The sequence below is a fragment of the Chanos chanos genome, chromosome 15 (genome assembly GCF_902362185.1).
Source record: "Chanos chanos chromosome 15, fChaCha1.1, whole genome shotgun sequence".
NCBI classification, from domain to species: domain Eukaryota; kingdom Metazoa; phylum Chordata; class Actinopteri; order Gonorynchiformes; family Chanidae; genus Chanos; species Chanos chanos.
Window position 1 is genome coordinate 9,914,846 of NC_044509.1, and position 121,840 is coordinate 10,036,685.

Below are 121,840 nucleotides of genomic sequence, written 5' to 3' on the forward strand. Positions count from 1 at the left end.
CTCCTCTTTATCTGTATAAACACATTACACAGTGAAATCGCACTCCAGGTAAAAGTTATTCAAACCGTTACCGCTCAATGCTGTTAATCTTTGAGTGTACATGTTTCCGTTACGTCTAATCTTCATAATCCGTGTTAGATATTAGGTTTTTATAAGGGTTAAATGATTAATAAGTGCACTGTGATTCGTGTGAAAAATATTACCCGATAAGCTCTGTCTACACAACCCATCCTTCCTTCTCAAACCAGGAAATTGCATTTTGGTTGTGGTTGGATAGCACATACTCTGAACTCAGAAAGGGTAGATTTATGCATATTGCTACCCTACAACTTTTCAGATGTATCTACTAACCGGTCTCTGATTTGACATTGCGAAGGGATATTTTCGCTCCTGTCCAACAATGAGGTAAGGATTTACAGCATTTTGTTTCGTGCGTACTTGAGCACACATGGCAATATTTTTGCAATGTGTTACTTACGCGTCTGCTGGCAAAACTTGATTCAGCGAATAAGTAAAAGTAGAAAGTGCTTAGCTGAGAAAGGTGTTACCGTGTATGTGTGCGCTTATAAAATACTCGTAGCACGAGGCTTTCAAAACACTATATCTGCGTGAAATCCCTTTTTCGAAACGTTTCTTCTCTTGTGACAAATCCCCCTCACCTGTGGCCGACTTTTACTGCGAGAGAAAGTAAAAAACGTACGTTAAGAATTTGAATGTGCGAGCTACCAGCATACGTCCCTGGAGAAGATAATGAAACTTAAGCGTTTACTGTGTTTTGGATTTAGATCTTTCATGCGGGCGTCTTTGAATGAATCAGTTCCTAATGTGTTTCAGTTGCATGTTCTTAGTTTGACCCCTTTGAAAAATCCGATCATATCCACTTTTTGTTATAACTGATAACCTCAAGTAGCTGCAGTAGCTGTGAACCCTTTTCCTACCACTCATATCCACTTGACAGTAATCCAGACCACAGGGCGATTTATGCTCCAGCCTTCATGAGCCTAGAGACCAACATTAGAAGAAGAATTGGGGGAAAAAAACAAATAAAACACCTTACCACGCGTCGCCCTGATTTTTTGGGCCTTTGCTTTTAAGACACTCAGAGACAACCACAGATAAACTAACAGTACTTCCTTTCCAAAATTGTTGCACGTCAGTAACCTCCATATCCTCTATGTGCAATATGCTTTTTTTTTTTTTTTTTTTAAGGTTGGGTTCATTTGGGGGAAATGCTGAAACAATGAACTTCTTTCTCTGCTGCATGCACTGTTTGAGTTTCCGTGTACTTTGCGTGACTGTGTTTCCCATAAAAGAAGAACACTGTTACTAGAAGACATTTAGTGTCAGAAGGCATGGTCCCTCAAATCCCTTGACAGCAAATGACATCTGTTTTCCTTGAAGACACCAATATCCGATGCACATTTGGTGTAACCATGTTTTTTAATGAGGAAGTGTGAAAATGTACCCTTGTACATTGTAGCAAGGAGGCTACCATAATATCATCAACAACCATCATTATTTTTAATGTTTGGGGATTCAGTTTCATTATTTTTCTTTGCATGCTTTTGTAATGATGAGTGTTGGACTCTTACTGTTCTGTGCTGTTACCGTTTCCTACTGTATGTTTATTTTCATACGGGGCTTTGGCTACACTAAGATCGAGTTAGATTCATTGCTAGTGGATTTCAATGATGTTAGCTAATAAGACAAAATGTGTGTATCTGAGCACTCTGATTGGAATGCAAATGTTCTCTGGCTTTTAACACGTGCACTGAGTCCATAACCTTTAGCTCCTTGGTGGAAACTTGTTCAAATAGACACAGTACGCTTTTTATTTCGTTATTTCTTTCTTTCTTACTCATTAATTGATATGTGAGTAGATATGTAAGATACCGCACGCAATACTTTCATGGTTTCCTAATACATGTGATATGTAGCATGGAAAACTGAACATGACAATTAATGAACATCAGTGTATAGTCTGGCATGAAACATTAGAGAGCTGCATTGATTAACAAGTTGGTTATGAACAGAACACTATTTGTGAAATTATTTGCCAGCTGCATTATATCACAATCTTAAAAACAACAACAACTATATATATATATAACCTGGGAATTTAAGTTTACAAGTCTGCCACATGTATGAAGAGTGTGACTCATATTTCTCAGCCATTGTTGAGCTGTGAGCTGGAAGGCGTCTGTGTTCAAGATTAAATGCAGCAGGAAGGTATTTTTGTGTCTTCTGCTGAAATATCAATTGTCTTGTATCTGAGTTTTTAGAAATGAAGCCATTTTTAGTGCGCTATGTGGCTGAGGTTTTTCGATCTGCATCTTTATAAGAACTGGTTCATCACCCAGCGTGGTTTCATATCTCAACACGTTTTTTGTTAGACCACTACCTCACATTCGAATACACAATAGATAAAAGAGCAGAAATGTTCTGGTCATTTTTCCTCTCTTCATTTTGGTTCGCACTTATGAAGTATACCCCATTGGGCTTCACTGTTCTCTGTTATAATGGAGTGTGTGTGTGTGTGTGTGTGTTTGTGCATTCTCTCAATCTATACACACCTTTGGTTGTGAGGAAAGAGACAAGTGTGTCCCTTGTACTGAGTCTCATTAGAAACAGGGGTACAAAGGACTGAAGGTGAACTTGTATGGTTTGAACTTATCACTTATCATAATCTTATTCAGATTCCCATTTCCCCCTCTTTGTGAGAACAGGAACTTCCTCTTCAGAACTACATATGAGTCAGGGTGAAGCATACATTATAACCTCTCTGGTGGGTTTTCAACGTCTGCTGTTTTACTTTAGAGGATGTGCTACAGTGACTTGTTCTCTTTTATTGCCCATTCAGACAACCAGAAGTACAGTTTCAATCATGCCAATTGAGATGTTTCAAAACCCTACTGCACTGAAACTGGTATTATGTTTCTGCACAGTGCTCTGGCTTGCGCCCAAGTTCAACGCACATGCATCCCATTTCTGTAATGCAGTTGTAAATGAATTTGTCCTAGTTCAGTTGTCTTAACAACTCTTGATGATAACCATGGTACCCGGTAATCAAAAGCAGAGTTCGATTATTGTTTCATCATTTTGATAACATTTCCTCAGAAAGAGTAACCCCATTCCCGGAATGATTGTAATTCACAGAAAGTCGCAAATAGCGCCTCGGTTCCTGTTTGTTCTCCTGCACGGAACCCAAGCAGATCTGACACTTCATCTGGAGTATGGGTTGAGTGCTGAGATAGAACAGGCACATTGTGTTCTGTAAACAAACCAGTCCCAGATTGACAAAACGAAGAAGAAGACACAGAGAGGTGCCACCGAAGAGAGAAAAATAACGGCCCAATGAAAAAGCTAAACCCAGGAAACAAAAAAAGAAACAGACTGACCTGTCACTTGCCGACTTAGTAGGAGAGGAATGAAAATAAGTTAACTTAAGATTAACTTTGAAATTTACGATTTGGAGAAGAAACATCAGTAAGTTATGATATGGGTTGATTGGATAAAATTCAAGGACAGAGGAATAGAAGTGAATAGGTGACCTGGTTTTTTTTTTTGTTTGTTTGTTTGTTTGTTTGTTTTTTGGGTTTTGTTTTGTTTTGGGTTTTTTTGGACAGAGGTATGTGAGAGCCGCTTTAGCGGGTTAACATTAAGAGCAATTGTTTATGGAACCATGCTGAGACAGAGTAGCCAGCAATGGCCACAGTTTCCTGTTAATTTTGTCAAGTTTAAACTCTGCTATTGTGGGCTGTGGTGACAATCACCTCTCCTTATCAGCTGTGGCCATCTGGGCTGTCATTTACTTTAGTTCCTCTTAAGCTCCACTTAATTTATTCATTGGATTAAGGTCCGTAGATTCATTCAATGTTGATAGTTTACAAATAAATGCATTTTGAACAACATTGATGTTTGCAGAGGTGATGGGATCATTAAGGGTTCGTGAATAAATTTGTTAAATGGAGCATATTAATTTTTCTCATGGTAGGTTTTAAACAATGGAATAATTATAAATATATCATTATGAATGTACAAATGTATATGTATTTGTGTGTTTTGCATGGGGGGGGTGCAAGTTAATTTTGCACATCAACACGTGGACTCAGTAGCACATCACACTCTGAAAACATATGTGTGACATCTACACGCATATAAACCCAGGCACCCTTCATGCATTTCTATATTCTTATCATGAGAACATTTGCTTCACTGTTTATGGGTATGTGTGTGAATGATAGCACAGGATGAATGTTCAACCCTTATTAGGTAGTTCTGTGAGAAAGCTGGGGGTAAGATGCCCTGTCATTGGATGTGATTGTATCATTCGTTGCACTTGAAAGCCCTTGCAGGAGGAAGAGGTTCCCACATCCTCTCCTTGTACAAACAGTAATTCTGCATTATTTCTGCTTTTTGGAACACAGACAAAAGAGTGCCATTTCTGCGTGTTAGAAAGTATTTTTGTAAGCCCAGTTCGTCTACATGTGTGAGCATTCTGTTGCTGGTGTTACTTAGGTCAAAATATCTTCTTAGCTCATGTTGAGTTCATTTGAAGTTTGGTGAGAAACGCTCAAAAGAGTTCCATTTCTGTATGTTAGAAAGCATTTTTGAGGCACAATTTGTCTAGATGTGCTACTGTTCTGTTACTGGTCTTACTTACTTCAGGTGAAGTTGTAGTGAGAAAGATGTGAATGTAACTCATGTCATGAATTTAGAAGCAGGGTTTTATAGCACTATAGCAGTACCCAATGAGCTCACAAAGGCTTGCTTCTTTCATCATGTTGTAAAAAGTGCCTGTTTTGTAGAGGTGTGTTAACCATCAGTCACATTGTCACAAAACCAGAACAACAGATCTCCTTCCTGTTTTTTGGCTCTGCCTTTGTTGCTTCACAATGACATAACGTGTAAATGCGAGCAGCACCTGTTGTGTCACCTATCTGAACACTTTGGGGGTTTTTTGCCCCCCCCCCCTCATATAAAAAGATCTCTGAGTGTTCACTCAGACCTTAAGGTGAGACATTAAAGCGTTCAATTAAGGACTTTTTTTTTTTAAATCTGAAAATGTGTAGTCTTGCATATGACCTCAAGCACTGTTTCATAACACTCATATTTGGCAACTCTTGCAAAAAAAAAAAATATATTGTAACATTTTAAAGTTGGTTTCAGCTCATTTTTAGCTTGTTAATTCAAGAACGTTTTAATGGAAAATGATGTCTGGTTTACAGGCAATAAAGCACAATGAAGTGTATACAATGAATGAACTTAAGTTGTCATGTTCCTACAGTGTTGTTACGAGTATATTTTATTCACTTATAGAGACTCGGTGTGTCTTTATTTGTTATGCGAAACAGCTAATGTGAAATGGTCTGACTTTGTTTCTCTCCTCAGTGAGACGAGTATCTGCCATGCCCGGGCCACGGTCATGATGTACGACGATGCCAATAAACGCTGGGTACCAGCTGGCACGGGGAACCAAACGTTCAGCAGAGTTCAGATCTATCACAATACCGCCAACAATACCTTCAGAGTGGTGGGCCGCAAGCTGCAGGCGGATCAGCAGGTACGGGCGCGAGATTTCCCGCCCCGAAAAAAAAAAGCACAGTGGCTGATACAGCAACAGAGATCAGAAAACGAAAAAAAAAAAAAAAAAGATCTTCGCACAAAGCAAAGTAACCATATGCCACGTGAGAGATTGTATGAGGTGCCATAGACCAAGAAACAGAGAGACTCCTGTGCTAAGTGTGGAATCTTTTACACTGTGTGTGTGTGTGTGAAGAGGAGGATGCAGAGCAGTGTGCCACACTCAGATTCGTGGTTAATGTGCCCTGTCTTTAAGAACTGAGCTTGGCGAGACAGCGTGCTGGGTTTCTGCACCTAGACATTTTTACTTCCTTTATGTCTCGCACTGTCAGCTGGCTGAGCAACAGGAAGAGTGCTGGTTAAACACAAAGACATGCTTACTTGTCTGTAAATAAATCTATAATATACTATTCTACAATATAATATAATATAATATATGTTATGAGTCATGGAATTGACCACCGGACTGGAAACGGTTGTTCAGTACGGTGTTTCTTTCTCTATGTTGTCACTTTTTTGTTTGAATTTGGATCTGCTGTCAGTGAGGGCTTGTGGTAGACTGTAACAATACACTATGTACTTTATTAGAATCTTTGTGTGAACAAAACTGAAAATATCAGTGATCTCACACCTGCAGTCGTGTATGTATTGACATATATCATAAATTCATACAAATGCTCACAAATGTTTTTTTGGGCTTATGATGGTTCTAGGTTGTCATCAACTGTCCACTTGTAAAGGGCATAAAGTACAATCAGGCCACACCCAGTTTTCACCAGTGGAGGGATGCTAGACAGGTGTGGGGTCTTAACTTCAGCAGTAAGGATGAAGCTGCACTCTTTGCCAATGGCATGATGCATGCTTTAGAAATGCTCAGTGCAGACTCAGGTAGGACTAATCAAATTCTCTGCCTCTCTTTCTTTTTCTCCCCCCATCTATCTGTCTGTCTGTCTCTCTCTCTCTCTCTCTCTCTCTCTCTCTCTCTCTCTGTCATATGCTGATTTCTTGTACCACAATTTGGAGTGGACTCCAGTTTATGTAATGTATGAGTATACCATCCAGGATGAACCGATTTATGACCTAAGCGATAGTAACCTACTTGAATTAAGTAAAGACTGATTCAGATGTAACGTTCTCTGTTAGGTCAACTGCCCCCTCCTCCCCGGCCCCCCCAGAATGGACCGAGTCCAGAGGAGCTTGAGCAGCAGAGGAGGTAGGACAGTCTTAGTGAACCACTAAGTTTAACACGCGGTCAAAACAAGAGCTAACAAAGCATTAGTTATCACTCTGTGTACTCCTGCTTAAACACTAGTTGATTCTAATGCTCAAAACAGTCACGATCAAACCTAATTGGACACATTAATAATAATCCGATAAACAAATCAGATCTACAATAAACGAACAAACACAAAAAGATGTGCACAATGTTTGGTGCAAAACAAACACTTTGAACATTCGCTGATCATAATCATAGGTTTTGGACAAAAGAATAAACTCACACCAAATGCTTCAGTATATCAGAGGTAGTGTGAAGAGTTCAGTTTAACTGACAGGTCCTCTCTAGCTAAAAAAATTTCTTAGCAAGCTTTAAATTGATAAAAGACTTTTTTCATACGCTGTTCACTTTCCCAAAGTGCAAACTCACATCTAAAACAAGTGCTAAAGGTGTTAATCTTTCCTTTACCCATACATTGCTGTGTTGATGCTCAGAGTAAAAACCAACACGTGTGTCCATTTTAGGCAGGAGCAGCTAGAGCGTGAGCGTCTGGAGAGGGAGAGGCAGGCGGCGGCCGCCGCCGCGGCCCCCCCTGCTGCTCCCCCTGCTGCACCACCTGCCCCACCTCCTGCACCTGCTGGTGGCCCCCCGCCCCCACCAGGGCCTCCACCACCTCCTGGACCCCCTCCTCCCCCTGCTCCTGGACCACCTCCTCCCCCTGCTCCTGGTCCTCCTCCACCCTCAGGCGGTGGAGGCGGCGGTGGCGGAGCGGGCGGAGGCCTGGCTGCAGCCCTTGCTGGGGCTAAGCTACGTAAAGTGGCCAAGGTAACAGAAAGGGAAAAGAGCTCACTAAACTGTGGAGAGACTCCATTAGCTGTGAAATCTGATATGATTATGCTTAATGTGTCCAGGAGCCCACCACATAGTCTATAACTTACCTGGAAAGAAAAAGAGTCAGCTCACTTTCAAAGATCTTTAAGTAAATATTTTAAGTCACGATCAAGTCTCGCAACTAATTAAGATTTTAATCCAGACGATGCCAGCATGGGCGGATTATTGTCTGATGTGAGTCGTAAACGGTTTGCCTCTTCTTTTTTTTTTTTTCATACGTTAGGATGACTCTGGTGGTGATGCTCCTCCAGCGAAAGCAGGAGGCGGTTCCTCAGGTGGTGGTGGTGGAGGCGGTGGCGGAGGAGGTGGAGGAGGAGGCCTGATGGGAGAAATGAGTGCCCTGCTTGCTAAACGGTCAGTTTATATCACCAAAACTACCTGAGCAGTTTATATCACCAAAACTACCTGAACAGTTTATATCACCAAAACTACCTGAACAGTTTATATCACCAAAACAACCTAAACTTATCATCTGAGCACGGATTTCATTGACAAGTGATGTGTAATTATCCAGACTGGATGTTTCTACAAAGACTAAACTATTCTAAAATATGACCAGATGACAAATGTGAGGCATGTTTTATTCAGTTAAATCTCAAACTTCAGTTTTGCCTGGGTCTCTCTCAATATTGTTTGACTTTTAAGTTACACGGACGTACGTGTCGTTTACTCGAAATGTAATCATAGTGCATCTCAGCTTCCTCTTCATCCTTAAACAGTGTATCATGTCACTAATTAGCTAATGAGAGACTTTAATTTCCCTATTATGGAAATGAAATTAAAGAATTAAAGGTAACGTTGTCCGTGCGTAAAATGCTTTATTCTATTTTGTAGGCGAAAAGCGGCAGATGCTCCCGCGCCTAAAAAGGAAGAGTCCAATAAGGTACGTTTATCCAGTTTACACGGTGCTTTACAAACCTGTCTCAAATCAGAGAGCGACCTAAGTTCATACAGCTTCACCCAGTCTCACAACAACGCTGTTTTATGTTAGATATTTTCCTCTGCTGACATTATGTTAATACAATTACTCGGCCCAAGTTAATGTTTTACCCGTTGTTTTGTATGTGTTTACAGGATGAGTCAGAATCATCAGGTCCAAAATCCACAGCCCAAAGTGGTAAGTATATCTACCACCACCCACCATTATCTAATGTACATGATGATAGCGCCCAAGCACAATAGCTAGGCCTTTTAAATACACACCTGCAGCAACTCTACTGCTGGTGTTTGCCCTCCCCTCATAAACACAGTCTGTTTTTTTTTTTTTTTTAACCTTTCGACCACAGACACCACACAATGTTCATTTGGAATGAAAAGCAGAAGTATTCTAGACTTTCAGAACAGGCTTTAAGGTAGCTCAAGTTATGCACTAGAAGTGCGTTCAAGTGTGCGTTGAAAATGAACGACACCGCAGTCATCGGCAAGAATCGTTCCTCAAGATCTTCGTGATGTTCTGAGTTTCACGCTCGTTGTGTCACAAGTGTAACGCTTGAAAAATCTACTGGCTTTACATATAACCCTGAGAGATGAAGTGTAACCTTTCAGCACACGGCCTTAAACTATCTTTTTATTAAACAAATAATCATATGTTTGTGACCTTAAATAAATTAGATATTACCTGTTTTACCCTAGATCCTCCCAAGAAACCTTGGGAGAAGTCCTCTACCATGCCAAGGTAAGATTTGATCTCCTACCCTCCTTTATGTTCTACCAGTCCACAGTCTTCTACTTTGTATCTTTATCCTTCTCTTTTTGAGAGAAGGGACCCAGACTGAAAAATAGTGTTGCCTGTCCCAAACAGGGCTAACTCTGGTCCTAAAACCCCAGAGGCCAGTTCTTCCCCTACAAAATCAGCTCCCGTGTCCAGGTATTTTTAATCCCTTACAGCGGGAAATGTGTGTACGCGTTTCAGCTCTCACTCCAGCATCCTGTGCACTCATACATCTTTACAGCCCTCTCTCTTGCTCAAGGTGCCGGGCCTTCGCGCAACGCAATTTGTCAAACTACGAGCATTTTCTCGCAGCTCTTATGACGTGCATTCACGTAATATTGCGTACGTAACAGAATGTTTTGAACGCTAGAGATTACTTTTTAAAATCTTTCAGTGTTGTGCTATCCCGCTGGTCCAGCCGCTCAAAAGCTCCTTTTTTTTCTTTTTTTTTCTGTTTGCGCAATAGCCAACGCTGTCTGAGTCTGACTTGATTCAAGTGGTCTGTTTGATCACTTTCTCTGCCTTATGCTCTCCTCCTTATGACCGTGGCAAAACTTGTATCCTCTTTCATGTTGTAGCATTGTCTGCTCCTTTTTGCTTATATTTGCCCACCATAATCTAATACAGGGCTCTTTAAACCTGGTCCTATAAGTCCAGAGTTCTACTGGATTTCATATCAGCTGAAATGAGTACAGCCAATCAGATCACTGGCTGTACTTATAACTGTTTCGAAAGTAAAAATCAGCCTCTCATAATGAGTCAGGGCCAAGAATTAGCAGAGCTCTGGACTTTCACACTTGAACTTGAGGAACCATGGTCTAGTATCGGTCTTCTGAAACCTCTTATGTCTTGAATCTGTTCTATTAAAAACCTAAAAAAAAAAAAAATGACACAGCCATTAAGCTGCAGTTCTGACCGTGAGTAAGGCAGAACAGTTAGTTTTTCCCACAGCAGGGGGACTTTGAAGGCCTGCATCAGCCTGCTGCTGATTTTGAATGCCATCTGTGTTGCCATGGTTTCAGCATTGATAAGGCCAGTCTCCAGTGGAGACTGCTGTGTTTGTTACTGTGGTGGGGTAAGTCATGGTACAGTGCCAGAGCTCTCATTATCCTAACTGCTGTCTGCCCCTAACCCCCCCCCCACTACCCTACCCTACCCTCAACACAGGATGAAGTCTGTGAACAGCTCCAGTAATGCAGCAGCAAATGATGCTGATTTGGAGAAAATGAAACAGGTTAGTGATCCCTCTGTCGATGACATTAACATTCAAAATTCAGCTGATTAAAGGTTTGGTGATAAGTGGAAAATTTTAACCTGTTGCGCTAGTGCTGTACTTGTGCTTACTCATAATAGACAACATGATTAACAGACATGATTAACTGATTCTTAGAGAAACTGTAACAAACAAGCAAAACATTGAAAAACATAACCCATTGGACTACATTTACATTCCACTTCATTCAGAATTCCTGCTGTTCCTCTTTTCTAAAGAACTGTTATTGGGTAGATGAATAGTTCATATGCCTTTGTAGGCAGATACAACAAGAGAGCAAGGGGAAAAATACCAGGATCTCTGGGTTCCAGGCCTAGTTTAAACTCCGGAAGCTCAGGACTAGCATAATAGGTTCAGCTCTTTTCATTAATCCCCAAACCTGTGATAAGTTATATGAAACATATTGGTGCTGGGTTAGAAAAACAGATGCTGTCAAGTGCGTTCTCATGACTTCTACAATATATGCATGTTACGTTTCTCTTATTTCTCTTTAGGAAATCCTGGAGGAGGTACGCAAAGAGTTACAGAAAGTAAAAGATGAAATTATTGCAGGTGGGTGAATGTAGCTCTGCTTCTCTCTGCGCTTTTTAAGTATCACAGGTATCACGGTAATCTGCCGTTAATAAAGGTGCCCTTCATACTTTTCCCTCTTTTTGCGTAAACAAATGTGCCACGCTTCATTAGCCCAGCATGGCGGGTAAGGCTGTACTGGTAACTCAAAACCAGCCGTACAGACTCTGAGAGCGCACCGTAGTTCGTGTGAGGTTTGTGATGTTTGTGTAAACCGTAAACATTACCCCACTGTTCATGCGTGACGTTTACAAGATAATTATCTCTCTAGCTTACATAATATGATGCACTGGAGTGCATAAATGTAATAGACCAGAGAAGTTAGCTTACTGATGCACTCTTTATTGAATGCTTAGGTACTCTCTTGCATTATATACAATTTTAAGCAACCAGTTGAAAAGCAATTAACAGTCTCCGGATTGAATTTTTTTTTTCCAGCAAATGTGTTTTTGCTCTTTGCTTCGTACCACTTTTCTCAACTACTGTGTATGTGCAAAAAGACTTGTTAAGATATAGCATGAAAAAAAAAAAAACCCAAGATATCACTGAGACAAATTGAGATGACCATGTCTCTCACTCTCTTTCTCACAGCTTTCGTTGAGGAGCTGCAGAAAACAGGCTCTGTCTAGTTGTCCTATTGCGAGGAAGCTTGTGCTTTTGCAAATGAATGGATTTCTATGGAGGGGACACTAGCAACGCTGGATATGGTACAAAAGACATAAGCACCGAGCTCCGCAAGCTTCAACACCTGTCCCCCAACCAATCGGCCAACCCACCAAACAGTTTTACCACAAACACACATTCACACACGCACAGATCTTTTTCTTGTAATGAGATATGCATATGTGGTCTCTCTTACCTACACCTTACTGTCAGAAGGTCAAAGTTTCCATCCATCCAAATCCACTGTCTCTATTATCTCTTCTTTGTTCATCACAGTCACATATGGAAAAGTACTGTAAAGTGCTTAACATGACAAATGGTGTGTAATGCTTTTTAAAATATTTTGTCATGGTAAAACATACACTTACGGTATACCCAGCCGAACCAGTATATCTGTTGTGTTGTCATATATGTCCAGTATTCTCTGCTGCTGAGGTATATGTGAAATGTACTGAAAGATGAAACAAATTATGGGCACAGGCTAGTGAGTACATTAAGTTTACTGGGGTAAAATATATAAGGTCTTCTGAGGTAAAATATAAAAGATGGGTCGTTTTACACCCCACCAAATATAACGGCTCCTCTTCAACTTGGATCCACTTCAGTTCACATAATCAACTCTCTGAAATAGGATTAAAGGGCTCTGAGTAAACAGAAAAATACAACGGTGTCGCATTACAATCAACATCGTAATCACCAACTCTAAGCCCATGGAAGTTTTGAGCCAAATATTAAAGGGAAAAAAATGAAAAAAGTGTCTTTCACATTTCTTCAATGCATTACATTGCATTGATTTTTTTTTTTTTTTTACATTACTTTTGCAAGGCATCTCTTTTAACCTCAGGGACTAACTGGTGATTACTGAAAAATTCAGTATCGCATCTAGGGTTATACATGATGTGATGTTTATTACTCTCGTTTCAATATTAAGGCCTGTTCTTACAATCTGACACGATGAAGAGAGAATACAAAGGAGGCAGAGGCCAACATAAGAGAGAATTATTTAAATAAAAGAGAGAGGAACTGAGTGGTGTGGGTTGTGTGTTTGATGTACTGCTCAGATAACTGAAGTTTTTGCTGCACATGTCCTCCTCTTAGCCTTTCAGGTGTTTTAATGGAAAATAAATGAAGTGTTTTAATAAATATGCTTTGTTTTAACACAAGTATCTGTCCAATAAAAGATGAACTTTGTTAATTGTTTTTGTTCTGAGTAGATGAGTTTGAAAAAGAGATTTTTAAGACACCATTTTTTGCACTGTCTTGAGGAAAACTCATTTGACACTGGATTATGAATGCCTTTCAAGTAAAAGTTGCTTTATCACTCTGGGGTCTGTGTGCTTTGTTTAGTATATGCAGAATAATCATTATCATTATATATGCCTATGAGCTAATATTAATTTCTATAGTCTAATAAACTGTAATTTTGCAAGAGTTTGAAATAATTTGTTATAGGTCAAAAAGATTTTAGTTAGAATTTAAATTAACTGTATCTGGAAAGCGTGTGTGTGTGTGTGTGTGTGTGTGTGCGCGTGAGAGGGGGGGGGGGGGTGTTTTATGTCGTTTGAATTTTATGGTTTTGAATTAAATGATAACCATATTTTATGTATTATTCCAGTAATTTGTGCGTAGTTCAGAATTTCTATAACATAAACTCAGAGCTTAAATACAGTCGTATAGCCTCCAGTGTACTCTCAAATTCTTGTTTGCAAGAAATCAGGAAACGTCCTTTACTGATCTTCTATTTCAGTCTAGATGTCTTTGACATATACTTTAGCGCCTTTTCTGTGATACAGTAACGTCAACTGAAAATCTTCTTTTTTCTCGCATGCGTACCCAATAATTTGGGACGATTTGTTAGACTGATTAAGATCACTCAGACCCTTTGTTCTTCATACACAGAGAAACACAAAAGTTGACTGTACAACAAAAGCGTATGTCATTCTGGCATAATTCTCTATCCACAAATCAAATATATAGAACACTCTTCGACCGCCAACGTCTTTACATTGTTTGTGGGCTCCCTAAAGAATGTCACGACGTCCCCTATTGGTGTTGTAAAGGAAAACATTTTTTTTTTTTTTTCAATTCAGTAGCTCAGACATCCGCCTTCGGCATTGTATTGACCATAGTAGTGCAAGTGTGTGCTATAGCATAGCGAGACAAGGGGAAGGGAGCCCGGGCGGCCATTTTGAAAGGAACTGACAGTGGCTAACTTCACAGTGCGGTGGGCCTTTCCCATCAATGACTGGTTAGCAACTTCAACTGGGGAAGGGATTAGTTAGCTAACGCTAAGTGGAATATTTTGGCACCGTAGACTCAGTTACCAGAAGAAATCTTTTAAGTTATGAATGGACTGCAGTAGCAGTGTATCATCAAGGATGTGTTAGCGCTCACTTTAATGAGCCAGATTTTGCCTCTCGTTTCCAAACACATCATGTTTTGTTAACTAGGATATCTATCGCTAGCCGTTTAGGCACAAGCTAGATTAGCTAGCTAGCTAGATTTGCAAGCACGCCAGCATCAGCGTTAACGTACTAGCTTGTTAGATCCCGTCGTGGAAAACCTTGGAATTGTCTCAGGTTCATCTACATGGTAAGGATGATATTTTCAGGCGTTGAAAATAAAACCCTCTGAACTCGTGCACGAAGGTCAAAATTCATCCCACAGTTTCCACTTTGTCCAGGTAAGTAACTAGTTAGCTGTAAATTATCCCTAGCTAATTTACAACGTCAAATGTCTGTTGGTGATAGATTGATATTTAGCGAGCTATAGCTAGTTATCCAGCATGTTGTGACATGTCAACTGTATTATTTTGACTAATGTGACTACTTATGTCAGGTGTTTTGTTCTTACATGTGGTAGGTATTAGCCTTCATCCACCTCTTGCGGAAATTTGTTTGGATAATTAAACGGTTTGTGAAATTAGGTGGCAAGCCAAGTTTGTTTTTGACCAGAGCCATAATATCTCTTCCGCTAGTATATTTGGCAGTGTCAGAGATCAGTAGATAGTATCAAGTATTATATTACTGTTTGTACCGATGCCATGATATAACAAAAACAGTATGTATTAGTTATCTACTGTTTCGTAGCCATTAACACTGAGTTATGAGCATGTTAGTTTGTTTAATTCCGTTACTGTTTTATTGTGTAGTTGGAGAGCTCACTGAATAACCGCAATAACCTTTGATGTAGTGCACGTTTATTGATCCAAATCATGTGTCAAACAACATTGTTTACGAAGTTGGACCATTTATGCACTTAGACGGTCAATGTTTATAATTTCGGGAATTATTAACCACTCCCGCCCTTAGCACACCAACCAACTTGCGGAGTTTTTTTTTTTCCCTTCAAACACAGGTGATTTGCTTGTTAAAATGTGTTATCGAGTTGCGTCTTCTCCCGCCTTCAGTGTCTGAAAGACTGGATAAAAGACAGGGATGCTGATCTTAGCACTGTTCGTAGGTGGATTTTTCCCTCTCAAGAACACATCAGTGCTACCTTGAAAATCCTGTTTTCTGCAGACTGTCATCTGTCTTGGTGCTTGACTTTGACAATCGTGTTCAGCAATATACACAGTAACCTTGGTACTTGTAGAAAAGACAGGAATAAGTAAGTTATGTAGTGGTGGTGTGGAATGTTGCTTTGAAGACAAGGCTAATCTCTTGTTCTTTTGTGGTGTGGTCAATGTTTTGTTTATCTCTCTTTTTTTTAGGTGTAGTGGGAAGGTGTTGAACATTCACCTGACATTGCCCAAAGTGGGCCTGGCCCTACACCAGCTGCACGCCTGTCAAAGCTCCGTTCGTTTGACTCCACTCCTACAATGAACGAAGTCAGCATCGTAAAGGAAGGCTGGCTTCACAAGAGGGGTGTGTTCGCGAATTAGGCGTATTACTTTACAAATGTTGTTTACATTGGTTTGTAACATTTGCATTTCTTATTGTACTGGTCAGTCAATAGCTTTAAGTATTCAAATTTTACTTGCGTATTAAAGTGTTTTATCGTTCATGTTGAAGGTGCAGTGAACTTTGAGCTTATTGTTGAAATACCTACTGCTTTAATGTGTTTTGGAAGTCCTTTTTAGGTAGCAGAATGTGAAAACTGTGCGTTGTTTGTAAAAGTTGTGTGCATGTATTTTAATAATGCAAACTGTGAGAATGCTGCATTATTTTTGGAATATTGGAACATTAAGCTCCTTTACCGAATTTTTTCCATTTCCATTGTCTCAGTGGGAAACCACCCTGTTTCCTTTTATAACTCTGTCAAATCTATTTATCGCATACATACATGTAAATGGGTTTAATAGGGAAATTCCCATTTTTGCAGAAGCATGTAAACATCTTAATCAGACTGTTATCGGTCACATTATTCGGTACCAAAGTTCATTTTTATTCAAAAATTTTAGAATTTATGTGGACTTACTGTTTCTCTTTTCGTGCAAAAGCAATATTCATAATAATGAAGTAACTTTTTTGTTTGTTTTGTGTTTGTTAGGAGAGTACATAAAGACATGGAGGCCAAGGTACTTCATCTTAAAGAGTGACGGCTCTTTTATCGGCTACAAAGAGCGACCAGAGTTGACTGACCAAAGCTTACCCCCTCTAAACAACTTCTCTGTGGCAGGTGAGTTACATAAGATCTGATTGTCCCATAAACGGACGAAAAGCTCGCGCTGTCCTGTCAGTGGTTCTGTGCTCACTGTTGCAAAGGGAGCAGTATCCATACCGAACGCATTATTTTTTTTTTGCAGAATGTCAGCTCATGAAAACGGAGCGACCGCGGCCCAACACTTTCGTCATTCGCTGCTTGCAGTGGACCACTGTCATCGAACGCACATTTCACGTGGAAAGTCCAGAGGAGAGGTACGGGAACTTTAAAGCCGTCGACACCTGAACGACGCGGACGCTGTCGTGTCATGATGAAAGTGTAACCCACGCACGTAAACACGCATCCCAAAAGTTGACTTTTTTTTCGATAAATAACCCGTCAAACTAATTTGCTGATCTATTTTTTTTTTTTTTTTTAATTTATTTAAGTGAGCCACATGTTTATTTCTCATTGTAGGGAAGAATGGATCTCTGCCATACAAGCAGTGGCCAGTGGCCTTAAGACACAGGAAGAGGATGAGCCCATGGACATAAAGTATGGCTCTCCCAGTAACTGCACTGGGATGGAAGAGATGGAGGTCACCATGGCCAAGTCTCGCTCCAAAGTGGTTGGTTTTCTGGGGATTTGTCCTTATTCCTGTTTCTGATTGACACCTGTATAACATATTGTTAGAGTCACAAGTTAGAATCTGCTGTTAATTCCTTATATGACAGTTTAATCTGAAAGCTGAACTGAAAATGAAGTTGATTCAAATAGTGTTTTCAGCGTTCATTTAATGGTTCTAATGGCGGTTTAATGTAGTTAAGTTAGCCTTTGAAATATGCCCTGCAAGTTTTGCAAATGAACTGACACATGCTTTCATGTAAGTAACTTTATGATGAAACACAGCAACATTTTGTTTTTTTTTTCCACTTTCAGACAATGAGTGACTTTGATTATCTGAAACTGCTGGGGAAAGGCACTTTCGGGAAGGTGATTTTGGTCAAAGAGAAGGCCACTGGCATGTACTATGCCATGAAGATCTTGCGGAAAGAAGTCATCATCGCTAAGGTAGAGGAGAAGTTCTAGTTCTATTACGCCAACTTGATAGGAAGCTTGTATTTAAGGCGGTGTCCTGTTTGATGAATAAACTAATTTTCTCCACTGTAACTTGAGCGCCTTTGTAATATCATTTATTTCTTTATTTTTTATTTATTGTTTATTTACTCTTATTTGGTACATTTTTTTATAAAGTTCAGAATACATCGCTCAGAGCACATTTCACCGATGACATTTTGATTGATACTTTGTGATAACCATAAACTGTTTTTTTTATTTTTTGTGGTTTGTCTGTAGGATGAGGTGGCTCACACTGTGACTGAGAGTCGAGTACTGCAGAACACAAGGCATCCATTCCTCACTGTGAGTCCTGCCTCGTCAAGCAGCGTTTGTGTCGATTCTGGCAAATAGTGTTAGATAGTCCACCTCAGATACTCTAGAGATTGATCTGTTTTTTGGGGGTTTTTTTTAATCCTTTCCAGACACTTAAATACGCCTTTCAAACCCCTGATCGATTATGTTTTGTGATGGAGTATGCCAATGGAGGAGAGGTAAGTGTATGAACCTCAGTCAAAACCATAACAGGATAGGTGAATTAGGTGCTCTATGTATTCACACATTCACTGACGCTCTGTGTTTTCTAGCTGTTTTTCCACCTGTCCCGGGACCGTGTATTCCCTGAAGACAGAGCCCGTTTTTATGGGGCGGAGATAGTGTCTGCACTGGAGTACCTCCATTCTCGCAATGTAGTCTACAGGGACCTAAAGGTGAGGGAGGGTAGACAGAGTTTTCTGTCTTATTCGGCCCTCAGTTGAGAATTATAGGGCCAAATGCTGTCTTAGCAAGACATGTACACAAAGCTTTGTGTAATATTCCGACAGATAGCTAATTGTTTTATTTAAAATGCTCATGAGCTCATATTAAATTGGTGATAGACTAACACTTGTGAACATATGTGACATATCAGTCAGAATGGTGTTATCGTATGTAAATTATTAAGAGCTCATCCTGTCGTTTGTGTTTTGCTGCTGTGTCTTTGTGGGGACGGTCAGCTGGAGAACCTCATGCTGGACAAAGACGGTCACATTAAGATCACTGACTTTGGCTTGTGTAAAGAGGGCATCACCAATGAGGCCACCATGAAGACCTTCTGTGGCACTCCTGAATACCTCGCTCCGGAGGTACGGCCAGAAAGCTCCTCTCGTAAAACACGGGGAGGAGTGTTTGCAACTTAAACTTAAAGTAACGGCGGGTGGAAAATAGAATGTTATGAATTTACATTTTGACCATTGATAATTTGTGCAGTTCTGTGTTTTTCACGTGCCGGCCTGAACAAACATGTCGTGAGAACCTCGGTTCACCAGCTCATCTCTTCTCTGTCTTCATAGGTACTGGAGGATAATGACTACGGCCGGGCGGTGGACTGGTGGGGACTGGGAGTCGTAATGTATGAAATGATGTGCGGACGCTTGCCTTTCTATAACCAGGACCACGAGCGACTCTTTGAGCTTATTCTGATGGAGGAGATCCGCTTCCCTCGCAACCTGTCTCCTGACGCTAAGTCTCTTCTCGCCGGCCTGCTCAAGAAAGACCCAAAGCAGAGGTCAGATCACTGCAACTGCTCCTAATTTTTATGTTAGGTTCATGGTTCCCGCGGATCCTTAAAAAGTCTTGAAAGGCATTTAAATTCATTCATTTAAAAATAAGGCCTTAATTAGTATTAAAAGGTCTTTAAGATCTTTCAAAAGTCTTAAAAATGCTGAGATATGGGAAGTAGGATTTTATTCATTGTTTTTTCTGAAATTACGATTTAAAATCTCAAAATAATTGGCAACATCTATTTTTTAAATACTTTAGCGAATGCCTCTTGCATTAACGGCATGTAGATCAGGATAGCGGAATGAACAACAGACATATTTTGTTTGTGGCCTGGATGCTCAGAGCAGATGCACTGTCTGCTAGCTTGCGACGACATGACGTGGGGAAGTGCAAATTCACTGGAAATTGACTATTCAACCATGCATGGCTGAAATCGGTACCAGGCAACAACCCTTAACAAACTTTATATTAAAGGGACGCGTTGGTACAGCCACGTTGTCCATTTGCCTACAAATGAAATGAATATCTGTTTCCTTTAGAGGACAAGATACACATATCACGTTCTGAATTAGTCAGGTATTACCAATATGATCAAATCGTTATTTGCATAACATTAGAAATCAAATTCATGATTTGTATTTCAAGTATTTTTCGTACAGTAACCATAGCTACAGCCTGTATGAACTGATACTATTGACCTGATCTCAAATGTGCTCCACTGTAAACTAGCAGGCTTATCATTTGCACACAGAGGTGTAAGAATGCACAGAATGCCTTTGGGCCGCTCAGTGATGTGTCTAGACCTTGAATAATATGAATGTTGTATATTTTGAATCGCCATTATAACATTTCAACAATGTCGCAGTATTTCTCAGATTGATAAAGTCGTATAAAAGATTGACTGATTGACGACAACTCATTTTCGAAGACGTTCTGTTTTTCCGAGGAGAGACGGTCATGAATTGGTCCATTTCTGCTGTTTTTATCAATGAGAGGGAGGTTATCTTTTCTGGATGGTATCAAGCCATTAAGACGGGAATGAGAATCCGACCGCACGCGGGAAAAAAAGATTTTGTTCCTCAAGTTTTTGTCTGTTAAGAGCCTATGCACATCAGTCGCACCACACAAAACATACTAATATTTTAAGCTGAAATATGAAGGATACACTTTATTCATATTTTAGCTGTTGCAAAGTTAGTCTTAAATGTCATTCCAGGTGGCATTAAAAGTCTTAAATCTAACTTGCATTAAGCTGTAGGAACCCTGTAGAATATAATAAAATGAACAGAATAGGGAAATTACAGTTTAGAAATTGGTGTAATTAAAACGATGAGTTTAGGAAGAAGCGAATTGTGAAATTCTGAGGAAAAGTCAAACTGAAAAGTGTGTTCTCGCCAACTTTCTTTAGCAGTTTAAAGGATTTCAGACATTTGTGGTAGTAGCACATTCCAGTTTGCACTCATTTATGAAGATCTGGAAGAGATTGGGCAGTATTCCCAGATGTGTGAAGATGTAACAAACATAAAATTATAATTACATCTATAAAATTAAAATTCTGTTTGCATCATCGCGCACATGACCTTAACAACCCAGGAAGGAATGCACTGCCGTGTTGTTGGCAAGTCAAAACAAAGCCATGTGACCAGGTTTGCTTGAGTTTTTCTCTCTTGTTTGTTTTGGCTGAATGAGTTTTTCCCCTCAGTCGGTTTTTTGGACGTTTTGCTTAACCTACCCCCAGTGTCAGACAGACAGACAGACAGACGATCAAGGGATCAAAACTTTCACATGATCTGGTTGCACAAATATGCACCGGCCGTTGATGTGTGTCGGTGACACTGTGTTCTTGCAAAAAATGATCTTACCCAGTGGACACTGATGTGAGACACAAGCTGTGGAACTTGTTCATGATGACCAGTGGGAACAAGTAAAAGTTTCCCACTTAGAGAAGAGCAAAGCCCAAAGGGCCAGGCAAGAAAGCCCCAAACAGTCGCCGTAAAGCAGACGGCCATTTTCGGCACCGTCTCTTAGGCATCGCTGGAGCTGTAGAAACCCAGGAACAGATGGAAATCAGAATTTGGAACTATTCCAAAATGGAGAAAGCAAAGCATTGTACATGCCCTTATTTGTCATATTGTACCTTCAGGTTCTAGGTACTGGAGCCGCTTAACGCTAATTGTTGCTGTTTTTCCTGAGACGTCGCGTGTGTTCGGTGCTGATGTATTCATGTGTTTACAGATTGGGAGGAGGTCCCGACGATGCCAAAGACGTAAAGGCCCACAAGTTTTTCACCAACATCAACTGGCAGGATGTCGTGCAAAAGAAGGTGCGAAAACTGTAAATGTTCAACACCGCCGTGAGGTTTTTCTTGGTCCCGTTGTTAAACATTTACGGAATGTTTTGACGGTTATGTCGTAAAGAAAGGTTGTAAATGGCGAAATGCTTTTTCGCCGCTGGTCCGAGGCAAGCAGGAAACGTGAGTATGTGTGGTGAAATACTTCTGTGTTTTCATTTTTTTTTTTTTTTTGTCCTCCACTCAAAGGATATGAGACAGTGGTATAAATTGTTCGATCATCAAATCCAAACAGTGATAACCACTTGATTGTTTTGTCTCTCTCTCCAGTTGACCCCGCCTTTTCAGCCCCAGGTTACGTCAGAGACAGACACCCGTTACTTTGACGACGAGTTCACAGCACAGACCATCACGATCACACCACCAGACAAATGTGAGTTCTCACTGTCCTTCCTCTCTCTTTCTCTCTCTCTCTCTCTCTCTCTCTCTCTCTCTCTCTCTCGCTCTCTCTCGTTCTCTCTTTTTATTTTTAACATGTATTTGTAGATGGCTTCAGTACTTTCTAGCTACATTTTTCGATGTGTCAGCCATTCCTGGTCTCTTGCCAACATTGAAGATAAACAGTTGTACAGCTGAGCTGTAGTATTGTAATGTGACTAATGACGCTGTCCTTTCAGTCTCACAGTGGTTTGTTATATTTTAATAACCTCACTGAGTTAGGATTAGTCATGAGTCAAGCCACATGTTGTTTGAGATGGCCAGTTAACATTGTGTTCCCTTAGGAGTACTTCAAACGGATACACTCTCTGAATGGAAGCCAGTCGATAAAGCTTTTAGAAATGAGTGACGTCCCGTTAAGTCATCTTCTTAGGCCACACCTTCTGGCTTTTGCGTTTTCATTTGATCACATCAGTAGACGCTTCACTGTCGAGGCAGAAATTCATTTTATATTCATCAGTTTCTTATAATGTATAGGAAAAATATTGTATTGTCATGTCCAGCACTGTATTGTCATCACTGAAGTATAGAGGGATTTGTCTTACATTAGGCATAATGCGTACAGCGTAATTAACACTGTTGTGTCCTCTTCCTGTGTTTGGTTCACAGATGGTAGTCTGGACTGTGAGGAATCTGATCACTTTCCTCAGTTCTCTTACGTACGCGAGTGATACTGTTCCTCACTCACGCACAGCTCTATGCATCCACATTGTATGTGTGTGTGTGTGTGTGTGTGTGTGTGTATGTATGTATGTATGTATGTGTGTGTGTGTGCATGTGCGTGTGTGTGTGTGGGATGCAGACAAAACACCAGCTCTAAAGAGATGCACAATCAACATAACGAGAGTCAGGGAACACCACACACCGACGTAACAACCGACAAGTGCTGGCTTTGCTGGTTATCATCACAGTGCCCTTGATGTTCTGATTTCTCAGACATACGAAAAAAAACAGCGCGTACTGAACCGCTGCACCTCAACTTGTCAATGCAATGTCAAACGCCTACCCAGATCCACAAGGGCTCTGCCGGACATGTAAAAGGAAAAAAAAAAAAAAAAGAAAACAAAGAAAGAAAAAAAAAAAAAAGACATGCTGTATTAATCACTTAAGCCTGAGCTCATTCTGTCATGGCAACACAAAAGGAATATACCTTTACTGCCTGTCTGTCAAAAACAAACAAACAAAAAAAAAAGAAACACAATTTTTTTTTTTTTTTGAAAAGAAAATATATATATATTGTTTTTCCATTCTTTACTGTTTTTATGGTTTTACAGAAGCCATAGCTCTGTGATTATTATTATTTTTAAAAAAAAATTTAATTCAAGTGTTCTTATTGGATTTTTTTTTTTAAACTGTTACCAATCATTGTAAAGTAGTTCTCCCCCCTGGGGAATCTGGAGAGAAAAAAAATGTCAGGTGAACATCTCTCTCTCCCGTTGTTTTTCCTTTCCCTCACACATTGAAAGAGGTTGTGAAGCAGGAATCCAGGGGAAGCAAAAATGAATGTAATGAAAAAAAAAAAAAAAAAAAAAATCCCAGCATGCGTTTGTGTGACCACAGACATCCTTTTATGTCTTTTATTATGACATTTTTCATTTCATTGATAAATCAGGAAGGAGGAATATTAAACCTTATTATAAAACAGGAACAGTGTTTTTTAGCCTTAAAGTTGTACTCAGATATGGACACGCACGCGGGGAGAAATCAACCCTGATGCTGTTGGCCGTTTTTTTTTTTTTGTTTGTTTGTTTGTTTGTTATTTTGTGTTTTCGTTCCTTTCATTGTTTTTCCGTTTTCGTCAGTGGTGTAAAGAGATAAGACAACAAAAGAATAATCACTTGGTGCAGCTGTAATGATTTTGAACATCACAAGAAAATCACAAAGCAGCAGCGTGTTAAGCAACCAGTCTTGTAATAGCAATTATTTTTTTTGTTCATCTCAACCCGGTCATTTCTCCCTCGGAGGACGCAAAACAAAACAAAAACAAAAAAAAAGATGAGCACAAGAGAGCTGCAATGCAAACTGCACTGTGGTCTGTGAAATTAGCTGATGTCAGTCTTATTGTACCAGCCAACACTACATGTTTGATGTTCAGAAGGAAACCGAGTTGAAAATACTATTGACTGAGAACCAGCTGTACTGAAGTCCTCAGCACATGCAGAAATGAATAGCTTGTATTGGGCAAGTGACACAGCCAATGGTTTGAGCAGGGAACGTGACTGTTCATTGGCTGACAAATTTGACATGTGATTTTGGCTTCTGTAAACCTGGCCTTTTTTGTTGTTAATGTTGAATTAAACTGGACTTTCCTATATTTTATAATGTTCTGAGAGGAAAGTCGTTTTGATTCTTTGATGCCTTTCTTCCCCTTCCCCAACTTTACCTTCAACATTTGAGGACTCTCATCTTAAGAGAATTCACACAATATATATAAAATAAAAGCTCCTTGTTGTTTTTTCTTTCCTTCCTCGATTTTGTATTTGCGTAATTGTGTGTCGTAAACCGTCAACAATGCAATGCATTATGTTTTCTCTCTCTGCTGGGATTATGAAAAACTCAACCCAAAAACTTAAATTAAAGTCATCACCAAACCTTTTGCATACACATCAAAAAAGAGGGGTGTCAATTCACATTCTAAGAAAGAACGCAAGCTGGAATTTTAATGATCATATTTTCACTTTTTGGAGAATGTTGCGATTTTTATTTTCCTGTCAATTCAGCTAAATGTCACAAGACACGCAGTTATTCCTTTTTGCGTGTTTTAAAGATTCTTAATGCTAAGTTGCAGCACTCGGCTCACTAAACTTGCACTGAATGAAGCACTTTGGTAAAATACACTCTGGATATGTAAGTACTTGAAGTTGTAGACAGCCACACTGAAACGATGAATATGACTGATGTGTTTTTCACAGATTTGATACTGGTGAAGTGAGGGCAAAAAGTCTTCACAGACAAGTCATGACTGTGTCCTTCCTGTAACTCCTAAACAAAGTTATTTTGAGAAGATGTTTCAGGTCATTGTGGGTATGTATAGAGTAAATCGAAGTATCCCTGGGTTTTGAATACACTTATAGATGAATAGATGTTATACCATGGCTAGATAGAACCACAAGGAATCAAAGGAGTGTTGAAATGGGTAATGATTTGTAATTTTATAAAAATGCACTGCCTTTGTGTTCTACGCCGGTATAAACAGTTGAGTTTAAATATTTTCATGTCGCTGAAATGCCTTACTTAGTGCTGGCAGTTAGAGTGCTTGAAGGTGAGATATGCTAAATGAAATAAAATAGCTAATGAACAGTGGCATCATTCCATGTGTTACATATACAATTTTATGTAAGGGACCATGTATAGCCCGCCGGTCATTAGGACGAACAGGTGTGTCGTCCGGAAGGGATTTATTTATTTTTATTTATTTATTTTTCAATAATGACCGGCACACCGTACGTTATCCCACTTATTAAATGGTTACTTGCCACAATGATCAAAGAAACTTCACATAATATTTCATTTGAATGATTGTACTGCCGTTTTGTGTCTTCCGCTGAGAAAAATAGTCCCTCTAGAAAATAGTTCAGTCAACTTTAAAGTTGCAAGTGTTGCATAGCAACGTGTTGCAGATTAATAGGCTAAGCATTCTGTTTATTGATATGCATCAGCCTTTCAAAGAGGGCATGCATTGATTTTATTTGCCCCATGATTTCATCATTGCCTGTGTTGAGCTGCTTCCTCACACTCCCTGAGAAAACCCATTAATCGTGCTTTGTCTTCTCGGGCCTTCCTTTTGCACTTGAGACCGAGGGTGGTGTCAGTGGCTGGTAGTGACGAAGATGAGGGACTTGAGCACTGGTACAGCGGCAAAATTGGAGGATGCAAAAGTTGGATCTTCATCTGCAGAGAGGCCTGCAAAGGGGGCTGCTGTTGCAGAGGTGCCTTGATACATGACCCCTGGGCACCTAACTACTACTCCCTTTGCAGCGCCTACAACAGGGAAATAAATGTCATGATCCCCCCCCCCACGCCCTCCCAATGAGTTCATTCATTCCTTTGTAGAATTGGAACTTCATGGGCCCTTTCCCTGTTGAGGCATTCTTGTTATCCTTGGCTTTCTCATAGGCATCCTCCAGCGTTGACCATTTCCTAGCGACTTTGTCCATCTCAAATTTCTGCTGGAACATGTTTGCTCAACTTTGTTGCAATTTCCTGCCAAAATACCTTCTTTTGCCCTCAGGCCATTTTGACTCTGGAGTTCAGCTACTCACTATCATCTTGTTCATAAATGGGTAAGATCAAAATGGGCAGACTTGCCACTGCAATACACTTACATGTGCTGTCAGAACCAGCAATGATGCATGTTGCAGGTATTATGTGGAGACTAGAGAAGAGGTGAAGTCTGCATCAACATAAAGGGTGACACCTCCTTCCCGCGGTTAGAGGGTCTGGATAATGGGCTGTGTCATTTCCCGGTCCCTGAAAATCCAGGACTCACTTGCATATACTAGCAACAAAATAAATTCATGTTGTCACAGAAGGAACAGTGACAACAGCAACAGTGCACAATGTAACGATAGCGTCAGCTAATGCAACGTTAATAACTTTGCACCGCGCTAGCTGACTCGTCCATGGGCTACGGATAGAACTATAAATAGCATTGTTCTATAACAAGTTAAGTGCACATACATTACAGATTAAAAGTATGTACACAAGTAACAGCTAACAATCGCACGGTTAAAAATAAAGAATTATGTACCGCCCACCACTAAACCTGTCCTGTTCTCTGCTATGCTGAAAGGTTAAAAGGTCGGGTATCAAAATTATCTCCGAATTTCCCACTCGAAATGGCAAATTGAGGGGGCATTCATGTGCAATTTCTAAATCGGCCACTCGTATTTACCGCATTATGCCTGCACACGTCACTACTCGGGAAGCTCATGTGATCAAAATAGGAAGTGCCTTTATTTCAATGGCGAGTTAATCAATCGACTGTGGCTTACGCCAGCATGCCATGCGGAGTAAAAATAATTCTTGTTTGATCGCATTAACAATGGGTACAATCTTCCTTTTTATGGTGGTGTTTTATGGTGCTACCAATTTACATGTAAGTGTTTTGATTTTAAAAAGGTAGCGAGCTGTGTTCCTCAGCTCGAGCTGAACGGCCACTTACACGATCTGTTGACCGTACATACTGCAAAATAGCAAGAGAAACGTTTTGATGTTGCTAATTTGATAAATATTATGACTTGATCTTTTTGCAGCCTTCTAGTGGGGTGAAGTTAAAAACCGACTTTCAGATTTCGGGAAAACAGTTGTATAAACTAGACATCTCCTGGCCCAAATATTCAGAACATTTCACCGGCCAAGTGTTCGGTGTTGCCGTGAACCATCTAGCAGGCTTGGTGTATGTTGCACAGGTAAGGATGTTTAACTTCTACGTCTCCTTATTTTGCTACTGACAGTGATAACACACGTTTTTGTCCATACACAGAGGGGAGATAACGTGCCCAAAGTACTAGTGTTCAGTACGGATGGAGACTTCTTGCAGGCCTGGAACACGACCACTTTGGAGATGCCTCATGGTATTTTCTTGGCAAACGCGTCGAGTAACCCTTCAATCTGGATCACGGATGTCGGAAATGGTTAGTGATGGACCAGTTGTTACACAGCACGTAGAGCACAAGATCAGAATCACGCTTTTAAACGAAAAAGTCCCAGATCAGAGTCACATCATGAGGTGATGACATGCACAGAGAACTGTGTCAAACCAAACCAGATGAACAGCTTGTATAAAATTTAGGACCGTGAATGTGAAATCTACACTTGTTATTTTGCTCCATTTATTTAGCATAGCCATATATCAGATAAACCAGAACTTAAATAATTTGAGCTACATTTTTGATCACCAAAGTAATCAATCAGAATGGCAAAATCCTCCATAAGTGAATCCTCATGCACTTTCGTAACTATGATGATACTCGTAATGTTATTTTTGCAGCCACCAGTGACTGACTAACACCCATCTTTGTCCCATGGTTCAGGGCCGTATGGGCACACCATTAAACAGTACTCTCCATCTGGCAAGCTGATGCAGACATTGGGCTCAGCCGGAAAGGCAGGTTCTGCTGTGAACCCACTACAGTTTGACCAACCAGCAGAGATCTTCGTCCACAGTTCAGGGGAGATCTACATAGTAGATGGAGACGGAGGCATGAACAATCGCCTGATCAAACTATCCAAAGGTATTCATTTAGATGTTGCTCCAATGAGTTTTACAGTCATGCTTTCTGTCCTTTAAATGTCTCTCTTCTTCTGCACAGTTACTGAATTGATTATGCTATCCTGCAGATCTCCAGATTCTGTGGATGCATGGGGAGAAGGGACAGGGGCTCGCTCAGTTCTACATTCCCCACAGTGTGGCAGTAGATAACTACCAGAGGGTATGTAGTGTGAGAAAACCATTATCAGCTGCTAGATTCCAGCAGATTCATTCATACTTGTCAGAGAAGATGGAATTGCCTGTTACAGGACTAGTACTGCAGTACGAATGTGTATTGTTGTCTTTTAAGGTTTGGGTGGCTGACAGAGGGAATAAACGGATCCAGGTGTTTAACTCTGTAACAGGTGACTGGCTAGGATCGTGGGGAAGCTGTTTCACAGAGGATGCGCCCTATTCTGTCAGGTGACTTTTCAAGACAACATTAAGACACATTTCACTTATATCATTTAAGACGTTAACCGTTGGCGCGTTTCAAAATATTGACCTTCACCTTTCCCAAAAAGTTGTGAAGCTTCCCACACAAATGCTGTTGACTTAGTATAAGACGTGGTGGCTTGACTCTTATTATCAACTGAAAGCATTTGTTTTCTCTCTCACATTCCAGGCTAACACATGATCAGAAGTACATGGTTGTGGCACAGTTAAACACAAACCAAGTTTCCCTCCTGGAGGCTCCACCTGTAGGGATAATCGGACAGTGTCAGGTGGTGAGCACCATCCAGCTGGCGGAGGATGTTAAACCTCACCTGGTTGATATCGATCTGAAAACTGGCGCTCTCTATGTGGCGGAGATCGGTGCCATGCAAGCCCAGAAGTTTACGCCTTTGACCCTTGGCAGTAATGTAATGTGAGTCAAAGTCCTGTGAGTCTGTTACTGCAAAGCACTATGAAGATTATTCTTTTTCACGGGGATGCAGGAAATTAAAATGGAAATATTTGTCCACAAAAGATATTGAATCAAGAAACTTTGACTTTACACACCATTTATTATCAACGAATCTTTTTAACGAACCTCTTTGTCAGATGTTCTTCTCATTTTGTGCCAAAACAAAGCACTTTATCCTACTACTGTTAAAAAAAGAGGGGGGGGGTCTGTAATAGTATTTATGTGAGTGTACATCAGGCATTTATTGTAAATGAATTCATGTGACATTTAACACCTTACTCTGTGCTCGAAATGTGTGAGATTGTTGTGATGTCTGTATTGTAAAAGAAATGAGCATATTATTTGCACTTATGGTACATTATAAATGTTAGATTATTTCTCATTGTACGTAAGTCTTCATGATAAAGTTGATTTAATTGCAGTTTTGCTTCTTCACTTAAACTGTGACTGTCAGTACTCTGTCTTACGCTATGTTAGTGAATGTTATGGGAATTCCGTGCCAATAAAAAATAAATAATTAACAAATTAAAGTATTAAATATGTAGGCTAATGTGTTAGAATCCATATATGTGTGGTAATGCTGTTAAAAAACTATCGCCAAATGAAATGTTCTGTGTGGTATGTTGTCTCTTTTGCAATTTGGGTTGACTGATGTGTGATCAGTCTTTTGAGTTAGACATTCTAAAACTGTTTGCCTGATGTATTTGGAAGTCAGTATGTTTTGTTTAATGATTTCCTTGAAGGTGATATGACATTGATTTTTTTGGGATGATGTCCAGAGCTGAAAATAATCCATGTGCTTTATTGTTATTTCAGGGTCATTCCAAACCTGTCGGTTTTGCTATTTGTGTGAAAATACATTTTTTATACTTTGACCATGCATCTGTCAGCAGTCGTTTCTTTATAACAGTGCAGCTGCGGTGATAACATTTGCGCTGTTCCGTTCAGTTCGATGTACTACTTCCTTTCAGCTGCGTCGGGATATTAGTCATTTGCCTAACGTGGAAAGGTGTAACCAGAGCTTTCTCTTGAAATATTCACTGACAGAACGCTGAGGAATTTCGAAATGACCCCCTAAGTATAACCCACTAAATGAACTATACTGAATGGCCTTTTCAAAACGGGAAAACAGAGATTTTATTTATGATGTTCCTATCAGTATCATTAATCATTAAAGAAACCAAGAGATTGGAACAAACTGGCACTGCGATTCAAAACCGTCTTGTGGACCCGATGAACTGGTGACACAGGCAGACTGCATGATGTGGCAGAAACTATTCTTTTCTGTTACCGTATGAAAGACAAAGTAATTTTCAATTACTTTAAGTAATTTTAACGATTAGGATTAGAATAATGGGAATCCAACCTATGCCCTCTAACCGATGCAAACATGTATTGTCGGCAAAATTGCATTACAGGCGAATGCGCACAAAAGAGTTCCCTGAATGTCAACAATGCAGGCCTTACTATCAACAATAAGGATGGGGTCCTAAACGGAAGCAGTGGGAAAACTGCCTGTTTCAGAATTGTTTGTTTCATGAACGATTTGGCACTAGCAGATCGTTAATATGTGAAATAACTAAAGGTACATTAAATGAATGAATTGATAAAGGTTTTATGGTTTCGATATGCTGTGTCGAATCCAAAACATGTTTATAAATTCTACAAAACCTCACCAGCAATGAGGCTTTTGCTACAGTCAACTAAAAACGCGGCCCGAGTGTTTTGGCGTCGATTAATCATGGCGGAACTGAAGGACTATGGAGACATCAAGGTACTGGCTTCTCTAAGCAGTAGAAATAAGATTGAAAATGATTTCAAATAACAGAATACTACTTTTTGTACGAAGTGATCATCGACAGTTTGGGTGTTGTTCCGTAAAACGGTTTAAATTATGTGCATGCTTTCTTGTTAACCAGACCACCTGAAAAGCTAACGTTACCCGGCTACCAATTTAGCGTACAAAAAGAGATACATTTGCGAAGATTCACCATTAAATCAAACTTGATCGATCCCGACAAGTATATGTTTATCACATGCAGGCAATAAACAAGCTATTACATTTAATGCTTTAGCCGTGTTCTAAACGAGTAGCGTGATGTGCTTTTTTTTTTTTTTAACAAGCGATTTCCTTTGCTGCATCTATTTTTGCAGCGCTTTGGTAAGGTAAACAGGCTGTGGTGAATGTACTGTGCGTTTTTTTTTTTTAATGTTGCACGAACTCGCATTTTAAGACAAATATCCCGCGCGACGACGTAAATTGTTAATTAGTGAAATGACATTGCTTGGCATGGAAGAAGCAGTTTTTAGTGCTCTTTTAATTACATTCATTGAGCTTTGTGTTTCAATAGAACAGACTATTCTCCCTACCCCTAAGTTCGACAGAGTTAGTTCGCGTTGGATTCGTCAAAACCTCTCTTCTAAAGGTTTAATTTTGCAATAGACAGTAGCACTTTATGATCGAAGTTTCCTTACTTCTGTCATGACCAGTCCAAGTGATGTATGTCTCTCTAGAGTACTTGTTGGACTTTCGCGTCATCACTGTTTTCATTCTGATTCTCTTGAAGGTTAACCTGCAAATGTTCATTCAGTAAAAGTACAACCTTTCTCTCAGCGGCAACTTCTCTTCAAAGGTGAGAGCTCATGATCCTTATTAATGTACGTGCTTATTTTGTCCAATCGCAGCCAAAAACCCGCACCAAATCTTATTCCACTGGCTCATCGGAGTCTAGGGACGGTTTAGGTTTTTGAGTGGCACCATATCCTACACCTTTTTGATGTCAGGAGCTTTTCAGTTTCAGTCAAATTTGTCCCAATTGCTATATACTTTGATTGGTTTCTGTATAATTTGAATTTTAATTAAGGGTCTTACGTTTTATTTTATGAATAGACATGTTTTATGTCTTTCGTAACTTATTGATCTCTTCTTCATTCATGTCAAGTTCATGATTCAGCAGGAGAAACCACAGCTGGCCGGCACAATGCCAGTGGTATGGCCTACACTTCTTGACCTCGGGCGAGATGAATGTAAAAGAATCCTCCGCAAACTCGGTGAGAATCTTTTGCCTTTTTCTTTCTCTTAATACCTGCATGCTACTGAAATGTTCAGGCTTTGAAATGATCCTTAATCTCAGTGTTATTCCAAGAATTATCCTTTAATTTCATAGTGATATTACATATAAAATTTGTATTGGAGCGTGTAGTTTCACAGGAGAAAAAAGGCCCGTATCAAATGCATTTACGGTACTGTCTGTTAGTGTCGCACCCTGTTGTCACAATTTGGAGATGCAACCTTCATTGCGTCCAGTGAAGTTGCGTTGAACATTTAGAGAAAAGCACAATTTTGCAGTGAATCCTATGTATTTCAGAGCTGGAGGCCTATGCTGGGGTTATCAGTGCTCTCAGAGCACAAGGGGATCTCACCAAGGACAAGAAAGATCTACTTGGAGAGCTCACCAAAGTCTTAAGGTACAGAGGAGAATTTCCTCGTCTGCTTTTTGAGTGTGTCTGTGCTGCAGAATGTATGTTAAGTACTAGATCCTAGACTAAATGTGAGCATTTCGCCCGTTGGTTCCCCATCAGTATCTCGACAGAGCGGCATAGGGCAGAGGTTCGAAGAGCGGTGAACGATGAACGCCTCACCACCATTGCATATCAGTAAGCCCAGCCCCGAAACGTTCGGCTTTACATACGTTATTTAGAAGATGTGACTGATTTACAGTGTTAATATTCACACCATCGCCTTTTGAATGTTTTTGTTCTTTTCTCCTTTGCGCAGCATGTCTGGGCCCAACAGTTCTTCAGAGTGGTCCATCGAGGGACGCAGACTAGTGCCCCTGATGCCTAGACTGGTTCCGCAGACGGCGTTTACAGTGACCGCCAACGCTGTGGCTAATGCGACGGCCCATCAGAATGCCTCCCTTCTCCTGCCTGCAGAGACTGGCAACAAAGAAGGTAAAACATTTTTTTTTTTTTTAGACAGCCGAACAGCTAGCATGTCGCTACCAGCCACTAACCTTGGAAGATTTTTTGGGGGGTTTTTTTCGGAAAGTGATGAAAGTTGTCATTTTTTTGTGTGCAGTGGTGGTTTGCTATTCCTACACAAGCACCACATCAACGCCCACTAGCGCCACGGCACCAAGTGGCAGCGCGTCGGCTACTGTGAAGTCTCCGCGGCCTGCAAGTCCCGCGTCCAACGTGGTCGTGCTTCCCAGCGGGAGCACCGTCTATGTAAAAAGTGAGTGAGGAAGTCCAAGTCGACCCACTTTTACTCCACAGTGTGTTTTTACCGTTCCGTACAACGCGCTCGGTAAGCATTTCATCGCTTTCGCTCTCTTTATCTTTTTTTTTTTTTTTTTTTTTTTTTTTTTTGGCCTTCCGTCAGGTGTAAGCTGCTCCGACGAGGATGAGAAACCGCGGAAACGCAGGCGCACCAACTCCTCCAGCTCTTCCCCTGTAGTACTGAAGGAAGTGCCTAAGGCATCTCCACCTATCTCTAAAACCATCACCGTGCCTGTGAGCGGAAGCCCCAAAATGAGCAACATTATGCAAAGCATTGCAAATTCTCTGCCCCCTCACATGTCACCTGTGAAAATAACCTTCACCAAGCCAACCACACAGACCACCAACACCACCACGCAGAAGGTAAGTCAGTAAAAAAACAGAATCGCATGTGCCATTAAGACTCTATGAACTAACTATAGCACAGCACAAACATGCCATGTTGAAATCATTCTGGGGCTCGTTACAGGTGATTATTGTGACGACTTCTCCGAGCTCGAGCTTCGTGCCCAACATCCTCTCCAAATCCCACAACTACGCGGCCATGTCCAAGCTGGTGTCCACCTCTGTGTTAACCTCGCCCACTCAGAAACAAACTGTAGTCATCCCCGCCAGCTCCAGCCCTTCCTCCGGCCCCAGCACGGTTGCCGTGACGACCGTCGTGTCCTCCACCCCCTCTGTGGTCATGTCAACTGTAGCACAGGGTAAGTTTACCGCAGTGTTTTTGCATAGACTGGTGCAGAGGCCTGTTTTCGAGCTGTCGTAAATAAGTGGCTCTTCCGCTTGCGCTGCGTCCTGTTCAGGAGCCTCTTCGGCAGCTGTGAAGGTGGCCACCGCGAGGCTTCCCTCCCCAAAGACTTTGGTGGGCTCCCCGACTCAGATCTTGGCCCAGTTTCCCAAGCAGCACCAGCAGTCCCCCAAACAGCTTCAGCAGGGTTCTCCCATCTCCTCCCCCGCCGGAACAGGACAAACCGCCACCACGCCGCCCAGCAGCAAACCCACTATCCAGATCAAGCAAGAGTCAGGCGAGTTCTTACTTCTGCCGCGTGTGTGTCGACGACGCATGTCCATGCGTGCGTTTTTGTACTCCACAAGAGTTTCGCTCCTCACTCGTCTCTGTGTGCACAGTGTAACTGCAGGTTCACCGTTGTGCCTCACGTTCATCACCAACTTTCACAGATTGAGAAAATGTCATGATTTTGTCTTTTGTAGGTGTGAAGATCATTACCCAGCAGATGCAGCCCAGTAAAATACTCCCTAAGCCTTCGTCTGCTGCCTTGCCCAGTAGCAGCACTTCACCCATCATGGTTGTCAGCAGCAATGGGGCCATCATGACGACAAAGCTGGTGTCTACACCCACAGGTCCGCGAGCCTTTTCATTTCTCTGATTCGGTTCTGGGGACAGTTCAGTTCCAGCCCAACACAAGTGCATTTTATTTGACTGATCGCTGGACTCTTGATGAACGGAATCAAATGATTGGAATCAAATGATTCATAGTTTTTAAGAGCACAAACAGCATTGAAAGTGCTTTACGGTTACAAGGATAAAGGTCTGTTCGTTTAAAGAACATAAATGCCAATTGTCTGAAAGTCATTTGACAGGGTATAGTAATTGACAGGGTAGAATAATTGGCTCTTCCTCCGCACAGGCACCCAGGCAACTTACACTCGCCCTACAGTCAGCCCAACCATCGGAGCCCGAATGGCCACGTCACCTGGTGGGGCCACCTACGTCAAAACTACCAGCGGGAGCATAATAACCGTGGTACCAAAGTCTCTGGCAACGCTGGGTGGCAAGATTATCAGCAGCAACATTGTATCTGGTACAAAGCTGTTTCTCTATAAACCCATATGTCTTGACTTCGGCTTCTGAACAAATGTGCAATTTTATAAATGTAAATTCCTTTTTGTTATGATTTCCTTTACAGGTACAACGACTAAAATAACCACCATTCCCATGACATCGAAACCTAATGTAATCGTGGTGCAGAAGACGACTGGGAAAGGAACGACCATTCAGGGTCTGCCGGGGAAAAACGTCGTCACGACATTGCTAAACGCTGGGGTGCGTTCAGGGCTGCGTTAAATCATAATGTCATTTTATCATTAAATATCCAATCAGCTTTACTCATGACCAGTCCCTCTGCCTTGGTCTGGACATCTAACAATGCTTCTTCAGATGTGTATCTTCTCCTCTTCGGCACTCTCTGCGTCTTTTAACTCCCTTGTTCTTCTCATGTGCAGGCAGAAATCCAGAGAATGACTGAACGTGTTTTTAATGTTGTTCAGGGAGAGAAGACGCTGCAGGCTGTCCCAGGGGCGAAGCCAGCCATCATCACGGCCTCACGGCCCATCACCAAGATGATTGTTACCCAGCCCAAGAGCATAGGCTCCGGGGTGCAGCCCAGCACCACCACCAAAATTATCCCCACCAAAATAGTCTACGGACAGCAAGGGAAGACGCAGGTCAGCCCAGAAAATGACAAAAAAAAAAAAAAAATAGACTCGTTACTTCTTACTGTAACTTACTGTAAGCAGGTGGTTTTTTTTTTGCTATGTAAGTCTCTTTCAGACCTATAGGCTTTTGAATACTCAAGGAATTCTCTCAGTGTTGGCCAGTTCTGCTCTGAAGGTGCATTAGTGTCTGATGGTTTGTAATTTTTTTTTTTTCTTCTGGCTGTTGTTACAGGTTCTGATTAAGCCCAAACCCATGGCCTTTCAGACTGCCGTGGTGAGCGAGCAGACAAGACAGCTGGTGAGCGAGACGCTTCAGCAGGTCTCCCGTGGGTCGGACGTAGCCCCAGGCTCCAGCCAGGAAGGGGCGCAAAAGGAAGACTCGCCCGCGTTCACGGAAAGCAGCCCGCCTTCTGCTGAATCCTCCCAAACTGTTCACGGTATCCCTGTGGAATTATGACATCCATGCTCTTAGATACTGATTCACTATGTTAAAGTCAATACATGTCACCAAATGCAGATGGAACTGATTTACAAATAATAACCCCCCACCCCCCCCTCCACTTTCACCTAGATTCTCAGCCTGTAGTACACGTCATCGCCTCTAGGGGGCAGGAGTGGTCTGAACATGAGGTTTCCGTGGAAGCGAGCCCTACCATTATCTACCAGGACGTGTCAGGAGAGGCACAGTCAGCCACCTCCACTATTAAAGCTCTCCTCGAGCTGCAGCAAACAACAGGTGAGTCACTGTTACCTGAGCAATTATCACACTGAGTGCATTACATCACTGCGTTGTTCCCCTGCACTTCCAGAGCTCCCATTCAGGTGCGTCAGTAGATTTCCTTAAGCACAATCCCGGGGCTTTCCCTGCTCATTTACATTCGCACGGCCATCATGGAAACACAAAAAACGCTGCCTCTCGCTTAACTGTTTCCTTGAAACATGCTTCTCTGCATTCCTCTCCAGTGAAGGAGAAGGGGGATTCGAAACCGCGGCAGCACACTATTGATCTGAGTCAGATGGCTGTGCCCATTCAGATGGCCCAGGAGAAGAGGCAGAGTCCAGAGTCTCCAGGCCAGGTGACTGGAGAACTGGAACAGCTCACGGACTACATCCCTGCTGGTATGCCTTAGTGTTATGTTAATGAGATTGCTCCTGCACTGTAGATTAATAGAACGGCCTTACTGTGTGTGTGTGTGTGTGCGCGTGTGCGCGCGCAGTTCTCCACCAGTGGGGAGTCAGCGGCAGAATGGTTCATTCATTGACTGTTCACTTCCTGCTAAATGGGGAAAAAAAATAAAATCTGTGCATTGTACTACGCGTTTACCGTGTCAGCGAAACAAGGAAACGATGCCACCTTTCAAACTGTTTTATTCTGTTAACCTGGCAACCGCACAAAAACATCTTTGATCTTTGACAGCAGAAGTCTGCTAAGCAAACGGAAAACAAACAGCTAAAGAGCCACTCATTCATGTTAATTTGTGTACTTTGTGCAATTTCATGCCTGTCTTTACATCATTTGATAAACATCTGGGATAAAATTGGGAAACTACCTTGCAAACCTGGACTTTGGAACTTAAGTAATGTTTGAGTACATATTTGCATGGCTCTCAGGATTATTTATAGGGAACTAAAATTTCTATAATGAATTCAGAAGCCAATACAAAATGACAGTCACCGAACAGTATCTGTTGCAGGGAGCTACAGCCATGGTCTGTCACAGTTTTGACATCTTTACAGCAAGATCTTTGATACATGGGTAATTTTGAGTGTTTTGTATCCTTCACATTGTAAAGGAGGAGAAAAGAGTCCAGTTTTTAAGGTCATTATACCTCTCACAACATGATTTTTTTTCTTTTTACTCATACTTAATTTATACAAACTTCTAGTATGTTAGTCTTTAAAATGTCTTTAGAAACTTCAACATTACGTTAAGACAAGGGATGTTGTGAAATGTCATGGTAAAATGGTTATGATTCACTGATCCGCCTGTCAGTATGGTTGTTTTGCTGAAATTTGTGGTGGTTGCAGGTTAGACAATGACGCATTAAAAATGATTAAATCTGAAGATGTCTGTATACATGGCACCCATGTTGACATGTTCGAACAAAAGAAAACGTTACTGACTCATTCCTGACTCATACGTATCGAACAAATGGTTTGTTCTGTCAGCTGTCAATTTGTTGTGATGATGACAAGGCAGTTACGGTCAGCATTATTGCGCCCCACAGGAAAATCCAGTAAGGGGGAGATGACTTTGTCGTCTAGCCAACCGCAAGGCACGTCCTGCCAAACCGCATCTCAGACCAACCTGGTAACAGTCAAGCCTGCGCCACCAGCAGCCGCGGTCGTTGCGCAGCAGGTCAGTCGAACTCCATCCGATTTTATTCGTTTCAGAGGAATCGCACGTGCGTTATTTCTGAGTGAAGGTTTTTGAACGTATCTCTTAACGTTTGGCTGTAGACTGGAACGGGTCAGGCCATTCACAGCAAGCAGGTGGTGGAGGAGCAGCTCGTGGAGGAGGGAGAGCTGGAGGGGGACACTCTGGACCCTCAGACCGGACTGTTTTACAGGTCCTCTCAGCCAGTGGACCAGCTCACCCCTGCTCCATCGCAACAGCAAAAAAACACCCCAGCCCCACAGCCTCACTCTACCCAACCCAGCCCCAGCAAACCTGCATCCGGCCAGCTGTCCTCCCCGGCCTCCGCCCCGACAACCACCACCGCCGCCGCCGCCGCCCCTGCCGCCACCAAACGAGTGGCCCCACCTCAGGACCATCCTGTACCCAAGCTGTCTGCTCAGCAGAGCGCTGGGCAGAAGGAGAAGCCCTCCTCTGGAACTGGGGCCCAGCCCGTCATGCAGGCTGTTCCTGTGAAACCTCCTCACACACCCCAGCTACCAAAATTACAACAGGCCCCCACCTCTCACAACAGGCCTAACACCCACACCCAGCTGTCTCAGCCCCCACCGCTGCAGGCCCACCATCCCGTGGGCTCCGACAAGACCTCCAGCAGCCAAGTGAGTTCGCCCTCCACCTTTTACAGTGTCCCGTATGTGCAGCAGTCTGTCACACCAGGTCCTTATGTCAGTGTCGCTATTTGTGTTTATACAGGTGCAGCAGCCTATTATCACTCAAGGAGCCACTGTGACAAAGATTACCTTCGGTAGTCATCAGTCCACCCCCGTGTCCAGCAGCGGCGAGGCCACAGCCAAACTGCTCCCGGAATCCAGCTCAGGCCCCGGATCGTCCACCGAGAAGTCGTCTGTGTCGGACATCTTAAAGATCTCCATGATGGAGGCGGAAATCGACCCCAGCGCCGAGCCGATGGTGGTGGATTCGTCCAGCGACTGCGGCTCCTACAGCAAAACGCCGGTCACCTCTCCGCTCATCAGCAGCTCAGGCTCCGCCCTTCACCACTCCAAACAGCAGCACGGGTCCTATAGCCGCCTCCACGGCCTGACCGCCCAGAAGAGCAAAGACGTGGACGTCATACAGGTATAACACACTCAGCTCCAGCTGCCGTCAGGCCACTGTGCATCGCTTTCTAACACAGGCAGCACGTGAGAGAGTAGATCAGAATGTTCCTGTGGCTCAACTGGTAGACCAAAGTTCTAACAACACCAAGATCATGGGTTCGATACCCAGGGAGCACACATACTGATGAAAATGTATATATGTACTGTAAGTCACTTTGGATAAAAGCGTCTGCTAAATGAGTGTAATTTAACAATGTAATTATAATAGTTGCATTTCCCAGCATAACTAATGGACCTTAATTAAGGATTGTGACACTGTACTGTCTGTGTTGCAGGTAATCCCACAGTTCTCCATTATGCCAGACTCCAGCCAGTCCAACGTAGTGGTGGAACCAAGTGGCTTTTTGGAGATCACAGACTACACCAGTCAGCGTTTAGATGAGGAGAGCGTCATGGAGCAGGAGGTGGACAGCAGCAACGATGAGGGAGCCGCCTCCAGCCCGATGGAGGGTTGTGCCGACCAATCACAGTGACACTTGGAAATTTAGCCGATGACATCACAACGACCCGTTGGTAAACCTGTATTCTCGTGTAGCGGGCTTTTGCCCAACCCCCCTCTGATGTCATCAGAACTTTGGATTTTAAAAGCCTGGATCTCGCCGAAGAACATTTGTACATAACATCGTATGAAGTTTACCTGGTGGAGAGCAACTCAGTCATTAAGGAAAAGCAGAAGGAATACTGCTGTCCTAAAGGGAAAGAATGAGACCGGGTGGCCTCCCGATAAGCATTGTGCTTATAGCCTTGCGCAGTGGTGCTGTGGACAGGACATCGTCCAGGAAAAAAAAAACATTTTCAGTAACTTACAGAGGAATATTTTGTATTTGCTTTAGTTGCAGTGAAATTTTTTTTTTTCCAGTAGATTCTGTCCAGTACATTTTTTTTTTCTTGCAAGGCAACACTTTGACCTGAAAAGTGCACTCCAGTGAAATGGAGTGGAAAAAAAACAAAAACTGAACGGAGGAAACTTAAGTGTGGTTTGTAGTTTTGTTTGGCCTGATGCTTTAAGTAGTCCGTGGTAAAGGACTTACACAGAAGCGTACTGTTTGATGAGCGTAGTGCAGCTCCGTAGTTTGATCAGTTGTGTAACCAGGCGTTACATTAGTTTTTATATGGTCACTGTTCACCTTTAGGGTTACTCTCGAAAGGACCGCAAAATGTATAAAACTACAGACGTGAAGCTTTCTCCTTTGTCCATGGATCTGATGGAGGGAGGAGTCCGAAGTCTTCTGTAGGCCCATGCTATGTCATACAGACCTGAATCCATACAGTGTTGAATTTTGTGTAAATAAGGTTATTACCATAAAGTGCTGGTAGATTTATGAAAAAACTCTTGTGCACTTTGAAAAGAAATAGTGTTTTTTTTTTTTGGTTTTTTTTTGTTTTTTTTCTCTTAACTGTCTAAAAACAAAAGCACCTCTGCTCGTTCAGTGGTGTTTTTCCCGTTTTTGTGTCTTCTCGATGTAACATTTACAACTTTATCTATATAAACTTTACTACAGAAAAAAAGCTCCGCCGTGCTTGCGCCGTTTCGTTTGAAATGCCATCGTTGTTGACGGAGGAGGACAGAATTTGCGAAATATGTTTTGAGGAGCGAGCCCCGTTCCGACAGACCGTTTTGTCCTGATCTCTCAAATGAAATTTTGTAGATTTCATTAGGAGCAGCTTTCCTTCAGAGAAGCCTCAGCTTGTCTTTCCTGAGGGGTACATCACATTTGTTATAGATCTTGGTGAGCAATGAAATTTTAGTCATTAGTATGCAAAAAAAAAAAAAAAAGAAAAGAATAGAAAGCAAGGGTCAGTGAGTGCGTGCTCTAGAACATAACTGACGAGGAAAGTACCAAAATCATATTAGGGTCAACATATTATACCCTCCATTGACTGTGTTTGGTAGGCAAATATAGGGAGTGTTCTGTACTTTTTTGGTGGATTCCAGCCACCTGTGATGGAGTGATATAAAAGGAGAAACTGACCTATTTTGTATTTATGACTCCCTTTACAATACAATGAAACACGTAATTAGAGAAAGCAAAGAGCTTAGCCTTTGTGCTGGCTCAGGGAGCGTCACTAAAAACCTTTTCATCAAAACCCCTATCTGCTTTCTTGTTTTGTTTTTTTTTTTTGAAGCATCCAAAACAATGTGTTTCCACAAATTTTCCAATGTTTTATTCTTAAGCTGGGACTTTCCATTACAGATATACTGATATCCTTATGGAGCAGAAGTGTGTGTGCCCTTGGGAAAGGGCAGAGGTTTGTTATGGATGACAAAAGCCCTTAATGAGTGGCCAAGGCATTTTTTTTGTTTTTTTTTTTATCGTGGGAGGAACAAACCACAAGAGAAAATCCCCCAAATCTTCGCATTAAGACCCTTATTGAATCTAAATATGAAGCCAAGGCCTTGGAGCCGGTGTGACACAAAGAACATCTTCTGGCAAATTGTGTTCTGTATAAACTAATCCAGTAGACCTCATTCCTCTTAGAACTCTAGCTAAAATGCAGATGATGTTTGTGTAGGCTGGTACTGAATCATTTCCTCAGGGGGTCCTGTATGTTAACAAGTCAGTCGCGTTAGTTTTGCTTTCATTTTGAACAGCTAGTATTACCTCTCAGACAGCATGGAAAGCCCCATGTTTTGGCGAGTGTGTCGACAGGGGGTTAAATCTGTCATGGGATTGTTGGTGTGTTAAAATGAGATAACCTTTATGGTTTTCTTCTCCATCCTTTTAATAGTAGTATGTCCTTTAAAAGTGTTTGAACCAGGGAGGTCATTTTACTTATATATTCTCACATAGGAACAAGCAGAAGCAGGAAACTGAGACTCTTTACTGTACATTACCTAAAACTTGAAGCATGTGATGCATGATTATCCTACCACCTCCATGATGAACCTACACAAAAATGCAATGTAAATACCCTGCTGGCGAAAAGGTCATTTCAGTCATTTGACTTATTTTGAACTTGACCTTAGGGTCAAAGTCTTGTCTAAGGGTTGGAAAAAAAAATCCCCCGTTAATCTGTGAAATTAGAGAACATTGCTGGACATGATACAAATGCTTGACTGAAATGTAGTATTTCCTTTCAGTTGGAACATTCCTGACAATTACAAAAAGGGGGGAAAAAAAATGTTCTTGTTTGCAGTGCACAACAAGGTAAAATTGATCCCACATTTGACATTTTTAGCCTTGGAATGTCTTTCACTGCACTGTTTGTTTAGAAATTTCTGTGGAATTACATGTCTCAGCTTTCAGCCAGGTAACGGTTCTTTGACCGGTCTTTGGTCATTCTCGAAGTTCCAATAGGAGTCTCTCCACCACATTTGCTTAATGTCCCTGAGTTGTACAGCGGCTTGAGGGAAAGACATGAGTTGAGATTGCGGGTCCGTGAGTATTCTCACGTTGATCACAGTGGAAACGATATGCCCAAAGAGTCCAGTCTCTCGCTGTGGAGATCCGGCCAAGCTCACCGAGTCAGCCACAGGGGCCATATGGATTTGTTTAGAGCCATGCTGACTTATCAGGCATCTCTGCACCTTGGGTTCGCTCCTCTGCACCTGATAAATGTACCAAGTCACCGTATGTGACACAGGCTCCCTCTCTCCACTTGATTCAGAAGGGGGGGGGGGAAATCATAAAAGCCCATCTGGTTCGCCTCTCTCCCTTTTGAAAACAGTCCCGGAGATAGGAATTCTTTTAAATTGAAATTGATACCAGACCTCGCTTTTTTTTTTTTTTTTTTTTTCTTAGCTTTTTATAGGTTTCTACACGTGTCTGAGTGCATGAGTTATCCCTTTGGTTTATATATACGTCCAGCTATTTCAGAGCCCAGTAGATATAGCAGGCTTGTCATATTTATACTTGTCCCAAAAGAGCTTCTTTTATCTACCCTCCTAGCTGTAATTGATAACACGATATCTCTGTAAATCTTTTTTTCAGTGTCATACTAAGACAGTTTTGGAGGTGCAAACGTGGAACTATTTTCTGTCATCAAATTCCTCTCTCAGAATTTGGTAGAACCAATCAAATTAAACCAGTTAATCAAAAATGGCAGGCTTTATCAGTGTGGTCTGATTAAAGTGAAATTTGATACTAGTGGTTTGCAGTGTAAATACCTAATAACCCAGTTATAGATCTGCTTGAGGTGTTTGATTGGCTGTTTCTGTGACTGGCAGATCCCTCTGCCCAATGGGAAGGCTGACAGACTGGCAAGCTTATGCCTGCCATCTGCACTGATGAGTGAGAATACACCACAAACAAGGGGGTTGCACTCTCTGATGCTCTTTATGTACCAAGCAAGCATGAACACGAAGGTACACATCTGTCACCGACTGTCTAAGAAGCCCTAAAAGCCACAGAGACGCAATTATTTACATATTTGCTCAGTCGATCATGTGAGTTTGTTTAGCCGAAAATAAACCACATTGAAAAACATTAAATATATTCTTTGTCAGAAAAACACCTTGCACCACTACACCAATGGTCACAACACGGGCAGAAAAATCATTACAAAAAAAGTTAGCAACCATGTCACAGAAGCTCAGAGTCAAACATGTTCTGACCGTTCTGGCGATCCTAACTCGACTAACACTGAGTCACCGACGTGACTTTTAAAGCACTTCTCCATGAACATCGGTGAACGGCTTCTCAGAAAAAGATTCCCACATTGTTCCCCTGCACACTGCGGTAAGTGAAGAGATCGTATCACTGTTTTGAACTCTGTGGTCACTTAAGGCTCTTGCATTAGAAGCAGTAGAGTTCAGGGGGAAAGGAGTTACTGTGACCTCACTGGCCCAAACAAACCACAAGGGTCTACAACTACAGCCTGGGAAGGGAAAAAGCAGAAGACATAAATAACTGATGGAGTCTCACCTCTGAACTCTCCAACTCTCTGAGGTGGTGTCCTCAATTACAACACAGCTACTCTACATAGCACATCTGTTTCTCTGCGCTCCAAAATGTACTAAAACGTAGCTTTCAAATATGGCATTTTTCAATTCCTGGGAATACTGAATTTAAAGAGGGTCTCAAATATGTGAGAAAAATGTGTACTTTCACTGTTAGTTGTGGAAACTGACCTTTATCTTTGTATTTGATATTTAATTCATGAAGGACGTTTAAACGATGTTCTTTTTCTCTGGTATGGGCCAAGTGACGTTGCGATGGCGATAGCTGGGCCCCGTTGAGGGAAAATACGTGTCAGTCAGTCTCTGTTTGACTAAAAATGGCTATTTAACATACAGTGCTTATTTCAGAGGTTATATAAACGTCTTACACAATGATGGAAAACATCACTCTCTAACCTTGTTTTGGAGGGCAAAGGTAAAAGCTATTTGGAATGTCTTACACAATTCCAGCATCTTGAACGAATCCACTGTCCTCCCTTGTCTCAGTGTCCGGAAACAAACACAAGTTCTAGGCTGGCGAATCATATCGGAATGTTTATTGTCACCCCCCAACCCACCATATATATAAAAAAAAACACAGCCCCATGGGTCTGTCCCTCCAAAGTGCCAGACATTTTTGGGTTTCCCACCCTGATCCACACTGCTGCTAACAGAACGCCTTTCGAGGTGGTATCTTATTGCACATACGCTTACAAGACACTGAACACAGGACCTTACTGTTTGGGGCCTGGATGAATAGCAATGTGCATTTAATTAGCTATCTAATCTAATCTAATGTAATCTTTTTTTTAGGTCACACAAATTAGACAAAAATACACCGAGTGGTATCTGGTGGATCCTACACCCTCCTGTACACTACAGTTTTTCATTATAAGTATTGAAAGCACTAAATGAGTGTTGACTCTCTGGAATTAGACAGGAACTGTTCTCTTGAGCACTGTGTGGAGCCAATGGTTCTTGCTCTTTGTCAGCCAGCTGTCTAGAGGTGGATCCTCTGCCCACGGCTCAATACAGGAGAAGCAAAGTCAAAATGATCGATTAAAAGTACACTTCAGTTCTTTTCCCCTGAAATTCAGAGACAGCTGACTCATCCGATGTGATCTATTAAGGAAATATTTGTTCACTTGGTGGTTGTCATAAGAGGTACTGCCCTCTAAGTGTGTTATTCATTCTGAAAGGAAACAAACAACTGGCACAAAACAATGTAAGAAAAATTTTTTGATGATGTGGTGCCACTCCTCCACCAATGTCTATGATCCCCTACGCATGGGCGTTGCGCAATGCTACAGCTCTTCTCGAGGGCGCGTTTCAAAATATAATGATGTTTTGTCTGGGTGTGATGACTGGGTTCAGTTTCCTAAGACATGGTCTGTTAGATATAATTATCTAGCTTAGCACGCCGTTGCGCTTCCCCTTGAGTTGTAAACAGCCACTTAAAAACTTAAGCGATCTGCTTAAGCGCTGCAGCGCAACGGAATAGAATGGCTATTATGCAATAGACATCACTGTGACGCAGAATGCGACTGTGTGTGACAAAAGAAAATAAGACAGCTTTTTGGGACTCACTTAAACACCGTGTCCTCCCAGATTATAAAATTGTTGTATATTTACCTGTCATTTCACGTGTCGTTATGGCCCTCAGTTAGTCAAGTTTAACACGCCACTTTCGAAATGGTTTAAGTCAGTTGGACGTATGGCAGCCTCTCTCATGCGCCATCCAGACGCTGCTTTAAGGGCAGGTAACGTGTTTCTGTTCTCACATTTTAAAGGGCGTGTGTCCTATAATCCCTCTCTTCTTTTCACATAAAAAGCAGGGATTTGGAAATCACATGGCCATGTAAGCAAAAAGCATTGCTTCTGTATTCCGATCCGCTTAATGTTGTCACTGTGAGATGTGAAATATCTCTCGGCTTTGTGACAGCACATAAAATATGTTGGTACACTGCGGGACTATTAGATCATACCCCTCTCTCCAAATTTGACAGCAGATACACGTTACACCGGTTGTAATGCAACGTCATTGGGTTGCCCAAAGGGTTGTCGAAACATCATTTTCCACCTTAATTTGCATTTTGTTTGATAGGTAAAAGCCATGTCTGAAGAGACTAAAATAGTTACAGAAATTGCTAATAATGTTGGTATAAAAGCCTCTTTGTATGGAAGTTTGCCTCTAACAGGCCCACATAGTTTTGGAGGTGAGAAACAATCTAGTATTACTTGTACAGCATTACAGAAAGTCATAAAAACTACTCTGATAAACAACATTCTTGGTAATGCAATGTGAGTTTGTACTTCCCGTCATTTTGAACTGATTTAGAATAATTGTACCAAAGAAGGAATAACTGACTCCATTCTCAAGGCATGATGTAGGAACACTCTGTGTGTGGGACTTGATAAATGATTCTTCCATGTGTGGGAGGTCCTGAGACAGATCCTGGGAGAGAGCCCTGTTTCATATGTTCATCAGACATCCATGGAGATAGTGTAATCTCTGTGTGTGTGTGCGTGTGTGTATGCATACATGTGAGCATGCTATAATATCGTCGACTCACTATAATATTAATGTTTTCTCTCACTCGCTCTCTCTCTCTCTCTCCATTTATGTCTGTGTGTGTGGGTGTGTGTGTGTGGGTGTTGGGTTGGTGTTATCATGCATAGTATTGTGAATGTCAGCTGTATCATGTTTACACACAATCATGTGTTGCATGACGCAGCACCGCTTGTTCATCATGTTCTCATCATGTCATTGCTTTCCGTAACCCCGCGCGTGTGTGCGTGCAGGAAACGGATAATGAAAGTGAGATAATGAGGATCTGTGTGAGAAGGAACAAATAAATTCCTATATTTGTACATGCATGAATGTACGTGAGCGTGCGTTTTTTTTTTACTGCGTGTGTGCGTACGGCTTTGGCCGTGCCTGGCTCCTTGCTCATGGAGTTCCAGTCCTGACCTCTGCATCCCACTCATGCAGCTGTCAGACGCATAGGAGACAGGCTGGATCATCTCATTCAGGAGGAGAGATCAGGGGTTCCCAGCTTATCATCATCCAAGCCAAACTACTTCAGTTTACAGGCCTCAGAGAGGTTAATCCCTATAGCTCACTCCTTGCATTCCCTGTAACACTAACAAACTATTCTGGAATTTGTGTCTGACTTGTTTAATGCTGTGTAACATTCCGAACTAGATTTGTGTTTATGAAACTCGTTATAAAAATACTGATTCTATTCTGGAAACGCTGACGCCCTCAGGATTCCACGTCCCCCCCCCTCGGTGCAAAATTGATTGAAGTTTTTGTCAGAGTTTGATTTGAAAAATTGTCTGAAGTTTTTCTCTTTTTTTTTTTTTTTTTTTTTTTGCCGTGACAGCTCTAATTGACAGGACCAACCTCAAGAACTGATGGTTTCACTAAAAATCTCTAAAAGGCACGACAGCATATTTTATATCTCATTGAATGCTTGCCAGGTCCATCCAAAAGTGATTTGTTTGAGAGGAAAACAAATACAACCATTCCAAATATTTGGCTTGGACTTCTGTAAAACTTTCCAGAACATGCTCTTTATGAGATGCAGGTTGGGTCTTTTGCTTGGACTGCATTCCTGAGTCATTATGTTTAGGGCTGTGAAGATAATTAATACTTGGAGAGCAGCAATATTTCGCCAAACACATTTTGGCCGCCTTTTATATACAGCCCTGAATAAAGCATCTGACTAAAGGAATCATATTCTTTTAGTCAGACTGGTTTGGAGGGTCAGTCTGAGATCTAGATTAAAGAACACTTCATGATCAAAGTTGTTTAGTCTGGTAGATTAAAAAAAAAAAAAAAAAAGATGACTGAATTAGTGCACTTAAACAGACTTTGCCTGTTTCATCCTTTAGAAATGGTCAGAATCTGGCTTTTCGCTCTTCCCACTGATCACGCATTTTCACAGCATTTTAAAAACCGATGACAAAAAGATGAGAGGAGGCAAGCTATGTGAGTCATTTTCACTGTCTCACAAACGTTTCACTGCACATGAATTCTGTTGAACACTATACGAAAACCTAGCATTTTTAATTTTTTAACAAATATATGTCTCATCGTTCATTTATTTATTTATTTCAAGTTATTTTTCTTTGTGAACTATTTGAGCACACCGACATAGAGTAGCCTACACATAGAGTATAGAGTACACTTCACAGGGAGAGGATATTGTTATTTTTCTCTGTGAGTAATTTCACTTTGTGTTATATCCGGATGGTACCATCTGGTGAGGCGAACGCGACTTTCACTTCTTACTCAGCAATGACCCATCCATACTGACTCTGACTCGCCGTTAGCTCATAAAGGAAAGCAACTGACAGGAATCTGTTTCCAATTTAGTGACCACAAAAAAATCTGTGGGGTTCACTCTTATCTTCAGCCATCGTTGAGACAACGCATGAGCTTGCAACAATGAAAACAGGATATCGGTGTCAAAGGACTGGCAACGAGTTGCCCGTCACATCTGTTTTTGTTTTGACTGGTGTTTTTCGTGAGGGAATCAGAAGGATATGCCAAATGCTAAACACCATAAGAGTTCAGAAAAAATATGTTCGATCAGGGTGGCCTCAGACACAGAGGTAATAATAATATTAATATCACTGATTCCACTGGTTTGTGACACATGTAAGCGAGACTTAACTCTACGAATAAGTGACAGTGAAATAACAAGGGCAAAAAAACAAAGACACTCTGACAGATGTGAATGATCCCCCTCTCCTTAAAACATTTCACCCAGATGGAAGAACCATCAGCTCAGGGTTGTTTGTTGAGTGTCTTCTTATGTAACAGAGTCACATGGTGAAAAATCCACAGAGACAGGAACATGGTAATCTTGTAAACGTGTTAAATAACTTCAATGACCTTGACTTATTTGTTTTCGGTATCAAATAAAGAAGTAACCGCTGTCATATTCTTTGTCAGTTCATACTCTAATGATTGACAAGAGCATGTTATTCCTATGTTATTTCTCCTTGGCTGTGGGAAATAGTTGGTCAGTCAGCAGAAGATAGATAGACCAGAAAAATCTGTTTACATGTATTTCATTCCAAAGTCATAATATATAATTTCTCCTCACATCCATGGTAACAATATATGGTTCGCAAAATGGTGGGAAATGCTACTTGCGATATCAGCCAAGAGCAGCCAGTGAGATGAAGAGGTGATAAAATGCTAGTGTTAAAAATGCTATTGCGCCATACACCTGTCAAAACAGACAAAGTAGCTTGCGAAGAACATGTTCATCTAATGAAGAGGAGGGGAAAGGGTTCTCTCTCGTCTGTCTGTCTGGGCTCAACCCTTGGGAGGTCAAGCCATGGAGGAAAAATGAATCAGTCTTTTGTGGAAAAGTGGTCTCCTAATTGATACCAGTTGTGCTTGTAAACGCTGCTCCTATGTGTAAGGAGGCCCTTTAAGAAGGAGTGAGGAGTGAGGCAATGGTTTGTCAGAAGAAATACCTTGCACGAAAAACTATTATGTTTCGAGAGCCCATGTAAGGGCTTCAGCTGAGATTAACAAAATATGTTCACTGAAAACAAGCTACGAGTTCTTAAACTGAAAGATTCTCTTGAAGTACTACTACGTCAAAATAGGACTGTTGTTTTGCATTGATATTGGTGAGGAAAGGATTGGCGCCTCAGATTAACTTTCTTAAGACTCTTTTGAATGCTTTTGAAAGTCTAAGCCTTTTACGGAGTTCGGCATGTAGAACCTGCGTAATGGTTCACTGTGATGAATTCTGAGAAACCTCCCTCAGTTTCAGAATATGAGTGTCCTCTAGACTGAACTGAACCTCATCATTTTCAATGAAAACTTAGATGTGGTTGATAATTTTTCGTCAAAGTTTTTGCAGACTTTAGAGAGCCATGTTTTGAGATGACATTTAAACATGACGAAAACCTATTATAAATCGCCTGTCCTCCCCTCCCCCTCCCTCCCCCCTGTCTCGTCTCTGGCCTGACATGACAAAGCAGACATGTTCTTTGATGCACTGTAAGCTATGGAATGCGTTGGTGGATGAAATCCTTCAGGTTAATCTTTACTTTACGACACATATGTTTTCATTTAAGGTGTGACAAGGCTTGAACAAACTTTATTAACTCCAAGCACCTTCTGTATCTGCAGAGAGTAGCCACAAACCACTCTCGTCATCACACACTGAAGACAAAGAACCCTGACTGTACAGGCAGAGTGTATGTCACTACCAGAAAAGCCTGTATGTTTGCTTTTTATTAAAAAGAAAAAGAACTTCAGTGTTTCATGTTGTGAGTTTTATATCATAAACAAGGAAACGATTATGGGCATGAAAAGCTAATTGAGAAGGATCAGACCATCCCTTCACTGAGGCTGCACAAATGTCTAAATGGGAAGTTCTTTTTTTGTTTTTTTATTCCAGAGAAAGTCAGCTCTTTTGCCCCTCTGTTGCTGTGTCTCTGGCTAATTCTCTCTAAATAGTAAAGCATGGCGATGAATTGTTCTCTTTCAAAGAAAGATGTTGCGTTGTCTATGTGGGCGGCCAGCAAATAGACACCCACCTCCCTTTCTTATGATCCAAACAGCGACAGGACAGCTTAAAGGGCCTGCTCATCCACTTAAAGAACCACAACAACAAAGACTCAAAATCTAGCCCTGAGGCTTGCATGCTTCAAGTCTCTCATGTGTCATATTGAATTTCTTGTTGTAAAGAATGGTGAATTCCAACCATTGAAAACACCGGCCATTGATACAGGCGATACCGTTTACATAGAAGCAGCGTGACAATAGTTAGTTTATATCCTAAGAGTTCGCGAGAGCAAATAAATAAATCATATCTTAAATAGGTGAAGACTTAGACTGTAAATGACCATTAAAAACACAGGAACATGGGATCATGTATTTGGAATTTGTTTTAAAATGGTGCGCTTTTTTTGGCGTTTTTTGTCAACTCACAACAATGTCAGAGTTTCAGGGTTTCAGGGTAGGAAACTGAAGACAGAAAAGAAGACTTGGTGCCGTGCCACCAAATGCCTTGCTGATGCTTTAATGTACCTTAAAAGGATATTTGTTTTCCTGTAGATATGCTACCAAGGGAAAAAGTTATAAAAAAAAAAAAAATACTTTACTGCTGCAATTAATTCTTCTATATCTCATATCTTAATTGCGTCCTGAACACCAGTACAAACTGTCCACATTCTGTATTTCTCCATAAGTGATAAAAAAAAAAATATTGGCAGCTGAAGGCATTTGCAGTAACTCTGGCAAATGGGAAGGCTCTGTCTTGTGGATATGAAACACCACAGTCCACCTGAGACTCATTTGCAAACTCATTTGAAACACAATGGACCACAGAGCAGTGCAACTGACTGATTCTTATGGCTCACTCTCAGCTTTGCAGTGAACCCATTCACCCACTCATATTACTCATCAACAAAAAGTAAAGATTTAAAAAAGAGGAGGTAACAGATATATCTGATATATATCCATAACAGCAGTGTCTGTGATATCTGCTTTTGGAATGCTTCTCTGTACTCAGATGCCTCCCTCAGTGCCTACGGACTGAGTTGTTTATGACAGAGACTTTATTGAGTACGAAGTGCTGTTTAATAGTTAGGGCATGTGAGATATGGTTATAAATCACGTTTTTACTTGTTACATAAACTGAAGTAAACTCTCTAGGGTGGGACAACCAGACAGCTGTGGGAATTGGGGTACTTTTGGGTGGACTACAAACCAGTTTCCGAAGTTTCCGACACACAAACAAACCCATGTCTGGAAATGTTTCTGGCATATCTGATTGTCTGTAACTGTTGCACTCTGTCTTGGAGGATGTGCACTATCTGTGTTTCCTGATCAGCCTTAGATTTGGAGACCAACAAAAAGCACTGAGACCCCATGTTTTGGGTACTGTGTCGTTTTCAGTACCATAAACACATGCAACAATGAGAACTATAGTAATCAAACCAACACGTATTAAACATGTTCTCGTATTTCTTGAGCAATTATTCTGCAAATTTAGTTGCCTATTGTGTCATTTTCCCTTGATTGTTCCTCTCCTTAAAGGAAATGGTCTTGCTCACAATTTGATCATAATCCCCAGCCTACTCAGGCATCAGATCATCCTGGAAGTTTAGAGTTTTTTCAAGATTGCCTGGAACCAGCCCAGGTCGAATAATGAGTGCTCTGACCGCTTACTCGGTTCTTGTTCTTGATCTTAGTTGCGACACAAACCTTCCTGATTTCTCCATTTATGGTTACTGTCGTCACACAGTGAACTGAAACCCTGGAGTACTGCTCCATCAGTGGCATATCATGTGACGTCACTGGTTACACGTTATGTGCAGTAGATGGTGGAACTGAATATAACGAATTTTCCTCTGAATTTAAAAGTATGCCCACGAAGAGGGCTGGAGGCTGACTGCCTTCCTCTCATAGTAGGTGTGAAAGAACACATCACATTTTTGCGGTTTTCTCAGGTAAGATAAGGATTTATTGTAACAAAATCAAAATCAAAATCATTACATGGGTGGTTATAAATAGATTATGAAGTTCAGTTTTTCATATTTTTCAGATCCAAGAAGGTAGGTATTTTCTCAAAGTGCATACCGTCCAAAAAAAAAAAAAATGCAAATAATGAACATAACATACTCCCTGCATGCAATTCACATTTGAGTTCAGTTTTTGCTTTGAGAAACTCACAAGCCTCAGTTAAGCTCTGAATAAGGCTTGTTCTAGGTTCACGTGCATGAGAGCACTGAAAGATGGTTTTGTGCACAATATCTGTGAACACCTCCATTGTTTTAGGGATTGCTAGACAATGAAGCATTTTTTTCACATCTGGTCCTCTTCTTGTTTCTGGTAATTATCGAGTCTTGTGTCTTGTGACAATCCCAAACATGGCACCAGACATAACACATTTTTTCTGCCATAGTATCTAAGCAGTGCTTTGTTGCTCAGGCCTTCATTTAAAGAAAATTTGTTCTTTAAAAATGTGTAAAAGAACGCTCTGTCTAGATGAAAAGACATGTGGAATGTTTTCCAAAACACTCAAGAGTGCTCGTAACCCCTCTTGCATGTTTTGGCTCTGATTTAGACTGCGTCAGTGTGTCCCTGGTAACTTGGCAGTTTATATTTATGTGTCCTAAGGTCTTTCCCGTGAGTCTGTATCCTGTTTTGAGAAAATTCAGAGGGGTATTGTACTGTTGTGTCCGTGCCAGTCCAACATATCTCAGTCTTGTAAAAATAGACTGTCCCTACTGGCTTTGCTCTCTAAACCTGCTTTGGCTCTTACAGAACCCCAGAGAATATTAAAATGGATATGCTTTGGCAGAGGCAGAGAATAAATGTTATCAAGTATCCTCCAGAAATATGATTATAATGAATCCTGCTGTAAAGATGCTTGTTAGACTCACCATGCTCACCCTGACTTCCTTGATTGGGGATGCATAAAACAGTCAAGTGTTTCAAAATTCATACAACTGTAGGGTAAAAGAAAGAGAATATATGGACGAAAAGGTATGAAATATAATTTATTTAAGAAAATACAAAAACTCATAAATACATCTGTACATTACATTCTTCATACAAAGATTCCTTCATAACTAGCTGTGTAACTGTGTAATTAAATAATTTGCTGACATACACATTAAGTAATGATTTTGTGTAACTCACTGAGTAGGCAGCATGTTTGCCTGGCTACTGCTGTCACATTTGACCTTTAATGGTTTCAAAAGCAGAAGACGTGACCATGGTGACCGTGAGTCAGCCTTACAAGGAGGAAATAAGACAACATAGTCTTCATCCGGCTGTCAACTGTCTTTGAAATGAGTATCTATTAATAACATAGGGATGGAAATATACTTCCCTCACCAGGTATTTCCCTTCCCTAATTTAGCATTTAAAATAAAAAAGAAATATGATACAAGCCAACCCAGGTGATAGCAAGCAGATTCTTTCTCTGAAGTGCAAAGCAGTATTGGCACAAAAAATATATCATAGTTGACATGAAAGTGAGAATTTTGTTTTAAACTGGTTGGAATTTTTGAAAAAAAAAAAAATCAATTATTATTTCTTTGGAATTTGGTTAAACTAGGACAAATCATGTTAGATCATTTTGTAGGAATATAACTTGGTTCTGTAGTGGCTCTGAACCACTGAATTTGAAGACTTAAGAATTTACATTTACTCCTGAATTCTTATTTGCAAAAATGCAAAAGACTTGAAAATAACAAAGAAAATTTCAGGTGAAGAAGCACACTGGGTTAAAGCTTGCTACTCCAAATAGTTCTATCACTCGATTAGCACAAAGCACTACAACTGCAAGATGTTTTTGTCTCAATGGGAATCTGTAATGTTAACCATCACACCTCCCTGAGAAATACAAAAACAAAGCTTATCACAACCACAGTATACTGTGACAGTTACTTCACCTATGATTGTGATTTGTTTTAAATTAAAGGAAACGTTTTTTAATAAAATGACACATAATCATACTGTGCGGATTTTTTTTGGGGGGGGGTGTAAGCTTGTAACACTCAATCAATAACAGGAAAGCTATCTGCAGTACCCTACAAGCTGTAAAAACAAGCCTCATTTTTACTGCAGGTGTTCCAACAGCACTGCTTCCTTTACAGATATTGCATCAGCCATATTTTAGCCTAATCCCACCGCTGCTCTGCGTGAAAACACACAAAACTTGCCATAACAAAAAATTACCTTCATAGCATTAATCACATATTTATCAACTTTAGAGGTCTGCAAAACAATAAGACAAAAGATATTATGTGCTTTTAAGATGGTGACAATCCAAACCCAAAATATAAGAGTTTAAGAATGTTTTGATGATGAAAGAAATGATTGTACTCTGAACAGCAGTATACATCAGATATCAATAGTGTTTACATAATATGTAGTGTTAGATATTTTTGGGGGGGTTATATATTACTTGCAAAATCTACCATCACAAATTTATAGTCACATGGTACAACTGTTACAGAGTCACAAAGTGCAAACTAATGCGTTACTTAGCCAAGGATAATCTTGAGGAAGTGTAGTGTCTGTAAACACCCATTTCTATATCAAACAGCGATCCTTCTTTTAACTACAATAGGTAGTAAAACTTTAATGCTATGTTCTTACTGTACAAGTGCTGGTCCACAAACATTTACATATTTTCATTCCAGTAAACCTGCATTTCATGCTACTCTCGACTACCTTCAGTTGCTACCTTGGGTGCCAGCACTTAGACAAATTCAGATCCTCCTCAGTCTAAAAGAGCTTTTTACTAGACATTATTTTTTAACTTTTACTAATACTGAGGAATGGTAATGAATAAAAGATCAGTCAGCAAGACATTAGTTCCCCCTTATTCTTCTACCTTTTAAAGTTAAGATAAAACTACTTCACCAAAATGCTGAAATCTGATCCAAATGATTGAAATCACTCATGGACTCATTATAGCCTCTTCCACTAAGATTCCCAATAACAACAATGGCTGTGATCGTCAAAGTGAGTTTGAAACAGCTGCAGGACACTTATTCTTCATGGAGGCTTTAGCCCTTAGCATATGCCTACAATGATTTCCATTGCTAAACATAAAACCACCCCCACACAGTTGTACACGTCCACAACCTCATACTGAAACCCGCGGTATGGGATCTGGGTGCTGTCATATATTTTCTTCAGGGTGAACCACCTTCAGCTGTCTTTCCCCTTTTGCTTCTTGAGACCTTTCAGGCCTTGAAGTTTCTGTTGAATCTATGCCTTGTGGGCTGGCAGAGTTTAGTAACTACAACTAGCAGGACAACCATCAGCACTGCTAACACCACAACAGAGATGACAATTACACTTGTTCTATCTAGTGTCTGACAATGCTCTGACATAACACGGCTAATGTTAATCTCCACATACTCTGAGTCCTTTCTGTAGTAACATGTCACTGTGTCAATATCAGGGATGTCAACATTAGAAGCCTTGAATAAGTTGAGAAACCTACTGTTGCCACAGCATCTAAGGGGATTAGAACCCATATAGAGGGTTTTGAGAGATTTCTCTAGAGCTAGCACTGTGTTGTACTCCAAGGTGACCAGGCTATTGTTCTGCAGGTTTAAAGACTCAATGGAGGACTCCTTGGCCCAAAGAGGGAGGCCTGTCAGCTTATTAATGGACAAATCCACAAATTTGAGATTGCCAAAGACAGACAGGTCTGTGTTCAGCTCTTGCAGGTGGTTGCTTTTCAGGGATAGATGAGTCAAGGTTGCCTCTAACCCAGAAAAGGAATTTTCATGAATCTCTACACCCGGGTTTTCAGATAGGTCCAGAATGTAGAGTGGACTGCCACGGAAGGCATACTGGGGAACTGACTCTAAGCTGTTTCCAGAGAGGTACAAGTAGTGCAGTGTTGGTACTGAGGAGAAAGAGACACATCCATGATTCTGGGGTGATCTGCTCTGTGAGGAGCAAATGGTCAGGTAGTTCTGCTGAAGATGCAGTCCTCTGATGCTGGGCAATCTGTGAAATGTGTCAAATTCTAAGGTGGTAAGATAATTTCCCTGCAGATAGAGCACCTCCAAAGACTGCAAAGTGCTCTCTCCAAAGGAAAGGTTCTGTAGGGCATTGAAGCTCAGATCAAGGGTTTTCAGTGAATTTAAAGGACTTTCTTGGTCTATAGTAAAGCTCTCTAAACAATTATTGCTTATGTTCAGAGTCTCAAGAGCCATGGTGGTGGTAAAAAATGCAGATGGTATAGTCTTGATCTGGTTGTAACTCAAGTCTAAGAAAAGAAGCTGTGGTAGATCTTGATGTTTTTGATTTAAGTTTAAGTGCACGTGAGCCAGGTATTCTGTGTTTTTCAAATACTCCAGCTCCTCAGCAGTAGCAGTCGTGTTAATACTCCTCAAAAGGTTTCTAGACAAATCAAGGTATATGAGCTTGTTCTTCCTGGGGAGTATTGGAAAGTAGAGGATCTTATTCTCCCTTAAGTCCAGGTAGAGAAGCTCATACTCCCTGTCTGAGTCCCTGGTTTGAAAGTGCTCCAAGCTGTTTTTGCTCAGGTTAAGTGATTTTAGTTGGTGTAAGTTAAAGTCGGCGATACAAGAGATGGAGTTCACTGACAAATCAAGTTCAGCAAGACTGTCCAAATATTCAAATGCTCCTTCCTCAATGTCTAGGATAACATTATTATGCAGGTCAATGTTTCTTAAAGCTGAAGATCCAGCAAAGGTGTTTTTGCCTATTTTGGTTATGCTGTTGCCATCTAAGGAGAGGTTTTTAAGTGCTGGAGCGTCTTGCAGAAAGTAATCACTCATATCCGTGTATAGCCCATTACCTGATAGGTCAAGCTTTTCCACAGAAGTAAGGGGCCCTACATGAGTTTTCCGAGCAGCAAAAAGATCCAAGTAGTTCCTGGAGAGATCCAGTACTTGGAGATTTTTCATATCTTTGAAGAGGCCAGGTTGAATGAATTCAATCTTGTTAGAGTGAAAGTTCAGGTGGTGCACGGTGGTGTAAACAGCCAAAACCTCATGTGTGAGATTTTGAAGAAGGTTTCCCGAAAGGTCCAGTTTATGGATGTCTGGAGGCAGCCTGGCAGGGACGGTCCTCAGGCTTAAATCATTGCAGTATGCGCTTTTTTGGTGCTGCAAACAAACAAGGGAGAACACCTCATAAACAAAATTGAAATAAACTGATACATTTTTTAAAAATCTCTTTCACATTGTATTTGTCAGTCATCACTAGTTCCGTACAGAGGTTGTTGGCTTTTGTGGTTCGTCATTGAGTTGTACAATCCACCGTAGCATAAACCATACTTTCTATTTAAGTGACACAGAACCCCCCCCCCCCTCCTTTTTCCATGACAGGAGGAGGATGTAAAAAAACTCAAGGTTCAACTTCCTCCATACAAAATAAGTCATCAGATCTCAATTCAAACACGTTAGTCAGCACCAATGCCATGTCAGAAGGCTATTTCCTGCACTGTAAACAATCAGCCTCTATATTAATCTACTGAGACCATCCACAGAGCATCAGAATAACTGAACTAGGACAGGAGGAAATCCATGATGTCCTTGATGTTTACAGGGAGGAGGCCTGAAAATGAGCCCGAGGAGGGAAGAGGTAATGTCCAAACAGTACCCTACTCTAGTACACTCACAGTGAAAACTCTACTTGAGACCCAGACATGCAAAAAAGGACATTCTATTGTGTACTGAAACCCTAGGCTTTTGCATCTAATTCAGTCCATTTGCCTCCTGGAAATCTATGGCATCTTCCTTATATAAAGCTCTTACAGTGATATTTATCTCTAATTAATGTTCTGTTGGAAAATCAAAGACTGAATTATCCAGCCAGGTTTTAATTTGGGTAAAAATATACTTCTCATCTCATCTTCTTTGGTCCTGCTGAGTTCCTCTAAGCAAAGCGCAGGTATATAATGTATGTTTCACATCTTTGAAGAAGGCTAATCAGAAGTTAGCATGGTAATAAATTAAAGAGTAAACCTTAATTAGAAACTAAAAAAATATCCTGTTTCAGAAGTGTACAGCCCATAATTTGTTCAACAATAACTCACTGTAACTACAAACTTTGCTTTTCTGATGATACGACTACAGGCATACATCTGCAGAGTGCAATAAAACGACGATCTGATTCAGCAACACAAAGATCGTTTGTAAAACAGCAACATCACTCATAAACATAAAACAAGTAAGCCTATTCTTGTTATTTATAAAGAATTAAAATGCAATTAATCTGTAACATTACAATACAGCATTTCAATCTGTCAGTCATTTGAAGCTTTTGAGAACGAGAGTTACTTACCACTTGGCAGGGCGAAGGCTGGCGTGGATGTATAAATGCTGTCACTTCATTAACAAGGATAACAACAACCCAGAGCAAGGCTCCCATGGTGCTGCAAGGACAAGGAATAATGGAATAAAATCTTCATGAGAGCTGTCTTTTTGCTTCTTTTACAGGGATGTTGGTTCAGAGTGCAGGTAACCTGACCTATGACAGTGCAAAATTTCTTGTGGCATGGTATGAATCTCTCATTGCCTATAAAAACACTCTTTTCCCAAGAGCTGACATCACATCATGTTGTGACTGATGTAAGCATGATATGGGGACATAAGAAACCTCTGTTTTCGTTGGACTATATGATATTCATGTCAAGCTTAAGTCTTTCTCAGAATTTTAAAATGTACCTTTTCCCCCCATGTCTTTCATAGGCCTATTACAGTTCTATTTTACGTCAGTGGAAACACCCACAGATCAGATTCAAGCAGAAATATAAAAGGTTACTCATTACCAAAGAAGCAAAACAGAAAAATTATTATACATTTTGTGGTTTTCACAGCTGATTCTGAATTATGCAAATTAAACAAAAAGGACAGCGTAGCACCTCCCTTACTGTACAGTGAATGATTAAAAAAAAATTCATACAACATATCAGCTGTCACAGCTTTCTTTAATGTACCTCATGAATGTTCACTGAATGGTACAATGCCTTGTTTTTGGTTTCAGAAAAGCACCTGTCATCCACTATGATCTACAGGTTTATGAACACCTCATGAAAGTCTTCTTTTCAACGTCTTCTTTCCATTACTTTTGTTCAAAAAATCCAGCTCTCACAGCCTATGTCTATAAGTCCCAACTCTGATTCCGTGAAATAAATGCATAAGAAAAGTCTGCCCATATCTTAAACTTAGAACTCCCGACATATTTATGTATTTTCCACTAAGACAAAAGCCTTTGAATAATCAGTCAATTCTCTCTACTTGTTCATTTATTCTCCAAAAGTCTTGTCATACCAAAAAATATTGCCTTTCGGATTCTTCCCACATATCAGCCAAAATGATCATGCAATGAGAAATCGATACAGGTGCTCCATGGTTTTACCTCTCTTTGGAATGAAACTATCCCCTGCACAAAGAGCTGGTCATGCTGCTTGTCTTGGCTCCCTCTCACATCTTCACTGACAGAAATGCAACTGGCTTAGCTCTGTACCTTTCATTTCTACTCCAAGCTGTTTCAGCTACACATCCTGTGGGAATATCCTGCATTATGTGTTTTTTTTTCTCCCTACCCTCAGCAATGCCTTATTTGGAAATGGGGAGCTCTCTCTCTCTTTCTCTCTCTCTCTCTCTCTCTCTCTCTCTCTCTCTCTTTGTGAGAAAGAGCAGCTGTTCTCATTGTAAGACTATGAATTCCTTCATTCTGTAAACAGGTCGGCATGTAAACATGTGAACTTAATCAAAAGTCCACAGCCCACTATGAGGTACTTTTTCTTCGTATTTTCAGTTTGCCTATACTGCGAAGCTATCGAGGATAAGATTAATTAAGTTTAACGAAACCTTTAAAGCCTCTCTAGTATTGAGTCAATTGTGAATACAGCTGCTAGTCTTCAGTATAAAATAAGCGTGCCGTCTTTAAACGTGAAATTCAGTTTTTAAAGTGCTACGAAAAATACTCACTATACCGTGCATCCTGGAATGCTTTCCGTCTTCATTGCCGTATCAAAGCTGCATCTACCAATTTGCTCAAGACATAGCTAACTTGGTTCGGTTTTAAGCATAAGCAGATGGTAGGATCCATGGTAGAATCCCCGGCTGCATCCCTCCTTGATATATAGCCTTCTGTATGCGCCGGGAATTCCCTTAGCAATCCGCCCCTCATTAAGAGACTGGAGTCTTCTTTTTCCATTGCTGTCATTCTGCGATTAAATAGATAAATAAATAAACAAATAAACAATAAGTAAATGACCGTTTAAAATGAAATACTTGATCATCCACAGCAAGACAACTTACGATAATAATACGATAAAAGTTGTAGTAATCGGTTAAAATCACCAGTTTTGTTACGAACAACGTCTACGTAATTAAACATTTCTTACTGATCGCTTGGGGGGAAACGATTGCTGCCTTGATGTTGAAAATTGAAGAACTGTTACATACTACAATTTACCACAGAAACGCACAGGCTTGCGCTCAAAACAAACAAACTAGTTAGGGTGGATAATGGCTCCCTCTAGTGAAGATAAGAACTTGAAGAATAAAAGAATCTAATAAGCCAAAATAAAACTGTCGGAACAATACTCACTCTCACACACACACACACGTATATATATATATATATATATATATATATATATATATATATATATATATATATATATTACCAGTTCATAAAAAAAACTATGAATGAACGAACGCATTTTCCATGCTCTACCACAGCTTCCCGCATATTCACGGCTGGACAAAATTTCACCATCGTATAAACCACAACAATTTTATGTTTTTTATTATTATTATTTGTTTGTTTGTCTACTCTGTCATGAATCCTACTGTTTTGTGGCAGAGACAAACTGCATTTGCTCTGAAGTCACATATCTGACATATCTCTGTCTCGCACAAAGTGATGTCACGTTTTGGAAATTTGATTCATTCTTACTAAACAACTACATCCTTACTTGCTATTACCGTCGTGTAGCTAGTTCTGAAACGAAAACGAAAGCCAGGAAGCTTACACCAAGCTTGTAGTACCTCGTCGTAACTGTGGTAGTCCTGTAGGCTACACATTAACTACCGTTCTTTCGCCAAATAGGCTTCTTTTATCAGGCAGCGCCCTCTAACGGTTGTTACAATGTAGACCGTAATGTGATCATACCAAATGGATATCACAATGATACAATTTCAAAGCTTGGTATAAAAATTTGTAATCTCCTAGATCCTTGCTCCACTAAAGGCTGATCAAATGTTAAAATCAGATTATATCCCATCCCACCCTTGTGTGCATCGAATGTCAGTCTGAGAGGTACTAAAAGGGTTTGTAAAGAGGTCAATTCTTCTGCGTTACTCACAGTAGTTCAAAGTAGTAGTCCAAAACAGAATGTTTTAAGGCGTGATAACTATGGGCCCGTGGCTTTATGTGCAACTGAACGAATATCCAGAATAATTGGATTGACTGTAATTTCATGACATATGATCCACTCAAATGTGTAAATTAGAGAACGGAGTGTGACAATACAAAAGGCAAAAAACAAACAAACCGACAAAAAACCAACAGTTACCTACACTTCGCCATTATAAAACCTGCAGGTCTTTAAACTTAATATACATTGTTTGCTATTTCCTGTGAGGCCATGTGCAGTTTAAGATAAATCTGTTATTTGAAATGTGTGTTTTTATAACCACACGACTGACATTCAAAAACTAGCCAGATGCCGTCATAAATTTGCTCTCCACCAATTTTTTGCTTTGGACACTCAGTCTCTGTAATGTGTATAACACTTGTTAATTAAACAAGAACTTAAGTGGGGACTTAAGTGGCCCGTGTATGGCAAGGAGGCGTGGATTTCCGTGGATGCCTCACTGTGCTCTATTATTACGTCTTCATGTGTACTTCACACAATGAAATTCTCCAGAACGGCCTCCCTGTCGAGTCAGCCAGCAGATAAAAGCTGATCGACTGCTACGTTAACAGGATTTGTGCTGAACTGCATCAGGTTTGACGCGCACTACGGACTCTCCAGCATCTTCGATCTTTTCTACGGGATTCTCGTCGAGTGTACTGCGCTCTTGTCAATTGATAACAGTCACAACAAAAAGAAAAGTAAGTCCTTTATTTATAGCAGAGAGTTTAAATTATTGCAAGTCAACTGAAATGTCGTTTGCTGTTTTCAACGATAATGCACTGCTTATTGCAGCAAAATGTGTAAGTATCTGTGTTATTTATTTATATGATATGTTTATTCACGCAATATCTGTATACAGATATTCAGTAATTTATGTAGCCCATCTTTATCTGTTTTCCTGTTAGATTATAACCCGTGTTAAGTACACGAGTTCGCGAGTTATAAAGGAAAACAATATATATCTAGTCACTTTGACTCACTTTGCACATGTCTTTCCAGGATGGGTTTTGGGGGCAATAGCGACACTCCTGTTAATCATACGACGGAGTGCATCTCCTCTTATGCCGAGAACATTCTTCAAATCCTTAACATGTACAGAAAGAGTGGCATCTTCACAGACATAGTCCTGCAAGTGGATGGTTGCGAGTTCCCCTGTCATCGCGCCGTACTGAGTGCCAGCAGCCCCTATTTCCACACCATGTTCAATAGTCAAATGCTGGAGAGTACGCAGTCTGTGATACAAATCCAGGTCCTATCTCGCGTGGCCATGGAAGACTTGCTAAACTTCCTGTACGAGGGAAGGGTTGACCTGAATGAAGACAACGTGGAGACCGTCTACCAAGCAGCTGATTTCCTAGGGGTTTCGGTCCTCTGCAACGCCTGCATCCAGTTCCTGGAGAAACGCGTCAACCACTCCAATTGCCTGGGCATCATGGACTTTGCCAGTTCCTACCTTTTAAGGAACCTGGCAGAGACGTGTCAGAACCTGCTAAACAAAGATTTTGTGAAGGTCTACAAGCACAAAGAGTTCTTGCGCCTGCCCAAAGAGCGCATTGTAGAACTGCTGATGAGCGAGCAGCTGCAGATCCAGAGGGAGGAGGTCTTGGTGGAAGCTGTACTGAAATGGGTCCATCATGAGCCCAGTGACAGAAAGGCGGCCCTGAGAGAGCTGCTGGAGCTGGTGCGGCTGCCTCTGGTCGACCCATCATTCTTTGTCAACAGTGTGGAGACAGATGACATCCTACAGGACTGCAGGGACTGTCGGCCTCTGCTTCTGGAGGCCAGGAGATACCACACCTTTGGCAGAGAGATCTATTCTGCACGGACAAAGCCCAGAAGGTTTGTTTGAAGTGCAAGTGGTCTGGCGTACTATTTCTATTTTTATTGTTGTTGTTGTTGTTTCTCTAGTTATTTGTGTTGTTGTTTTATAATACAACACACAATATTATAGTACAACACAATTGTTTTATATAATTTTCATAAAATACGTACAGCAGTGTTGAGCAGCAGCGATCAGCTCAGTGCTTCCTCTCATATATTCAGGTCGTCTGGGACAGCGGAGGTGATTATGATAATCGGCGGATGTGACAGAAATGGTTTCTCCAGGCTATCCCACACCGAGAAATACAACCCTTTCACTGGAGAGTGGACCTCAGCTGCCCACATCCCAGGCCACTCAAAGTCTGAATTTGCTTCCAGTGAACTTCAAAATGATGTATATGTCTCAGGTATGTCATATGTTAAGCACAACCAACAGAATCACTTTTTGTACTCATGACATGACTGCTGTTGTTGTTGTATTCCTGAGAAGTGTCTGAGAGCTTCAAATTTGAAATGCAAAGCTGTTCTGTTAAATAGAGCATAGCAACAGCACAGCAGACCTGTGTTTCTATCAAAGCCTTTTGTACGTATACATGGGCTTTTGATTCCACATGCCTCTCAGCTGCAGGAAAAAAAAAATACGGGCTGTGCTGTTCCCTTGAAAAAATATCATCTATGCTTGTAAACAGCATGTGGCTTCCAGGGAGCTTTATCTACTGTCTGATCTGATGAGTCTCATTTAGGGTCATTCTTCAGTTTTCATCAAAATAAATACGACTGAATTCTCTTCTCTATCTTCTCCATCAGGCGGCCAACTAAACAGCTCAGATGTGTGGAGATACATGGTCCAGCTTAACCAGTGGGTGCGGGTTGGGAACTTGAAAAAAGGCAGATGGCGACACAAAATGGCGACCCTTCTTGGCAAGGTGACTTGTCAGTCAGATATTTTTGTTTAGAAATATCTTTTCTTGAAGTCAAAATTTATCCCACTATGTAATTTTACGGTCAGGTTGTACAACGCACTTGATTTGGAGTTAAAAGTTCATAAGTTGACACGCTCTGTTGCTGCTTTAGCTGTATGCAGTAGGAGGCTACAACGGACATGAGAGGCTCTCTAGTGTGGAGTGCTACAGCGCATTTGATAACCAGTGGCTGACAGTGGCCCCATTGCTTCTCCCTGTAAGCTCAGCAGCAGTGACTAGCTGTGCTGGAAAGCTGTATGTGATTGGAGGTGCAGTGAATGAAGACTCCAACACAAATAAGGTGAGTGCAACACAGATCCTCCAACAGAATGTCTGTCTCAATATCTGGTTGCGTCTGAAAAGCAGAGAAAATTAGCTCAGCAGATCTGTTGACAGATAGAGATCTGTTTTGCCAGCACTTACTGTTTGTCTCAGATAGAAATACAGTGAAGCTATACATTGCATAAATAGTTCTGAGATCATCGTTCTGTGTAGCTTTGGCAGGGGCATGCAACAACCGGTCTTGAAAGTGGAAACAAAACCAAGCTACATTATACAGTGTATTATGCACATATGGGAGGGCCCTGAGTCTTTGGGGGGGGGGGGGGGGGGTGTCAGCATTAACTGTGGAATTTTTATCCACAGTAGGTTTTCGGTCTGGACTGAAAGATTTTTGTTTAATTCACAGTGATATTTTTAAGAAAAGAATAAATGTAAGCATTTCCTTGTAAGCAGGTGTTATAAAAGGTCTTCACATTGCACAAATGCGTCAGTGTAATATTGATTTACACAGATACGTTACTTTAATCCATCAAGGATATTTGTTAGGACATTATTTTCAGAGGGAAAATGTGTAATCCGTTGAAGATCTCGGGATTGAAACTTTATCTCCTCATAATAATAATATTTAAAAAAAAAAAACTTATTGGATATTCAGGTGGCTTGCATATTTTCCTTCTTTAACGTTGCTGCTCCTCCCAAAATCATCTCTGCGCGATCAACGATTGGAGCCTTATCTAAACAAGTCTTTGTCTGTGATGCACGTTTTAGGTCCAATGCTATGACCCTGTGCAGGACCAGTGGACTTTTGTTGCCACCTGTCCATTCTCACAGAGGTGCATCAGTGCCGTCACCCTCAACAACACCATTTACGTCGTCGGGGGTCTTCTGGACAAGATTTACACTTATAATCCAAGCAAGGATACCTGGAGCAAGGCCGCCACGTTACCAATGAAAGTAGTATGTATCAGCCTAAAACTTACGCCCTCATTTTTACCATTCACTTTTGAAGTCATTACTGTAGATAGTGATGTTAGGTTGGTGAGGCATTTTATCCGTAAGATTTGACTGGGGTATGTGACTGCCGTCTCAATGCTGTTCGTTCTTTCCGATCTGCCGAGACGTGATGCATTTGTCAGGTTTTTTTTGTGAAGTATTTTGGGACTGTGTTTTCATGTGTTTTTGTAAGTTCCTAGTTATAACGTGGTGAAATATTTATTTAAGAATGCACGTAACTGCATGGTGCTGTCGTTGACCTGACCCTGGCTTTGTCTCTGTTTCTCAGGAGAGTTGTGGACTGACTGTGTGTGATGGTAAAATTTATGTCGTGGGTGGGCGTGACGAGTATTCTGCAGCCCTTAACTATATGTGGGCTTTTAATCCGGAGACCAACACGGTGACCAAGGAGAAGTCCCTGCCGCGGAGCGTCAGCTACCATGGCTGTGTCACCATCACTCAGCGCTGTCCTCAGAAATCTTGACTGTCACCTGGCTATTTCTATTCCTGTGTAAATTGTTTGTTTCAGCTACTCTGTGCTACATTATATAGTAATACCGTCGCTGTCTTGTGTTCATTTAACTGTATGTCATACCATAATTCACTTTGTGTTATATTCTTTATACTGCAAGGCACTTACTCTTTGAATTAATGGTTAATAATATACTATTGTTTGTTATATATTACAGCAAAAACTATGAATGGTAGACACTCTTTAATGCATTGTGTTGTTGTGACATTTCATTCTAGAATTTACTGTAAAAGCCAGCTTGAAAGGAATGGTTTACATTCCACCGTAGGTGACCTGCTATTACTTGTTACAAACTTAAAAGATTCTATAGCAGTTATCTCTGGAATGCTTCTGCTTTTAAAAAATGCTTCCAAGGAAAATGCGAAGATTTTTTGTCATGTGATAACATGTTGACCTTTGGCAAGTTTGCCATGATGACATGATCCTGCTTCCCTCACGATTGCGCAGTAATAGAAGCAATTAAGTTATTTTGGTAATGTATATATGTAAAGTATGATGTATGTTTAACTTATCTTTGTGTAACCATCTTTTGATTAGACATTTTGTGTCAAAGCTTATTAAGAGACTATAAGATGAAGAACTCAAGATAAAAGTGAATCTCAGTCTCCTTTAATAATTGCACATTCAGGGAAATCCCTCAAATAATATGACTTCTAACAAACTGTGAATATTATACTGTGAGAAATACACAGCGACTTACCCCAAAACATTGTCTGTCTACCTTATATTTTATGTTGTAATGAAGGCATTAAAAACAATAAAACTGTTTTTTTATGACTGAATTATAAAACTGTGTCGTATTGCCTGCTTATCAAATTTAGAGGCAAATTTTATAGTACCCCTGGGTAGATGCCCTAGACAGAAGCAGATGCAGTAAAGATAGGCTGAATGTGGATATTTTTTTGTGATGAATAAGTGAAGATTTAGTCTCATTTTGAATGTGAGACCAACACATTTGACACACTTGGATTAAGTGTGTATTTTTAATAATGCTGCAATTTGTTCAGCAGAAATAGTTATTTCCAACAAATTTACCTTAAGTTTAATTCTGGTACATTTAAGTATTTAAGTCATTTGACTGTTCACAACATGAAGTGAAAGCATAGTTTAAATATGTACAGAGATGTATAATATTTTGTTCAATGACCTTTTTTAGCATATTTCTTAAGGACACACAGCTCAGCGTGTTCATGCACCTCTTAAGCGAAAGCTGTGATCAAGGGTGGATTTGCTAGCAAAAAAATCCTTCAGTTCGTAATTATGTTCAAATGTTTTGTTTATGGGTTTGCCAAGATTGGGATGGGCAAATTTTTAATCAGCTTCCTTCAGTTGTGTTTTTCCTTCCTTTGCTGAGAATTAAAACCAAAACCACTCTCATTAGGCCATCACTCAAACAAATACTTGTGTAAAAAAAATGTGATAGGTGAAGGAGGAACCATACTTTGAGTGATTGGTTTACTCCTTGAACTGTGCCATTATTGAAAGCCTGCTTCCGTAAGAGAGATAAACTGAGGATACTGAGGAAATCGCTTTGACAGAATGAAGGAAAGGGGATAATTTGATGAGAGTTCCATAGAACTGTTGGTGGAACAAAAACAAGGAAGTCATGCAAGGGCGCGTAGTGTAGATAGCATGGATGGCATTTTTCTTTAGTCCTTTGATTACTTCTGTCGGACAGGCCACACGATGTTATATATCACTTTCAGGTTCATTTCTAAAGAACATGAACTAAGCACATTGCCAAATGAAAACTAATTTGGTTAGAAATGTGAAGCATTCATCTACTGAGGGCTTGTATTTAAAAGAGCAATGCCCTATGGGTGCAGTATGTGAGGCCTAACGCTGTCATTACAGCCTGATTACTGAGGTACCCCCAGCAGATGGGGCCTTGAACAGATGGCACAGTGCCTGAAAATTATGTTTGGAGTGGGCTGTTCCATATACAGAAAAGGAGAACCAGAGAATACCCTGGGGAGTTCTAACTGAGGGGTCTGATTCTCCTGGTGTTGCACCTCCTTCTGTCCAGCTCCACATATCATGAATGTTTAGCTTATGTTCACAATCTGTATTGTAAGAACAGTTTGGTGCACTGAGGAATACAGAAAGCAATTACACCACAATATATATCACAAACATAAGTGCCATAGGTATGTTTATATCATAAACGTAAGTCAGTAATAATAATAATGCTAATAATAATAATATTTATACAGCACTTTACAAGCTTTATGCTTAAGCTTAAGTGCTTTCCGGATTAAAGGATTTACAAAGTGAAAATAAAAATATCAGAACCCCATATAACCGCCCCCCCCCCCCCCCCCCCAAACTAAGGGAGGACTGTATCTGTAGTTTGTGATGCTCTGGACCAAAGATCAAAATCACTGTAAGAAGTTAGCTGCCATCCAGTCCTTGACATTGGATAAACAGGAATGCAGTGTGGCTAGATTGTTCAGTTCATGTGGCTTAAACGAGAGGTATAACTGTGTATCACTTGCGTGACAGTGAAACGAGATGTTGTGGTAACATGTACAGTAAGAATAAAATTGGTCCCAGAATAGATCATTGGGACAGTTCACAGGTGACGCTAGCTGTTGAAGATTTAAAATCCTGGATGGAGACAAAAAAAATTCCTGTTTTTTCAGGTGAGAGGAGAACCACTCCAGTGCAACTACAGTGATTCCTGCCCATTTCCTCAATGAGAATTTTGTGCTCTATGGTGTCAAAGGCTGCACTTACATCCAGCAGCACTAAGACAGAGCAGTGTCCAGAGTCTGCAGCCAGCAATAAGTCATTTGTCACACGAAGGAGAGCTGTTTCCATACTGTATAACTTTCCAAAACCACTCTAGAATTTTTTTGTCAAGGATATTAATTGTTCCCTAGTGCCTCTAGAAGTTGTGTCAAAACTTATGTCTCTAAAATTTTTTAAACAAATGGCAGTTTGGAAACAGGTCAAACGTTTTGTATGTCGGCCGGATGCAACGTGGGCCCTTTCAGGAACGACTGAACACATGCCATCTTAAAGAGGTTAGGCACACATCCAGAAGAGAGGGAACTGTTAATAGTGAGCAGATGAGGTGCGATGGCATCCATTTTCTCTTTTAAGAATGTAGCGGGGAGAGGGTCAAGTTGGCACGATGACAAGCCCATATGTGACGCAGTGTCAAGAAGGTCCTGTAGTTAAAAAAAGCAATTCAGTAATTCCAGGTGAAGACCAGGAATATCCACAGATGTGGCAGGGAGAGTTATTTGTGTTGTTCATTTTATGTTGTTCCTTTTATTAATGAAGAAAGTAGGGAAACTTTTCACACTCTGCTGGAGACGAGGTGGTTGTTTGTGGGGGGTTGATGAGGTCATTGGTAGTTTTGAATAAGGTGCGTGGATTACGCTGAATAGCACAGATTAACTGTGAAAAGTATTGGCCTCGAGCCTCCCTCAATTTATTATTATAACGTCGCAATAAATCTTTTAATGATTGACAGTGAACTTGTAACTTACATGATTTCCACTTTCTCTCTGCTCTCCTGCATATTCTTTTAAGAGTCCGAATGTCGGTGTTTATCCAGGGGATTGCGCTTATCATCGATTTTAGCTGGGTTTTTAGGGGTGCAACCTTGTCCAGTGTGGATTAGGCACAGGCTTATTAAAAGCATTTGTGAAGCCATTTGTATCCGAATAATATTTCAGATTGTCCATGGCACTATTAAAGAGGGGAATAAATGTTCCCACTGTGCGCTCATTAATAACAAGAAAACGTACTTTCTTTTTGTAATTTGTCTCCAAAGTCTGAAAAACAGTGTCAAACAAGATGCACATATGATGCTACACCGAAAGGTCTCTGACAGAAAGATTATTTACATTTAGCCCCAGAGTAAACATTAAGTCTATTGTGTGGCCACGGTTGTGAGTTTAGCCCTTAATGTATTGAACCAGGTCGTAAGATTCCATGATATTTAAAAATGCTTTAGAGTGATGATTTGAAATGTCATCAATATGGAAACTAAGGTCGCCGACAATAATGAATTTATCAAAATCAAGAGCAATGGAAGATAGGAGTTCTGGAAATTCTGTTAAAAACACAGAATTTATTTTTGGTGGACGATAGATGAGAAGGCAGAGTATGGGAGACGCACAATTTATTTTAAACATTAGAGCATCAAAACTGGATAGATCACTGTCACAGCCTGCACCTCCATTTTGGACTTTTAGTTTGATATGTCTTTGTGCTCTTGTTCTGTGTCTGTCTCCGCCCCTCACCTGTTCCTGTTTGTCTCATTATTAACCTGGTTAATTTCATCCAATCCTGTTTTGCCCTGTTTAGTTCTCCTTCTATTTATGCCCTAGTGTTTGCCTTGTCTTTTGTCTATCGTTGTTTGTGTATTTTGCGCACTGTCAAGCTGCACCTTTTTGTTATTGGTTTTTTTGTTCCTGTTCTGCACATGTATTTGGATCCTCAGTTTAAGTAAAGTCCTCTGTTTTGTCACCTTCATCATTGTGTCCTGCATTTGGGTCCTGCACCACACCACCAGCGTGACAATCACCCATGGAAATAGGGCTGCACTTAAATTTATCTTTGAAAACTACAGCCAGACCTCCTCAACAACTGACCCTAGGAGAGGTAACTGATTCAAAGTTTGGGGGCCACGTCTCAATCAGCTGACTAAATTCCACAGGTGGAAGCCAGGTTTCGGTTAGGAATAAGGAATCTAACAGAAGTTATCATTGTCTTCCAGACACTCAGTAACGGAAGTGTGAGGAGGATAATGAATGTTTTGAGGAATGTAGTGGATGTCCGCGTGTTTTGCAAATGAAAAGTAAAATAAAACCAACAAAGCTGGTTTGGTCAGATAACTGATCCCTCCGTAGAATCTTACTCAGTGTTAACCAACCGGAAAAACTGAAACTAAATGGAAGCCTTTAGGAAAGATTAAATATTTGCAGTGGAACAAATGGAAAGGCTAACAGCGATATCTCTACGTGATTTCCTGCTAAGGAACTTTGACTTTTTGACTTTTGACTTCCTCCATATATTACATGTTTTCAAAGGTGTGAAAAGGTTATTTCAGAAGTTCACAATGTCCAACGTTATGTATCTGCATTGTTTGTGCTTTGCGGCATCTATGGTGTCCCATCTAGGGGTAGCATGAGCTGAGTTTGGCTCAAGATCAACCACTGACATCACACTTGCCAAGGAGGAATTTTAGCACGAGAGACAGTGGCTGAGGGAAGATTTAAATCAGTGAAGTAATTCGCGTGAAGGCTGAAGTAAGCACTGCCTAATGAGGTTTCAAGAAACTAGAACATGACACCTGGAGGAAAAAAACAAAACTTTCAGATGTAGATTGTGTATGTGGTATCATGCCAATGGTATAGGGAAGTTAATGGTTCATTGTGAATATTAGACGTGATACTAACATCACTTAGCTGTGACCATAATCTTATTTCAGAATCTGAACCCAGTGAAACTACAGGTATTCTGAAAAACTCTATTTATAGCTCTGAACACTGAACCTAGAAATTATTCAGAATAACTCTTCATCAGCCTTAACATATATTAAATAATAGCATTAAAGTAGCTAGTAAAATAATAGTCTTAAAATTCAATACAGCGAAGTTCCTGGATCACCACACGATTTACGACGTAGGCCTACTCAGAGAGTTGCAATGCGAATGTACGCGTCTATTACAACAGTTGAACTCAAAACACAGAGTAAATCTAATATTGAATAAACTGCGATTCCAGCGGAGGCAAGGCACATCCGCTACACACGCACACATACAACAGCATCTAAACTACTCACAAGAAGACTAACAACTTGCGGTAGACAATAACAAGATCCTCGTTATCAAACGTATGGATGCACAGCTACGCGAGTATGAGGCATCACTAAGAGGCACGCTTAACCAAAAAAAAAAAAAACAGTGATGTTTCTAGTGGGTAGTGAGGGGAGGAGAGGAAAGGGAAGAAGAAAAGCAGGACCAGCCACGTTCAGGTAGGAGAGACCAGAGTTACCGAGATTGGCATTAGGAGACCCTGAGCGAAACTTCGTATCAGTGCCGGGAGAGTGCTTTATAGTTCTTTTCCACTAGGTGCTGGTGCCCGTGCAGGTGCCGGTGCGGAGCCAGTGCTGCCTTGGTGCCTTTTGAGAACCGGCCCGCATTTCAAGCGTCGCGGATTTTCAGAAGTAGTAAGACTGGGCCGATTCTTCGCAGGGACGAGCAGAGCCGACGGACGGACGGACTACATTATGGTTGATAAACTGGAGCTCAACTGACACTAAGCTGAACTGTAGCGTAGCTGAACTGTAGGATAGCAGGGAGTCTGGGTTTTTTTTTTATTTGCGGACGGGGTGTCTCTGTCCAAAGGGAGGAGATACTCCTTGGAACTTGGAAAGCATTAAACTCGGTTGTAATAATTTTACATAACTTTTTCACGCTAAAGAATAGTCAAATTACATTAGCCTACTCGTATCTGCCGCATTTAATTCTTCCGAACAAGACCAAATATATATATATTTTTTTCATTACGAACAGCACAGTTTCACTGTTGGCCAGAAAATAAGCTACTCGTTACTTGGCTCCTGGTTATTTTTAAGTCTTACCGCGCTTTTATGACTCTATGAACGGTTATGACTCGACATGCATAATTAAGTAATATCGTACGGTTAGATTCATTGTTCTACATAGTTTGTGCCCGAGCGGAGCAATGCAGATGAGGCCTGTAGCATGGTCTGAATTCCATTCTCACGGGGAAACCAACCTCCCGAGGTGATGTCTCCCTCGAATTGATCGTTATCAACTTTTGACCAAGTGTTTGCGTTGGTTTCCTTCGGGAGCTCCGGTTTCCTCGCACAGTCCAAAGACATGCAGGTCAGGCGAAGTAGAGACGCTTAAATTGCCCCTTGGTGTGAATGTGTTTGGGTGGATGTGAATGTGACTGTGTTTGTTTGTGTGTCTTGCTCTGCGATGGAGTGGCGACCTGTCCCAAAGTGCGCTGGGATAAGCGCCAGCACCCCGCGAGCCTAAGTAGGATAAGCGGCTTTGAATACATGTATGAATGAATGAATAAACTTTTTACCAAATGGTACGGGGGTTGCTGCCATCACGCTGAGGTTGGTGCTCGTTATTAGTTGCGGCGAGTGATTTTTTTCTGTTATGTGCACTGGTCCTGACTGACGCGTTGTTGCCAGAAAAGAGACATCTAGGATCAAGGGGAGAGTGACAGAGGGGAGGAGTGAGGGTAATAGAGAAGGGTGAGGGAAGAGTGAAAAGTGGGGTAGGGGGAGAGTCTATGTCATTTCAAATACACAAACAACAAGTGAACTTTTATTTGCCCATGTATTGCAATGTAAAAATTCTCTCCTCCAATTGCCGGAATAGACATTAAAAAAAAAAATACTGCAGTGGAATTAAGAGGTATCCTACAAATCATTAACTTTAATTAACTTTAATATTTTATGCTACAAAATACACATTGTGGTTTGTGAGTTTCTAAGGAACAGGAGAGCAGATATTAAGAGAGGGAAAAAAACTATGCCCACATTGCAAGTGTGCCGGTTACAAAAATTATTAAATCAATTAAACTTTCTCCTCACTTCACTTCTGATGCATTGTTTTTATCAGCAGAGCCAAAAAAAATGCTTCTCTTTTTTGTATCCCATCTCATGTAATTCAAAAGTACCATTCATTCTGACCAGCACCTTCAGCCATTAAAAACTGTTCTCCAATACAAATACTTCACAGGTTTAAAATATTAATGGACCTAATACTGCATCAAATAACCTTTCAACATTTCAAGTTTTTATTCGTCACATGCCAAGGTATAGTGTACAGTAGCAGTGTCAAGCATTATCAATGTTTTGAATAGTTTGTTTTGCATTTTTCCCCCGTATTGATGTTTATATATTTATATATATATATAGCTTTTCAATCTTTTTAATTTTATACTTTTCTATTTGATTATTTTTGATAATTTCATTATTTCACCAAACAGAGTAGCCTTTGTGTCATCCTGCAGTGTAAAAGGTGTATAACTTCATGATTACCACTAATGGTAATGGATCATTACTCTCCATCCGCTTCTATGGCCAAGTCTCATCCAAAGTTGGGCTGAAGTATTACTTTGCGTGGTAGTATTAGACAGAGAATATAAAGCTATTTTAGGAGACTGGATACATACTATGAGGCAGACACTGTGTCCTAAAACACACTCAATATAAAATAATCTGTGCAGGACGAAGGACACAGAATCACTAAACGACAGATAAACTGAAATGACACTGGACACTAACTTTAGGAGGTAAACCCTCTCTCTCTCTCTCTCTCTCTCTCTCACACACACACACATGCTAGAAAATACATTTTCAATGATACTATCAGTAAAAACAGAGATGCAGCTATATTTATCTTGATTTTTAATATAAAATTAGATCCAATACAGCTGTGTTTCATAGATATAAAAAGCATATAAAATGAGAAAAATCCAGAAATGAATCAGAAGCATTGAGTGGAGTGTTTGGATCAGTAGACAAAATGCAAAGGCACTAAATTTAAATCATTCCAGTTCTCGCAGAAAAAAAAAAAGAAGCAAAAATCCTGTTTGCAATTGGCAGACAATGAAAGTAGAGATTGTTCCTACAGGTTGTTTCACAACCACACTCAGTACCTTTGCAGAGTGGAGACACATTTCAAGATCTTTGCTATGGAATGCTTCCTGTAAACTGGAAAAAAAAAAAAAAAAGCCAAGAACTAATTTACTTCTTGAATGTGTGGTTTTATGGTTTGATAGGCACTGAGAAGCTGTCACAAAAAATAACTGATAGAAAAATAACCTATGCACACATTTTTAATAAAAACAATGTAAGCATTCAGTCCAGCATGTCATATGTGTTCAGGAATGTGAATCTCAAGCAATCATTTCTCATTAATTAAAGATAAAGCTCACCATTCATCTTGTAGTGCAGATCAAGAAACACAAACATATAAAAATGAAATCTCTTCGGTTTGATCTCCAAAACATGCCAATATATAACAATAAAGACAACAAAAACGGAATGCAGATTCTGACAAGTATTACGAGGAAAAATACAAACACCAAAAAAAGAATGCTTGTTTTCAACTGATAGCGTGTTAGGTATGATAATTCCGTAGGAATATCATGCTAGAATGGCAGCAAGACAGATTAAGACGTGCCCTTAACCTCAACTACTCTAAAATGCCGTTAAGGCGACGTGTGTTTTACGATTTTTCATGAATCAGTTTTAATCTGAAAAAAAGGAGTAATCTGTGTAGAGCACAGGTATTACTATATAATCACACAAATACTATTTTGTATACAAACTAAGACCACACATTTCACAACAGTAACTGGGTTTAAATATTTTTGAAATGTAACATCTGATTAGCTAATCAACTGTGTATAGAATGGAGTGTGCCTTACACTGTATCAAGTTTTTTTTTTTTTTCCTATACAAATCACAACAACAACAACAGTGTTATCTGGAATATTTGAAAAAATGTCAAACGGAATATCTGACATCATGTCAGCTGGAGTGTTTGACAAAATTGATGGCTCATAAGATTGCAATAAAACACTGATATTCTTGACCATTTTTTAAGACTGTGCATTTAAAATGCATTTACATACAATGTTAGTATCGCTGTTATGAATTTACATACTATTTTGTAATGTATTTATAGATCAACTTGTTAGACATTGTTAGATGTGATCCATAAAAATGTACATGCAAGCACAACACAATGTATCTACCTGTACAATAAAACGTTTTACGATTTTGGTTCTCTCACGTATAGCTGACATTCCTGCTCAACTGAACTCAATGTTACACAACAATAAGAAAACCTATCTACTCACTTAAGACATTTCCAGAAAAATAAACATCGTCACAAAACATTAAATGCTTTTCTTTAACTATAGAATGAATCAGAAACCAGTTTTAAGAACTGATTGTCTGATCAAGCCTTTAACTTGCTCAAGGCATTTACAATAAAATCATATCAGAGTAAAAACAACATTGGAGGTTTCTCTTGGTAACAGACCAAATACACAACGTTAACCTAACTGTGAGGGTATCCAACCTAGCAGCTAGGTTCCCTGTTCTCTCTTGTAACAATCCTGTCCTATGCAATCTGGTTAAGGTCATGCATTTACTTGTTTTAGTGACAAAATACTCAATGCTGATATGTAAACAAAATTCTGAAAAGTCTGAGAACCAGTGGAAAAAAAAGTAGGGGAAAAAAAAACAACCCACAAACTTGTACCACGATTAATCTATAAAATCATATTTCAAAGCAAACCATTCATTCAGGGACAGAAAAGCAGCGCCGTTTTCAGTTCTTCCATTCTAGTTTTTGCGGATGTCAGCGTAGACCACAGGCTCCATCTTGTGGAAAGAGTTTGGATTTTTGGTGCCTGAGTGATCGAGTTGAGCATATATCACCGGTCCCTGTCGGTGACAATTTAGAGCAAGAGATTTCATTACAGAAATGCATATTGGAGCACAGGCATATTTTAGTTAAGACAAAAACACAGCAAAGTGAAACCCTCTGAAAATGGTTTGAAGCCCAATGTAAGGTTAACTACATGCAAAATGATCAATGAAGAGTGATGTTGTAATGGATTTTTCTTCTCTGGCACTGAGAGTAGGAAGAAAAAGCATTATTGGAAAGGATTTTTTTTTTTTTTGTGCAAAAATGAAAAATAATACCCGTAAGAGCAAACGATGACCTACATCTTCATTCGTTCCCTGACAGCTTGACATGACAGTTTGACAAAAAAAGCAGAAAAATATACAATATCTACATAACCCGGGGCTACGGGATTTGACACAACTGCTTGAAACACAATGCAGACACTTTACACATTTAAGCAAAACAAAAAAACAAACAGAACTGTAGCACTGCTGTCCCTGAAAAATGCAAAAGCTCTTAAGCCAGCAGTTTGGCAGTTGTCACTCTCATCTCCTACCTGAACAGGGCCAGAGGGACTGCTACACCTTGAGCCCTCCGTACTGGACTCTGCCTTCTTCCCTGGTCGTGTGGCCGGGGTGCTGACACTCTCTAAGGAGGTGCAGCTATTACGGAAATTCATTTGTCCAGTACGAGGTTTGCAAGGTTGGCAATGGATGAGGCATTTTTCGTTTTTTTTTTTTGTGAAGTTCAGGAAGCGTTGATGTACAAGCGATGGCACGAACGCACGCACACGCACACGCACGCACACACAGAGACAGAAGACGACAGCATGCACACCCACACAGAAACATACAGATGGAGACAGATACACATGTAATGAGAAATGGTAAGAATCAAGGGCAAACATGGAATGCAGCACAAACAATAACAACTTCAGAGGCTGGACATTAATACTCCACTATAATGAGATGCATTCAAAATCTGACAAACAGATAAATCCGACGCCTCTTGTCGAGGTAAACAGTAAAGCTAATTTAGGTCCGGAAAAACAAAATGCAGCTTCCATACACTCCCCCCGACTCACATCCGATTTTACCTCTCTAGACGCTATGTTCCTAAGAGATATACAACTTTTTTTTTTTTTTTAAGCACTTTACATGTCTCAGTGAACTTCTGTTTTCCCCATTTTTATTTTTTTGGACTGGAAACACTGTGCCATGGATGGAATGGATGAGTGATCTAAAGACAGGCAGATGCATTAAGCGCAGTCACACACACACACACAAACACACGCACAGACACACAGAAGATGAGATGTTTGTGGTTACTGGATTAGCGAGTATGGTGTTAGGTTTCCCGACGTGCTTACACACGCGCTGACATTGGGGATCATCCCGAGAGCTTTATTTAGACGTTTCACTTTCGTATTCACAAAACTGATATTTATCAGAAGAAAGGTCACTGCTGTCTTCATAATAAACTTTTTTGTATGTAAATCCAGTAAATATGTGGTTTTCCTTTACTGTGTGTCATTAGCAATCTCCACCTATACCTCAAATGTGGATACGAGAAATCTCTGACTAAAACAATAACAGTGAAACAATGATTTCTTTGTGGTTGTGACATAAGCTAAAAGAGATGTGCTGTCTGAAACAGCATCTTTCATATCATAACCACAAATGTCAACTATATATTATGTGTTCATTTACTAAAAAAAAATAAGAAATTTCAGCTAGCACGAAAAAAAAACTCTAAATCAATATTTAAAAATACAGGTTAACTAAACATATTTATGCCTGAGCCCTCAGGAATAACTCAGTAATAAACAAGTTTATCCTTAATTAAAGTTCGTGTTTGATTTTTTTTTTTTTTTTTTTTCCTCTTTACAAAGAGCTCTCTGCCAGCTGCTCAAACACTCCATGCTCCAATGTCAAAATAACGCAGTAAGTAAAATGAGTGTGAAACAAACACACTTTACGATGTTAATGTGTAGAGGGACTCATTCTCTCCGAACATAAAACACACAAACCAATGTTTATAGAGTCTCTAGAGCCAAACATTGGCTACATGGATATATCTGCAGGATATATGTATTCTCTTAAAAATTGGCTTGCGTAAGTTAGCCACCGAAAACACATGCCAGTGCCTCTATAAGTAGATTATTTACTGTTGGTTATAAGGACTATGTTTGTGAATCAGCCAGGAGAAATTAAAACACAGACAATATCTTCTTTCATGAGTAAGTACAGGACGTGTTACGACATGCCCATAAAAAACGGTTTTGATAATTAAGTATGAAATCGATGACAACTGAACTGTGTCTCTTTTGATTACAATACGTTTTTTTTTTCCCTCAGAAGTTACCACATGCAAAACACTAAGACATACTGTACATCTGATTTTTCTGAATTGAGACGTTTCACTATGATTCAGAAGTTTCCCGTCACTTACCCCTCATAGTCATGAGGCGTACCCTGTCTTCTTATGATTAGGTACGTGACCGCAGTGATGAGAATAATGAGAATTATAGCACAGATCACCCCACCTGCGATCACCCCTGTACTCGTCTGAGGGAGGGACTCTGAGGGAGAACAAACAAAAACAAAAACAACAACAACCCCAATCATCAATAAGGTTAGGTACAACACTTGAGAAGGTCTGATATGATATATTTTTTAATGATCACCCAACAAAGTTAGGTTCACTCCTCCCCTCTTTACCTTTCAGTACGACTCTTATCTTTGTGTTAGCAGGTTTGCCAGTAATGTCTGGTGGGTTTTTCACGTCGCAAAAGTAAGTTCCATTGTCAGCGAACTGCATATGGGAGACTTTAATGGAGCCGTCTTTTTTGTTCAGGTCACCTGCCCATGTCACTCGTTCTTTGAACTGAGGGGTTTCACCATAAAAGGGCTGCCCAGTTGTGTAATAAAATATCTAAAAGAAAAAAATAAAATGATAACAATAAATGACAAACAAGATGAGAAAAAAAAGCTGCAAACTAAAGTGACTTGAGTAATCAAGCTATAATTTCACAAAAATCATCACGTTATATTGATGAGGGATTTTACTATCTTCTTGACAGAATATCGATAGTGATGAAACTTCATTCTGACTGTTAGAAGATTCAAGTACAATTATCTCATTTGCTCTAATTTTTTTTTTTTTTTTGGTGGTCAGTGTATCAAAGAATGTAGAGCACAGTCAGTGCAGATCTAAGGAGGAAGCACCAGAGTCATAACCAACCAATTTTACTGCTAAAAAATACATGACACCCAAACAATGCAGTTATGTATGTTACGAACACCTGCTGAAACTATATTCTAACAAAAAAAAAAAAAAAAGAGAGAGAGAGAGAGAGAGAGAGAGAAACAATGCGTACAGATACTGGAGATTCACTGGATCCCTCAGGGACAAAGGACCATGCAACTGATGCCGCACGGCTGACTACTTGGGTGGATTTAAAAGTACATGAGAGCGTCGCAGTGGTCCCATTTTCAACAAACACCTCGTCTGGAGCATACACCTCTATTGCAGTGACTGGAAGCAGACCTGTGGGGGGGGATTCAAGACATATTTGTTTCTTGACTGTGAAAACTCTGAATAAGAGTGGTCACATTATTCTTATGCAACTAAATCTAACACTCAGCCAAATGTTACGAAAATTCCTCATTCAGAAGTCATCGTTTTTAAGGAAGATGTGACTGGGAAATGCTGACACAGATGTGTGGTTAAAACAAGGGCAGGACACTTCCCTATTATCTATTCCAAAAATTTCCACAGACCTTTTTCTGCACATCATGACACCTTTAAAAGTCAATATTCTGTTAAAATATTCAATGTTCAAAGTGTGAAAACAGACAAACAGACAACATTTTTGGGTCTCTTGTTAAATAAAGCCTTGCTGCCTACTAAATGCTTTTCAGGAATTCTTACAAAAAAAAGCACACACCCAATGAGCAGTTCAGTATAATGTAAGCTTTGAACAATAAATTTAAATGAAACTAAATTACTGTATATAATTAGATGCTTTTGGAATGTCCTAAGATCTATCTATTATCACAGTGGCCCGCAAATCATAAAACATACATCCCGGGTATCCATTCCAAGCTGGTAGCACGTTATGTGTGTTCTCGGTGCCGCACCAGATAATTAGCTAACCAGCTCGTGACTGGGAGAGTGAAACCGACGGATTTTATGTCAGCAAATCAGCGAAGATTGGTGACCTTGGAAATTTATATGACAAAGATGTGGGCATTATCTGAACATGAACTGGTCAAGATAAACGCAGATTTTCATACAGGACCGGATGAAGTATTACCCACAGAGATCACCGTTGTTTACTGACCAGATTAGCTTGCTAGGCTAAAAAATGTTTGACCAGAATGGAAATTAGCAAGTACGTTTGGTGGCTAACATTGCCTCACGTGTAATTTAGGCGTGCTAAAATAGTCAGTTGCGCTGTTCTTGACAAAAGCTCCGAGAACCCTTGCTTGCTATACAAGTTGTTGAATGTGAATGAAATAAAGTTTGGTGGATAGACAGAGCATTTTGGGGATTGCCATGACAAAACAACAGAACAAGAGAAAACCAGCCATTAAAACCAACCCTACACAAACTGACTCAACAACAAATAGGATTGTGGTTCATTGTACCTAGGTATGTTAAGGTTTAGATTTGGTATCCTAACACGCATAGAATTAGCTAGAGTGATAACTAGCGTTAGCAAACGTAGCTAGATATAGCTAATAGTCATGGTGCTTGTACAGCAGGCATGCGTAAGAGCTAACGTATTGCCAGAAATCGGGTGGCGTCCCTTTTTACATGTATGCTGTATGCAAACAGGCACGTAACGTCCACAACTATACCTTTTTCCAACTTATATGTACACACCCACGGAATTGTCAGTGATCATTACGGGATCGAACAAAATGCGCTTTAAGCGAGTAACAAAAGCTTAATTGATACTGAACAACTAATGTCATTTTGCTACTAGCTATCTAGCTGACCTGTAACACAAGAAAATGCGTTGCGTTATTATTAAAACATGCTTCAGCTTACCAACGATGAGGCGTAACGCTAGTCCGCAGAGTAAAACATGGTTTGTTACGATATTTGACAGTTCCATATTTCAGAACATGGGTAGCCGCGCTATTCTTTCGCCGACCCCACTGGCTCCTGTTTACCTCTGTCCAGCCACCCCTCTTCTGTTGTTCTTTGCTCTTCCCGGTCCCAACAGGAAGAGACAGCTTAGCTGATCTTTGTTTTGCCTCTGAGAGGGTAATGCTATGACAATGAATCCTATGTTGCCGTTTACATAGACACAGTATTGATAACTAAGAGGTGACGCATTACTACTCAAATTGGAGACATTACTGAGCAGAATGTAACGAAGGCAAATTTTTACATTAAAGTGGAATGGTTCAAGATATGGCCATTCATTTTAAGTTTGTTTTAATCACGTTGTATGGTGCACACTGTAAATGTCTCCGAGACTGTTTTAGGAGTTTCAGCGTGAGTCTTGGCACTGGAAAACATTTCCATATGTCCAACAAAAGGTTAGCATTGACTGTTTTCAACAATTCGAAAGTGACCTGAACATTATTCTAGAGCCCCACCCATCAAACAGTCATGTGACGTGGCTATGTTAACGGCACGCATTTTGCGCGATTTCTTTCATTTACTCGAAGGAATTTTCTCATCAGAACCGCGACTGAGCTTGAAACTGTTCTTGCGAACATAGTTTAGAACACATCACTTAATTCGTGTTGACCAAATAGTGTGAAAAGAAAATGTAGACTATATAGGCACCGAGTATATTACTAGATGAGAAGTGTAAGTATGTCCATGTATTCGCTGATTCAGTTTTATGTAACCAGGTAATCGTTGATGGGAAAAAGACGTCAAAAGAATGCTAATCAAAGACATTTCTTAATCAGTAAGAAGTACACAAACAAATATCAATAAAACAATAGAAAAGCGAATAAGACGTTAACATGTTAATGATTAAAACTGTTAGGTTAAAGATGTTTCTTAAAAGCAAGCACAGACATTTTTCCTGTACATTTTTATAGAATCAGTATGCATTATGACCAAATGCATATTGATTTATCCCATTCCTAATTTTTACACAGAATAATGTAAGTGAATATGCTTCAGGGATCTGCCTGTAACTATGAAATTAGTGCAAATTAGAGCTGCTTAGTCATTGTACCCATGGCTGCTTTATAAATGCACCAGAATTTAAACTTTCTGATTGATAATGAAGTGTGCTGCACCATAAAATGATTCCATGTTTTCAGTTTTCACTTTAGAAAATACCTTTCTAGCCTGAAAACCCAGTTCTAGGGGGGAAAAAAGAATCTGGATTTCATTTTGTAAATCTATAAAAGCTGGTCAGCAGTGACTATAGACACAAACACAATTCTATCGTCTGTACATAAATGAGTCCAGCATTTAACTATTTTGTTTCATTACAAAATAGATAAGTGGACAAGAGTCATTGTAAAAATATGCACCTTACTCCACTAACAGGCTAATTTCTCTATTTCTTTGTCTGAAAGCTCCTCCCGTCTATCTTTTTATGCACGGAGGTTAGTATAATGGAGCTGAATGATTATACTCTCATTTAATTAGTTAGTGTAATAATTAGTTTACAGAAACAAAGACGTGTCTAATGTTTGAGGCTCAAATAATCTGCGCAAACGTGTGCTACGCGAACACAACCTTAATACCTACGCATTGGCGTACTCCGTCAGTAACCATAGGGGCTGTGTAATTCTCTACACCTATTTTAAAATGGCAACGTTTTTTGGTGAAATATTATCTGTTTATTCAAGAGCAGTTGAAGAAGATGATCAAGATGATATTGAGGAGGAAAACGAAGAAGACGCGCAAATTCGAAGAGAAGTAGAGGAGAAGAGGTAATTTGTTTCATGTAGTTTGCTGACATGCGTGCTCATGCTGTACTGTGTTAAGTTATCAAGGTATGGTGGACTGGTCGAGAAAAGTTAGCTAATATCAAGGTAGATAAAATACTGGTATTTGGTTTATCGATGTACAGCTTTGTCTGTGAGCTGGCTTTACAAGCGTTTCACCCTCTGTCTGAATTGCTGAACCTGTGGCTAGCTGGATATGTGCATAAACACACCAGCAACTTGTTCAGATATTATCTAGCAGTTCATGGCTAAGCCTGGTCACCCACTCTACTTTACTTTCTGTTTAACGTCTCCAGGATGTTTAAATATGTAGTAATGACTTTCCACAAGTAAACTATTGATTAAATTTCGTTAATTGCTTCCCTTATGTAACGGTTTAAAGTATGGAGTGCAGTCTTACATTAGCTTTGTTAGCGGACCACAAAGCTACCATGTCTGTGATGATGACTGAGCACGCGCATGTGCTACTTTCAGTTTCGCTCCGAGTTTTCCCCTTTGTTTTATAATAGTTTTCCTGGGTGTAGAAGCAGATATTAAGGTGATTTCATGCAAGGCAGGCGCAACAAGTGAGAAACAGTCTAGTTTATTAATATCATTTCTTCTCACAGCCACTGATCAGTGTTACTCAGCTGTGTCATGGCCCTCACGTTGTGGTGTGACTACGGCCCTAGATGCAGAAATTTGTAAACTTTGCAACACATTTTTTTTTTTTTCAAACATATTTTTGTCATACAGGGAAGTCCATGTTCACTGGTCTGTAGAGGTCTTACAGTCCAATCCCAGCCAGGAAACACTCCACTGCTCTGACCTTGTAATAGCAGTCGGTGCTAATGCCACAGGTAGGTATTGACAGTTTTTTTAATGTCCTCCTTTCTGTTGTGATATGACTTTGAAATGGAAACTGTTATTAGATTCTTACTGTAGTCATTGATCGTGACTTGCAGGGTTTCTGTCCGCTTACGTTCTAAATTCGGGGAGCTGGTCTCAAGTTGGATGGGTGTCTCTATGGAATGAGAGAAGCAGAGGCACAAGCAGACCGACCCGTGCCCCTCTGCCAGAAGAGCCAGGCTGTGTGATCTATCGGCAGGATCAGTGCCCCTCAGTAAGTGACCTGTCATATTCTCATGGCTGAACAGTTGATTAGATGCATTTGGCCAGATCAGAAAATTACTCGCAGTTGTGTTGTATGTGCCTTAGGGGGCACCCTTAGGGGTTAGTGTTGTATTAACCCATTACCTTTATTAAAAATGTTTTTGATTGTTGCAGGTCATGATATGTCAATCCACTTGCTACATTGCAGAAGACCAGTTGTTCCAGTGGACAGAAAAGGTAGGCTTACGTATTTAATCTCTGCATCTATAACAAGTCAGAGAGGTGGGGTTTTTTTGGATAATCAAATGTGCATTTACACCAAGGCCTTTAAACGTGGTCCTAGAGGTGTGGAATCTTGTTGGTTTTTGCCTCAGTCTCATTATAGGAGGCTAATTATTACCTGCGGACCAGGCGTATGCACTGTTGAGCGAATCAGGGATCACAGTGCTTGGTTAATCTGAAAGATAGCTGGATTTGAGAAACCCTGATCCATAGCGTACTGTCTAGAGTGACAGTACCTGCAAAAGCCATTTTTATTTAGTTCTAGCAATGGAACTGACCTGAGTGCTAGAAAAAGTGAGAGCGTTTTTAACGTGATGCAGAGATGTTGCCAAGTGAAAACCGCTTGCACAGAGAAACACGTTCAAGAAAAAATGGTCAACCAATCCACCCCAAGGAACGTTTGTAGAAACACCCTGAGAAGCCACCAAAGACTGACCAGAAATGTCCTTTTCGCTCGAATTCCATGTGGTATTAATTACGGGTACAGGGATTACAATAGTAAATGTGTAAAGTATTGTTAAATCTGACAGATTGTTTTAATCTTCTTCTTTTGTAGGTCTTTGCATGTCTTCAGAAGAGAGGGCTCAGTGTCACTGTGTTGTCTGACTCCACTGTGGCTGAGTACAAAGCTCCAAACTATGTGTATGGGAGCGGCAGCCCATTCCTCCGAGCACTGAAGACCAGTGCGCACAAAGACAAGATTCCCTGCCCTCTGCTGGAACAACCAAACATCGTCGCCGGACTTCCAGCTGCAGGTGCTTCACACCACAACACGTAAAGCCCTGTAACACAAGCCCACGCTGAAATTGCAGGGAAATGATTAAACAACTGCTAATGATTTCATAATGACCTCTTGCCATCTTTTGACAGTGCTGAGCCATTGCCAGATTCAGCGAATCCCTGCTGTCCTTTATCAGTGCTATAGTGATGTCATCTACCCGGACTCTGTCACTATGGAAACATACAAACCAGCCCTGTCATCTTTGAGCAAGCTTGTAAAGGTATGTGAATCCTGATTTGAAACCATTCTGATGAGGGTTTTCTCATAAACGTGTTCCCTTTGTTTAATTCATTTCTTCTGTTTCTCATTCACAGCTGGATCCAAGTCCAAGTGCAGAAATCCTCCAGAAGTTAACAAAAATCAGTGATGCTCAAAGTAACCTGTATACATAAATATGGATCATACAGAACTTTATCAATTTTGACAGCGTATGTTGATTTTCATTTCACCTGTTATATATTTTCTATGAACATTAAAATGTTTAAAACCTCTTTATTTGTTACATCATCTTTACGTTTCATTATCCGATGTCACTGAATACTGCCTCTAAGCAGCATATTCATAAAACATCAAACCTCGTTTGCAGCTATATATATATATATATATATATATATATATATATATAGCTTTCCTTTTGCAAATATGTATACAACTGGATTGTCCCAACCTCATGTGTAACTTTGTGGAGCAATTTGTTTTTCAGTGTTTCTGGCCTTTGTTTCTCCTTTTCTCTGCATCCCCGCTGTAATACAATTCATTTCGTCGCTAGGGTGCTTGTGAGGTAGACTTCTGCGCTTCAAATGAAGTAGCATCTTTTAACTACAGGTTTCCTATTTTACACACAAGGGTGCGTAGAGAGTAATCTAGAGGTGCAGTCCGAGTTTTGCGTACCATTAGTTAGTCATTTAAAACAGATAGGATTAAAATCCTTTAAAAAATAAACCCGAGCATCTAATGCTCTCGTCGCGAAGGATGTTTTAAGGAAGGACAGTTTTGAAGATGAACACAAGGGGGAGCATTTGTTCCATTTCATAATGATACCTAGGCTTCCATGGAAACAGGCAAGTTTTGGCTTTCCCTAGTTATGATTTATCTGTTTCCAGGACATCTGAAAATGTTAATGTGCACAGTAGGCAAATCCTTTAGCAATAGGTCTACAGTATACATTATTCATATGACCTCTGTTAATCTATTCATGGCAGCAACATTTGGTCCACAGGGAAGTCTGATGAATTCATCTTTAACTATTCGGTGCCGTTTTGTAAAAAAAAAAAATCTGGTGTTTGCTGATTTTCAAGGAACAGTCTGTGCTCACACTCCTGCAATCTCAAGTGTTAGTTCGTTAATTATCTCCCTCCTCCACCCTCAATCTGTGATCATTACAAATAATTCAGCGATGAGGGTTGCTAATGTGAATCGTGTGGGAAACAAAAAGTGACTTTCATTACTATACTGAAAAGTGTTTCCATTATGTAGCTACTGTTCCCGACAGTTTTACTTCTGTTTTTCAGCCTTAGCATGTCACCAGAGATTTTCAAGATGGGCTCTATGTATGATTTGTCATTAAACGACTCTTGCACTTTTCTGGGCACCTATTTGAGCTGTTATGGATCTACTTTTTTTAAGGTACTGAAATACACATTGTATGTATTTTTTTTTTTCTTTTTTCTCTCAGTACACCTACCAGCTTTGCCCGCACACCAGCACGTACTCTGTTGGAGTTAAGTGCTATGATGATAGAGTAGAACGCAAAAATGCCTTTTAACGATCAATGTGCTTGTCAAAGGAGTTTGAGTCAATTACACAGAACATCAGTCCCCTCCTCCCCCTTTCTATTTCTCCACCGATAACTCGCGTGACTTGACATTGACTAATCACTATGGGCAAGAGGCCACGTGGTAATCTCGTTTAGGCTAGTACTGTACTGCTACTATTGACTTAAGCAACTATTAGTCCAGACATTAACGTCACAAATGAACAATTCATAAATGAACTCAGCAGGGCTCTCACTGTTTGTATGATCTCAGAATGTTTAAGAGCATGTGTGGAACTTTTTTCACTCTGAATAAAAATGGTTTCAATCATGTCTTAACAAGCTGCCGGTAAATATTCCAGGCCTCTCAGGCTTGCGTGGTTGTTGTATCTACCCCAACTGTTTGATTTCGGGATTACAAGAAGTTATGACAACCCCATGAGAATCATTTTCCAGCTTTTAAAGCACCACGTGAACGTGTCATCATCTAATCTGTACTGTTGAGCCAGGATAAGCAAAGGATTTATGTTTAAAGCATAGGCAGATGAATCTAGAAGCACCATGTCATTGCTTCCAGTTAAAACTCAGTATTTAATATCTCTAGGTTACAGCACCGTGGCTTTGAAAGAAAGGAATGTAAAGCAGCACATTCAATGTAGTCTTTGCTAGTTTCTGAATGCCCTACATGAGGGCCTATTAAAGTTATAGCACTTTTTCAGGTCGTGTAATTTATCAAGCATTTTGGGCTCATCGTGTTAAAGTATAATTTACCCAAAAAAAAAGGTAAACGCTGCATGCACCCTTGCACATGACGATTAGTTATTCTTTCAGCTGCTGATGTTAAATTTGACTAAGCAGCACAAGCTGTAAAGCTGTGACGATAGCATTGACCCGCTGAGAGAGTTTCGTGTCGTCCACAGTGAGGTGCTAGGCACAGTCGGGGAAATCCCTACTGTGATGCAATACAAGCAGCTATGGCGCTCACACACCCTTCCCCAGTTCCTCTTCCCTTAATTGGTAAAGAGTTCATGCCTCAGTTCCAAGTTGAGGACTATCAAGTTTTGATTTTTTTTTTCTTTTCTTTGTTCCTGTTATGCAAACCATAGTGATCATAACCACACACCATAAAGGTGAATCACCATTTGTTTTGAATGTGCATGATCCGAGTCTATGTGTGTGGTTCTTTTCTTTTCTTTCTTTTTTAGCATATTGCGATACACAGCCTGAATTTATTGTATGTGTCTGTATCTAAATAGTTCTTTATTCGTTTCTAAGCTGAAATAAAGCATTACAGTGTGTTTTACAGACCGAAGGCTCAGTTTGCAGGAAACCCATAAATGGAGCAGGGTTGTGTCTGTGTTGACAGAACTATAACGTGACACACACACACCTCTGTAACTCATTAACTAATTCTTATCATGTAGATCAAATATTTGATTTTTGGTCTTTTTAACACAGACACATTTGACGTGTGCATACAATGATATCTGTTACACAGTCTATGTTGGAGATTAGTTATGCAGTGTTTATGGTTGAGTTTCAGACTGAATCACAGACAGGATGCCGTTGTCATGCGTCATAAACTGCGCTCATACATATCAAATAAACCACAACACATAGACCAGAGCATGCCATATACCTTCTCTGTCCTATTACAATTCATACGTACGCTGACAAAATCACACCGCGTCCTATGGGGGAAGTTTTCTGTGTTTTAGGTTGAAGTTAGTGGTATGCAGTAATGCTCACTTTGCACATTTTGTCTTATTGAAGGAAGTCACACAAATTTTGTTTTCCTGTTGACTTCCCCCCATAGTGGCCTGGGATTTCTCTCTCTTCTCATAACCTGAATATCACCCAGGGCTGGCCATCGTCCAGATAATAGAGGGAGAGAATGTAAATGAAATTTTTGACAAGAATGGATTCTTAATAATTGAAGAATCTCGTGTAGTCACTTAATGCTACTGCAATAATGCTACTGTAATAGCATGAATTTTAGTTAGCACAAATGCTTAAGCAGTCAGGTTGGAATAAGTTTGCATGCAAAACTACACCACATGAACATTGTAAAAGACTTGTGTTCACGTTCCCAAATTTATTATGCGGGATCATTTTTCCTCTCCTGCAAACACGGTTTTAACTGGTAAATTAAACACACTTTGTGTGAAAAGGGACTGATGGCTTTTGTTGCTTTGCTCTGAAAAAATGCCTAACGTTCACCGATCTCTTATACTGTCAGTCAAATAGAAGCCCCACCCTAACCCTTGGAAGGCGGGCACACTTACGGTAAATGCAGTTTGGGTGGAACGCTTCCAGAGAAAAGCACTTACTTGGCTCAGTTCAAAACCTCCCCTCTTTGTCTTGTTTCACTTTTCCAACTTAACCTTGAAGACAGCTGGAATCCGGCCATTTTAAACAATGGTATCCACTTTGATCAGATCTCTGCCGATAAACCTCCCACAAGTTAATACTTGCAGGGGTGGTGTGTGGAGACGATTGTATATCCAGCCGCTAAACCTCAAAACACCTGAGAGAGGACTGGCTTGTTAACACAGGCAAAGTTTACGGCTATTTGGGTTTGTTCATATTCATGTGTATCTGATTGTGTGTCGTATTCCATGTCATATTCCATGTAACTGTAATGGTAATGAACTCTGTTCCATCCAGGGCCTTCACTTCTGAGAATTGATTTTTCATATTATTTATTGTACTATTTTTTTTTTTGGTATAAATATAAGCATAAGTTCCTCATACTTTATGAGTCTATGCTCTACAGCAGGTTTGGCTGGCAGTGAGTTGTATGTAGTGGCATCCAGAAGCAGCATTTGTATTCAAAGACGATCATATGAACAACTCTATTCCCTCACAGACCGTTAGGTTATAAGTGTTTTCAGGCATCTATGTAATCAAAGGTTGTTTCAACGACCCACTTGAGCATTTTAATAAACCATGGGACTAGTTGCCATGGAAGCCAGACGTCATAGGCTAGCCTGATGACTAGGGATTTTATTGCATTAAGACATGCCGCCCTGCCAGGATTCTTTTTCTCCCTTTTTGTTGGAGAACGGCTTGTTTACTCTTGTTTTGGTTTTTTTTTTCTTCTTTTCCTAAGTTGTGCAAAACCTCTGAGGTCAGATCTCGGGTTTATGTATTCAAGCCTTCGAGCTACAACATTGAGTGCTGAGCAATGAGAAGCGTGGTGTTTGAAGCTGTTTTAAGTTGTGACCAAATGTACTGAAAACCACAATATTACAACATCTCACTTCTCTCATGTGTCTCTTTCGAAGACGGACAGAGTGGAAATTTTTTGAAACATTAATGCGGAAGAAAACAAAGGAAGGACAGTTACTCTGGCGTGGATAACATGGGCACATTTAGTTCTGACTCTTAATGATTTTGCAATACTCAGATTGTTATACGATATTGGTCCATACTCTGGCTGAAAAATGACTAACCTTGAAATACATCATATGAATGCTGTAACAGAAATGACATTATGTGACTAAATGTAAAACACTCTTATTATACGTGTAGTCCAGGTGTACTTCAAGGTCCCACATGAGGTTCATAACATCAGGTGTCATGCTAGTCACCACAGCACTTCTTTGCCTGTCACAACTTGATGTCTGTGTGTGTGTGTGTGTGTGTGTGTGTGTGTGTGTGGGAAACAAAGAGAAAGAAAGAGTAATCCACAACACTTGACCCAGGCCTGACAGTGCATAACCCAGTGCTTACTCAGAGAGCGTTTAGCTGCTCTAGTGACGTCCATGGCCGCACCAGGACCCATTTTACAGGTAACTACTTGTAGCTGATGCTGTGTCTGCCTCTCTGAAAATCATTCCCACCATTAGGCAACCACTACAAAGGACTCACTGGGGTAAAACTGTACACACACTACAGTAGAGATATCAAGGGTTGTTAAGATTCTCATACAAAATGGTAACCACCCACAACACATCCACATGGGATTAGAGCATAACTTTAAATTGGCATTAGATACATATCTTGAAAACTATGAAAGTTACCAAAATAGTTCTGTAATGTGGATTGTGTGTGTGTGTGTGTGTGTGTGTGTGTGTGTGTGTGTGTGTGTGTGTGTGTGTGCGCGCACGCACGTGCGTGTATCCAGAGATCTTCTGTGTTATTTTGGTCAAATTACATAAAGTACAGCATCAGAAATATTCTAAAGCGATTCTAAGGTCAAGCAATCATATGGGCTTTACTGTTCCAGATGTAATATAATGTGTAAATATAAACCAATTTGAAAATAATGACTAATGACTTTTACTGGGCTCATTGTGTGGTTTAAAGGCTGGCTCAGCCGCGAACCTCTTACGTTCTGACTTGCTTTATGACCAGTGAGTCACCATCTTCACAAACATTATACAGGCCACTGCCAGTAAAAAAAGAGTTTTCTAAGAGGTAATGGAATTTTACTCACACTACTGCTATTTTTGTCTTATTCCCAGTCAAACCTAATGTGTGTTTTCTTTTCTTTTTTTTTTCTTTTTTTTCCAAATCAGACTTGTCTTACAACAGGGAACTATTTTGTCGTTTATCCCAGTAGAAAAAAAAAAATAGAAGAGCTGAAATGATCCGCTAAAGATTTGTCGTGTGAGTGACGCTGTAGAAAAGTCTTAGTTGAAGCTAATTTAAGGATTAAAGTAACACCTCAATGTAAGGCTAAACTTCTTTTTTTTTTCAGCAAAACTTTCTCCACTTCTCTCTGTGCATGTTTTGTTTACCCCAATATTTCAACAAAAAAAAAAAAAAAAGAAAAGAAAAGCCAAAGCAAAAAGCTGCAGAAGATGACATGCGTGCATGATATTAGAGGGCTTTCTTCAGACATTTTGTTCTCTTGACGCTTGAGGTGTTGAAGAGGCGTTCTTGGTGATCCAGATGGACAGTGAATCCAGATGGACGACTTAACCTTTACAGTGAACGAGTGCACAAGCGTTCCACCGCTCGCATTCGATTGTATTGTCCAGAATAACAGACTCACTGCCAAGGGTTCAGAGCAGAAAAAAGACAACTGTACGTGGACTGTATACGGGGCTGATCTGACAATGGCAGTGATAATTCTCTCCAGCGGCTTAAATGCATTCCCATGTGGGTGGTTGATATCACTTCCTCTTCATATGTTTCTCAACCATTATTTCTCTGTAAAGGTGACTGAGGAGTTTATTTCCTAGAAAGTTACCGATTCAGAGTTTTCTGAGATTACATTACCAGACGATGACGTTTTTTTTTTTATGAAGAGGCCTACAAGAGCCCACGGAAAGCTCGCGGAAAGAAACGACAGCGTTCTTTGTGTGCCTTTAGCCTCTCCCAGATCATTCTGAAACCAATATATCCAACCGAACAGTTGTGAAAGTGAATCAGCAGATATTAAGAATGTTTTTTTCACATTCTCTTCACATTCACCTGATCTGAGAAAAAAAAAAAAAAAAAACAGTGAAAAAATGTGGGTTTTGTTTTTTTTGTTTTTTTTTGTTTGGGGTTTTTTTTGTTTTGTTTTGTTTAGCTGTCCTTCAGAAAAGCACACAGTGTACATTTCTATACACGTTCCTATTTGTGCTATTGCAGAGATTACAGTTCTGATAAAACACAGGAAGACTGTCACATGATGTCTTGAGCAAAAGCAGTTCTTATATATATTTGATGAGTTTGTGGGTTCTGTGTGGGTTTATGTATGTGCGTATCCATCCTGTATAAAAACAATGCTCCTGTTTGACCTGGGGAGAAACTTCTCTGTAGTCGTGTGATGGTGATACTAGTAGAAAGATGGGAAACAAAAGCATAGCAACATATTTTATCTCAAGGCCCAAGTATATACCTTTCTCTCTCTCTCTCTCTCTCTCTCTCTCTCTCTCTCTTTCTTTCTCTTTCTGTCTTTCTCTCTCTCTGTGTATATATATCTATATATATATGTTCAAAATAGTGATTTCAACCATGACAACCCCACAGAAGTTATTGTATTAATACTAGTAATTATGTACACAGTAGGTGTGTTTCTACTTGTCAATACTTGTACTATCAGTCCAGTCTTTAGAATGAACTGAACTGCCACACATCAAGGAAACGTCTGTCACACAGTGGTGCGCAATTAAAAGCTGACTACACATACTAGTCTTTTTACACATCTATGCACAACATAATGATATACAACACAATGCTCCTGTGCCTTTAACCAAGCTCAATATCCTCAGGTGTCATAACAGACAGATTAGATAATTGACGATGACAAGAATGATGGTGTAATTATGGGAAGAACCTCCAAACCTTCCCTCACTATGGTGATTATTTGTTTTTACATGCGTGTGCATGTGTGTGTGTGTATGTGTGTGTGTGTGTGCTCGGGCGTGCGCGCGCGTGTGTATGGGTGTATGTGAGTGTGTGTGTGTGTGTGTGTGTAAGTGTGTGTGTGTGTGTGTGTTTTTCCACAGCATGTGGCTCTTTACCATACGGTAACTGGGATAGTGAGTTGCACCTGCAATGTTCCTAGACGTGGCGATTGCATCTCCACTCTGTGTTTATCTCAATGTTGAGCAATCCCGGCAACATTCATAGGGCATTCATTGTTTCCCCAGACACGTGATCCACCCACACAGAGAAAGAGGAGTCATAAACCATGTCCCTGTGTACTTTATAGCACAGGTTATACCGAGGGACGCTGGCAGTTAAGTCCTCATAACTGCATTTTACAATAAGGATATAAAAGGCCCCTAATTGAAATGTATTTACTCAGCTGTCTCTGGTGCTGTCTCAATCTACGGAATTGCTGGTAAATTGTTAAGGGTAAAACTTAATACCCCATGATAGGGTAAGGTCTGGTGAGGACGTCTGGACAACGTGTCTAATTGGATCCTCTCTCACTTTCTGAGAGGAATCTCCTCATTTCTGGCTTTCTGTCCAGCATGACTCATCTGGCCACCTTCCAGTCATGTGACAATCGTAATGCTATGGAAACAAAACACGACAGAGTCACATTTATAATTTAGTTGTTTGAAAGTTTATTAAGTATGAATAGAACAGCAGCCATCTGGTCTTACAGTAGAGGGAGAGAGAGAGAGAAAGAGAAAGAAAAAGAAGTTAAATATCAGAACTTGATAGGACAACACCAAAGCACAAGTAAGTCCATACGATCTCTTCATTACAGAGAAAATGATTGCCTTAAGCATTGACAGCTAGTCCCAGGAATCTTGCAGATTGCGACATTTGAGTCATGCCGATGAGCTGTTACAACACGCCATGCAATTATGTGTCATAAGAGGACAGAACCATCACAATTACTGTATGTTTGTCGGTAACCATCTTTCGGTTTGAACATCATAGTTCATTAGGCTCCATTACTTCGAAGTCAAATTTTAATAGACAATTACCCATGATAAATATGAGAACTCTCTTGTGATTAACATAAAATACAGTACTGAGTCATTTCTTGTAAATAAAGGATAATTCTGTTTGGGAGTCCAAGCTCTATCTTGTGTTTATTGTCTGTAATTAATGCCAAAAAAATCGTGTCAAGAGGTGAGGTGTGGCGAAAGTCTTCTAAACTACCACTGTGACAATACAGTGAGCCACGGTTTCGGAGAATTAAACTTTTTGCTTTCTATCACGTCTTCCTACATTCTCTTTTTTCTCATTTCCACCTGCGTTTTGAAGGTTCATATAAAAGCCATCTGGTTAACGTACTACCAAGAAAACTGTCATTTAAATCAATAACTTCAGAATACATTCATATAAAAAAATAAAGCTTTATATGACATCAAAGACAGTAACAACAGTATAATCCAACATTCCAGTCAAAAACAACAACAAAAACAAACAAAAACAAAAAAAAACATTTGCAGGTTTTATCCACAGAATAGACATTAAGCTTCCAGTGATTACGGGGACTGTGGTGCAGGTGATAGCACCTGTCTTACTTTCACCCGACTGGAAAATTACAATCATCAAACTGGAAAATTACAATCATGATGATAAATTATTGTCGAAGAAGACCTGCTACAATAAACAATTCACTGCACACAGCAAAAAAAAAAAAAATAAATAAAATAAAAAAATAACAATAGTGACAAAACCAAACAATTTTATTCAAATTCTGAACCAGCTGTTGCCATAATCTGTTGATCTGCTTGTCGTTAACTAACCCAGCTAAAGCTAAAACAATTTGTTTTTATTTTTTAATTGTAAAGCACATCAGTTAAAGACTTTCAGTTTACAGTACTGAAAACATGATGGCAAAATGTCACTGTTAAGCTGCTTCCAACCTCATCAATAAAAAAATGAATAACTGTTCAGTTTTTATACACTCTTCTGAGGCACGAGTTCCGTCCATTTTTCAACTTTCATACAAAAAAACATAAGCCTAGTTGATTCTGTAATAATATACTGACCCCAGCACACAGTGGGCCCAACTTTGGTGCAGAGTTACAAGCATAAAAATAAAAGCTATATTTACGACACCAAATACTTACTTTGGCCTTTGCAAAAATAATCAATATGTCAGGCACAAATGAAGCTGTAATAGACCAGCTACAGTCAAACGAATAAATTACCTTTCATATTTAATTAACAGCTATAATCACTGGAATTACAAGTCAAATACATACAAACCCTGACAAAATATACTATATTAAAAAAAAAAAAAACTAAACTAAACTAAACAAAACACAAGCTTATTCCTTTGATATAAAGAGAAGTTACAGTAATTGACTGCTCTTGACACAGTGTCTGACTGCCTGGAAGAGACAGTTCAGAAAAGGTTCCTGCTGCAAGCATATCAGCATTGCATTTAAAGCACTTAAAACAAACTGTAAAGGCAGTTATCCCCCAAGACCCCCTTCTGTTTAAGGAATGTGTATTAAGGAACATCTCATTGTACCAAAAAAGGCATTCAACACTTTTACTGTCATCATATATATATATATATATATATATATATATATATATATATAAACAAATGCATTCCACTGAAGGAAATGTTCAGATTATTCCCACTTGATCCAAATAGACTCTTTGTAAACCATGTACTCTCTGTAAAAACTCTCTAGATTTAAAGCATGAATAATAATTTGCTATTTTACAGTGATCACTGTAGCCTGTGTGTACATGTGTGGCATGACAATCTGTATTAAATCTCAATTCTGAAATTTGCTCATTTGCATGTAATTTAAAAAAAAAAAAAATCCGACAGTCTGGTGGAGTTCCAGTCAACAAATGCCCGCAAGACCATGATACACAAGATCACGTCAGAGGCCGACTCCCCTGAGTCAAGAATCTACCGTCCGCTCTCTCTCTCAACCAGGCAAGTGACTCTCAGTGTAGTCGACATGGTGAATCCAGCTCATTCACCACAAATGGAGACCATGACAAGGTCTGTACCATTAGAGTATATTCCTACTGTGGGGTTTTTTTTTCAGCTCCGTCACCTTTGCTCCCACTTAGAGGTAAGTGTTTTCGTTCAGTCCTCTGTGTCGGGCTGGACTCCCAACATGATGTGAAGCTCCTCAGCAGAGTAACCCAGCAGGTTCTGCAGGTCACAGACGAATCGATACACGTAACGCTTTCCCGACGTCTTGTGGATGATGTTTTTGTCGTAGTAGTAACGAAGACCACGGCTCAGCTTCTCATAGTTCATTTTGGGCTTGTTCTTTCGCCGGCCCCAGCGTCGAGCCACCTGAGGGATAAAACAATGTGGGCGTCAGATGACATGTCTGATGATTCAACTGACATGACTTCTTTTTTTTTTTTGGTTTGCATTTATTTAGCATTCTGGTTTAATTACCTCATCAGGATCTGTGAGTTTGAACTCCCAACCATCCCCAGTCCAACTAATGATAGACTGGCAGGTTTTATCGGTCAACAACTCCAGCAGGAATTGCCATAGTTGAATGGGGCCACTTCCTGTGAAACAGAATATGATTAGGTTGATTAATTGATTGATGATAACCGATTGATCCGTTTACAAAATTTATCTTGTACTAATACTAAAAGGGTATAAAGTGATCCGAGACTGAGCAGAGGGGAGCATAGTGAACAACAAAGTGCTTGAGTTAGACAGAAACAAGCTCACACTGTAAAGAAAGTGACACTACTCACCTGTGAATCCAGCCAGAACAGCTGCAGGGATAACCGGTTTACCCTGCTCCAAAGGTTCATTTCTCTCTTGCACATAGTCTTTGAAGGATAGGCCTTGTTTGCCAAGACTAAGTGGAGCAGCATTGTACTCATCATCAAAGCTGTCATGAGAGGGTACCCGCTGTGCATCAGCGAGTGATGACTGACTACCCCAGGAACGGAGCAGAGACTCGGTTCCATCGAAACTATCAATACTCTCCAAAGATGCTTGTTCATGTGATGAGACTGTAGAAAAATGAACACGGAAACAAAGGCTTAACTGATGAGTAACCTCACAATAAACTTTAAATTGCTATTCAAGCCATTGTGACTATGCTGAGGTAATTAAATCTGACTTCGGAAAAATCTAAGCTGGATCTAAACAGAAAAGATGATAGACTCACAGGCTTTGGAGAGCATAGAGACTGTGTTTGTCCCAGTAATGTCCTGGTTAGACGAGCTGTAACTGACGTTCACAGTACTCAGCTGGGGTTTGGGGAACATGGAGAATTCCTGACTGGGCAAAAGGAGTGGTGATTTGTCCGGGGTCTCAAACAGTTCCCTCAGCAGACTGTTGCCGGTAGCCTCAGGAACCTGGAGAGCACACTGAGTGTCCTCCAAACTAAAATCTTCAAACACACAGAAACACATCTGATGAGGCTCAAATGTTCATCAAAAATACTTTTAAGGTTCCAAACTATAAACATGCAATGTGTCTTCACACTCACCGACAGAGTTGTTGCACAGCCAGTTGGACTCGGATGACACAGGACGGCTGAGAATCTTGGCTTCATCCTTTTCTTGACAATCTATTGGAAAAAAAAAAGTTAAAAACTTCTGTTAGGATGCCAATGAGGTGGCACAGTGACACTTAAGAAAAAGGTCACACTAAGGTCATGATGACCACCTGTTACCTTTCATCATCTGATCCAGGTGTTCCCACAGAATATCACCAACAAAGTCTGGTGCCAACTCCAAGAAACCCTCCTTGCCAAGGTCACAAAGTTCTTGACCATGCATGTCAAATTTGAAAAAGTTTACATTGGTCAGGCTGAACTCACTGGAGGCCCAGTGCAGCCACTGCAAAACATGCTGTTTGGTCCACTTGTGTGGATCTGCAAAAGACAAATGAAGAGATAAAAATTAAAATTAGAGGTCAAATTATATCCTCATGAACACGTAGTTGAAAACCAAAACAAGAACATCATTCATCAAGTATATGAAAGTGCATGGCTATCAATTCCCAGAGAGAAAATTCATTTGAGAGACTAAAACCTATTTGATTAACTGTCTTGATGACATTTAATGAAAGTGAAAAAGTGACTTGCCATTGGAAATTCCGCAGATGCGCTGAACCTTGGAGAATCCATTAAAGCTGTCCTTCAGAGCCTGACTCATAACAGCCTTACTGCATGGTGTCAGCAGTGGCACCGAGCACGGCCCAACATCTAACAAGAGAAGAAAAACAGTGAAGTCAATAACCTGCTTGTGTTATTCACTCACTATTTAGACTATCATGTCTGTTCGTCTGGAGTAGGGACACACTTGGTTGGTGTGGGTGTTTTGCTTACAACCAGGTTCTCTATTTAAGCATGGTGCTTATCACAAAAACAAACAAAGAAAAAACGTCCCCAAAGGCAAAATGATTAAATGGGATGATTAAATGCTTTGAGCGAAGGTGGTAAAATGGCGTTAAAAAAAGTGACGCTGATTCTAAACTTTGAAATGATCCGTGTGGTTTATAAAAAGCAGTTCCATCGAAACTGTCGTGAAGACTTATTTTTTTCCCAACTTTCCGATTTCCTAAATCTTTTATTTCTCTATTCTCAGTTTCGAATTACTCTGGTTGAACTTGCATTGCATGAACAATATCAGTACAATGATGCAATCCTTGTTAACTTTCAGCAAGTACTTCCTCTGAGCATTATGAGATGTTATATAAAAATGGACATGAATTTTCAACAAATAACACATACATGATGATCTACAAACAGAAGTATTATGGTCTGAGTAATAATGCTTGTTTGTCTGGGTGTGGTGGCTTACCATGAGAAACACAGTCGAGTCCTGAGGGCACCTCCTGGACAGACTGTTCATCATCCAGGGGCAACTGATATCCAGAGAACAATGACATAGGATCCTCAAATACATCAAAGGCTATTTGGCGCTATATAACAAATAAGGGGGAAAAAACAGCTTTTGAGAACAAAGCATCAGGGTTTTTTTTTAAATAGTATTAAGTGGTCCAGAGAATTGCTGTGTTACTGTGAAATATCTGCATCACCCTGATGAACATACAAGCAGTGCATTGCAAGGAAAACTTTAGACAAAGGTTTTTCTTTAACAGAAACATGCTGGTAATGTGAGATCAGTCAACAGATAACAACAGCAGTGGGAAAAACCTTGAAGGCACTCCCTTGAACATATCTGTCATAATTACTCAAACACGGTCCTTTATCTGCCTATGAAAGCTGGCCCTGAACCACTGGGAACATATGACCATATTTGGCATTCCTCTTCCGCACCCTCCCCTGGTAGTGTCTGGCAGCCACTCAGCAATGGAAGCTTTCAGCTTTGTGTGGGTGGCTGCTGCTCTGAGTGAAACCAAGCTCCCCTCAAATCAGGTTAAGTAAAGCAAGCTTGCAACAAATTAAATTTGGTAAGACTGAGTTTTTTTTTTATTTTGCCCTCAGTGAAATGCTGTTCTATAGCTACAAATAGATATAAAACAAAACATGGAAACGGGTATCTTGCAAATACAAAATATTCAACAGACAAGATCAGTCTATACCCGTAAAAGTGTAACAACTGTCCTGCTACTGAAAAATGACAAGTTCAAACTCTTTTCTACATCCTTTTGAATCCACACATTTGGTAAAGCCAACCATAAACAGTAAATGCAACCTTCATCCAACCTTTCCATTCACTCATCCCTCAAACACAATCTGAAATCAGGTTCTTGCAACCTTGTGCCCACCAAAAGCAGCCCTATCTGAAGCCACAGAGAACTTATCAAGAATGCTGACTACTGTAAACTATCCTGCTCTCTGCATTTACTTTGTGAATCACTTTGTCTGAAGGAGAACAACCCAAAAAAATTCACATGATGGGAGCCACTTACATCAGTGTTTTGGTCTTTAATGGAGGAGAGCTGATTAATAATGCTTTCTTTGAAAGCTTGACACTCTATCTACTACACTCTAACTAGTCTATCTACTACGGTGTAACACCAATTTGTATGTCACTGCCAGGATGAGGTAATTAAAGCTGTCTTACTTTAAGTGAGACGCGATAGCCAGAAGTCAATGGGGTCACTTGGTCCATGCTGAGGTCACACATTGGAATCTGTAAATAGTTAATAGAGACGCTTTTTATAACTTATCAAAACATCTAAAATGTTCACAATTAACTGTGGACAACAAAGACTAAGTGGGGGAGACCCGTGTTAATTACTGAAAGGCAAGGAAAGATATAGAGCATATGAATTTTTTGTTTTTATTTAAATATTTGTGCTCGCATATTTTTTGCTTAACTCTGTTTAACTCTGAATGAATAAGCGCATAATTTACTCATTGGTCATCGTTTTAACGACTACCAGATATGACTCACATATAGTCGTCACTGGTGTAGGAGGTCCCAAAAATATTAGATTAACGGCCACAAAGCGATATTACAATCCAATCCAATCCAATCAAGACTGATCAAATAATTGTGCAATATTTTGACGCGTTTCAGTCTGAATGCATCTCTGAGACACGTCGTAATTCTTCAGTTGGCGCAGTAAAAATGTTGAGTTCTAACATTTGAAATGTTAAACCGTGCACTAAGAACATGTGTAAGATTAAGCGAAGTATTCTGAACAACAAAACCGGCACCAGAAGAAACTAAAAGAGCTGTACCAACCTGTTGAATGTAGCCTCTAAGAAGGAGAAAAATGATATCCAGTTAAAATGAATTTGTCTGAGTAGTACTCCTTTTCCTCAATATAATGCTATTTCTCTTTGAATTGCCTCTTTTGTGTGCGATACGTTCGTATTAGTTTCCGTATACAGTAGATTATTTAAGCGATTCAGTCCTCAGTGTTTGTAATCCATTCGCATATGATCCGGAGCATAAGCTATCTCGTCAATGGGAAACTACGCGACTCTTTGCTCTTTTCATAGAGCAATGCGAAATCGTAGATGGGCGGAGCGTATTATAAACAATGGCCGCTAGTTTAGACTTCACAGTTCAGCTTCAGCGAACATGCAAGAGTACTGTAGAAATCTTTGCATCGGTGCTATAACCGGCAGTTGCGCAGTTGCCCTCGTTCTGTGAAACGACACGCTATGGTGAGCATGAGTCCAAATCGGTATTTGTTTTTATAGAACAGTGAGCAGACTTTATGAAGAGGCCGGGGTTGAGAAGCAAGTTGAAACAAAACCATAGACGCGGTTCAGAGATTCCTATGAGGAAAATGAGCGCAAATTGCGCAATATTTGAAAGGTATTCATCTCTGCCCCAAGCGTTATGATAAACACTGGGGTTCAGCAAGACGTCGTGCAGCTACAGAAACAAAACAGTTATATGACAAATCTTGTATTACTAATGATAATACTTATTGAGGATGACCAACTGAAATTATTTGGATCTTCCTCGCCATTATTAGCAATGGGCAGTCACTTTTAAATGTTCACACGTCATGTATAACATTACACATTCACTCTCTTAGACGCTTTACTTGGTCTCTTTTGTGAAGACTCTTCGGATCTAACAGTGGTATGCCATTGCGTTTATTACGTGGCTGTCTGCGACCACCTATCTCCCAACTGCTATTCAGTGTAAATCGCCCTGGCTTTTGTCCTGTAATCTTACAGGTTCTGCGCCATATCAATACCTGAGAATGTTCCATGATGGTCCATTGTCATGGTTTGACACTGTTTTCACTGACAGAGTGAGAAAACACAAACTCCTGCTGACTGTCAGCTGGTGGTCAGGTACTAATGCATAGCACATTTCCTTACACCTACATCTCTCTAAGTCTTTCTGACTGGCCCTCCGCTGTGTATTTGTCTGATGCTTCCAGTCATCCGAGTATTATTACTAATTTAAAAGAAATACTCTTCTTTTCATCTCAAAATTAAAAAAAACAAAACAAACTTTTTTCCCTCAGCACTCCCACAGATGTTGCGCCGAGACAAAAAGTTTTGGTCACATTTGCCATTAAGTTCCTCTTAAGCACCACTTCATATTTTCTCTCAGCACAAGCGATTAAATTCTAATTCACATAAGTCCAAACTCATTGCTTTTGTACTGACTAGGCTACTTAATAAAAATAGTAACATGGAACACATTAGGACTATCGAATCAAAACTGTGCCAAACAATAGCTTATATGAGACAGTTTAAATAAAGATTCATCAACTGCTTCATATCTTCATTAGGTTTTTGTTGTTGTTGTTTTTTAGCTCTTCATTGTCAGCAGAACTAAAATTAGTCATTATCCTCAAACGCTGACAATGTTGTATGTGTAGAACATGATGTCTGTTGTTTACAGTGCTTATGGGTAGATATGGCACAGGGACAGTTTCTCATATCACTGTGAGGCAGTTAGGCTATGGAATATTCCATGATATTGGAATGAATTGTAAGGACCTTGATTTCACACATAAAGCGAGGATGTTGCATAAGTTCTCATTTGAAGAATCCTGTTGCAAGAGTCTGCTTTCACAGTTTCAGTATTGCTTTAATGTGATGAAAAATGGTATGTTTCAGCAACCCCTTGAGGCAGGTCAAATGATTGTATAACAAATAAATAAATATTTGGATTGTTAGAATACTGAAAGATATATCATTATGAAGCAACTTTCAAGGAAAGCAAAACAAAAAATGTTTTCCGTAACCTCCATTTTTTTTGTCTCACGTTGATTCTTCAGAAAATTTTCCGCAATTCATGTGGAAACTGGAAAGCTTATTTTGTTCAGAATGGCTCAGGGGGAACATGTTTGGCATTGTCGTGTAGATGTAACCGGCTTGACTTTTCATATTGTGTTTTGGTTTTCATCACACTGACTGTTGCTTAGCAACCCACGACCTTCCTCTTTCTGCCCGTTGCTGTGTTGTGTATGAGGGCTTTCTACTAACACAGCATAGAGCTCTAGCTTCAATGCCTCCAGGAGCAGAACAGCCCATAAATGCTGATTATTTATCTCTGACTGTAACTATGGACACCCATGTACTCTTGGACATATCACATAAGTAGGTCATAACACGTTAAACGGTAGTGCACTAGCCGTGTGCAATACGGACATTGTATTGAAGAATTAAAATTATTCATGCTTCAGATAACTGCTTATTACTGGTGCAGCTGCAGGCAAGTGATCATGTTAAATATTATACATAGTATGATACATCATAATAGATCATAATAACACATAAGATTGCTTTCGGCCCTAGGCTTGTTTTTTTTGTTTTGTTTTTTTCAGCTTAGCCCCTTTTCCCAACTGTGCCGTTTTGTATGACTCATCAGATTTTAATAAAGCCAAGTTCATACAATCGAGTCCAATAGAAACAGATATAAAATTCAATGCAAAACAGAAACGAGTCCAGGCGAACCAGGAGATCCAAACTCTTGGCTCTTCCTTACGCTTCTCTGGAGAGAACACACTGTGAGAAAATCCCCCATAAAATCATCTCTCTTATACAATCCACTGCTTTGCTCGTAATTCCACCACTCAAGCAAAGTGAATTTTTCAGCAGATGATCACTGGACACAAAAATAGAATGAGTTTTCATATTTCGTCTTCCCTAGTGTCTTTCTTTCTTTTCTTTTTTTTTGGCCTGACAGCATGATTACTTTCCCATGCAGAACAACAGATGTTAAAGCAAATAGCCTCAATATGGCGATAAGTTCCCTTTTATTAGTTCAATGATGGATTCTTTATGAAGGAGGTAAGTTCTCTTCATTCAGCTTTCCAAACCTGGTGCCGAATTAACATAGGCCTATGCAGTAACTCGTATGGTGTGAATGTAACACAGTTCTCAAAACATGAGGTTTTCTTTCTTGAAGCTGACTAACAATGCAATTAACTTTACTGTACTAGCAGCACTAAATGTATTACTCATTATAAAGAGAAAAGATATAGGCATCATTTACTAGGCTACTGCAGTTTCATCTTTATCTTACCGTGCATGAAACGCTGTAATGTAAACTACATGGTAATATCGCCCTCTGCTGGAGCTTCTTGGAAATGTTTTTGAGCTGCTGTGTTGTACAAATTTGGTGTGTCGGAGAACTATTTCATCAGGTCGCCTATTTTGCAGTTCAGCTCCTTTAGAGGCACTTCAATCATTATGCACATGATAACATAAAACGACTTTCATTTTCCACTGATTTATCACCGGCCCTTTTGGCACTTACAGCTTTGGTCCTACTATTCGATTTTCACATCATTCAAGTGTTAGAGCTTCATTTGAAGAGGTCTGCTCGTAAATTTTCCTATGTAAAATGTTGTGTCAACATACAACTTGTTGTACTAAACCTCTGTGTTTGTGCTTCATATCAAAAATTCCTTAATGTTTTCTCCAGCTGTTCATGATTAATAATTGAAGTGTCATTAAAGCATGTCACAATCCGTGTAATTCACTGTGTGTGCAGAAAAAAATCTATTTATGAGAACTCCTCAACACCCACACAACAGCCTATTCAGAGAGTTATCCCCACCCAGAGCACTTACTGCAAAAAGTGAAAATATGATGTGACCATTTTTCATGTGTAATTAGGCAGTGAAATGTGATCTCCCACTGCAGAGAGGCTACCCCAAGCTCCAAGCAGAAGTCAATGGCTTCCAGATTTCAATCCAATCTTCTCTGTCTAGACTCTACGTTGCTCTTTTTTTTCCTTCTTCTTCTTCTCCTCTTTTTTTTTTTTGCTCCCCTTTCCTCCTGGTGGAGAGCAGACTTTACACAAAATGCCAAAAAGGCTGAGAGATTTTTTTTTTTTTTTGGGGGGGGGGGGGGGGGGGTGCTTTTTACTTGTTCATTCTCTCACTCTCTTAATCACTCATTCACTCACTCACTCACTCACTTACTCACTCACAGAAATATGGGACAAATCTGAGCCAGCCAGATGTAGTGACTCCAGTGCTCCTTTGACAGAGCATGTGTCATTTGACTAGGCCCACAGCCACGGTGGAACAGAACGGCAGAGAAGCTTGGCTCACAGCATCACTCTCAACCAAACAGGGCTTTCAATACCGCATGACATTCCAATTGTAATTTTAAACTACTATCGTATTATCGGTTATCATGTGGCACGAGGTGATTTTTGCTCTCCCAACAACATTTAACGCTCAGTACATCATTATGAGTAGAGTACGTCTCTTATTTTCTTTTCGTTAATGTCTATTATCACTACTAAAAAAAAAAAAAAAATTAAAGATAAGCCTTGTGTAACATCATGCAGCAGCAATAGAAGTATTGCATGATTGTGTTGTCATCACATGAATGGTGTTTTGACTTACCAAAATTACACATATTACAAGACATAGGTTGGAGTAATATCTGTGCATGACAACGTAATAATTTATGAAAGTGACATTTATAAACAAAATGAAGTAACATCCCAGTGGACCTTGGCTTATTTACAGGTTTATTCACTCAGCCCTCAGATAATAGCCTCCTGTTATTCAATATAGGTGTGGGTCCTCACTTTCTAATAGCTTATGTAAATACTTTCACAGTACTCGTTTTAAGCACAGTGGATTTGCAATCCACCCAAGGGGTTCAAGTCAGGGGGTGGTAGTGGTGGTGGTGGGGGGGATTTTGCTCTCTTAAATATATCAATTTTGTTTTTTCAGCGGAAAGAATTGCCATTTATGTCTGCATTCTTCATGCACATATGGTTTTGAGAGTAAGCTTTGTTTCCGTTGTTTTGTTTGAGCATAGCAACTCTTTTTACCCAGCATCTGTTGCAGAGCAAATGAGGTTGAACGGGTCTCACTGGTGGTATTCACACAATGGACGGGTATAAAACGTAAGGTTGGGCCATTTTACAGATCATCAAACTTTAAAGCCACCAGGGGTTGGTTGCACCGAAGGCAAAATGCTATTTGCTTGATTCTTAAGTTGTTGGTTTTTTTGGGGGTTTTTTTCTGTGTAAGATTACTGGCTGAGTGCTCCTTTGTGAGACTCCAGAAAAAGAGCGAAAACAATTCTGCTTTGTTGAAAAAAAAAAATGCAAGAAAAATAAAATAAAATAAAATATATATATACATATGACCACAAATGCCACAAAATGAGTTTACAGCTGACAATGGTGACCCCGTATATGAACAGAACCATAACACAAGACATTTAATAGTTTGAAAGCATAGTTATCCGTGTCTTCTTAAGTCTATATTTCTTCCAGAGGCAAGAGAGAAATTGAGGGTGCTGAAACGGGGGGCTGGGGGGGTGAAGGGGGGGGGGGGTGGTGAGGGGTAAGGGGGGGTGGGGGGGTGGGCACTGTGTCTCTGTTGAACCAAGACTTGGGGGTCTCTCCATGTGTTTCTTTTATATTATATCTTCTCCCCCACTCACACTCTTCTCTCCGTTTTCTGGCAGACTTCAGGAATGTCTGGGTGCAGAGAGGATTGGGCCTGTACTGGTTGCACTGCACTCTGAAAATAAGAGAGAGAGAGAAAAAAAAAAGAGAGAGAGAGAGAGAGAGGGAAAGAGGGAAAGTTAGAGACTAGACCACAGAAATGTAAACATGTCTGGAGCTAAAATAACTCAGCTTTCATTGAAAACACTCCTCTGTCACAAGTGGACCTCTGTGCGCTACACCCTGTCCAAAAATTGTCACCAAAAAGCGTTTTTTGTTCTCTTTGCTCACATTGTTTTTCAAATGAAATCATAAAAAAAGTCCCCCTCAGTAAGAGCGCTAGTGTACCAAAATAATGAAATACGGTCAATATTTTCAAGTTTTAAAACATAGATTGTCTGAATAACATTGATTAAAAGGGGGATATTTTTTCCTGGGATTTTGCCAGTTTGGTAGGAAGAGTAAACAATAGACATATGCTTGCTATTTGAATGTATGTTTCAGTGGCTTTAATTTTGGATTAAAATGTCTTTACAAATAAAAAATATTGCTTTTAGAATAACTGCTTAGAAAATTTATGAGATAAATATGGTTATTAGATTCAATACAATACTATTTTAATCACTTACAGTCCCACCCTCAGATTTTTTGTTACAATGACACATTACAAAAGAAAACCTCTTGCCAGAAGCACCTTAGTGCTCGACCCCTAGTGCTCGACCCCACACTGAAAGGGTAACAACTTAGGTTAGCAGTTGGTAGTTTTGTCTAATTATGTGGGTATTAAGATCAGTTACCCTAATCTTGAAACTCTGTCTGGTAAGAACAATCTAGATATTGTTTAGAAAGAGACTAAGGAACTGATTCTAGTACGAGCAATAGCAGGATAGCTGCACACATCCTGACTGATAATTCAGCAAAAGTTACTGGGAAAACAGTACATACAAGGTAAGCAACAAGGCTGGACCCCACAATATTGGACCATTAACTCTCTCTCTCTCTCTCTCTCCCTCTCTCTCCCCCGCGCTCTCTGTGTCTCTGTCGTTTGCCTACCCATACTCTATAGTGCGCTCTCAGTGGTAGCCTATAATGAAAGACATGCGTCTATGCGTAACTGTTATAGCGAGTAGTGAAGAGTTTTACTTCTTTGAGCATTCACTATTTGAAGAACACTGACGTCTCAATTTTTATTTGTTCTTAGACGTTTTACTCCCTTTACACAGCGGGGCAAAGTTCGTGATCACATTTTTTACTACTTAAACGTAAGTAAAACGATCATGCTTAACTTTTCCCAGAGTTGAAGCGCTGCGGTTATGCTCACGACGCTATTTCTGACACGCGGTATTGTTCTGTTTTGTGAGAGGAGACAAAACTCTTCTCCATCTCGATTGCGCAGTTTTAAGAGTGGTCGTGATGTCAACAGACCCACCGTACCTTGAAGATGATACTTCCGACAGTTAGTGTTTGGAAGACTTGGCTCCTCTCCCGCCAGAGAACACGTTGGTGTGGTCCTTAATATAAAAGGAGATTTAATCCGAAAGACGGTTCTAACAGGGATTTCCAGTTTTCTACTTGTTTCACGATAGTGAAACTGCTTGCATTTTAGTTGAGGCAAAGGAAGTAAGTTACTGCGAAGTGCCTTTTTTGGATATCTTTTGATTTTTTTTTTCACGTTGTTCGCAGAGATGTAGCAGTGTTCGTTATTATACTATTTGTTGTGACGGATGTGACTAAAAGAGAATGACAAAAATTCTTCTCCAATTGTTAGAGCATTCGTTTAAAACACATATTGTATTGACACATTAACTACAGTAATAAATGTGTATTTGCCTGTTTTTATAGACAAGCTGCTAAAACGACAAGTAACTTTTAAAATACAAAACGCATTCGGTGTATTGTCATTACTAAATTAACTTATTAAATATTCAAATTTGTGTTGCGGGATTATTAGAATAAAAGGAAATGACGCATGCAATGATGACCAATTAAAATTATAATAGATTTAGCTTATAGGCTACACATCGAGCACAATGAGTTGAGGTGTACGCTGCTGCCTTTGCAGATATATATATATATATAGTTTTGTCATGATGCATTTTCTTTATCTACAGTTGGATAAAATTTTGGTCATTAGTTTCACATTAGTTACAAGATGTTAGTGGTTCATTTCGCCCATAAAATACAATGATAATGTACACAGTTCATGTTAACACGCTGTGTATATATGGCCTGTTACTGCACTGCACCGCAACTCTTGAAATTTTACAGTAAGTTTCGGTCAGTATACATTTTATTTTATGTATTTTTTTTTTTAAACAAAGGTGGTGTTAAGCTCACATTCTATTAGCAGTGCACATTTATCACTAAAATAACAGTTCATTACTTGTGCATTAATTAAAACCTAACAGATCGTTGGTGCCCTTGATTCTTATCTGAAGAGTAAATATTTATAAAGTGGGTTATCAGCATGTGTTTTAATGGATGAAAGGTTTGGAGAACTTAAAAATTATTAGAGAAATACATCACGTAGTTGAAATATATCTTTCCTTTATCTTTGGCCAAGTTTACAACAATTATATGATTGCTTTGTCTGTGCACTGTTGATGGATTGGGCCCAGTCTCATGAGTCTTGTATATAGACTAGATCTTAATGAACAACTGCTGGACTTCATGCATTTCTTTTGATGGTCTCTGAGTGGTAAAAAGAATCTTGAGAATACATTCAGCTTGTTATTCATTAACACTATCTCTTGTCTCCGTTTTACCTGAATGACGCATAGAACAGAGGTTACAAAAAGATGAAGAATTTTTACTGAACAGTTTTATGAATGACATTTCTTTTCCTTGCAATAGTTTCGAAATGTTCAAATGTTTGATTACGAAAGTCCAATAAATTCACAGAGTTCTTTGCGGATACTTCTTCAAGCTGTGAAAGTCATCCGACAGCCAGGTTCTGAGAGCATCCAGACGATGGAAATTTGGAAGAAAAAAAAAAAGAAAAAAAAAATACTGTGTGATTTATACTGGCTTTTTCTGCTCTTGCTCTGTTAAGTAAAAGTGGCGGAGATCACTTTTTCGGCATCTGGTGCACTATGTGACTTTATCAAATTTGTACTTCTGTTCCAAAAGCAGTCATTAATATTATACTGGCAGTTACTCTCCTTTTGTAGCATCATGACTTTTCAATTAGATCTTGGCTGGGCAATTGTTTGATAAAATATTGTTTTTTTTTGTTTTTTTGTTTTTTTTAGGGAGCTACATGACTCAAATACTTATGTGTACAGAGAAATGATTCTGATTTCTTTTTTATTTTCTCCCAATGTTTTGCTTCAAGGCAGACACTCTTTTTTTTTTTTTTTGTCAAGGGAAACAAAACGCTTTTGTTCGGAATGCTGACATATTTTTTTGTCACTTTTTTTTTTTGGTCGTATTTTGTTTGGTGATAAATGTCAAGCTTCTTTCAAGGATTAAGCAAGGGAGCAATCTACACTGTCTAGTGTTGATCTGGAGCCTGGGATATATGGTTGAGAAAAGATAGAGCGATTCTCTCAGCCATGATAGGCATGGTGCTATGGGAATTTGGAGTGTGACGTTCCTGCACGTGTATTGTATAGTATGGTAGATTTTGACACCCCAAAGATGTACCTGCAAAGAATTACTGGGCTTTGACAGCACTATAAGGAAAAGAAATGGCAAACGTCATGCTGCTGAGTAATCAATTGTCATTTGTACTTTACTCAGTGTATTTCATCCCTGTGAAACATACTGAGTTTCTTCATTCCCTCTCTGTCACAGGATGTAGAAAACCGTCACTTAGAACTGGTTCGACAGTACAGGTGGGTCACAGGGAGTCTGGAGGAGGTGGGCAGACAACAGAGAGGAAGTTTTATTCTTAAAGTGCGATTTGGGACAAACTTAGAATCTGAAAAGATAATCACCCAGATGCTCACGCACAAGATGTTCAGAGTTAAATTCCCCTGAATGTCATTTGATGCCTCAAGTTTTAAGGCTGTTATTAAAAAATGGTTACGACATTTCTTCCTTCATTTTGTGTTAATATCTCTTTTTACTTTGCATCATGTGACTACATTAATACCTTTCATTTGTTAAAACCATGAGGCTTGAAGTAAGCATGATGCAGTTGTGGTTTTGAATTTAGTTGGTATAGTTACCAAGATTTTTTTTTTAATTATATAATTTTGTATTACTTCTATTTCTACTACCTCAACACTGTATAAGCATTGGAGATTAGATTTTTATAACCTGACTTGATTGTCCCATATTAATATAAGTGGTATAGAAGCAACAGACGGCTTTACTTTACAGTGGATCTGTCTGCCACAGGTAGTTGTATCTCATAGTTAGAGCATTTAAAGAGGTGTTAATTGACTGGACAGGTTATCCAACAGTTCAGCTGTTATAGGAGAAACACAGACATTCAGAAATGGAGATTTCAATTCCCTTGAAAGCTGATGTACAGATATAATACTGTAAAAACACCTATCCAGTTAATCGCCGATAAAGGAGATTCGATAATGAAAAGGAAACGAGATTTGCATGTGACCGTGTCTGCGTCTCAGATGTATCCCACATTTCTTTGCGCCACGAAGAGTACAGTGTCACTGCAGCCTTTCTGAACACACCCTGACACATTAGAATGCAAACAGCTACCGTATAAAACCCATGGAATGGCGCTGTAGACGGCCATAAAGGCCTGGACTGGGTGAATGAGTGGGAAGGAATGAAGTGGTAAACCCCACACTTGGCCTGCAGAGACAGAGCACAGGACTGGCTGCCTAATTGAAACCGTGTGTGTGTGTGTATGTGTGTGTGTGTGTATGTGTGTGTGTGTCTCTCTGTGTTAGTGTGTCTGTGTGGGTGTGCATGCACACATACACATACACATACACACATATGCAGAGACACACACAGACACACACAAACACACACACACACACACACACACACACACACACACAGACGGGTGCCTTCAGGGCGACATGTCCATAAGGGTTTGATGCTGAGGGCCCTGGTTTTAAACTTGATGCACAGATGAACTTGGGCCAGCTACGTTGTTTTTGTTCTGCACGCTGCAGTTTCTTAGCCTGGAGACTGCAAATTAAACCATTCTGTAAATCCACTATTATAGCTAGTAAAAACTAATTTTAGATTTCCTGCTCACTTCAGTGTCTCGGCTGATTGCTAGCATACTTTTTTTTTTTTTTGGGGGGGGGGGGGGGGGGCACTGCATTGTTAAAAGGGCAGTGGCTACACTTTAGTGGGGACTGATTCTGGGCCCCAGTAACGGCCAGGTTTACGGGCCACACTCTGCCTGTTAAAGGGGTTTTATCACATGTTAAGCGGTGACCGGTGGATGGAGGTGGCAGTAGCCGTTTAGCCCACAGACAGAGATCAGTGTCTGCCACCGTCAGAGAGCTGTTCCTGGCGTCGCGTCACCGCAGACGAAAAGGAGTTTAAAAGTGAGTTGCTATCAGTGTTTGTCAGTTTGGTTTGAATTGGATTTGGTTTGTGTTGGATTTGGCAGGTACTCACCCTTTTCACTCTCATACATTGCTGGATGTCCAACCAGATGTGGGCTTAATCATATTATACTCTAGCCATCTGAACCTCTTCTAAGCATAAATATTTATTCATGTCATGTAGTATTTAACCTTTTATAATCCCTTTATATATAGCTAATGCCTTTTTGAAACTGCAAAAGGTGACATCATCCGACAACATCAGTCTTGTCATAAGATGTGGTGGTAACATTTTCTATTTGGAGTTTGGAATCTCTTATTGTGGAAAAAAAAGGTTGTATTATTCACGTCTTGGACTTGTCAAATTGTGAAACGTGTGATATTTCATTTGAGCTGAATGTTATGATTGTCTGTAGAGCGCAGTGAATTTGAAAATGTGCAGAGTGAACAGAAGGGAAATGGATACTGTGGATATGGAGGAGATCCATCCAGCTCACATGTCGCATGTGGTTTTTTTTTTTGTAATGAATGGATAGGCAAAATGAGAAGGAGAACAGCTCAACACCTGAAAGTAATCTCCTCAGATCACATTAGGGGGTCTGAGGAGACTACCTTGTGGACTTAATTCAGGTGCTAGCAGGGGATGCTAACGTCAGCCCAGCCTCTCGTAGTCTGGCACGACAGGAGCTGTTGAAAGCTGGACACGTTCGCTCAAATGGAAACCTATAGGCGGACACCGAATTCTTTCTTTAGCTTTGAAATGTTCAGGTGGACCCAGCAGACCCAGTGTTAACTGCGTTAACACTCTGACTGCGTATGTAACAGTATGGAAGTGTGTCTCAAGCAGGGAAGTGCCCGAGAAGCTGCCAAAGAAGGGTTTAGTACCAGAGCAAGTTTGAAATTGGATAGTTTCAGCACCTTTGTTATAGTCTCTCTCACACTGACGGAGACCAACAACTGTCTGTGCTAATGCGGTAAAATTCTGCTGCATTTTCAGTTATTACTGAGCAGATTTGGCTACGAAAGCATTTTTTTTTTTCCCCCTTGAAACATATTTGGCTGCTATATTCCAGTACATTTGATTTGATTTGATACGTGTTGACAATCCAGTGGTGAAGTTTGTTTATCTTAGAATTCGTTTTCAGTCACCCAATGAGAGCGTGTGTGATTTTCAAAGGCCTATTTGACAATATTTGTGCAAATGTGCTGCACATGCTATTCTTGGTCAAACATCTGATTCCTTTTCTGCTGTATTATGCTAAGTAATTACGCTGTGCTCTTGTTTTTTTCTCGTCTTTTTTTTCCCTCTCAGCACTCTGACTTCAGATGAGGGAGGTTTGTGGTCAACTCTTGGAAAGGCTGAATAATTTGGCATGGTGCTTTCAAAATATCCATTGGATGTGTAGGTGGAGATCCACAAGAAGCAGTCTTATTGTCTGGGCTCTCTGTAAAAGTCATGCAGTTGTCTCAAGAGTAAGTTGTTTAAAGAATTATTTACGATCAGATATTACACGTTTCGTTCACAAGATTCTGTGTTCAGATGTGCATTCAATAATCAACTAATGCGCAAATCCCCAGAGTCGAAGCACAAGGATTTCACATCAGTCGATGAAAAGATTGATCATATTGTTCCATATAACAGCGTGCTCCCGTGACGTCCGTTTTCATCGAGTGTGGTGGCATCTCCTGTAGTTTGCATTCGTAGTGCAAAGCCCCGAAAACCAGCTCATGCCTGTGGCTCACTGTGGTCCGTCATGCATGGAAGATCTAAACAAACAGGAAATCCACTTTTCTAGTCCTGGTGGAATACTGGTACCTAATGTGTTTTCTCTTTTTTAACCATAAGACATTTATACTACCCCAGAAAAGTTTTATGGAGATGAATTTGGTTGGCATCACGTTAGCCTCATCTATCATGATCTCAAGCGGTTAATTTACCGCATTACCAGCTAAGCCAGACAAAAGGAATGAAGATAGCAAACATTCACCTAGGGGAGCTTGGCTTCAGACTCCGCGTCTGTCTCTTATCCAAAAAACAAACAACGGTCTTTGTCTGGCAGAGGAAAAACTGTTCTTTGAGAGAAAGGAACCATTGGCTTAAGCTTAGCAGTAAACTGTTTATTAGTATAGCGGTCCTGTCAGGGTGATAACATGAAATGTCATGGCCCTTACTGAGAAATAGGGGTAACCTCAACCCATCCATTGCAAAGACTGCCACAGATTATCAGAGAATCAGTTCAGTGAGTAGCATCTAATATAATATCAGATGGAAATATCGGGTGGAATGTGTCATACGATGAGGTATTAACCGTATTCTGATGAATTGCCAGCATAGTTGTATTATTTCAACTATGAAAGAAAAACAGCAAAACAACTGATGAAGAAGTGTTCTGCAGAGAGAGACTGAGTAGACAGTCAGTAATAAACTGCAACAGTTGATAATAAACTACAGAAACCTTGGCAAGCCCTCCAAAAAAAAAAATCAAACTGCAGGCCCCTTTATTCAAATTTACAGTTTATAAAATCATATCCAAATTTGATGGCAGTGAATAATGTACGAGGACATCCAGTGAATCATCATCGTGCTATTCGGACTGATAAGAACTCTGAGTTCTCAAGGCCACCGTGGAGGCTGAAATAAGGGCTTTTGGGTAGCGCAGTTTTGAAAGAGAATGTTTTCAAACTTCAAAATGAGTGTTGAGCTGTAGACACACCTACCGCTGGCTGAAAAAAAAGTAAGCCTTTATATGAATTCACACGTCTTAAATTTGAACATTCCACTGTGTGTTGGTGAATGCGATGGAGCACGACAAAGAAAAAACTTCAAATGCTCCAAATGACATGACACTCATAGCTGATCTTCGAACATCTTTTGCGACTGACTAAAGCTGTCACTCTATTCAAACCACCCCCCCCCCCCACCCCCCAACCCCCACGCAGTGTGAGCAGGCAGTCAAGCCCCCTCCCATCCAATCACACTTCATTACAGAGCTGAGACGCGTGAATATTTGCCTGTGTCCCGTGGGGAATGCCCCCGTTCAGTCTCGTCCAAAAGATTAAAACAATGCAACTCTTGGAGCCCCGTAGTAAACGCAAGCTGTTGATATCAAAGCGCACATAGCGTTTAGCAGCCAAAAGCTTTCCACAAGCACATGTGCCTAATAGGCTGAAAATATGCTAAGTAGTGTAATTCTTTGAGGACTATTAAAGCAGTCTGATAAGACCACCCTGTGGAACCGCTCTATGCGTGCAGAGCAGGGCAGAGTGGAGTACTGCTTTTCCCACTGGTGTCTGCTCACATGAAACACCCTTACATCAGCCATCGTGCATGGAGGGCCTCCCTGTCTTCGTGAATAATGATCTTCATACTTGTATTTAATGAATCATACAGTGTGTGACTGATATTAAACATATTTATCTGTTAGAAAGACAGGGAGAGAGAGAGAGCTTTTCAGGTTTCTGAAATTAGTGTGTGTGTGTGTCAGTGTTGCAGATTGGGTTTGACCTAATTAATATGAATTATTGTCTTCATATGTTGAATGTAAAATATTATTTTAGCATGTCTGGAATGTAGGCAAATATTTCATGTTTTCATTTAAAGGTAAGATTTGTGAAGTACATTTTAATCCATCAGAACTGGTTTGTAAACATTATACGAGAATGGTGACCAGCAGTGTTATGTAGTTATAAAAGTAAAACACGGTCATTTTTGAATTCTGTGGCTTCAGTATTTTGCTAATAGTTTTACTAAAAGATGATGTCATATGCTAAGTTTATGTCTTTAGGCTGTAACAACAAAAGTAAACAAGTCATTTAAGTCTTGTTTTGCATTTATTTTCCACATATAATTTACCCACTGGAACACAGCTGGTCAGCCTGCAATTTAAAAAAAAAAAAAAAACGTTAAGCATAACAGGCTGCATGAATCTTTGTGTACTGAAAATATCAATCATTTTTGTCAAGCATTACTGGATTAAAGGTATTTTTAATAACACTTCCTCTCTTGTCTCTCACTCACCTCTCTCTCTCTCTCTCTCTCTCTCCCTCTCTCCCTCCATCTCTCTCTCTCTCTCTCTCTCTCTCTCCCTCCATCTCTCTCCCTCTCTCCCTCCATCTCTCTCTCTCTCTCCCTCCATCTCTCTCCCTCTCTCCCTCCATCTCTCTCTCTCTCTCCCTCCATCTCTCTCCCTCTCTCCCTCCATCTCTCTCTCTCTCTCTCGGCCTCTTTGTGGTGCTGTCTTCAAGCTTAATCACGTCAGTGATATCACTAACGTTTTCTCTTTCTGCATGGTTTAGTTCTGGTGAAGGGTAATTGTAACTCACTTGGTTGAAATGACACAACTGAGCGCCACCCCTGAGCTGTCTTGCTCATTGTGTGCTGCCTGTCATTCACTTTACACCTCAGGCCTGATGGTTTTGGTTATGGGTTGGTTTTTGGTTAGGAAAGAGGGAGCAGTCTATGGGGGAGAAGGCGAGAGAGAGAGAGAGAGAAGAAGAGAGCGAGAGAGAGAGAGAGAGAGCAAGAGAGAGAGAGAGAGAGAGAGAGAGAGAAGTGGCTTGGGTTCTGGGAAACACTGTATTTGTTTTCTATTCTCATCAAGCAGCATTGCCCGGTGAGTAAGGGCCGCTGTTGGAAATGTACCCATGCGTCAGTTTGTGGCATTGTGTAAGACTGGACTGAAAATTCATTGACAAACAAGTTTAATCATTAGGGCTGATTCTCTGTCTGCCATGCAGGTGTTGGAGCTTTGATATCCTGGAATTCAATTTATAAATGAAATTTTTCAAACACAGTGCCCTTGCAGACCACTACTCTATTATTTTAAAGGTACTGGATGACAATTTGCTCACTTATACAATTGTTCATACTGTTGTTTTCTGTGAATTAGAATTGGCTGCATTTTGCTGAAAACCCTGTAAACACTGTAACACTGTAAACTTCTTTTTAAAAAAAAAAAAAAAAAATGTATCACTTTGTGTTGAATTTAGTGAAAATTATAAAAAGAAAAATTGTTTTTGGTGTGGTCTTCACCTCTAAACAACCATTTAAATGTGTAAATGTGAACTTATGGTGTGGAGTGTAGAACTGTCATTTAAAGTTAACAGTCTTTCAGTTTTTCAGTGGCATCGACCACACATTTCTCGCTCTTTTTTATACTTAAATACGTATATATTCAGCGGTTATAAGAGCTATGTTTGCCTCTGCGGCTGTCCTCTGTGGGTGTTCTGGAATGTTCTCTGTATTCCCTGTGTGCTGGTTGCTGTATGAGCGTGTTCTGTTGTGATAACCCCAAGAACCCCAGTGCATGCTGAATCAGGACTCGTGCTGGTCCTAGGCTAGGCTGAAGCTCTGTTGGGAAGAGAGACAGAGAGAATGAGAGAGAGAGAGAGGGATGGAGAGAGAGAGTGAGAGAGAGAGAGAGAGTGAGAGAGAGAGAAGAATAGACAGTAGGGCTATAGAGAGTGGGCGGCCTGGCAGGTCTTCTGACTTAAACCGTTTCCATGACATCACTGTATGACATCACCTGGCCTCTGCTGTAGAAACACCCACCTTAAAACTCCCCCCACTGGTCTCTAAACAGACTACAAAAAACGCACACACAGAGACATGTACACACACACACACACACACACACACACATTTGGGTGAGATATTCCACTGTTTTCTGTTGAAATAACTGTAGTTGTGGTGAGCTACTGGAGAATGACATGCGACCTACAGCTCTGTCTACCCATTGGCCGTGTCTGTGCCCCGAGGTAAAACGATTGGTCCCGCCTCTAAAGCTGAGCAGAAGTGCTGTTACATTGACCATGCATAATCAGAGCCTCCTGTAGCATAACAGTCTAAATAATAAACAAAGCAAGGGGTGTGTCTTCGCGTAGCCTGTGATTAGCAGGGCTTGTGTAAGTAATTACATTGGGTTTCCATTTGTCACGGAGACGTTGTCTGTGTCGTGATGGCTCCCAGATGTGTGCCGTAGAACATGGAGCAGAGGAGACATGCTTATCTCAGGACCTGACCGTTTAACCGTAACGAGCAGATATTATTGCCCAAGCCGAGTTTTAACTGGCCCACAGTCACAAATCGAATCAGGCTCGAACGTACGGGCGGTTTATTTAGGACACGCGCCCTATTTACTCTGTCTGAACGGAGATTGCCGTCGAACGTCATCGCATACTATTTCTCTCCCTGAAGTGTCCTGCACAGTGTGTTATTATCAATATCAGATTTTGATCAAACTGTATCTTAAAGCTTATATGCAGAAGTACTGGCTTGAGCACATGAACATAAATTATCACATACCATATGTCTGCAGGCTCCCAAAGAGATGTGCAGTATTAATAATGATGAACTGCTGTCTCTTTTTCTCTGTGTCTCTCACTTTGCCTGTCATTTGAAAGCATATGGAGTGGTGGTGATTGTCGTGACAGTAAAGCCACTGTACTGATTCTAATCACCACAAGGTGCCTGATCATATTCATAATTATCCTATATGCTGTATACCCTTTGCCTGTTATATATTTTCCTTTTCTGCTAAATCAGTTTGTCAGGATCCTGCTTGTGCTTGGTTTTTCATGAGCTGTCTGTGATTGTTAGAAAAATAAACAAACAAAATTAAACTCTAACCGCCATCCCTCCTCTCTCTCTCTCTCTCTCTCTCTCTCTCTCTCTCTCTCTCTCTTTCCCTCTGTCTCTCTCTCTGTCTTTCCCTCTGTCTTTCTCTCTCTCTCTCTCTCTCTCTGTCTTTCTCTCTCTCTCTCTCTGTCTTTCTATCGGTCTCTCTCTCTCTCTGTCTTTCTATCTGTGTCTCTCATTCTCTATCTCTCTCTCTCTCTCTGTTTTTCTATCTGTCTCTCTCTCTCTCTCTCTCTCTGTCTTTCCCTCTGTCTTTCTCTCTCTCTCTTGCTCTCTCTCTCTCTCTCTGTCTTTCTATCTGTCTCATTCTCTCTCTCTCTCTCTCTCTCTCTCTCTCTCTGTCTTTCTATCTGTCTCTCTCTCTCTCTCTCTCTCTCACTCTATCTCAGGGCAGTGTTGTGAGACCTGTCTTGCTGCTCTCCCATGTCTGCCAGGGGATATGATTCAGACTGGAGCAGACCCAGCAGGAGCCTCCAAAGTAAGTGAACAGGCATGGGAGCCGCGGCCTCCACATACATTACAGCTCCTGCATTATCCCTCTCCCTGGCCAGGTTAATGCACACTTATTATACCATGTCTCCTAGGTACAGAGGAAGTAGTGGCAATATCAGAAGTTCAGCAGCTACTCTCTAAGTCATTAATTACACCTGTCTCCGATCCCCTGAGGTGTTCTGATCTATATACCTCACGTTTTCATATTGATTTACTTTTGTCTGGGAAGACACGGTGGGTCCCCTGTTCCCCCGCCCAACTATATGTATGTGTGTGTGTGTGTGTGTGTGTGTGTGTGGGGGGGGGGGGGGGGGGGGGGGGGTCTGTGTGTGTGTGTGTGTGTGTGTGTGAGGGAGAAAGAGAGAGACAGAGAGACAGAGAGAGGGAACAGCTTAACACACATCTGCATTGTGCCTGTGGTGTTCTGCAGAATCTTGCAGAGGGTTAGGAACCTTTTATTACCACGGTTTTCTTTCACTTAAACCGCCCTTTTATTTACTACTGCTGTCTGTGTAGTCAAATAAATGTCAAAAGCAAAACCTGGGGCCCATGAGGACTGTGTTCTTTTCCTGCCACATGATTCCTGCAAGAAAATGACACTCATGCGAGCGGAGAAGGAATGTAACAGATTTAGAGAGAGGAGGCATGGAGCAGTTTGAGCTGTGGATTTGTGGGTCTAAGCAGTAAGAGTTTTGTCATTCATCACACCGTAGATTAAGGGGACTTGACATCTACCACAGTCTACCCCAGTTAACTCTGCGTATGTGTGCGCGCGTGAGTGTGTGGGCGTGTGCATAAACAAGTGTGTGTGTGTGTGTGTGTGTGTGTGTGTGTGTGTTTGTGTGTGCGCGCTCACAGGTATGTATGTATGTGTGTATGTGCGTGTATGTGTGTGTATGTGTATGTATGCTGGGGTGCAAATTTTACAATGCTGTAGCTAGCAGCTGTTATGTTTTCGATCATCATAAATTCCCTGTTTGTGCTCGATAATCCAGCCAAAGTCCAGATGTGTCTCTCTGAGGACTGAAGTAAATGTATCGTTTTTCATATCAAACAGACTCATTCATTTAAAACAGACAGGCTGGAATTGCTTTTGAATAATGGGGTTCAGTATAAAGTGTCCTCTGTGTCAAATCCTATTACATCTTGGCGTAATATTAAGTGGATATATTATTTGTATGTGAAGTTCTTTTTTTTTTTTTCTCTCCATGCCTTCATGTAAGGGTCATTAGCCTGCGTCTGCTCTCTTTGGTCAGTGGGTGGTGGCATTGAGATACTCAATTAGTTCAAAAAGACTTTCATAGCATGGCTTGAGTATTTTCCTATATGATATCAAAGTATACTCATGGATTTGCTGAAATGCTATTTTGACTTTTTACATTTTGAATGTACGTGCACTGCTGAGTTAAAGGCTCAAGACAGCAGGAGGGAATTGCAGGGTAAACTAAAACACAGCCAGAGACCTTATGAATCTTCTAACCCTAGTTAAAGAGACTTGAAACTCAAATATGACAAG

At 40.3% G+C, this 121,840-nt stretch overlaps 9 protein-coding genes across 12 annotated transcripts; 6 read left to right on the forward strand and 3 right to left on the reverse strand.

The window, feature by feature from the left end:
• Nucleotides 1-326: 326 nt before the first annotated feature.
• vaspa (vasodilator stimulated phosphoprotein a) lies at nucleotides 327-12,255 on the forward strand. Its single transcript, XM_030792825.1, has 13 exons — nucleotides 327-405; nucleotides 5,392-5,563; nucleotides 6,297-6,471; nucleotides 6,727-6,796; nucleotides 7,324-7,624; nucleotides 7,914-8,044; nucleotides 8,525-8,573; nucleotides 8,765-8,807; nucleotides 9,323-9,365; nucleotides 9,492-9,557; nucleotides 10,569-10,635; nucleotides 11,169-11,226; nucleotides 11,836-12,255. The coding sequence occupies exons 1-13, from the start codon at nucleotides 401-403 to the stop codon at nucleotides 11,871-11,873; spliced, it is 1,218 nt and encodes a 405-aa protein (XP_030648685.1). The 5' UTR covers nucleotides 327-400; the 3' UTR covers nucleotides 11,874-12,255.
• Nucleotides 12,256-14,093: 1,838 nt separating this feature from the next.
• akt2l (v-akt murine thymoma viral oncogene homolog 2, like) lies at nucleotides 14,094-24,381 on the forward strand. Of its 2 annotated transcripts, none has more exons than XM_030792133.1 (14): nucleotides 14,094-14,590; nucleotides 15,620-15,773; nucleotides 16,399-16,527; nucleotides 16,655-16,766; nucleotides 16,969-17,119; nucleotides 17,431-17,562; nucleotides 17,848-17,913; nucleotides 18,033-18,101; nucleotides 18,195-18,317; nucleotides 18,603-18,731; nucleotides 18,939-19,153; nucleotides 21,385-21,472; nucleotides 21,770-21,872; nucleotides 22,547-24,381. In XM_030792133.1, the coding sequence occupies exons 2-14, from the start codon at nucleotides 15,728-15,730 to the stop codon at nucleotides 22,606-22,608; spliced, it is 1,425 nt and encodes a 474-aa protein (XP_030647993.1). In that variant the 5' UTR covers nucleotides 14,094-14,590; nucleotides 15,620-15,727; the 3' UTR covers nucleotides 22,609-24,381. The 2 variants fall into 2 exon arrangements, with proteins under 2 accessions (XP_030647993.1, XP_030647994.1); XM_030792134.1 differs by lacking the exon at nucleotides 14,094-14,590 and adding an exon at nucleotides 15,280-15,516.
• Nucleotides 24,382-26,942: 2,561 nt separating this feature from the next.
• LOC115828943 (NHL repeat-containing protein 3-like) lies at nucleotides 26,943-29,226 on the forward strand. 2 transcript variants are annotated; one of them, XM_030793045.1, is made up of 7 exons: nucleotides 26,943-27,041; nucleotides 27,193-27,348; nucleotides 27,423-27,573; nucleotides 27,973-28,173; nucleotides 28,280-28,371; nucleotides 28,501-28,613; nucleotides 28,816-29,226. In XM_030793045.1, exons 1-7 carry the CDS (start codon nucleotides 26,943-26,945, stop codon nucleotides 29,060-29,062), a joined length of 1,059 nt encoding a protein of 352 aa, XP_030648905.1. In that variant the 3' UTR covers nucleotides 29,063-29,226. The 2 variants fall into 2 exon arrangements, with proteins under 2 accessions (XP_030648905.1, XP_030648904.1); XM_030793044.1 differs by having other exon boundaries at nucleotides 26,943-27,035.
• A 1,593-nt stretch (nucleotides 29,227-30,819) lies between these two features.
• On the forward strand, nucleotides 30,820-40,696 carry emsy (EMSY transcriptional repressor, BRCA2 interacting). The gene is made up of 21 exons (XM_030792204.1): nucleotides 30,820-30,871; nucleotides 31,665-31,730; nucleotides 32,040-32,148; nucleotides 32,466-32,565; nucleotides 32,680-32,754; nucleotides 32,876-33,051; nucleotides 33,179-33,334; nucleotides 33,482-33,741; nucleotides 33,848-34,082; nucleotides 34,182-34,403; nucleotides 34,591-34,740; nucleotides 35,028-35,201; nucleotides 35,307-35,443; nucleotides 35,668-35,844; nucleotides 36,068-36,272; nucleotides 36,407-36,571; nucleotides 36,799-36,954; nucleotides 38,064-38,194; nucleotides 38,296-38,850; nucleotides 38,945-39,328; nucleotides 39,645-40,696. The coding sequence occupies exons 3-21, from the start codon at nucleotides 32,043-32,045 to the stop codon at nucleotides 39,840-39,842; spliced, it is 3,762 nt and encodes a 1,253-aa protein (XP_030648064.1). The 5' UTR covers nucleotides 30,820-30,871; nucleotides 31,665-31,730; nucleotides 32,040-32,042; the 3' UTR covers nucleotides 39,843-40,696.
• Nucleotides 40,697-54,818: 14,122 nt separating this feature from the next.
• Nucleotides 54,819-60,218, reverse strand: lrrc32 (leucine rich repeat containing 32). Its single transcript, XM_030792927.1, has 3 exons — nucleotides 60,156-60,218; nucleotides 59,079-59,169; nucleotides 54,819-57,898 (listed from the first exon to the last, which is right to left on the reverse strand). Exons 2-3 carry the CDS (start codon nucleotides 59,163-59,165, stop codon nucleotides 55,994-55,996), a joined length of 1,992 nt encoding a protein of 663 aa, XP_030648787.1. The 5' UTR covers nucleotides 59,166-59,169; nucleotides 60,156-60,218; the 3' UTR covers nucleotides 54,819-55,993.
• A 2,951-nt stretch (nucleotides 60,219-63,169) lies between these two features.
• Nucleotides 63,170-66,711, forward strand: klhl35 (kelch-like family member 35). Its single transcript, XM_030792205.1, has 6 exons — nucleotides 63,170-64,008; nucleotides 64,213-64,397; nucleotides 64,798-64,916; nucleotides 65,065-65,253; nucleotides 66,003-66,191; nucleotides 66,517-66,711. The coding sequence occupies exons 1-6, from the start codon at nucleotides 63,170-63,172 to the stop codon at nucleotides 66,709-66,711; spliced, it is 1,716 nt and encodes a 571-aa protein (XP_030648065.1).
• An 8,538-nt stretch (nucleotides 66,712-75,249) lies between these two features.
• On the reverse strand, nucleotides 75,250-82,386 carry mpzl1l (myelin protein zero-like 1 like). 2 transcript variants are annotated; one of them, XM_030792551.1, is made up of 6 exons: nucleotides 82,248-82,386; nucleotides 80,569-80,738; nucleotides 79,910-80,123; nucleotides 79,641-79,770; nucleotides 77,746-77,851; nucleotides 75,250-77,224 (listed from the first exon to the last, which is right to left on the reverse strand). In XM_030792551.1, exons 1-6 carry the CDS (start codon nucleotides 82,312-82,314, stop codon nucleotides 77,123-77,125), a joined length of 789 nt encoding a protein of 262 aa, XP_030648411.1. In that variant the 5' UTR covers nucleotides 82,315-82,386; the 3' UTR covers nucleotides 75,250-77,122. The 2 variants fall into 2 exon arrangements, with proteins under 2 accessions (XP_030648411.1, XP_030648410.1); XM_030792550.1 differs by lacking the exon at nucleotides 75,250-77,224 and having other exon boundaries at nucleotides 77,390-77,851.
• Nucleotides 82,387-83,974: 1,588 nt separating this feature from the next.
• Nucleotides 83,975-86,689, forward strand: psmg1 (proteasome (prosome, macropain) assembly chaperone 1). Its single transcript, XM_030792869.1, has 7 exons — nucleotides 83,975-84,109; nucleotides 84,860-84,963; nucleotides 85,069-85,226; nucleotides 85,391-85,453; nucleotides 86,055-86,253; nucleotides 86,369-86,499; nucleotides 86,594-86,689. The coding sequence occupies exons 1-7, from the start codon at nucleotides 83,985-83,987 to the stop codon at nucleotides 86,669-86,671; spliced, it is 858 nt and encodes a 285-aa protein (XP_030648729.1). The 5' UTR covers nucleotides 83,975-83,984; the 3' UTR covers nucleotides 86,672-86,689.
• Nucleotides 86,690-97,162: 10,473 nt separating this feature from the next.
• ets2 (v-ets avian erythroblastosis virus E26 oncogene homolog 2) lies at nucleotides 97,163-102,243 on the reverse strand. Its single transcript, XM_030792784.1, has 10 exons — nucleotides 102,058-102,243; nucleotides 101,431-101,499; nucleotides 100,201-100,321; nucleotides 99,483-99,602; nucleotides 99,069-99,269; nucleotides 98,883-98,963; nucleotides 98,559-98,783; nucleotides 98,137-98,400; nucleotides 97,823-97,941; nucleotides 97,163-97,714 (listed from the first exon to the last, which is right to left on the reverse strand). The coding sequence occupies exons 2-10, from the start codon at nucleotides 101,491-101,493 to the stop codon at nucleotides 97,499-97,501; spliced, it is 1,410 nt and encodes a 469-aa protein (XP_030648644.1). The 5' UTR covers nucleotides 101,494-101,499; nucleotides 102,058-102,243; the 3' UTR covers nucleotides 97,163-97,498.
• Between the last annotated feature and the right edge of the window lie 19,597 nt (nucleotides 102,244-121,840).

Bases quoted from the DNA above. Each gene is read 5' to 3' on its own strand.
- vaspa (XM_030792825.1), top strand. The intron at 6,797-7,323 runs GTAGGACAGTCT...TGTCCATTTTAG, and splicing joins GAGCTTGAGCAGCAGAGGAG to GCAGGAGCAGCTAGAGCGTG. The intron at 8,808-9,322 runs GTAAGTATATCT...GTTTTACCCTAG, and splicing joins AAAATCCACAGCCCAAAGTG to ATCCTCCCAAGAAACCTTGG.
- akt2l (XM_030792133.1), top strand. From the start codon at position 15,728: ATGAACGAAGTCAGCATCGTAAAGGAAGGCTGGCTTCACAAGAGGG. The intron at 16,528-16,654 runs GTGAGTTACATA...TTTTTTTTGCAG, and splicing joins AAACAACTTCTCTGTGGCAG to AATGTCAGCTCATGAAAACG. The intron at 18,732-18,938 runs GTACGGCCAGAA...CTGTCTTCATAG, and splicing joins CTGAATACCTCGCTCCGGAG to GTACTGGAGGATAATGACTA.
- LOC115828943 (XM_030793045.1), top strand. From the start codon at position 26,943: ATGCGGAGTAAAAATAATTCTTGTTTGATCGCATTAACAATGGGTACA. The intron at 28,174-28,279 runs GTATTCATTTAG...GCTATCCTGCAG, and splicing joins CCTGATCAAACTATCCAAAG to ATCTCCAGATTCTGTGGATG. The intron at 28,372-28,500 runs GTATGTAGTGTG...TTGTCTTTTAAG, and splicing joins CAGTAGATAACTACCAGAGG to GTTTGGGTGGCTGACAGAGG.
- emsy (XM_030792204.1), top strand. From the start codon at position 32,043: ATGATTCAGCAGGAGAAACCACAGCTGGCCGGCACAATGCCAGTGGTA. The intron at 34,404-34,590 runs GCGAGTTCTTAC...TGTCTTTTGTAG, and splicing joins CCAGATCAAGCAAGAGTCAG to GTGTGAAGATCATTACCCAG. The intron at 39,329-39,644 runs GTATAACACACT...TCTGTGTTGCAG, and splicing joins AAGACGTGGACGTCATACAG to GTAATCCCACAGTTCTCCAT.
- lrrc32 (XM_030792927.1), bottom strand. From the start codon at position 59,165: ATGGGAGCCTTGCTCTGGGTTGTTGTTATCCTTGTTAATGAAGTGACA. The intron at 57,899-59,078 runs GTAAGTAACTCT...GTTTGTTTGCAG, and splicing joins AGCCTTCGCCCTGCCAAGTG to CACCAAAAAAGCGCATACTG.
- klhl35 (XM_030792205.1), top strand. From the start codon at position 63,170: ATGGGTTTTGGGGGCAATAGCGACACTCCTGTTAATCATACGACGGAG. The intron at 64,009-64,212 runs GTTTGTTTGAAG...TCATATATTCAG, and splicing joins GCACGGACAAAGCCCAGAAG to GTCGTCTGGGACAGCGGAGG. The intron at 64,398-64,797 runs GTATGTCATATG...CTTCTCCATCAG, and splicing joins AAATGATGTATATGTCTCAG to GCGGCCAACTAAACAGCTCA.
- mpzl1l (XM_030792550.1), bottom strand. From the start codon at position 82,314: ATGGAACTGTCAAATATCGTAACAAACCATGTTTTACTCTGCGGACTA. The intron at 80,739-82,247 runs GTAAGCTGAAGC...CCCCCCCCACAG, and splicing joins AGCGTTACGCCTCATCGTTG to GTCTGCTTCCAGTCACTGCA. The intron at 79,771-79,909 runs GTAAAGAGGGGA...GTTCTCCCTCAG, and splicing joins GATAAGAGTCGTACTGAAAG to AGTCCCTCCCTCAGACGAGT.
- psmg1 (XM_030792869.1), top strand. From the start codon at position 83,985: ATGGCAACGTTTTTTGGTGAAATATTATCTGTTTATTCAAGAGCAGTT. The intron at 85,227-85,390 runs GTAAGTGACCTG...TGATTGTTGCAG, and splicing joins GGCAGGATCAGTGCCCCTCA to GTCATGATATGTCAATCCAC. The intron at 86,254-86,368 runs GTGCTTCACACC...ATCTTTTGACAG, and splicing joins CGCCGGACTTCCAGCTGCAG to TGCTGAGCCATTGCCAGATT.
- ets2 (XM_030792784.1), bottom strand. From the start codon at position 101,493: ATGTGTGACCTCAGCATGGACCAAGTGACCCCATTGACTTCTGGCTAT. The intron at 100,322-101,430 runs GTAAGACAGCTT...TTTGTTATATAG, and splicing joins GCTATCGCGTCTCACTTAAA to CGCCAAATAGCCTTTGATGT. The intron at 98,784-98,882 runs GTGAGTGTGAAG...GTGTGTTTGAAG, and splicing joins GCTGTGCAACAACTCTGTCG to ATTTTAGTTTGGAGGACACT.